This window comes from Capsicum annuum, chromosome 1, assembly GCF_002878395.1.
Source record: "Capsicum annuum cultivar UCD-10X-F1 chromosome 1, UCD10Xv1.1, whole genome shotgun sequence".
Lineage (NCBI taxonomy): Eukaryota > Viridiplantae > Streptophyta > Magnoliopsida > Solanales > Solanaceae > Capsicum > Capsicum annuum.
The window spans coordinates 248402332-248546510 of record NC_061111.1 but is presented as its reverse complement, the minus strand read 5'-3'; the positions used below and the strand labels follow the sequence as shown (position 1 = coordinate 248546510).

The 144179-nt window shown below is 35.4% G+C and overlaps 2 protein-coding genes and 1 pseudogene across 22 annotated transcripts in view; all 3 read left to right on the top strand.

Moving 5' to 3' along the window:
- Positions 1-1519, top strand: part of LOC107862776 (pectin acetylesterase 8-like) — a 9553-nt gene extending 8034 nt beyond the window's left edge. The window contains exons 10-13 of the mRNA XM_016708435.2: positions 436-513; positions 727-808; positions 913-1049; positions 1400-1519. Coding sequence (XP_016563921.1) covers positions 436-513; positions 727-808; positions 913-1049; positions 1400-1519 — 417 coding nt within the window. The remainder of the gene's footprint in view (positions 1-435; positions 514-726; positions 809-912; positions 1050-1399) is intronic.
- Positions 1520-29541: 28022 nt separating this feature from the next.
- On the top strand, positions 29542-91541 carry LOC107849837. 21 transcript variants are annotated; one of them, XM_047401297.1, is made up of 22 exons: positions 29561-29899; positions 30852-30900; positions 30995-31218; positions 31292-31373; positions 31461-31538; positions 31652-31711; positions 31796-31900; positions 38196-38306; positions 39599-39640; positions 52390-52503; positions 52623-52807; positions 55964-56073; positions 56145-56254; positions 56360-56402; positions 56710-56759; positions 59594-59642; positions 59762-59832; positions 63334-63453; positions 75669-75757; positions 76664-76709; positions 89989-90038; positions 90499-91541. In XM_047401297.1, exons 3-21 carry the CDS (start codon positions 31142-31144, stop codon positions 90019-90021), a joined length of 1575 nt encoding a protein of 524 aa, XP_047257253.1. In that variant the 5' UTR covers positions 29561-29899; positions 30852-30900; positions 30995-31141; the 3' UTR covers positions 90022-90038; positions 90499-91541. The 21 variants fall into 21 exon arrangements, 20 of the variants coding, with proteins under 20 accessions (XP_016549892.2, XP_047257242.1, XP_016549885.2 ...); XM_047401277.1 differs by having other exon boundaries at positions 29563-29899; positions 31009-31218; positions 56668-56759; positions 91078-91541; XM_016694415.2 differs by having other exon boundaries at positions 29563-29899; positions 30804-30900; positions 31009-31218; positions 56668-56759.
- A 51520-nt stretch (positions 91542-143061) lies between these two features.
- The window catches only part of LOC107862770, a 1536-nt pseudogene continuing 418 nt past the window's right edge, over positions 143062-144179 (top strand).

The window sequence follows — 144179 nt, the reverse complement described above, 5'->3', positions numbered from 1 at the left end:
TTCAAAATTCCATCACACGCTCGAGGCTAGACATTTGATATGTGGGAAAATTTAATTTAGGGTTCCAACATCGAATAATATTGATCCCGCTTTGAAATCATGTAAAATTAGATTTTTTGCTTAATTCTTGCTTGAAAACATAGCTTAAAAGAAGAAGGATTCTCCAAGCCTTAATTAGAAGAAGATCACCCATCTCATTAACCACCGATGTGAGACTTTGTCACTCCTCACTTTCTCAATCGAGCTCATCGCATAAATTTGTCCAATATGATTTACCTTCTGTAATTTAAGAATCATTATATATTCAAGCAAGGTTTACCTCATGAGCATCGAAGGTTTACCGTGTCATTAAAAAATAATTCATATCCATTCAATGGTTTTAATTTACCCAATAATTGTCTGTTGAAACTAATATTATGTCTAATGAATTTGCAGTGCCTTTTTCCACAATATTTTCAAGATGGAATCAAGACGCCAATTTTCATAGTCAACTCAATGTTTGACACCTACCAGGTAACCTCAATTCTCTACTAAGTGCATAAAAAAAAATTCAATTATATGTTTTCAAAATATATACTCCAATTAAATTATTTCAGTTATTTTTTGGTTTAACCAGTTAAGTAGGGGACTGCTTTGATGAATTCTTTTATAAGAAAATAAAAAATAGAAGGTTACTCTATATTTGTTTTCCAGAATTAACAATTATTTATCTTTACATTTTTCCAGATAAACGTAACTTTTCCTAGTTATTATTACTTGGACCTTCTTAATAATACATGCCCAGCTTATGTTGCTAAAGCGTTACAAGGTTAGTGATGCAAATTCAACGCTAAACTTTATAATATATTGGATTTAATTAGTTATGAATTAAATTTGAAAAGCCTCACATAATTTTTGTTGTTTTTACTTCAGATTTCAAACAGGATTTTTTAAGTACATTACCCAAACAATGTAATACTTCATCAAGAGGAATGTTTATAGACGCTTGCTTATTTCATGCCCACACAATACGTGGCAATATTTGGAATGCACTCTCCATAAATGATAAGGTAAATTTACTTTAATTTTAGCTTAACTTAAAAAAAAAAAAAAAAAAGAAGGGTAGCACCTCACTAAGAGGGGGTAGGATGTAAACAATCTATCCCTGCACAAGTATCATCAGTTAATTTTTCTCTAATCATAAACAAACAATTTTATAGTTGTTAGTCATTTAACCTATTTTTATTTTGAGCCTACAAACATAAAAGATTGGATTCACCGTTTAAATCTTTACGTCAATAGCTTATTAGATTCACTGTTTACTATTTTTTACTCGGCATATATACATAAATTATATACTGATTACACATATTATACATTCGTTGACTAATTTTATTTTTTTTTATAAAAAAAATTGCAGACAATTGCAAAGGCATTTAGCGATTGGTACTTCGACAAAAGTCCTGTCCAATTGATCGAGAATAAGGATTTGCCACTAAATTGTTACCAATTCCCCTTAAAGACAAGTCCTTGCTCCTAATTAAATATCCAAATGTATTATTTTAAGAAGATTCAATTGATTTATGCATTTAATTTTATGAACTTCTGTTTATTTCTTAATCATGCCTAATTTCATGTTGATTTAGCAATTAATTAATGAGTATTTAGAAATTCGTAAAGACTTCCTACTCTAGTTAATTGATTCAAAATAATTTCAAGAAGTTCTAAAAAAATTGTGATGCAAAAAATATTATTCAAACTTTTCTAACAATAACATCCTCATATAAAATGAGATGGGAAGAAATGATATAGCACATCTATCGACTTTAGAATTGCAGATGAGAAGAAAAGTCAATTTTTAAAATTTTGGTACTTAATATACAAGAAAATTACAACTCTAATAAGATGATGAGGTCATATATTAAAATCTTAGAGAGAAGGGGATCTTATAGTACAAATATTGGCTATCTAAACTTTTACCTTATCGATGAGGTTTGATTTCCTCACCTTATAATCTCATTTTCCGTTCCCTTTTCATACCCCTAAGTTTATATATATCCGAAAAATTGAGGAAGCTATATTTTGAGGTTAGATTATAATTCATCGGTAAATATTTTGCAAAACTAAACAATTCACTATCTACTTTAATATTTCAATTTTTCATTTTACCCTCTATCTTCTCTTTTTTTTCTTCTTTCAACCGTTGTCAAATTAGGTCTTGGACATAATTTACATTCCAAAAATTAGCTTCATTGTTCAATTTGATACAAGTATATTCATGAGCTACAAATAACCCCCTTCCCCCTCCCAACTCTTCAGTTTCTTGGGAGCCCACATGGGGTTTGGCTCTGTGTCATGATCCGAGTTGGGGCTCTAGTCGTGAAAAATACCCCAAGCCAATCAAGGCATGAGATGACCCCTTAGCCTTACATCATAAGCATAGTAATATAAAGAAATTGCGGAAGCTAACCAATAAAAAGAAAGAGTTTGATAAATAATAAAAATGAAATACAGAAATCAAATTCAAATCCAGAAAACCAAACTCAATACTGTCTACAAGCCTCTATCCATAAAACATCCACTAAATCGGAATATGACCCTGACTATGCTAAATGAAAACCAAGAAAGCAGATAAGATAAAATGATTGAAAAGTAACAAGGCCTTTCGAAGGATAAAGGGCTCACCATGATTTCGCCAATTGTCTAATGGAGTGACGAACCATCTAATGCTGCACAGATTCACAATAAAAGTCCTCTGAACCTGTATTATGAAATGATGTAGCGTCCGAGGATAGTCAATACGGCGAGTATTGACAAGCAACCCAAGAAAAGGGATAAATTATGCATTTAGTCATAAAACAGAATTATTATCCACAAGGAACATGAAGGTGCGAGGAACATAAGGACATTGCCATTTGAAAATTTATTCCTAAATTATGTAGCTTACACCGGCTTTTTTGTCACCCACAGGCTATATGTGTCTGATTCCCACCACTGGAAGGGCCCCAGTCCATGTTAGCCGCATGGACCGAGGATTAGGCTAAAGTTACCAATTGACAATAACCTCCCAAAAGTATAATTGCATACAACCCCTCAAAGCCAGTACAATGTGGTCATAAATCCCCAACATCAGCAAACGTGGTTTAAAGTGTCGGTCACAAGGACTACACCTTCTCGGTAAAGCTACACAATTCTCATTAAGCTCAATTTAAATGTTTTTACATACCATAAATCACGGAGTTTTACACTAAGGCACTCCCAATTTGATATTGTCATACCAAGACTTGCAAATCGTTCATATTATGCTATATCATTCTATTAAACCATTTAAACTCTAAATTTTTTATTTGAAAACCCAATGTAACCATTTTCCATTTATGTTATACAAGGACAAGTTAAACACTATAAAATCCCTACTAAAACTAAGTTATGAAATAAGTTGAGGTTCATATCTTTACTATACCAAAAATCATACCCATTACGAAATCAAGATGCTAAATTAATCCGTTTGTAGGTCACAATTCAGTTAACAACCCATTGTTTAATCATGAAAAATCATTAAGACAAGGAAAAAAACAATACAAGTACTAGATAACCAAAATCCTCAATCCTAACTTTAAACAATCATTAAACATAATAATATCAAGTAAATATCAAATTTTAAAGATGACTGAAAATAAAGGAGTGTCTAACATGCATTTTTGAAGAGAATTTTTCTGAAGATAGCAACAATAGAAGCCCTCAACTTGAACCCTAACCTTAGCGTTTTATTTTCTCTTGAGAATGGAAAGGAGAAAGAATGTGAAAAATCACATAACTGGTGTGTAAATAGTTTTATATAGGGACCAAAATCGTCTAATTGGATAAAAGATTAAAAAGTCCTCGACCCAAATCAAAAATAAATGAAATATGTGTTTTGTATCCATAGGCGTGGCACACTCTTATCGCGCCAACCCAAGTGAGGGGCACACCCTTATTTTTTAACAACAAGAGCATGACATGCTCTTATTGCGGACCTTCTCTTGTTCAGCGTAAGGGTGTGCCACCCCTACGTGGCATGCCCTTAAACAGACCCTCACTATTTTGGGGTACCAAAGTATTTCGAAACGCAATCAAAAAATTATGAAATGCATTCTAGTGGTCCTATTACCATCCCTTATCATAATTCCACTCAAAAACCACCGTAAAAATAGTAAGGAGATATTGAATTAAATTCATTAAAAATCGTGGGGTTAACATACGTAGGCTCAATTTAACTCATTTTAGACCTCATAACACTCGAGGTGTTACATTATCAACCTTAGGATCATTCATATCCGAATGAGAGATTAAGATACCCTTAGCACGATAAAAGAAATTATATAGAGGGACTCAAGAATAAACACGAAATGCATTAAGAGAAAATGTAAGATTCATACCTCAAGCGCCCTCGTCCAATATTGGAAACAAGAACGGGTATTTATCTTTCATGTCCTCCTCTAATTCCCACGTAGCCTCTTCTATGTTTTGGTTCCTCCAAAGCACCTTCATCGAAGTTATCTCCTTAGTTCTCAATTTTTGAACTTTTCTATTCTAGATTTCAATCAGAATTTTCTCATACGAAAATGAATATTTAACACCAATATCCTCAATGGGCACCACTAAGAAAGGATTGCACATATACTTCTTGGGCATAGACACATGAAATATAGGATTAATAAATGTCAAACTCACCAGTAAGTCCAGCGTATAAGCAACATTCTCAACCCTCCTTACGGTCTGATATGGACCAATGTAACCGGGACGGAACTTCCACTTTTGTCATGATCCAAACTAAGTCCTGGCCGTGACGGGCATCTTCAATCCATCATGGATCGAAGACTATCCCTTGAACCTAACCAAATATCATGCACCGTCCAATAATGGCTAAATTTCAAACATATAACAAGATACGTTCAAAGAACAAAAAATATGTCTATGACCAATAATCAGCCACTGGGCAAACACATTCAAAACAGTCTTAGTCGGAATATATCCCCAACTCTAACAATGAAAATGATAATATTAATGATAATGAAAACTCTAAATTATAATCTATGATAAGAACTAATGAAATGTCTAAGTCTCGCAGAGAATGGAAGCTCACCACTTTACCAGAACAAACTGACGAACCAAGTCGATCCACCTAACTTTATACAGGAAAAGTAGAAGTATCTCCAGTGCTTACGTCATGTGAGGATACAACGTCCGGAGATGGTTTGTGGGTTGAACACTAGCATGTAAGTCAGGAATAAGGGATAAAATAATACCATGGGTAACCATTCAAAAAACCCAATACACATAATCTTATGCAAATATATATATATATATATATATATATATATTTATATAAAGTTATGTAATAATGTCCAGTCTAGTTCAGTCCATCCAGTATCGGTGTCAGTTCAGTTGGGAGTAGATTTAGCACCGAGAAAACTTAGGGATGAGGGCTCACCTGTCAGTAGAGGGTGTGACCCTTACTATCAATCCCTGAGTTACAGAATTAGATAGCCACCGTAGGTTTGAGATGTCTACCTATCGGTTGAGGGTTGACACATATCTCATAAGAGTACCTGCCAGTAAACGATGACTCCTTAGTCCCTCGGGATACCAGTTTAGTGGATCCACACAGCCAATGTTAGTACCAGTGGCATGGTACTGATACCCTTCAAACTGGGATTACAGGTTGGAACCCGATTAGCTCAGATTGGGGCATGTCGGTTAGATGATACCTCCCACAATTTCAGTACAGTATTTCAGTGTATCCTCAATTCAAGTTTACTTGACCAAGTATACAGACTTTTAATTATCTAGTTATACAGTTTACCATCTTTCAAATTTCAGACTTACTTCAGATTACAGATTTATGCTTGGTCTTCCATTCTCAAATATTACAATTTTCATGTATTCATGTTCAGTTATTGCAGGCTGTTCAGTTAGTCCTTACTTCATATGCATAGTACCCTATGTATATCAGCCTAACCTCATCTCTTATACCAGTACATTCAAAGTACTGACCTCTTACTCTTCTTTGCACTATTATATCTTATATCATAAGTTTGGACATATAGTTTCCCGACCGCAGTTAGACAACTCAGGATAATCCAGCAGCTGTAGTGGTGAGTCTTCATCCATCAAGGACATATGTTTTTTTTTAGTTATTTCAGTATTTTAATTTATTCATTTAGTCGGAGTTAGTTGGGGGGTTTATCCCATCAAATCCTTAGTCAGTTCAGAGGCTTTCAGACAGTCAGTCAATTACTTTTAATTTTTATCAGATGTTTCAGACTTATGATTGATTCGGTATTTCAGTATTCAGATTTATATTTTTCCTTCTTAGATTATACTCCGCACAAGTGTTATTTTCATATTTATTCAGTGCTTACAAGAAGTACCAATTTATGGGTTAGCTTGTGATCATCTGTGACTGTAAGCATCGTTGTTGTGATTGGGGAGTAGCCTTGGGTCGTGACACATGTCCCCGACTCCGACAATAACAATGATAATGTTAATGATGATGAAAAATCTCAATTCAAATCTATGATAAGAATTGATGAAATGTCTAAGTATTCCGCTCACCACTTCACCATAACGAATCGGCAAACTGAGCTGATCTACCTAACTCTTTGTAGGAGAAGTAGAAGTATCTTCGATGCCTGCATCGCGTGGGAATACAGCATCCGGAGATGGTTAGTGGGATGAATACTAGCATGTAACTCAAGGATAAGGAATAAAATAATGTCATGGGTAACAATTCAAAAAATTCCAATACACATAGTCATATTCAAATATATATATATATATATATATATATATATATATATATTACTATCTATAATAAGTGGGGATAAGCAGGCACATCACCCGCTTCAGTTGCTTCAGTCGTAATTTTACTATATTACCCTTAATTAATTACTATAGGTTATTTAAGTATTAAAATTTATAATATTTAATAAAAGAAATATAGAATAGACATAAAATAATAAATTAATATTTAATTTTTTAAATTAACTTGATTTATTAAATGAGATCCATTCATGCTTTTTTTCACAACTAATTTTAACAGTAATTTTATTATATCACTTCTAATTAGTTGTTATAAGTTATTTAAGACATGTCTTCTTTGCTGCTTCAATCGTGATTTTATTATATCAACCCTAATTAATTACTCCAGGTTATTTAAGTATTAAAAATTTATAATATTTAATAAAAAATATAAAATAGACAATAATAAATTAATATTTAATTTTTTAAATTAACTTTTTTCTGGGTTAAACTTTGGGATTTTATTTATCTAACAACAAATTACAAGCTCGAGTGGCCCAAAAAATACAAAGACTAAATTAGAAAAATAAGCAGCCCAATCTGCCAAATACCAAGCCCATACCCAAATTATTACATATAAAAGAAGATAGAGTTTCCTATTCCATTTAATTCCCCTATTTCCAAACCCCTCTAACACCTGCCCGATGTTTCCGCTGCAGCTCAACTTCCAACTGGTCCTCCTTGGTTTAGATGTGCTCTGGATGGATGTGATATCACTTGTTGCTGCGGGTGCTCATTCAAGTTTGAAGGAATCCTTCACTAGGTGAGTAAAAGGACTTCCTTCTCTTTGAATTCCATTTCTCTGCTGATTAATCTTCTCCATCTGTATGCTATTTAGCTTTTGCACTTTTTTGTTGCCTAAAAGGAAGATGCAAATAAGTAAATAGACCGTGTGCAAAAACTTTTGTTGTAGCCATCTTAGCCCCTTCATCCTTTAATTGATAAACTCTTAAGTATGGGCTTCTTAGCTTATCACTGTTTATAATCCGTCTTCCTTCTATTTCTATGCTTTCAAAGTTGTGATAGTTGTAATTACCACTATTTAGCATGATTTGCAAGATAGTCAGCTAACTTGTTACCCTCTTTGTATATTTGTATATATGTTGAAAAATTATCTGCTTGCCCTATATGTTTACTTTGATTTCTTCTATGTGCTCTGTTATGCTCTATGGACATAACCACTTCCCTGTTAGTATTTTTAGGAGTAATAAAGAATCAGTTTGGAGAATCACCTTTTCATAATTAGATTGCCTGCAATGTCTACTAGCTTCCAAAATTGTTGTAGCTTCTTCTACTATATTTGTTGTGTCCTCCAATCTAGCTGTTTCAGCATATATCAAATCACCTTCCTCATTTCTTAAACAAAATGCAAAGATCTTGCTCTTGGATTTCCTCTTCAAGCTCCATCCGTATTATACTTGATCCAACCATGACTTGGAAACTCATACCAAATCTTTGTAACTTTAACTGTTGCCTTTAGACTCTGTAACTCTTGCAATATATCAGGCCATCCACCTTTGAAATTCCTTTTAGGATTTCTGATTTTTAGCAACATATGCAATGCTCTCACCACATTGTGGATAATTCTCTGTCCCGACACATTCATGCCATCATGATTTCTCATATTTCTTCTCTTCCATAATTCTCATACTATTATACTTGGTACAATTTTATAATATGGTTTAATTCCTTTAGCAATATTTGCTTCCCATAATAACATGACAACCTCTCTCAGTGATAGGCCTTCAACATTAAAACCTGCAAAAGAACAAAAGTAGGACCATGTCCTGTTAGCAATAGTACTCCTTAAAAATACATGTGTCATTGTCTCCTGTTGGGGCTGAGAGCAACACCAGCACTTTGAGGGTCCCTACATACCCCATCTCCTTATTCTGTCATCCACCCAAATATGAAATTTCCACATTCTCCACATCAAGAAAGACATTTTGAATGGTAATCCCTTTACCCACATCCATTTATAAATTTTGTTAGTCTCTTCTTTGTGTCTTATGTACTGCCATGCCGATTTCACAGTGAAACTTCCCTTAGAATCCAACACTCATATAGGCTTATCTTCCCCTACATTAGGTCTTGGTGGTTTAATATTTTGAATAATCTAAACCACCCAATCATTAGGAATCAATTCTTTTAACATTGTAACATCCTATTCCCCTTGTAATGTTGTTTGCTGGACACTTTTATATTGTGCATCCCATTCTGCATTCCCACTTATAAGAGTATACAAATTCCCCAAACATGTCCAGTTATCATGCCAGAAAAAAGAATTCCCTGTCTTGATATTCCACCCAATTTGATGTTCTATCAAATCTAGAACTTGTAGCATCTTCTTCCACACTTGTGATCAACCTCCTACTTTCCACATAACCTCATGCAATGTGTTTTCTTTCAATACTTATTTTGCATAAACTCGCTCCTAATGGACTTTTTAGTTCTAAAATTCCACCATAACTTACAAAATAAAGCATTTGAAACATCATTCACAAGCCTAAAGCCCAGTCCTCCTTCATGTTCTGGTAGGCACAATTTAGACTATCTTGTCCAGTGTCTCCCTTTTCCCCCTATGAAGCTGCTCCAAAAAAATTGAGCCATTATTTTATGAATCTGATTGATCACATTTATTGGTGGATTCATCACTGATAAGCAATGTATGGGAATATTCTGCAAAAAAATGCTTTATTAAGATTACTCTCCCCCCATACGTAAGCAATTTACCTTTCCATTCCTGTAATTTTGAACCAGTTCTTTGTAGTAAATACTGATAATACTTCTTCTACTTTCTCTTATAAAAAATGGGGCAACCAAGGTATATAAAAGGAAAATCCTTCCTTAGAATACCTGTTACTATCTCTTCCATGACTACATCCCCTCCCGACACTTTATGAGGCATGTAGATGGCACTCTTGTCTTTGTTGACTTTCTAACCCGATGTTCGCTCATATTTCTCTAAGACATTGGCTACCATCTGCATAATTCTCACATCCGCCTTACAAAGGATAATCATATCATTTGCGAATGAAAGATGATTTACCTTAGGACTACCCCTTGGCATCCCAAATCCTTTAAACTCCTTTTTATTCAACAAGGAATTTAAGACTCTAGATAATACTTCAGCAACTATGATGAATAGAGTAAGAGATAGTGGATCCCCTTTCTTTAAACCACTAGTAGATTTAAATAAACTTTGAGGTTGCTCATTCAATAAGATGGAATACCAATTGTTCAACACCAATCTATAAACCATGTTAATCAAATTCTCTTGATGGATCAACTTCAAACTGGATCTACAACACATTGATTACCTCCTCCAGCGTTTTAAATTCTTGGAAAATATTCCTAAAAGCTTCTCTACTCCACTGTGCTAACGTCTTTTTCACCTTTTTAAGCTTAAAATGAAAATTATTGAATGGATTTGCTGAAAAACCTACAACCCAATTATGCTTCACTAAATTCATGAAAGATTCTTCTTTTAACCAAAATATTAGAAACCTAAAAATTTTAGTAATATTCTCTACTTCAGTACTACAAGAAATCAATAATGGTGCATGATCTGAGCCACTTCTAATCAAGGGCTCTATCTCTATTTTGGGGAACACTTCTTGGAACTTCACATTACACAAAATTCTATCAAGCTTTTTGAAAATCCTTTATCATCCAAGACACAAGTATTAATACAATGAATAAAATACCATCTCTTTTTCAGTAATGGCACCCTCCTATTTTTTCTTCCTCATTAATAATAGCATTAAAGTCCCCTCCTACTGATCATGGAGCCTGATGATTATGAGATATCTGAAATAAGGCATCCCATAATTGAAGTTTCTCACCTTGACTACATTTAGCATATATTATAGTAATCCACACCTCATTTTCAAAACCTTGACTCTTCAATCTACAAATTAACTGTTGATCATCATCACTCATCACCTCCACCTCAATGATTTCATCCACAGAGAGCTATATTTTTCCATTGGCATTGGCTATTGCATACTTGAAGCCTAGATTCCTTCTGTATCTTTCTAACTCTTGCTTATGCTGAAAAGGTTCCATAAGCCCAATAAAGTAAAATTGATGCCTCTTCTGCATGTTTATTAGTCTAGTGAATGCTTTTTGGGTGTTCACTAATCTAATATTCCATATTAGAGCATTCATTGATACTTGCTGAGTTTTGTTATTGTTCTTCTTGACTGTCTTGAATTTGCTTGAGCCGTTGTTGTATCGTCTGACCCCTTCTTATGCTTGGAATATTGATCCTTCAATTTATTCTTCTGCGTTGGTGATGAGTCTCCCTTCACTGCAATGTCATCAATCTTACTCTCCAAGTTCTTGTTTTTTAAATTAACTTGATGTCTTATATGAGGCCCATTTATGCTTTTTTCCACAAGTATTTTTTATAGTAATTTTATTATATCACTTTTAATTAGTTGTTATAAGTCATTTAAGACATGTCTTCTTCACTTCTTCAATCGTGATTTTATTATATAACCCCCAATTAAATATTATGGTCGCATTAGAAAATTAATAACATTTTATAAATGAACACAAATGATATGTCAACATAAAACATTTGATTGGCTGTCGAAATTATATTAGTGCCACATAGGTTGACTTTCGAAATTATATCAATGTCACTTAATTTGGAATAGAAGGAAAAGTATTACAAATCACAATAAAATATTTGATTGACTATCGAAATTATAGAGTGCCATATAGGTTGACTTTCGAAATTATATCAGTGTCACTTAAATTGGAATAGAAGAAAAAGTATTATAAATCACAATAAAACATTTGATTTACTATCGAAATTATATTAGTGACACAGAGGTTGGGTGTTCGAAATTATATCTGCGTCACTTAAACTGGGGTAGAAGAAAAAGTATTATAAATCACAATAATTAAAAATTAAAATTACTTTAATAATTAATTATCTAAATTATATTTGTGTCACATAAATTTAGATAAAAAAAATATTATATATTGCACGGGCCCTTCAATGTCTAGTACATATATACATATCACGTGCCGGCAGAGGGAACAAGGCTTAACATGCACTTTAAGACTTTAGCCTGGATTGTGTAGCTCAACCATCATAACAAAAGAAGGCACCCACGGGTTATATTAGCCCAACTCACCCCCAGCTAGTAGGGCCCCAGTGTGTGTGGCTACATGAATCAGAGGGTATATATATGCACTATGGTGAACTCGATCCTCCAGACATATCAAGGTGACACAAACGCCCAATCATGTAATATAATATAGGGGACTCTAACCTCTCAACCATATGATAATAATAAGGGGGACTTGAACCACTCGTTCATGTAGACCTTTATTTCTAGTATTGGTCCCTTGGTACCTCTACTTTCACGACTCGATTACACAACCCTCATTAAAGCCCAATTAAAATCATTATTTTCGTTCATTGAACCCTACTACACATTTAGGCATATATTATTGGTATCGTCATACAAACTATACTTGTAAGGTAACATCAACATGCCGAAACAATTTCATTAATTGAGGAAATTCCTAGCCCCTTGGTTCAATTATGCATTAGCTTGGGGAATAACACAACCCCATAAGGTTCAATTCAAAATCATCATGCTTCATTGACTTTTCATATTATGCAATAGTTTAAGAGTAGTTCAAAATGCATACTTTTCGTATCCAAGACCAATTTCACAATATGGAGTTGGGGTAATTACCACTTCAAAAGTCACAAGTTGGGGGAAATCACAATTCCCTCATTTATTCACCATACCCATGCACCCTACTAGTTCAAAATCATAATTATAGCATGAACGATCATATGTAAACAATGGAAAAACATTGTTCAACAACGAACAGTAAAAACCCCCAATCCAAGTTTCAAAACCATCATCAATACCATATAAACAACACTTTAAAACATATTTTTTAAAAAAATAGCAATTAGGAAGAGTAACATTCCTGAAATACCAAATTTCACAGAAAGAATTCAATCCTTGAGCCCTTGGATGACCTACTTCTTGGAAACCCTATGTATCTTGCTTGAGAGTATTTGAGAGAGTTTTGAGAGTATTTAATTAGTTATGAATGAGAAATAACCCCCTTAAGTACTTTATGAATGTGGGGTTTTAATTGGGTAAAAAGGGAATTGTCCAAAGTGCACTCAAATTCAAAGCTAAAGTTTTGTCGTTAGTGTCTACGGGTCACCATATGACTCACAGGGTTTCAGTATGACTCGTCACCACGAGTTGTAGTCAAGACTGTTTCCAAGGGCACATACATTGTTGACCCTACGAATCCACTAATACGACTCGTGATAGGACCTTACGACTCGTAGGGTCCAGTCTTAGTCAACACAGAAACCATTTGGGGTAAACACTGGACATCCTATGATTTACATAAACTGAATTGTAACGAGTCCTTACGACTCATAATGAGACACTCGTACTCAGAATAGAACTTTGCCACACACACACTGGTTCGACTACGATTTAAGTCCAATGACTCATCAAGACTCCCTATGACTCGTACGTTAAGTCGTAGTCAGGACAGTGAGGATAAAATTTTAGAAATTCTCAAAGATCAACACCTGGGTTGTTTCATATTTTTTTCAAATAGCATAACTTATTTCAATGGAGAAACCTTCAATAACACCCAATCACCAACCTCAAACTCTAGTTCTCTTCTCTTCACATCCGCATAGGACTTTTGGTGACTTTGAGCGGTCTTAAAGCCTCTCTCGAATCACCTTCACTTTCTCTATTGTTTAATGTACCAAGTCAGGTCTGAACAATATCGTCTCACCTATCTCATACTATCCTATCGGGGACCTACACCTCCCACCATAAAGAACCTCAAAAGGAGCCATTTGGATGCTGGAATGATGACTATTGTTATATGAAAATTCAATAAGCGGCAAATGATCAACCCAACTTTCCTTAAAGTCAACTACGTAAGCCATTAGCATATCCTCTAAAGTCTAAATAGCACACTCTATTTGCTCATCCTTCTAAGGGTGGAAAGCAGTACTAAGGTTCACATGAGTACCCAAACCCTTCTAAAAAGACCACAAAAAAATGCGAAGAAAACTTCATACATCGGTCGTAAATAATATATACCGGAGCCTATGCAATCGAACTATCTCTTGAATGAACAACTTCACATAATCCTTTTTTGAATAATTAGTTCACACAAGCAAGAAGTGAGCAGACTTTGTCATCCTGGCAATAATGACCTAAATGGAATCGTACTGATTTTCAAGATCTCATAAGGCTAGTAATAAAATCCATATTAATCATTTTCCAATTCCATATGGGTATAGTTATCTCTTTAGAGGTGCCACCTGGCATAAGGCATCAATCGTGTGATATCCATATCCCCAATCAACAGGCAGTCCTGTACTCCTTGGACACCAAGTCAGATACTCTAGTGACAAATTTACTCATACGAGCTCTGGAATCCGACAACAATTATGGTGCAAACTTTGTTAGTTAAAGTGAACTTCAGGCAGTATTCCTTCACCGACATAGAGTCCTACCTCAGGTTCATGAACTCTTCTACCAGCCTTCCTCATCTCCCGAGGAAAGAACCTGTCCAAAAAAATTATCTGAAACACATCCCAACTCAAAGGAGTTGCATTTTCACCCCTGCCTTCCTTCCACATAGTAACCCAGACATAAGAAACATCATTCAATTGATAAGAATCCAATTCCATATTTTTCTCTTCTGTAACATGCATGATTTAAGTAATTTTCTTCACCCCATTAATGAAATATTATGGGTCTTCATTCACCTTCAATCCAAAGGACTTAGACAGATTTATCCTCATGAAATCTTGAACTCTGGCTGCAGCGAAGTTACTATTTTGCTAAAGTGGGACTGCTACTAGCTGATTGCCCTGAGCATTTGCATTCACAGCATGAGCTAACACTTGAAAGGCAGCTCAAAATGCAGCATGAAAGATATTTTTGTTCAGAGGGTCTGTAAGTGGGGGTGGGGATGGTTGGTCCTCATTTCTGTGGGCATATGCTCTGTGGGAAGGCATTCTCTATCACTTGAAAGCACGAATTAAAGAAGATAGAGATAACTTCAAAGCACGATAGAGATCATGAAAGAAGTGATGGTTCATAATACGCTCCATAACCTCTTGCTCATAGATGTAGCATGCTTCATACCCATGATCAAAACTTAATGCAATGCGGCTTGTCAGACTCTCTAGGACTCCTTAAAATCGTAGGCTCTGATCCCAAATTTGTAACGTCCCGAATATACCCCTTGGACGTTACACGGTGCTTAGGACTACAAGTAGCACTAAACTAACCCATGATATCTGTTAAGCTCTGAACTCTACTACATAAACTTGAAATATAAGAGGAAAGTAATGAGAACTTAAAAAACTGGACACAAATAAATGAACAATCTCAGCACAACACTATAGTAAATGATATTTAAATCTGTAAGAAACTGAAAAAAAAAATACATCATTTAACTAGTCTGGACAAGCCTCTAACTACAAACTAAAAAGCCACTGGGATAGACCCAGCTGACCAGAACTGAAACTATAACTTCCGAACTAATAATGATTAACATATGAAATAAATATAAGCTTGGCCCTCGAACTATGAGGATTCACCAACTAGATGGATGTAGAAAGTGGCGATCCTGGCTAGTCGTGCTCCTGGGTACGAATACCAGAACCCATATTTTAAAATAATGTAGCCACGCAGACATATATGTGGTCAGTACTTCTAGAATATATTGAGTATATAAGGGTGAATGCAGTAAGTAAAAATGTTATACGCAACATCCATGCAAAGTGTAGATGAACTCACCTTGTTCATGAATAAAACTGAAAGATGAAATAACGTAAGCATAAATCATAAAACAATATCTGAATAAAACTTGTGAGTCATTATACTTAGTTTCATAAAATCTTTACTTCTGTAGGAGATTCTTATAATCAACATAAACCATGTGAGCTAGCATGGAGTCCTACGTTTTACCCATATTGAGGAGAGTTGATTTACCGTTGCCATTAGAATAGAACCTTAACTTAGAGTGATCACTAAATTGAGCCCATTTAGGAAAGGGAGACACTATCTGGTGAGACCCCTAAACCTATAATGGCACATAGTTTTGGAAAAATAGGATGCTCTAAACCCTCATTCCCCTCAAGGGTGATAATACTACTCCCAAAATATATACTTGTATGCTCATACTTATGAAATTCTCCTTAAAATGACATATGGGTTTATAGACTGAAAACCAACAATGCTTCTCTTGCTTAAACCATACTCATAAAGAAATTGTGAATTTCATAACTTATCTAAGATCATAACTGAAATCTAAATCATATTGTAATAAGCTTGAAAGTTGAAATAGTAAGTCCAAACTTCTTTTAAACTGAGAGAATCATGATAAAAGTTCATATGCTCTTACTTGTAAACTGATTGAATCATGCTAAAAATCATGTACATTCCTCAACTGATGAGCTTTCATGTCAAATACTAAAAATTCACCTCATAACAATAATCACATAAGTAAAAACAAGAGTGAAGATAAATTCTTATGCTAATTTAACTTTAAATCACATGAGCATATCACAATTTTGAAAGCATGAAAAATGGGTATGAACCCTTGCCACCAAATCTTTAAAAATTCATGTAAGAGTTTAGCTTTTGGACATAAGGACGGAAGAATATCCTTGTTCAAATTCCACATACCTGGACTTAGTGAATTGCTTGAAGGAAACTTGAATTGGGACCTTGAAAGCTTGAATCCTGAAAAGGAAACCCTTCTTTTGTGTTCTTGAAGGTTTGGCAGAAGAGAGGCCATTTAATCTGAATTATGAGGATAATATTTGTGTTTATTATGGTTAGAAAGACGTTTAAGAGGTAAAAGACCAAAAAGTTCTCGGAGAAGAATTAAAAAAAAAAATTTGGCGTTTCTGCGCCCTTGGGCGTGGCAGACCCTTATTGTGCCACTCCAAGGGCATGGCATGCCCTTATCTCGGCATGCCTAGGGCGTGGTACGCTCTTTTTACAACATGCGACATCATAAAATATTAGACATCAACATCGAAACATGAAAAAACAATCATACCTACCCGGTAACCCTAAATTAGAGATGAAACTTAAGAATATAATTTACTTTGATGACGATAATTAAAGGTTCACATTCATAACATGTTATAAAATAATAAGAATAAGAACAAAATGCATTACACGAAGAAAAGGGAATTTCTTATTTTTCTTGAGCATCATTTACAATGAAGAAAAATACTTTATTTACATATGAAAATTGACTTGATATCAAAGTTACTATAAACATAGAATAACATTTTTTTCTTTTGTTTTCTCATATGATGTCCAATATTCATACTAACATTTTTTTCTTTTGTTTTCACATATAATGTCCAATATTCATACTAAAGTTCGATTAATTAGAATTCGTGCAGAATAGGGCTCATTCGGGATAGCTCCCTACGAAAACATCTTTTTTTACTTGGAATTTGGATTTTATTAATTTTTTTTTTTTCATTTGTCAAACTAGCGAAATGGAGGGTCTCATGTTCACACGGTTGCTTTCTTCCTGTGATTTTTGATTAGATAAAAATTATTGTTGGTTGCATAGAGAAATCCTCCAATGACCCACATTTGGCTTTCTGGAGAATTAAAACGTTGGGGCACCTTCTTTTTTCTTTCGTTCCCAATGTTTATTTCGTTTTTTGCGGGGCTAAAGTGATTGATGGGGGATTCAAACCTTTCTATTCTTGACTTCTTCTTCTTCGTCGACTTATAATAAACGTAAGCATACGCAATTGCTATTTCAGTTTCTCAACGGGTTCTGAATCTTTTATTTTTAATTATTTCTGGTCGAGTACAATTGTATTTAGCTATTACAAGGTTTTTACTAATAATTCTTTTAGTTTGTTCCAGTTTTCCTTAAACTTCACTGAGTTTTATTTGTCTGCTTTAGTTTAACTTTTTTAATTCTTTTTTTAAGTTTAATTTGTGGTAGTTAACTTCATCCAGGTTTACCATGCTGTTAGATTTGAGATTAATTATGCACCAAGCAAAACAAAATAAAATTGATTCACAGGAAATGGCCTTGGAATGTGACGTAAAATCTACAGCTCACAAGGTTGTTTTACACATTTTGTTAGTGTTTTTAAAAGGATGACGACATGCGAAAGATAATTGCACATTATTGTATATAAGATGTTGAAATTTGATCATTATAGTACTAAAATTTTTAGATGTATTTTATTTTGTAATTTTCTTCTAAGTTGCTCGAACTCGGGTGCAGGTGTCGGACACGGGTACAGATCCGAGTGTCGGATCCTTCATAATCGAATTTTTAAGATTCGAGGATATGAATCTGGATAAGGATACGGGTGCGGGGACTCAGCAAAAAAAAAATAAAAATTAATATATATAGTTACAAAAATATCAAATATTCATAATTATATATATGAGATATTGTGAAAAACTTACATGTAACTTGTGCCTTGTAGAGTTAGATCATGAAGGAACGAGACCTCAAGCAAATACACCTCTCTAAAGGGACATGATTCATTCCTTTTTCTACAACTCACACAACAAAGTATTAAAATAAGATGGTATAACTATAACACATTGAAATATAGCAAATAAAAAACTAAAACAAAGCTAATATTAAGAGAAATATGAAACATAACTTTTAGTCTTTTGGAAGTAAGTCGAGATGACTAGACGAGTTACTAAGTTAGAATCAAATAGACCAAGAGAAAGCCACGAGAGACACAAGTCAATTAACCATTCAAATTAAGAGTCAAATGATCACCAAAAATCATACATAAACTACATGTTCACAAGTTCATATACCAAAAATAATTATATAAAATTTACATTTAAACTAAATTTTATTTGAGACATCTAATATGAACATGAGAATATCTAAACCAAAGATAATCTTCTTCAATTTCCTCCATGTTGTCATCTACTTCTAAATTCTCAACTTCATTTTCAAAGAAGACACCTTCTAGTTGAGGTTCGTTGATTGACAATTCAACTAACTCATTGATACTTTCATCAATGTCGAAATGGTCTCCACCTAAAACAATACCAAATGAATTTAGAATATTGTGAAAGAAAGTTATCATAATAAAAAATCACTCAAGAAGTATCAAAAGACTTACCTAAATCCCAATATTTGCTTGGACCACTTATGTATTTTTCTTTCTTTCGAGACACCAAGCGAAGATTATAATGCACAAACACTAAATCTTTGGCTCTTGAAGAAGCTAACTTGTTTCTCTTGATGCTATGAATAATTGAATAAGTGCTCTAATTTCTTTCATAACAAGATAAAGAAGCCGGTTGGGAGGGCAACTTGTAAGCCAAACTTTGTAAAAGTAGAGCATTTACACCATAGTTAGCCCACCAAGATAGAGAATCTTCATATCCCATAGCATCAATCATGTGAGGCTCACTAAAGTGACCACTTAAACTACAAAATGCACCATACTCCAAAGAAACTTGCTTCAAATAATTTGGATCTTTGAAGTATCTTTGAAAGCATTTGATCCTATTTGAGTCAATCTCCCTATCTTCATTCGGAGCAAGTCTTCTTATCCCATTACCTTCCCCTTGAAGTCATGATTCATGATAGTATTTGGGAATCAAGGAATATGCTAAACAATGTAATAGGGTGTTACTCTTATTCCACCTAGCCACAAGAATTTCTTGAACTGTATCAAAAAATTTCAATTGACCATTAATAAGATCTTTTCACTCATGCTCAAATACAATCACCTTCACCTTTTCAATTATGGTATCCCACATGTCATAAATAAGATGCAATTGTGGAATATCACGATCGTCTTTTCTAAGCATGGATACTATCGGCTCTGTATACTTTAAAAAGTATTCAACTTTATCCCACCATGCATCATCCATCACAATCGATTTTATCTCACGTGCCCTCGCTTCAAGTACTTTGTTTCCTTTGTAATTTTTCCATTCATCCATTATCATTTTTTTCAATGAAGATTTTATCTTATAAACACGAGAAGTCATGACAATGTGGGAAGCGAATCTCGTTTCGGCAATTTTTAACAAAGATAGCTCTGAATGCTTTTGAAAAATGGCATGCGCCATGTCATGATTCATAACAAAATTCTTTAAACTACTCACTTCGCCAATCACTTTTAATATCCATGCACAACTTGAAAAGTGGGTCGATTTTTCAGAAGGTTGACACATACTTTTTAAAGCAAGATTTAGACAATGTATAATACATGGTGTCCAAAATATGTGCGGAAAAGTTTCTTCAATAATAGTACCGGCAAGTTTCATATTTCCGGCATTATCGGTGATAACTTGAACAATATTTTTAGGGTCAACATCTTTAATGGATTTAATAAATAACTTAGCGATGTACCCACCATCCTTGACAACACCACTAAAATTAATGGATTTCAAGAATATAGGTCCACCACTAGATGCTCCCATTATATTTATCAAGGGTCGTATTTTAATATACGACCATCCATACAAACATATTGACAATCCTTTTCTTTTCCATGTATCTATAATAGGTTGTAATTTTCTATTTATATTAGCTTTTTCTTAAGCCAAAGTGGGTGGAATATAACCGGGAATAGGATTTACCGTCAAAAACTCGAAATACTTTTTAAAGTAAGGAGAAGTTGCAAGGTTGAATGATAAACCTGATGCATAGAACATTCGAGCTGCCAACTTGTCGGCAATATTTCTGTTGGCAGTGCTAAACGACTTTTCTAGTGCTCCACCCGTGATCCTTTTTGCTTTTTCGATTGTGATAAATCCGAGCCTTCGGAGAGGGATACATAATCTGCCCTTTTTCTTGCATCTAATTAAACCGTTGATTTTTTCTTTTCAGCTTCTTCATTCTCCATCTTTAATGTTCCACATACTTCATTACTAATTTCTTTGCATATTGCAACTCCATGGCTGAAAGTTTTAAAAGATGTGCTTTTACCTTAGAATATGAACCTGCAACCCTTTTATTACAAAAAAAATTTTTTGCTTTCCATCCGATGTCCGATACCCACATTGTAGCCCGACTAATCCGGATTTACGCCGCGTAAGGCCTCATTCGGGGGGAAGCTCTCCCTAACAGAATTTTCTCCGTATCCAGGATCGAACCCTCGACCTCTGGTTAAGGGTGGAGCAGCCCCATCCACTGCACCACAACCCATGTTGGTTTTTATTACAAAAGTTACATGATCATACTCTATTTCCACCACCATTAGGAGCAACCATAAGAACCTTGACATGATTCTATAAAGATTTATCATCAAAATCTAATCCAACACTTTTTATTGGTCTTAAAATACTCTTTCCTTTTGTTGCTGATGATTCCATGGTCGAACAGAGAGCTTTTAAAATTTCTTAGCTATAGTTTTTTTTTTAAGAACAAAGAGTTGATGAGCACTTTGTTGTGTTATGGTGTCTTTTAGAGTAAGAAAGAGAGGAAAAGTTGAAGAGTTCAGGAGAAAATGAAGTTTTCAAGAAGTAAAAATAGTAGAAATATGCAAGAATGTGACATTTTGATAGATATTTGACTTTTTTTGTTATCAAAAAGTATATTTTAAAGATTATTTTATTTAAAATAGTACAAATCTCATTAAATGAGATTTGATCCTTTTTTTACTTTTTAATATTTAATTTGAAAATTTTATCATGTTTTAGTAAACATGTATTTTTTGTTTTGATTTATGTGGCACGATTTTAATTTCGAGAACCAATTAATTTAATTTTGATCATAAACTTAAATTTCAAAATCATATTATTCTAAAGTCAAGCGTTGAATTAGTCGTTAATTATTACTTCTAATATATAATTACAGTTCAAATATCTTGATAGTTAAGAACTTACATTGACAAGAAAAATCAAACAATCTAACAAGATGTGATCCCTAATATGATATCTTGTTATCAACTAAGTTAATCACATATTGTAGTCAATTGTTACTTCTAATATATAATTACATTTTAAGTATTTCGATAGTTCAGAACTTAATTGACAAAATAAATCAAACGATTTAACATGATGTGATAATCCCTAATATGATATATCGTTATTAATTAAGTTAGTCAAATATTGTCAATTGTTACTTCTAATATATAATTACATTTTAAGTATTACGATAGTTCAAAACTTACACTGAGAAGAAGAATCAAATGATCTAACAAGATGTGATTCCGAATATGATATCTTGTTATCAACTAAGTTAGTCAAATATTATTAAATGTTACTTCTTATATATAATTACACTTCAAGTATTTCGATAGTTCAGAACTTAGACTGACAAGAAGAATCAAACGATTTAACAAGATGTGATCCCTAATATGATATCTTGTTATCAATTAAGTTAGTCGAATATTGTCAATTGTTACTAGTAATATATAATTATATTTTAAGTATTACGATAATTCAGAACTGTTACTTATAATATATAATTACATTTTAAGTATTACGATAGTTAAATCTTTCCTTGTTTGAACCACATGATATTCGATTACTCTTAATTGAATATGTTTTTGACTTTCAACTCTTTCTTTAAAAATGAGAAACTACTTTTTAAAAAAAAAAAAAAATAGTTCCAAGAGAATCGAATATGTTTATAGATTTTTATGACTTTTAAAAGATAAATTATTTCATTAAAAATAATTGTATTAAACACAATTTGATATAATTATAGCTATAAAAAAATATTAGATTAGATGCATCAAAAATAATATTTGGATCAACGTAATAATATTATTTGTTAGTTAATATAGAATTTATAATATACTTTCTCTGTTCCTTTTTAGTTGAAAGAAATAATTATTTAAGAGTGTGATTTGATTAATATATTTATTAATTCGTTAGTTTATTTACATGCTTCTTAAATCTAAAAGTAGTAATACAAAGGTTCAAGTTAAAAAAATAAATAATTAATATTTTTTTTCTTTTCCAAAATTGACTAGTATTTTAAAACCAAAAAAAGAATGAGAATATTAATATGTTCAATATATACTTACGCTCAGTGGTGGACCTAGGATTGAAGGATTGTGGGTACTTAAAAAATTAAAAGACTGAAAATAAAAATAAAAAACATCTTAACAAGGTTCGAATGTAGGACGCCTATTCAATGGAGAACCTTAAGATCAACCTAAATGTCAATGCACTCAACCAACTTTTTGTTTTAGTGGGTGCTTTTATATATTTTATACCTATTTTCGTATATTTTTTATATAATTATACTTATTTCGCATCAAATTTAATAGGTGCTTGAGCACCCCGATCTAATGGATCTATTTAAGTTATCCGCACCCCCCCCAACAATTGTTATCAGAGCCTATGTTATTTAAAGTTATGGATCTATTTAAGTTATCCACAAAATACAAACTTATCTAAACCTTAAACCCAGAGCCACAGATGTATAAGAACCAAACACAAACTATATAACCCAAAAATTACAAGATTACAACAAGCTAATCACACTACCGCAAACCAGCCCAAGCTTAGTTAAAACTTGTTTCAGTTATGGATTATTATATACCGTATATACCCATGAAGGAAATGAACTAACATATATAGCAGAATTATATAGAGCATTCATCACTTATAAAAGAATAACCAAAGGGAATCTATTTTTTATAAAGTTTTATACTGCACCAGCAGAGATATTATATGACGAGATCAAACCAATTATACAAATTGTAAAAATAGGATTAACCAGAGATATGATTATACCGGAAGCTATTGTTCAGCAGCCAGAGATACCTAAAATTGAGATACCTGATTTTTATGCAAATAAACGACTTATTAGAATGTCTACAATTGTTCAAGAATTAGCAAATAATTATATCAATGGAAACCCTATATGGAGCTATTATTCAAGAGATCATCAAATGATTTATTCAAATTCAAGAGAACTACGACAAATAGATATGGATGATGCTAGGCAATGGATTCTGACATTACTCAACCCATAGAAACAACCAACTGCAAGAACAATTAGGAAGGAATTTATTTCAAAAGAATTATTAACAAGATATTGCAAAATGATAGGACATAAATATCTAGACCATCTATGTTCAAGGTGTAATAGAGAAGATAATATTATCCCGGAAGTCCAGCTAGAATAAAAGAAAAAATCAACCAAGAAGATAAGGACGTCAGCTAGAAGATAAAAATCAACGGAGCAATAATGAAAGAGAAAGAAGACAAGATAGAAAGCAAAATGTGAATAGTATTCTTGACTTTACTTTACGTAAAGATATTGTATAACTTTATTAGGTAAGAATTTTTTAGCAAGTGTCATTATTAAAGTTTTATCTTTTTATACTTTAAGTCTAGTGTAGTGTAGTCCTTTTCTACTTCCTAAAAAGAAAGACTTTTTTGTAAAAAGTAGGAATAGTATAGTTTACATGTAAAACGTGTAAAGTAGGAATAGTTTTTCTTTTCCTCCTATAAATGTGTAAGCCATCCAGCTAAGTTAAAGGCAAGACTTTCATGTGTTGAAAGCAAGGCTTCTTTTTTGTACACAATTTTTTTTTTTGAATATTTAATAAAAAACAAATATATTTCTAAGAAAAAGCTCTGGATGAACAAAGCCTAAAATTATCAAACCTACCAGAACAAGTATATTTATTTACGATTATGAATAGCTAAATTCATAAATTCCTGATAGTCATGATATGATAAAATAAGTTCATGTTAGTTACTTTGTAGTAGAATTATTCGAAAAATAGCATGTTAAGAAGTTTATTAGCAAAGTGGAAAAGGAGAAAAATCCCTAAGAACTATGTCATCCTAAAGGTGAAATCGGTGAGGCAAGAAAGACGTGATAGGGGAGTAGCCGGAGTAGAGGCGTTGTTCAAGGGAAAGGTATCCAGATTACCATGCTAATAGTGACTGAAGAACATGTTATTTAAGAATAATCTTGTATATAGTAATCTAAAATGATCATATTTTGTTATGTATGATTGAAGGGAATATTTTGAAAAAGCATCATATGAAAAATGAATACTTATTTATTTGACAAAATGGTAGATAAATTTAAAATACTTGTTTTGTATGTACTTAAGGATATAGAAATTATGGATATAAGAAAAATCATATGGGAAAAAATATTTGATAAATATTTTTTGACTAAAATAAATTACATACCACACCTACCTAACTACTCTTACAAATACCTACATGCCAAACCTACACATCAACCATGATAAATTACGTATATTTAGAATATTGAAAAATGGATATGAAAAATATACAATTAATAGAAAGACTAATGAAAACAAATCTAGAAAAATATATGATAACTAAAGATACAAAATATATAGAATTTCATAATGAAAATATACAAGAATTATTAAGATTAAAACAAACAACACAATAAATATTATGATAAAGCATTTAATAAACCATAAATTACTAAAATCCAATTCCAAGTTATTCGTAGAAACCTAAGCATCATATGAATAATATGACAAACTATATATCTGATGAAATTAAGATATTTGTTTTATATATCATTAAAGACTTAGAAATAGAAAACATAAAAGAAAATAATATGGGAAAAAATATTTCATGAAGAATCATTAGTCTAGAATGGTTAGAAGATATGCATGATCTTAGCTTATATTATTCAGATAGTTATTACTCAGATAATAATAGTTATTATTCATATGTATATTATACAGATTAAAAATGTTAGAATATATTAAAAGAGTTAGAGAAAAATAAAGTTGGCTATACAAAGAAATTAATTATAGAAACCAGCTTAGAAAAGGAAGGAAACAATTAAAAGAAAGATTAATTTGGATAGATAAAACCATGAAACAACTAGAATTAAAAGGCAATTTAAAATATGATTTAGACATAGAATTATTTATAAAAGAAAAAGACAAGATAATTAATGAAATAGATAACCTAGAATTTAATATCAGATATAGTACAATTAGAACAAATTATTACAAAGAAATTTGCAGTATTACAACTACTTTAGGATAAAATGATAAACTATGAATATTTAAAATATTGGAGACAAGATATGGAAGAAATAAGATTAACAGAAATACTTATGAAAGAGAATTTAATTGAATATTTTAGAATAAAAGATATAGAATATTTAGAATACCTTCAAAATAATATACAAGAATTACAAAGACTAAGAGAAAAAACTAAAGAATATTACAGTAAAATATTTAATCACCCCCAACATATAAACATCAATAAAACTAAAATAAATAAATTAAAAATAAAAATGTTTAGAAAAGTTAAGAAACATTCAAGCACAAATAAAAATAGATCCATTAGAGTTATAATAGATCTATTTAAGTTATCCGCACCCCCAACAATTGGTATAAGAGCCTATGTTATTTAAAGTTACGGAAGCAGTATATATTTGGATTTAAGCATATATATTAATTTTATTTTATAATTAAATAATTATAATATTTATCCTTATTTTATAAATTTCAATTAATATACAATGCTTATCTCATTTAACTAAAAAAATGAATAAATTATTTATTCTTAATAATAAATAATCAATGAGGCAGCTATTAACTAAGCTCTAATTATAATATGGAATGTTCATCTCATTTAATCAAAATAATAATAATAATAATTATTCTTAATGGAGTACGTGGCAGCCTATCTTAGTGTTGGTCTTAGTAACTCAACATGTTTTATCGGAAAATTTTAATATGGGTGAGGCTAACCCAACAATAGTTGTGTGAGGCTCTTCTTAGCTTTTGACAAGTGTTTTTGTGGATCCTTTTTGTCACCAAATGTTTCTCTACTCACATTTTCCTCTATTTCTTGTTTATATTTTACTATTTATTTTTTCTTTCTTCTTCTTTATTTTTTTACTAGGCGGCTTACGTCGTACTACGCATGACCCAATATTGATTCTTAAAAATTCTACGTTATGTATAATTCTATCATTTAATTAAAAACTTAATTTGTTTGATTAATAAATTCTAAGTTAGGCATATAATATTATATTTAGATAGTTGAAATTTGTATAACGATATTTTAAGTTATTCAAAATTTTGTGACATTAATAGTCAATTATATTTTTTAAATAATTTAAGTTTTAAATTATTGAGAATTATAACATTTTTTCTTTTATTCTACTAATTAGAAGTGACATAGTAAAATTATTACAAAAAATACCTATGAATTTTTTTTAAGTGGTTCCATATAAAACGTCAAGTTAATTTAAAACATCAAAAATTACTTTATCATTTTACGTTATTTTTTAATATTTAAATAACTTATAATAATTAATTATGGATAATATAGTAAATTTACGATTGAAGTAGTTGAAACAGTCATATCATAAATATCTATTTTAATTTTTTAATTAAATATTATTAAATTTTTAATATGTAAATGACTTATAATAATTACTTAGGGGTAATGTAGTAAATTACGATTAAAGTAGCTGAAGCAGACATGTCGACCATGAGCAACCTGCTTCAACTGCTTACTATGACTTCTTATATATGATACTAATAATATAATTTTTTAATGCTTAAATAACCATACTAAGTAATTAGGTATGGTATAGTAAAATCACGATTGAAGTCGCGACACAGACATAAATTAGAAGTGATATAACATAATAACTTCAAAACGTTACTTGTGAAAAAAATCTAAGTGAACCTCATATAAGACGTCAAACTAATTTAAAACATCAAGAGTTAATTTATTATTTTATGTCTATTTTACCCTTTTTATTAAATACTATTAATTTTTTAATACTTAGATGACTTCTAATAATTAATTAGGGGGGATATGACAAAATTACGGTTGAAGCAGCTGAAGCAGACATGTCAGAAATGTTTATTTTACCTATTTATATTAAATATTATTAATTTTCTAATACGCAAATGACTTATAATAAATCATTAGGAGTGATACAGTAAGAACACAGTCGAAGCAGCTGAAGCAAACATGTCGACCTGCTGCCTGCTTCAGCATGAAACTCCCTCTTATATATAACTAACTTAAATGACTTATAAAAACATCAAAAAATAATTTATTATTTTATGTCTATTTTATCTTTTTTTATTAAATATTATTAATTTCTTAGTACTTAAATGACTTATAATAATTAATTATGAGTGATATAGCAAAATCACGGTTGAAACAGCTGAAACAGTGATGTCATAAATGTCTATTATAAATTTTTTATTAAATATTTTTAATTTTTAATATGTAAATGACTTATAATAATTAATTAGAGATAATACAGTAAAATCACAGTTGAAGCAGCTGAAACAGGCATGTTGACCTCCTGCCTGTTTCAGCTGCGAACCAACTGAAGCAGGCATGTCAAAAATGTTTGTTTTATTTTTTTATTCAATATTATTAATTTTGAGTATGTAAATGACTTATAATAATTAATTAGAGGTGATACATTAAAATTACGATTGAAGCAGCTGCAAAAAACATCCTCGAATAATAATAAGTGGAACTTTAAGGAACTTAGTAGTCATTTTGAAAACTACCTTTTTATTAAATATTATTAATATTATAATATTTAAGTGAAATAATTTATAATAATTAATTAGGGATGATATAGTAAAATTACGTTTGAAGCAGCTGAAGCATCCAGGACGATCCTAAGCTCCTCCAACATTGCCGCTTCTATTAAATAGTAAAACATTGCCTCCTTATTTTATATTTCAATCTTCCTCTTTTCTCACTTGTATTTTTAGCTCTTTTTTAGGGGGTTTTTAGACATAAAAAGTATAAATATTTTAAAAATATATATGTTAAAAGTAAAAAATAATATTTAAAATTAGAATTGTATTTGAACATAAATATAAATCGAAGGTATTTTTGAATTTTTAGGAATAACTTACAGTAATTTTTTTTGAAGTGAGGAATACAAAAATAGCTTACAGTAATTTTTTTTGAAGTGAGGAATACAAGCGTAAAAATTTTTTACTGTAAAATTTATTTTTTACAAAAATAACTTACAGTAAAAATTTTTGTAAGTAAAAATTTTGAAGTAAAATTTTTACAGTAAGTGAGAAATACAAGCGTAATTTTTTTTTACAGTATGAAACGGATTTTTTTATAGTAAAAATAAGTTAAAGTAAAAACTTTTTCAAAATTTTACAAACAAGCGTGAACACTTACAGAACGGATTTTTTACATTGATAATCGAAACTTATTTTTTACTGTAACTTATTGTAAAAAGAGGAATACACTTCCTTTTTTTGAAACTGTTCACGCTTGTTTGTAAAATTTTCAAAAAAAAATTTAATTATAAATTAGTAAATCTACCTTCTTATTTAAAATTTCTTAACATCATGTAAAAAAAAGACTAACTAATATGAAACGGATAGAATATCATTTTTAAAAGTTGTCTATTAATTTTTGCTTGTAGCTAAGCAATAGAAGAAATAAAAAATAAAAAATAAAAAAAAGTTTAAATTAACTAACGAACGGTAGATAGCAATTCTGCTAATATATGCAACAACAAGACGGGCATGACTATAATACTGAATTTATATGAATTTATTTATGATTAATTAGGAGTTGTTAGAAAAAGAAAAAAAAAATGAACAAAAATGAAAGAATTGAAAAGATAAAAATAAAAAGAGAAAAATATGAAAAAAAGTGGCTGCCATGACTTTATAGATGAGGTAAAATTTTTCAATTTTATCCTTAACATCTCATTTAAAGAACCAAAGGTCAATTAAAATAATAATTAATAATAAAAAAATAAGCGTTGATATTGAACTCGAGTCGTCGTCGTCGTCGTCGTCGTCTTCATCCTTCTTCCTCTACTTCGTCTCTCCTCCATCTTCTTCCCCAACTACAAGTTTTGCATATTTTTTTTTCCAATACAATAGAAATCACTATGGGCACAATTTAGTAGTCCACCACGGCACCGATATTCTCGGCTTCAAAAACCTGTTACATCGTCAACAATACCTGCAACAGCCAACACGAACAAGAAGATTTACCCAGAAAAAAGCTTCAAACGAGACAAAAGGATTGGTGTAAATTACCATGTAGCAGCAAAATTGAAGGTATTTTGTTTTTGAGCTATTCAAATTTTTACTTTGAGATATCAAAATTTCAATTTTTCTCCAAATTGTTGGTAAACACACCCGATCTCGTTTGACCGGATCCGACACAGATCGCAAACCCTTACCCGTGTCAGTGTCGTGTCGACACGGGTGCGGCACCGAAATTGCCGAGTGAGCAACTTAGATTTCCTTTAATTGTGCGCTTCACTTTAAATAAACGTGCACCTCACTTCTTACCTGTTGCTTCAAAAGCCCCAAGCACCTAGTTGCTTATATATGTTCTTATCATGTAAGTCATTTTTGTTTGGCTAAAAAAGTTATAAGATGTTATAATTTAACTCCCCCCAATCCCCAAACAATTAAGCATGAATTGTCAAGTAAAACTCTAAGGTACAGTGTTATGTATTGCTTTGGACAATTTGATGCATGTATTTCCCATGTGAGGATGAGATTCTTCAATATGAAAATTCGTCATTAATTCTTGGCTTTTGGAAGGAGCAAACAGAGGCTACAGATATTTGCTTATTAAGCTATATTTTGGTTCCCTGTGTTTTATGCACTAATGTTTTCAGAACAAGACATCTTTACTTAATATTGCGTTAAGCTACTTATTGATTTTGTTGTGGTCTAAGTCATCAGGAGCTGCCTAGAGTCGGTTCTATTATATTTGCATGTATGTGGATGATTGTTATGTCTGTTCGTTTGCATTTTCCCATCTTGTACTTCCGTTAAATACATTAATGAGATTTTATTTCCATAAAGCAAATGAAGATCAACAGCTCTTGCTATTATCTTCATCTTTTTTCTCTTTCGAAAAATTGATTTGGATTTTTACCCTTGGAAACATCTCTGTGGATCAATAGTGCTCAATATTTTACTTTGACAAAAATATTGTTTTCTTTAGATCTTTCTCAGGCGTTTAATGTTGTAAGTTTCCTTTGATGAAGCCTAGCTGATTACTTGATCTATTCAGTATTCCTGTCTTCGTTGCTATTTATTAAGTAAGTGCTGCTTTTGGCTTTTTTGTTTTCAACTATGTCTCTATTATGTATTCTTTTAGTTTAATTACAGACTTTAAATCTGACTAATATGTAGCTAATCATCATTAGTTCTGAAAAAGAGGAAGTGCTTCAGCATTTTGTGAAGCAGAATAGGTTGTGATATGCAAGGAACTGGTTGATGCTGTCGGATCTAGTTGACTACTTTTCATTTGACTTCCTCTCGTGAGAATAGTTGGGTAACATGTATTCCGCTAGTAGCTCTATGAATGGGCAGAACGATGTAAGAGTTCAGGGGCAAAGCTCTGATTTGGCAAACAGGTAATCCATGAGCTAGATTATGTTGGGAAATTTCGGTTGAGTGTGTAAGGCCATTAATTCACCCCAGTTGCAGGCAGGATTTTGGAATGAGTTCTTTACCGAAGAATTTGAAGGGAAATGACACGATCAGTGACTCTCAGGATCGTGAAGCTATGGTAGCTTTTATAAATTTGTACAGAATACAACTCCCTGAATGAAGGGAGACTACATTTTGCTGAATTGCTGAATAAATCTGTGTTCAGGAACTATATTCACGTGCGAAAGCACAACAAGAAGAAATTCTATATCTTCGCGAACAGATTGCTCTTGCCAGTGTTCGGGTGTGCCATTTTCCTTTGGCCTTTGCACATTTTTGCTTTTTTGCTTCAGAGATAATATTTTCCATGGTTTAACTTTGTACCTTAAGCACATTTCATTGTTACCATGTTATCAGGAATCACAACTCTTGAATGAGAAATATGAACTTGAGAAGAAATTTTCTGAACTACGCATGGTTTGTTTTTCTTGTGACTGAATTTACTTGTTTAATCTTTTTTGTTCTATACATTTTTTAGCGTTATTATTTTTGTACTCATAGGCACTAGATGAGAAGCAGAGCGAAGCTATAATATCTGCCTCAAATGAACTGGCCCGCAGGAAAGGTGATCTTGAAGAAAACTTAAGATTGGTGAATGAGTTAAAGGTAAGCAATTGGTAGAAAGGTAGACTGTGAATGCTTGGCCCTTTCTTGGGTGTAGGGATGGCAATGGGGCGGGTGTGTTTAGACCAATGCGGGGCAGCATGGGTGCCGGGCAGGCTGAATATTTTTTTTTTTTTAAGCTTAGCGGGTGCGGGTGGAAATTGCTGCGTATACCTTTTTTTCACTTCATTTCTCTAATTCTTTTCATTTCACATTTTAAATTTTGGGTACAATTCTTCCCACTTCACTTTTTTTATTTTTGGTACAGTTTTTTTAACTTCATTGTTATTTTTAAAGCTTAGCTCTGTTTCTTTCCTATTTTTCAATTTTAATGCAGTAAATCGTGTTTACTCTTTTTGTCATTTATCGAAGCATCATTGAGTTGCTACAATGATGCTGGTAAAGTTGCTGCCATGTGACTAGGAGGTAAAGAGTTCAAGCCTTGGAAACAGCCTCCGGTGGAAATGCGAGGTAAGGCTGCATACAATAGATCCTTGTGGTCAGGCCCTTCCTCGGACCCTGCGCATGGCGGGAGCTTTAGTACACGTGCTGCCCTTTCTTTTCATTGATTTGCTACAAACAAAAATCACCGACTAACTATGAGCAACATGTTTTTTCTTTCTTTATGTATCTTCAAAATAAAATTATTTGATTAATTATTCAAGTTGATAACTGAGATAGTAAATTTTTCAAGTTTATGTACGTAGTTTAGTGTGTTCAGCAAAAAATATTACTAATATTCATGTCATGGAGAATTAACTACTATGTTATTATCTTTCATGGTTTTTACTAATCTCTCTCTTCAATTTTAGGGTAAAAAAATTGATGGATTTTTTTTATTTAGTGTTGTTAGAATAGGAATAAGAACATGATAGTATATAGAATCTTACTTGGTAAAAAATTGTAATATAGTGTGTATAAATAGGATCTTTCTGTAATAATGTTGATGCTCAATTTAACATGGTATTAGACTTTGAGAAAAAAAACATCGGTATACATCATTCCAGCGAATGAGCCGTCACTGTGCAGTTTTTCCAAATAAATAACCTTTGCTGTCGATGTTTTTCAAAAACCAACACCACCACCAGGTTCGAAACATTTTTTGTCAGTGTTTTTTAAAATCAACGCCATCAAAATCAACGCCATCCCCTGGTATGGAATTTTCCACCAAGCAAACCCTAGTCAGACTTGTCGAAAACAGGTGTAATATGCACCCTTATGTGCTGCCAAAAGCAATTCTTCGGCAAGCGCATTAGATCTATGCGTTGGCACGTGTGATGTTTCCTGACCACTTTTCCGGCAGTTCTCTTTTTTAGTACCGTTGCCTCTTCATTTCGAGACTGCCCATATAGTTATTTTCTGATTCTTAGCAACTTTCAGCTATCAACTTCCGGCTATTAGATCTAATTTTCCGGAAACATCAACATTTTTTTCCAAATTTGGGCGACTTGTTTCCAAATTCTCCCAATAGATCTCCAATTTTTTTAGCTACAAAATTCTGATTGCACAAGATGTCTTTTGGGGTTGATATTTTTGCCTCAGAAACTACATGAATTGGAAGTTCATGCCCGATGATGACTTCTGAACCATTAATAGGAAGTTCATATTATTTAGCTTGGACTTCCGCAGTGGAGTTATAATGCAAAGGTCAAGGTGTCCAAAATCGTTTAACAAACAATGCTAGTGTGGTAGATGAAAAAGCAAAGTCTATTGAAGAATATGCGAAAGCTAAAGCACAACGGGAGAAGGTTGACGCTCAATTTTGTAGTCTCTTGTGGCGATCTGTTGATTCCAAGTTGAGGCCCTTATTTTCCCATTCAGACATGTTATTTAGTTTGTGAAAAGGCTCGTGCTTTATACACTAATGACATATCTCATTTCTATGATGTGATATCTCGAATGACCAACTTAAAAGAAGTATGAATCCAATATGTTTACTTGGGACAGGTCCAAGCAGTCATGAAGGAATTTGAAACATTGATGCCCGTCACTACGAATGTGGAAAAACAACAAGAGCACAGAAATACATTGTCTGTAGTTCTTACACTTTTTTGAGTTCCTATTCATAGTGATTCAGTACGTGATCAGATTTTCTCAGCTAGTCCTATGGTTCCTACAACAACAACAACCAACAACAAACCCAGTGTATTCCCACAAAGTGGGGTTTTGGGAGGGTAGAATGTACGCAGTCCATATCGCTACCTCCAAAGAAGTAGAGAGGCTGTTTCAACAAGAAGAGCACAGAAATACATTGTCTGTAGTTCTTACACTTGTTTGAGTTCCTATTGATAGTGATTCAGTACGTGATCAGATTTTCTCAGCTAGTCCTACAGTTCCTACAATTGATGAATTACTCTCTCATCTAGTTTGTCTTGCCGTGCCTCCTAGTCACAAAGTGGTTTCATCACCCACTGCTAACTCCTTATTTATCGCATCTCAAACCATAGAAAAATGAACATAACAGTCCGGAGAATCGGCAAAAAGGAGGTCGTTTGGAAAATCTCGACCGAAGTATAGTTAATTGTCATAGGCTTGGACACACTCATGACATATGTTATACTTTGCATGGTCCACCACCCAATAATGATCCTATTGCTCAAATGGAATATAATAAGTTCCTTCGGTATCAAGCAAGTAAGCATACATCTCCACAAATAGCTTCTCTATGCTCATCCTGATTGACCATCCAATAATGCTCATATTGCTCAGACAGAATATGATGAGTTCTTTCTGTATTGAGCACGTAAGCCGATGTTTTCACAAGTAGCCTTAGTTGCTCAGCCAGATGCTTTTGCTTTTGCTGGTAGTTCTTTTGCTGGTGTTTCACAGTCTAGTACTCTTAGATCATGAATCGTGGACTCTTGTGCTTCTGATCATATTGGTAACAAATCACTTCTGCCAATATTGTTTGTTCACAATATCTTCCTGCTATTACTTTAGCCAGTGGGATCCAAACAAAATCGAAAGAAGTTGGACAAGCCAAACCACTATCTTCTATCACTCTAGACTCTGTCTTTTATGTCCTTGGTTGTCCGTTGAATCTTGCATCTATTAGTCGTTGGACACATGCCATTCATTGTGGAATAACTTTGTTGATGATTTTTCCTCATGCAGGACCATTACTAGACCTTTACTATCTTACCTCTTCAAATTCCTTCCTAACATGCTCCATTATAGATATGAGAGTCTATTCAAGCTATAGAAGATGGTGCCTAGTTTGTCTAGTTTATCTACATTACGTTGTGAGTTGTGGGAAACACACCCATGCTACATTTTCATGTAGTACCGAGGGTCGTTCATATTCTTTTTTTCATTAGTTCATTTTGATATTTGGGGTCCTAGTAAAGTCAGTTCAACCTTAGGATTTCGTTATTTTGTTAGTTTCATTGATGATTATTTAAAATGTACTTGATTTTCTTAATAAAAAATCATTTTGAGTTATTTTTTATATTGTAAAGATTTGCGCTGAAATACAAAATAATTTGGTGTTTCTATTCATAGTTTTCGTAGTGATAATCCCTTACAGTTTTTATCCTCCCAATTTCAGGAGTTTATGACTCATCAAGGAATTATTCACCAAGCATCTTGTCCGTGTACCCCTTAGCTAAATGGTGCAGCGAAAAGAAAGAATAGGCATATCATTAAATTGCGCACGCTCTTCTCGTTGAATTCCATGTTCCGCTGTGTTTTTGTGGCGAAGTAGTCCTCACACCTTGTTATTTAACTAAAAGAATGCCCACATCTTCTATTCAGAATTAGGTTCCCATTCCATACTGTTTCCTCAAATCACATTTCTACTCTATAACCCCCCTCGTATCTTTGGGAGCATATATTTTGTTCATAACTTAGCCCCAGGAAAAGATAAATTAGCCCCTCATTCTGTCAAATGTGTCTTTCTTGGTGACTCTCAAGTTCAACAAGTGTATTGTTGCTGTTCACCTGTTCTTCCTCGACTTATGTCCACCGATGTCATATTCTTTGAATCTCAAATTAGCCCCTCGTTCTGTGAAATGTGTCTTTCTTTGAATCGTTGCTATTCTTGGTTACTCTCATTGAATTATCTTACACTGACTAGACCTGACATTTCTTTTCCTGTGAGTGTTGTAAGTCAGTTTATGATCTTCCCCTGTGATAATCATTGGGATGTAGTTGTTCGTATTCTGCGATATATAAAATCAGCTCCAGGTAAAGGACCACTCTTTAGGGATTGAGGCCATGAGCTTATCATGGATATACATACCCTGATAAGGAAGGATCAACCTCTGATAGACGTTTTATATCCGGGTGTTGTGTTTTAGTTGGAGGTGATTTGGCGTCCTAGAAAAGTAAGAAGCATATTGTGGTTGCTTGATCTAGTGTAGAAGTAGAATATCGAGCAATGGTTGAAACAACTTGTGAGCTAATTTGGATCAAACAGTTGCTGAGAGAACTAAAATTTGGAGAAATCGACCACATGGAACTTGGATGTGATAGTCAAACGGCCCTTCATATCGCATCAAATCCAGCTTTTCATGAGAGGGCTAAGCATATTGAGATTGATTATTTGTCAGAGATATTGTTACAAAATTTGTGAATTGACCAGCTTGCATATATCTTCATCAAGTCCCTCACAAGTCCTCGTATTAATTACATCTATAACAAGCTAGGTACATATGACTTGTATGCATAGCTGAGGGAGAGTGTTAGAATAGGAATAGGGACATGAATAGTATATGGAATCCTACTTGGTAAGAGATTGTAATATAGTGTCTATAAATAGGGTCTCTTTGTATTAATGTAGATACACAATTCAGTAATATTCTTCTTCTTATGTGTATATATATAATATATATATATACACATAAGAAGAAGAATATTACTGAATTGTGTATCTAAATTATATATATATAGGGGTGTACATAGGTCGGGTTTGTTCGGTTTTTATTAAAAAAATAAATCAAACCAATCATGTCGGTTTATTAAAACTATAAACAAAATCAAACCAACATAAAATTGATTTTTTCGGTTTAGGTTTTAGTCATTTTTTTCGTTTATTTTTTATAATCTTTAGTTTTTACAATTATATTGCAATCGAAGACTAGATCAAATATGTTTTCACTCATGTGCTAATGAAAAATCATAATTATGAAAAATAAGGAGCAACTAAAAAGTGAGATGAAGAGTGAAAGACTTAGGTTTTAAGTTTATATTAGGTTTTTGATTATTTAATTAGCAATTAATGGACAAATATTACAACTTAAATGCCCAAATCTAAAAATATATCTACATCTACTTTCAAATTATTGAAAATTACTAAAACTAGTTGAAAAAATATTTAAAAAGTAAATTATAATTAATATTTTATGTATAAAAAAGTTCGAATATATATATATATATTATGTCGGTTTGATTCGGGTTCGGTTTGACTTTTTTTTTTGTTAACACCAAACCAAATCAAGGATGGGTGGTTTTTTTTTTTTAACGCCAAACCAATCAAACCAAACCATAAGTCGATTTTTTTTCTCGGTTGGTTTGATTCGTCGGTTCGTTTTGACTTAACGGTTTGGTCTGTACACCCTTATTTATATATATCCTACTTGGTAAAGGATTAGTGTCCGAGCCAGCTTGCGCGCACCTCGACTAATTCGATGGATACCTGCCACCTCTCACCTCCCGCCAGCAACAAGTACCAGGTAAATCTGTCCACCAAGGCTAGAACCAATGGAAAGAAATCACCTAGTGTTTGTCTTTGTTGGGAATTGAACCTGGGACCTCAAGATGCTCAACCCATTTCATTGAACCACTAGGCCACACCCTTGGGTTCTATTCTTCTCTTATATTTCTCAGTGAACTCTTTGCTAAATTGATATAAAGTCTCCATTTTTAAAATTAATAAAATTGAATCTGTGTTAGCAAAGTAACAAAATGAACGAATTTTTTCTGTGGGGCGGGTCCATGCAGGGCAGTGCGGGGTGGGTTGAATTTTTTCTGTTAAGGATTAACCAGCCCCTGCCCGCACTCACCCCATTGCCATCCCTACTTGTGTTTATAAGCCTCAATTTCTTAAGAATATTTTTTTACTTGTGGTTCTGGATGAGTGGATGTAACTGCACAGTTCTTCTCTGAGAAATATGTCTTGGGAGAACTGTATATATACTCCTCAGCCCAGCTATCTTTTGATTGAGAAATAGTAGGTGTATCCTATATCTGCATCTTCTGTAGGATCTTGTTTATCGGAAGTTTTAAGAAATAGTAGGTGTATCCTATATCTGCATCTTCTGCAGGATCTTGTTTATCGGAAGTTTTATTCTTTTTTCAGGATACAGAGGATGACAAATATATTTTTATGTCATCCATGCTTGGATTATTGGCCGAATATGGCATCTTTCCTCGTGCGGCTAGTGCCTCTAGTCTGACCAACAATGTGAAGGTATTGATTACAAAGGATTAGAGTAGTGTTTTAGTAAGAAGTACTGTCCCTCTCTTGATCATATTTTATACAGTCCTTGAGATATGTTATTATGTTTGAGGAGTTAAAAGGTCCAGTATGTTTTTCATATATTAACCGATCTCAATATTTACATGCGGATTGTTTGGATCTTTAGTATCTTATGAGTTTCTTCTTCTTTCACTTGTTCATTAGGGAACTTGCCTAACTCTTTACTAGGCTCCTTGCTTAATTTCTTCTCTATCATTCTAACATAAATTATATTCATATTGAGCATCTTGAGCAGCAGCTAGCCATTAGTTTATGGATATACATTAAAGAATAGATATTTAATGCTGCACATTTTTTTTTAAATCACAAGTTTTAATGATGTATAACTTTCTCGCACTTCTGAATCTTGATAGGTGAAACATATCATATTGCTATTCGTGCAAAGTTGCCTATTTGATCATGCTGGAACAGTTTTTACTAGCCTGACTAAAATAAAACCGTAAAGCACACGGTATAACACTTGTATTGGACACATTGCTCTGGTTGGGAAAACATTGATTTTGGCAAGACTGTTACCCGCAAAAATGTTATCATTTTTCTAATCCTGAAAAAATTAATTTTAACAGTCGTGCATGCAATAAATGGTAAATATCTAATCCCAAAGGCATTCTGTAAAACTTCATTATCTATTCTTTTGCTGTAAACAATGCTTGGCATGCTAGTAGTACTTCTATGTGTTGATGGAAGTCATTGCCGGAGGTCTTATTATGCCCAACTAATCTGAAGGTCTGGCTGAATGTTGTATTCTCAAGTTTGCTTTTCTGTGCTTTGAGGAAAAGTAGGCTTACATCATTCGTAATCTTTTGACTTCTATGCTATTAGAAGCTGCCTGGTTCAGAGTTTGATGTTAATAGAATGTTTTCCTGCTAAATGAGCTTATTATACTATGGAGGTCTGGTTGTTGCAAAATCTACAGATGGATCAATCAAAACTTTTCAAAATCCCAACTAATTGAGGAAACCTTTGTCCTTTGTAGTCATTATGCTATTATCAATATTCAGAGGATCAACATAGTTAGACATTGAGGAAACTTTATGAATCCTTTGTGTCCCTCCCTTACTAGTCAACATTCGAAGGACCATCATTGTTAGACTGAATTAAACAAATTCTCCTTTTCCTTCCACCTCGAATCTAATCTTATAGCATTGATAAACACTGCATTAAAGTCTTTCTTCCTAGAGTACCACTTCTGATACAACTTTTTTCTCCTTGATCTTTTGCAGCATTTGCATGATCAACTAGAGATGAAGATCAGAACTTCACATGTAAGGTTTTGCCATTGTCTTATTACAACCTTATTAGTTTTGATTTATATTTAGAGAGCACAACCTATTTTATCATGCTTGAAGACTACATTTCTTTGGCCAAATTGTGGGATGTTTGCTTCAGTAGATTATCAGATTAATATAAATGGAAAAAAGCTTTATATGGTTTTTTTTTGCAAATTTGCTTTCAGAAATTGAAAAATACTATAAATGCAAAGTATGACCATCATCACGAGTTCAGGCTTGAGGAACAATTTTATATACTCAGTTCCTGAGCTGAGATATCTATAAATATACTTTAGAAAGAAATACAAAGAAATTGGGGTGGAGGTGGTAGGTGGGAGAAGAAAGAGCTTCTTCGAACCTTTTTGAAATTTTGGGGTGAGACTAGATTCTTGAAATTGCATTTGAGGAAGTGACATTAATACTGACATCCAATAAACTGTGAATGTTTTATAAGAGAAGGAAATGCTCTCTATTTATGTTTCTATTTTGGAATAATGTACACCAAATTTAAGCGTGAAATGCACGGATTATGATCTTTAAAAGGTGGTTCATTTATTGCAGCACTAGAATATGATACATGCACCACCGACAAAATTTTGAAAATAGTTGGCTAGACATAACCACTAAGAATGAGTATTATGACGATTTCACTTTGAGTAACCTTTTATTGAAGTGTGTGACCATCTCATCTGGAAGTTTAAGTTGATACTTTTATCTTCTTAATTATGTCTTCAATGCGCCACTCATGTGCGGGGCTTGATTCTTTTTTCATGAGTCAAGCACATGGAAATTCTTTTTAATAATGGGTGGCAGCATGACTCGAACAAGGAGCTTTACCTGGTCTAATACCATGTTGAAGTTTGTGACCATATCGTCTAATCAGTTTTGGAGTTGAGATTTCTGAGAGAATACATTAGAAAGAAAATACAAAGCAATTGGTGGGGGTAGGGTGGGGGGTGGGGGGTGGGGGATTATAAATTCGAACATATTCCTTGACCACCAATTGAGCTGTTAGACAACCAACCTTCCTATTGCTACATACAGTTGTTTTTCCATGTGGAAAATAAACTATCTCCCAAGTACCATAATAATGAAAGGCAGATGTTGCCTAAATTATAGCCTGATACTAACTTGGATGAACCGTTGCCTCTGCAGTGGTCTCAAATATGTTGACAAAGTACTTTAATGGTGGATAAACGTGTAACAAAGGCAGCTATAAGCGCGAAGGATGTGATAACTATAGAAATTTTAAACTGGATGAAGGTTGTGAGCTATGTTACTTAGACTTTTTCCAAATACTGTCAGGTGCGTGTTAGATCCTCACACAAGAAAGTGCAGTGCCGGTCTTAAGCGAGGTTTCAAAAGGGTGCTCCTATCGGTTAGGTTAGTAAAAGATGGTGGATAGTTTCAGTAATCATCAAGCTTGATGACAGAGAGGGCAGGTAGAGTTGGGTAGTGTATCAATATGGTGTAACTAAGTATTTGTGGGAAGTTTACAATGGATAAATCGCCAGAGGGAGTGTTTAAGTTTTGTTTTGAGTGTGTGTGGGGGGAAGGGGGTGAAAATTTACATAGCCATTTAAAGAAGGGTGTATCTGGGGCAGGGGAAGAAGTATAGGGACATATATACAGATTTACTGGCGAAGTGGCAATTAGTGATGATATTCCAAATTAAATTGTCTGGATGGATAATGTATTGCAGAGTGTGTGTGTCACGTATGGATAGCGTATTGTAGAGTCTATGTTTCAGGTTTTTTGCTGCATAATATTTGTGGAATCTCGAAAGCTAGATTGCTTAAGTCCTCCCAATGTCTATTAGAGAGATATTGGAAAAGCTTAGAATTTAATTCACAAAGGGTTAGAGGTTCCGCAATACAACTTCTAACGGTCGGTTGGCTTCCAACCAAGTAGTATGCCAGAAGTTAATATGGAGCCTATTGCCGACAATTCACTTGAGGCCAGATTGAGAGTGTGAGTATGGGGACGAAAAAATTTAGCAAGGAGGGTGGTGGCCTAGAGGGAGGTGGGTTTGTTTTAAAAGTAGCCATGTTTACTAGCTAATAATGCATTACTTTTAGTCGTAGATTTTGGATGCTTAGTCTCTCATTTCTTTTGGAAGTCACTTGCTTCCAATTTTGTAGGTGAAGTCTTTGTTTTAAGTAGTGTCTCAGCGAAATTATGTTTAGATTGTTCGTGTTGGTGGATGATATATTGGGGTAATTTGACGTGTTGCGCAACATGATTTGGTATACCATTAAGAACAAAGTTGATAAGAATGGTGCGACTAATCGTAGATAAGAAGTTTCTTTTCTAGCTTGCTAATTGTGAGTTTAAAGTTATTAGTATATTTAAAGACTCTCATACAGTTCCTAGAGTCTTTATAGTTTTAGTTAGCCTTTTTGTGTAGTTTACGTGAGAATATAGTCTTGTACGTTTGGCCTTCACTGGCCTTTTGATCTAATACAAAAATGTTACTGTTTAAAAAAAAAAAAAGATTTGGTCAAAGTTGTCGGGAGTAGACTTGATGTGGAGGGGGAGTTGGAAGGAAATTTAAACCCTAGGTTTTGGCTCTTGCAATTTTTCCCTAATTTGGACCTGATTGCCTTTTTTTCCGGGGCACAAGTAGAAGTCAGAGGGGAAGAATAAGCAATTTAGAGGAAGGACTAACACTTTGACTCTGGTACCCATGTGAAGAATGGTAAAAGAAAGAGATATCGTCCCTCAAGCATGTTGGAATTTAAATAATGTCTACTATTACTTAGGAAAAAAGAAAATAAATTAATTACTATTTCTCACACACTATTATCTAAATCCTTTAGATATTCTCAAGATTCTTGTGCTATTTAGAATTTTCTTACATTAACATTCTCATAAAAAAAGATGTTGCGTTGGATGTGTGGGCATACTAGGAGAGATTGGATTGAAAACAAGGATATCTTGGAAAGGGTAGGAGTGCTTCGGTGGAGGGCAAGATGTGAGAAGCGAGACTGAGATGGTTCGAACATGTGAAGAGGAGATGTATAGATGCACCAATGCGGAGGTGTGGGAGACTGGCTTTGGATGCTTTCAGAAGAGGTAGAGGTAGAGGTAGGCGGAAAAAGTATTGGGGAAAGGTGGTTAGACAGGACATGACACACAGATTACTGGGGACATGATCTTAGATAGGAGGCTGTGCAGGACGCGCATTAGGATAGAGGGTTAGTAGGGATCATTGTTTTGTCTTGTTGTCTACCATACTATTAATTGGAGTATTGGTTGAAGATCAGACCAAGAGAGCTCAGAAGCAACATATTTACATAATTTCCATCAGTTACAATTTAGTTCCAACTTACTATTCCTATTTCTTTAGGACCCTAAGTTAGGTTATTAGGATAATGTTGTCATTTCGATTTGCCTAGCATTCTCTTTTGCATTGTATAAATACCTTGTATGTACTCATTTGGAAAGTATCAATGGAAATCATCTTTTAGCTCTATCTAGAATAGTTTTAGCTTATTTTAGTTTGTAGCTTGGTTTCCTCTAAAATTCATTCTGCATTATTTGGTATGTGCACTAGCAAGGAGGCTCTAAGGGGAGAAAATCCTGCTCCTAGCGAAGGCACTACACTAGTTTCTACTCTATTAGATTGAGACAGAAAAGCCTCACTACCAGTTGTGTCTGGGAAGATGTTTGATAAAATGTCATTTAATGAGGAGGATGGTATCAACAGTAACAATAGCAAGGAGAATAGTGCACAAATGATGGAGCAAGTTACCGATCCAGAATGTAATGTATTGCTTCTGTTGCCATTAATTGTAGTGCTGTTGCAAATACTGAACTTTTGCTGGACGAGACGAGATTGAGGAAGGTTGAACAAAAAACTACTGTTGGGTCGTCAATGGGTAGTCCAAATGCTTCAAGCATTGAAGATGAATATGTTTGAAGTGGTCGAGCAATTGAAGGAAAGAATGTATCCCACTTACGAGCCACAATCAGAAGTAACTGGTGGTGATTTTGATTTGTTGAATATAAGCACCGACAGTGATGTCAATGGGTCTAAGCTTTCATTTGTAATTCCAAATATGCAAAACTCTCATGACGCTGACCTAATTATCAAGTATCATGAAGGAATAGATTTGAATAAAGTTGAGGATGATGATGAGATGGTGACACAGGAAAACCTTTCAAGTAGTGAAACTTCGGGTGAGGACATGGATGCTAGAAAACATGCAGAAATGGAACCTCTTGTGATGATTTTTGATTCACAGGGTACTCTTATTGGCAAGGATAAAGTTGTGTCTGTTGAGGAAAATGCTGAACCATATGAGCCTATTGACAGACGAAAAGGTTGCAGGCCAAGGATCCAGATAGGAAACCAAATGTATTTGAATGGGATTTTAGTGTTTCCAGTTCAACCAATTGTGTACCTGAGACTACTATACTTTCTGCTAGCGAGCATCAAATGACGAATAGGGAACTAGTATCTTTAATGCAAACAAAACTGAGTGATGAAGAGGGACTTCCCCTGTTAAAGCCAAGTGACCTATTTCCTCCTTCCAGATTTGCAACTGATCTTTTGGCTCCTAGCGATATTTGTGCTCCTAAAACTCTCGTCTTAGACGTCAACACAGTTGCATACAATAAAGGAAATAGTCCTGGGAAATTGAATTTTGAGAGTCATGTCGATGGGATAGAGAGGAATATAGCTAGCAAGGGAGAAACTTAGTATTTGCATAATTTGTTGGATAAAATACTAACGTGTGAACTACTAGGTTCTTTTGACAACTTAACTCATGTCTTTGATATACTTGTGAAAACTGAGAAGTCGTGGAGTGACAACACCTACCTTGTTGAGAAGGTTAAGAAACAGATTGTAGACATATGGATGGAGTCCCTGATGGTAGATTACAAACTCAGTCCCTGGTCTTTGGATCAGCTTGATGCTATGAATTGTACCTGTAAAGAATGGACCTTGGTCCTAACTCAACCTCAAAAGCTAGCTCTTGAGGGGAGGATTGTCCAAGTCCATATAAGGAGATCAATTACCCATCCCTTTTCCGATGTGGGATACTTAACAATACTCATGTTGCTTGTGGGTATTTTCATATCAGAAATTCTTTAAAGATTCCTATTGAGCGACATAATGGCTTATTAATCTAAAATTTTGGAGGTAAGTCTTATAAGAGAAGAAATACTTTTTTGGGGAACTAGGGAAATTGGTCGTGAAGGCTTTCAATGATACTGGGATTGAAATAAGTTCAAAGAGAGAAGTGAAGAAAGAAAGTGTGAATAGGTATCAGAGAGAAGTGAAGAAAGAAAGTAATAATGTAAGCTGAAGTTGGATGCTCACCAAGCAAAATGGTGACAAATTTGAATGTCTCCTGAAAAAAGATCTTTGAAGAAAATCCAAGAGTTACCAGGAACAAAAGTTGTGATGAAAACATTGACAGTTAATGGAAAAAGCCCTGAACTCAACAAGTCTCTTGAAAGTGAACAATGAGAGAACCGATTTACTTCTTACTAGTTCTTGGAAACTACTGCAACATTTCAAACAAAGGGTATCTTTGGTATGAACGAAAATGTTTTCCTGGAAAATAAGTGGTTTTCTTACTTATCTTCTAGCTTTTGGCAAGTAAATAGAAAATATTGTCCCAAAAGTATCTATTCATAATTTAGACAAATACTATGAGGATGAAGGTGTGGTGGGTGGGGGTGGGATTGGGTTGGAAGTATTGATCAGGGGTGTTAGGGTGGGGGGCCATGAGATGGGTGAGTGGTGGAGGTGGGAGGAGACAATCAGCATGGAATGCATGAAACTTGTTTTCCCTACTTCCATCAAATAAGTAAAAATTTTCAAGGAACTTATTTTCCTAAAGAAAATCTTTTCCAACATATATGATGTCCTTGTTCCCAATTCCATCAAGGGTCATCAGTAGGTTGGATAATATTAGAAAAACATTCTTGTGGCAAGGTAACAAAGAAAAGAGAGGGTTCCATTTAGTCAAATGGTAGTTTCTTACCTTCGGAAAGAAATGTGGGGGATAAGAAGTAGAAAAATTCATAAGTAGCAAACTTAAGCTCATAATTAGGAGTTTCATAGCAGCTATTTCATAATTACCTGTAATAGCAACTTAAGCTCATAATTAGGAGTTTCATAGCAGCTATTTCATAATTACTGAAATAACAACTTGTATTTTGTATTTTAGACATTTTTTGCTATTAAAATACATATACAACGATATTTACTGCCCTTCTTTACTCAAATCAATTGAGTTAAATAAGAAATAATTGTCCCATGTATTTAAAGTAGTAAATTCCTTTCCCATCAATTACTCTTGTTTAAAGAAAGCTGTCCTTATCTTATTCTCCTCCTAGCTCCCATTTTCCGAACTTGTGTTATGGATAAGTCCAAGCATTTCCATGATTTCGTTATTTTTGTGTGGGTCCTATATCCCCCGGTTATCTTTAATACTCTCCTTGTCCCAATTTAAGTGGCACAGTTAGAATTTAGAGATTCAAGCTTCTAAATTTTGATCTTGAATTCAGATATAGCAAACTTTAAGATTTTTAAAATTTTGTTTCAATTCTCAGATCATATATCCGGATCCTCCATCTCCGTACAATATTTTACCAGCTGCAAAGTCTATGTTTCCTCTCCGTCTCATGATTTTTTAATGTTGAATTATTAAATTTCAGCATCATCGTCTATCTGCTGCTTAGTGCATGCTGTTTGGCAAATGAATAAGCTGGGGATCGCCTTTTATGTGTTTCCCTTCCATAGCAATATGTGACAGATATGGTTTGTTGTATCGACATGATCTCTCTGATAAAGCAAGTGACTTTTTGTGTTTACCTGCTAAGTTGCTTAGACTCTTCACTTTAAGTGCCACACCCGCGTCGACACGACATGGGTGTGGGATCCGTACCGAATTTAGTCAAACCAATTTTGGGTACTTTGACCAAAATGAACGGAGAAATTCGGGAAAAATACAATGATTTCTTAATCAACACATAAGGTATGGTGAAATTGAAAAAAATAAAGTACCTTGTAAATAAAAATTTCCATGTGAGTCTTTCTCCTTATATCACCTTCTCGGATTCTTTTGATCAATATCTTTCCTTATAATTACCTTGTAAGTTTTCATCATAATGTCTTATAATTTAGACAGATACGTCTATCTTAAGATATATGAATTATTTAGCCAAATCCCCACATCCGTACCCCCCCTCCCCGGAGCTTAAATCATGAATAATCTGACCTCTAGATCCACACCCGAATTTGAGCAACTTAGGTTTAGTGTATTGATGTGTTTTCCATTCTCGATAAACGAGTGATCTTTTGTGTTACACCATTGGCTATCGATGGCAGATGTTTTGGTGTATTGGTGTGTTATCCTTTCGCCATTAGACAGAGACATGTTTCCAAATGAAATTATTATTACTTTAACTAGTAATCACACTCACGCGATGCCCGGTTGTTAAAATTCCATGTATATTAAAATATCAAAATTACAAACATCTCTATTTATCAATAAAATGATATTTAATAAAAAGTGTACTACACTTACTAAAGATGATCTTTACTGTAGTTGCTATGCTTCTCAAAGATTTTATTTTACTCCCTAGGTAAATCGAGAGGGTTTTATTTTACTGCTTAGTAATTATTGCAGCAGCTGCTAGCGCTGATGGTGGAAATCGAAGTAGATCAATCAACAAACTTTTCAGCATGAACCAATATGCCCAACTAAACAATAAAATCGAAAAAATATATCAAATCAAGAAAGCTAGTCATTATTTGTTCATGAATAATTACTAAAATACTTTTGTAGCGAATTCTAAGAACAAACTGTAATGAAGATATAGTTACAGTAAAAAGCTATAGCTGAAAACTACAAAATTTTAACAATTGACTTTTTATTAATAACCTCCCCCCTCCCTCCACCCCCACACACACACACACACACTCCCCCACCCACCTACTCATTCTATTCATGATTTTCTTTTAACCATTTGTATGACATTGCTAGAGAATTGTGCATTTAGATTGTCAACAAACTATGTTTCATTCTCCAATCTTATCCTCTTGGTCTTGGCAGAGATTTCACTTAAAGAAAAATGCATTATCGCAAATTGATAAAAAATAATTATAATAAAGATTGTGGAAAAAGATATGCGTACGTGTGTAGGACTAATATTATTCAAGATTGATGTAAGAGATATGCCAAGAAGTAATTTTTGTGTTGGATAATAAGACAATCATCACACATCTACAAATAGTACCTGCTGAAAGTGTTTTCACCATTGCTTACACAAAGTTCATCAGGGAGTGTAAAAGCTGAATTGGTGAATTTACAATACGATGTACTAATAGTTTTTGATCTGGTTAGATTTGTTGACTGTCATTTGCTTGCAGCACACATTTATGCAAAGTGATAGGATTAGCAAATAAGTCACGAAAAAGTCATCTACAGAATCATTCGAACTACCTGAATGTGGTTTCAATCCCAAGTAACTCTCTTTTTGCAGTACAGAGGTAACCACAATAGAACAAATTAAAAAATATAAATTAAAGAAGTAATTGTTGTTTCTTTAGTAAGCTATCACAGAATTTATCAAAAGTGCATACTTCACTTAATTAGTGTTGTTAGCTTCAAATACGTACTTTATTATTAATAATTTTGTAGGTGAATATAATATGAGTAAAATGATTTATCCAGAAGTAGAATCTTTTAAACATTTAACAATTAGTATTTAGAGTAGTTATAATAAAATACTCCCTCCGTCCCAAATTATGTATCATCATTTCCTTTTTAGTCCGTCCCAAAATAAGTGTTGCCTTTCCTTATTAGACAACTTTTTAAAGACACAATTACCCTTTTACCCTTATTGGTCCCACTTAATTAAAATAAAGATATTGACATATTTTTTGATAAAGGATAATTTGATAAACTTTTTCAAGTCTTCCTTTTTTTCTTATACTCCGTGCCCGGTCAAATGGCGACACATAAAATGGGACAGAGGGAGTATTTCTTATACTATAACTTTGATCTCAAAAAATAGCAATTATGAATTGCTAGAGTACTTACATGGATTGTCAAAGGTTGCTCTTGAGAATCGAACTTGAGGTATATAAACCTTAAGAATCTTTGAATAATTCAAGGGGAGAAAAGGATATACACAACAACATTGCATTTAATTTTTTTCCCATTGTTGCCTTTCAAAGGATCATGGCCTCTTCAAATTTGCACTATATTTTTTGTTCTTTGCCATGTTATATTTAAGATATGAAGTGTAGAGGTATGGACTGCGTACATCTTACCCCCCCAGACCCCACTAAATGGGAATACACTGGGTTTGTTGTTGTTGTTGTTGAAGTGTAGAAATCCTCATAAAAACATAGCAAAAAATTAAGAAATGCAAAATTTTCTGTTATTGTATGAATTTGCTTAACATGTTTCTGGTTTTATGAATTGCAAAAATCTGTATTTGTCAATAAAATAATATTTAATCAAAAGTATACTACACTTACGAAAGATGATCTTTACCGTATCTGCTATGCTTCTCGAAGAATTTATTTTACTCCTTAGATGAATCGATAGTGCATTGCTTAGTAAAGATTTCAGCAGTTGCTAGTAAACTTTTCAGCATGAACCAATATGGAAAACTGAACAATAAAATCGAGACGATATATCAGATCAAGAAAGTTATAATAGTCATTATTTGTGCATGAAAAATTACTAAAACAGTTTTGAATCGAATTATAAGAACAAAATGTAATAGTGAAACACTTCTTTTTTCACTAACATATCTGCTAAATATGGTCTGTAGTAAAACTACAGATATTGATAAAAGTTCATATCAATGTTATCTGAGGAACAACTTGGTCGTTTTTGGTTCCATATGCATATTATATTCTTTCTTGTAATCTCTTATCTTCTTCCGTGTCAAACGTGTCGAAACTGAATTTGGTGTGAGAACTGAGAAGTTGTACTCTATGAAAGAAAAAGCAGTTGAAGATAACAGGGCAATATGTTACGCTTCTTTTTTATTTAACTGTATGTGTATTTTATGTCCTTTTAATTTATCTTTGGCAATATATTTATTTAAGTGGAGCTGAACTAGCAAATCTTCAAGGTTATGTAGATGTAGCCATGGGAGAGCTCAAAGTCATTTCCTTTGTTGTTTTTTGAAAGGGTGGGTAGGGCACGTAATAGTAAGTTCCCATAAAAAAGGAACAAACTGAATCTCCAACAGACATCTTGGCAATCTCTTTTCGCCGGTGGATGGATTTGATTGATTATATTTTCTCTCTACTGTGTCTCTATATATGTGTGTTTTGATATTTTGATTTCTTAATTTTGAGTCTTTTGAATCAATAAGGTAGAAACCAAATTGCATACAGACATCTGGGCAAGCAATTTTTCAAGCAGGTTTGATTGACAAAGATATTCTCTCAAATATTACTTCTTAGTTCCTCGATATTGACTCAATAAGACACAAATTGAATCTCCAACAGATATCTCGGCAATCTATTTTAAGAAATATACATTCCATTCATGTTTCCGTTTGACTCTCTTTGCTGTTTCAAGTGCTCCTAATTATCAATGTCAACAATTTCACACCTGAATCAGCTATAGTACTGCCTTCCACAGTGTTAAATTCCTTCTCATCAACCATACAAAGACATGCCTTCGTGCAAATATTATTCATGTAGCAGAAGAGAAGGTCACAATTTCAAATTACTGACCTAGTTTTTGCAAGCAAACAATTCATTTTTCATGTCATATTTTTGTCTCCAAGAAGAAGAATACTACCAGCTCAAAAGTAATGAATTATGTCAATGCTAATCATATATATGGACACCATATTTATTTACTATCAATTTATTTCAGTCATATGTCGTGTCCAATTTAATAGCACCTAAACAATATTGGAAAAAGGCAACAACAAGATGAAAATTTATACATTTCTAGTGATAATTTGAAAAGAAGTAAGGAGAAGACTGGGAAACTTACCTCATGTCCAAGCCCAATAACACAACACATCTGATAAATGAGAAGGTTGAAATGGTCTTGGCTTATATCTCACCCCAATAATACAACACTCATATGGTTCTCTAATTTATAAATTTCAAACAATGATACATGGTTCTCTAATTTATAAATTTCAAACAATGATATGTATGAAGGGCAAAACAAATGGAAAGTGTGCAAGAAAAGTGAAGCTAACTGTTTTTCCAATGTCTTTCCAATTGATTTGTTAAAGTGATGAGATCGTTGGATTTGTAACTTATAACCATAACGGGAAACATGGAAGGACGGTTTCAATATAGGAACATAAAGAGGCGGTATTTTAATGTAGAAATAGGTCTGGTAATTAAAACACTGAAAAATAAATGTCACATAATATGATATTGGCAAAAGAACATTTCTAAATTTTGAAGTTAGATAGTAGTTAAATGTTGAAATAAGATAAAACACAAACTCAATGTAAAATGGATCTAAATCAGAACCTTCAAAGATTCGAGGGAATTTCGGGAAACAATGATAAATCTTCTCTGTTTCTTCATTAAACAACTGTTACGAATTCCCATTTGTTGTTGTGTCTACCTCAAATTCGCCTGCCATAAAACTGTCACCATAAAAAATAACGAAGAAACTACTAATCTGTAGTAGTTACATTCAAGTGTTAACTGATAATCAACTAGAGTCTGCCTTTTGAATTCTCACCCCTTATTATAAAATATATAAAACCGTAACTGTAATTCTGAGTGGAATGTTATATCCAAATCGTAATAAGCTTAAACTTCAAGTATAATGTAGAAATAAACTAAAAATAATGAAGGAAAATACGATCTCATCAATTACAACTAAGTGGAAAAAATTCTATTTGGACATGTCTTATAAGAGTTAATTTTGTTAAGATACCATCAATCGGATTATGTTATCACTAAACAACAACGGAATTTCAACATGAATTATTAAAAAATGTATGGACAAATATATAAAGTAGTTGACCAAGGATAACTCCCCAAATTTTGGCATGTCGATTTATGTACACGGAGATGAAGATTTGCTGTTGAGTTGTAGAAACAATCTTCCAGTCATTATTTGTTGAAATAAGATAGGTTGCAAACTTCTCCAATAAGAGGAGAGAAACTGATTTCTGTAGTAGTTATCCTATAAGTTGTATAAGTTTAAAACTTAAAAAATAGGCAGAAGAAATAATAGGACTCAAACTTATCTATATAATTTTTAAAAAACTGCCAAATGTAGAATGTGTCAAAATTTGAATTTATTTAAAAATGCTAAAAGTAAATTAAAAATAGTAGTAACTAATAACTAATTAACTACTTTTGTCCTAAATTACCAAGTGGCTTATTGTTGGGCTGCCACTTGGCTTAATATAGAGTTTGTCCTCTCCTTTTAATATATAGATTAGGTCTTCAGCACGCCTCTTCATATTTGGCTGAGATCTTTTTCCCAATGGGCCACACACGGGAAGCCACACTGAATTTTTGAAATCTAAAACCACCATCTGATTAATACCAAATTTTTTTGGATCTAGCACTTTTAAAAGCTGCTCTTGTAGAGGGGGAGCTTTATTTTGTTAAGTTTTTGGTAGGATGCAATACTGTTGTAGTTCTTTCCTGGTAGGCTTGCTTTGGTTATTTGAGTTTGTTTTTTCTGCTATGAAGTTCAAAACTTTCATGTTGGAAATTCTATTTTCAAGTACAATGACAAAGAGTCGATGTTTGTTAACAGGCAAAAATTGCACAATTAAATTCCATGGGGACAAATCATACTAGAGGTGGATCTTTTGTTGCAGAGTCACCTCATTCTAGTTCCATGAACAATCAACTTCCAAGTAGTTCTTTGGTATTGTTAACAATCTGTTTCAACTTTTAGATGCTCGGATTACTTCTTATTCCAACAATAAGCAGTCATTTTGTTTTCTATCCTCTTGGTAAAAGAATTCTCTTGTTTTCTTCTCTCAGGGTATGAATGAATATCCAGCCTTTAAACAGTACCTTGATGGACAACATAATGAAGCAGTTGATACTGGATCAAGAGATGTGCAAGCCAGTAAACATTTGCCAGCTGAAAATTTTCTGTTCAATCGTGAGATGCATCAGCAAGCTAATATTGGGAGTCATTTGGAAATCTCATCTAATACTGATAGGTCAGGCTGCAAAATTGACGAACTTTTCATGGTTGTTTCTTGTTGTTTTCTATGTCCCTATATATGTTCATTTTCTCTATGTATGAATTAAAAATCACAGAATGTTACAGCTGCAAGGATGTAAATTCACAAATACAGAAAAAACTGGTCTTTCCAACTGATTTGTGGAGTTTTGTTACTCCAAGGGTGACATATTTCAATAAAACTTATCATAAGATATCTGCTAAGACAATTACTTCTTTTCACATTCGTTGGTTAAAGGTGGAGGCATTCTTAATATGAAAAGGAATATTTACCGGTTGCTTATCAGCTTTTCTGCTGTTACTAGTTTAATTTGATAGTTCTTATGCTTTCTCGGTATGGAAAGGTTGGAGGACAGCATGTTATGCCTCAAGTGAGGACATCCATGATAATGGTTGGGAATGTAGGATCAGTAGATGTTGGCTTGTGAATGAACTGCAAGTGTTAACACTGAACTTCTGGTCTTTTTATTTCAAATTGTATTTCCTATGTATTGAGGACGAATGAATTCTCGAGTGGCATCTTGTTTTTACCTTTCAAACCTATGTTCCACTCTCTCCCCCTCTCCATCTCTTTATACCTTAATAGGTTCTAAGCTTCTCCTTTTCACTTGACACAAAAAGCCATTAAATGTGTTTCTGCAGTTTATGTAGTCTCCTACTTCCTCTGACCCAATCATGGAGCAGTTGACACAATTTTTGGAGAAGTGTGCTAGGGTTTTGCCTCTGATTTTCCTACCAAATTTGAGTTTTAAGTTTCTATTGAAGGAAAGTCAAGGTTATACCATAATTAGTTTTACTTTTCCAGAAAAGAAAATATAATTCTCTTTCTTATTTGGCTGACCTCTTTCTTGGAGGAATGATTTTGTACCTCAATAAATTGAAGATCCCTCTTCTCATGCTATAACACAATATCATCCACAATGTAGTTATTAGAGAGTTTTGCTTATGGAGAGATTTTCTTTCATTAGTTCTTATGCTTTTTAATATTAGGTTTTATATGTAGGCCAATTGGCCAAATCATATCATAATATTAAGCTTTTTAGTAATGTTTTATGTGTCTTCTGATTTATACCGACATGATTTGCAACTTTTAACTTCCGCATGACGCCCTACCAATTTCGAACCCAACAAAGTGGGCATTATACCCACTGTCTACCTTGGAATGCCTCTGGGAGCAAAGTCAAAATCCAAGGAGATATGAGGAGATATGAGATACTGTTTTGCAGAAATGTGTGAAAAAGTTGGGAAGACACAATATTTGTCTCTAGGAGGCAGACTTACTCTAGTTAATAGTCCTTAATGTCCTTCCAACTTGCTTGATGTCTTTATTACAAATCCCTCAAGTGTGGTTTAGAGATTGGAAAAAAATCAGAAGATTCTTCCTATGGCAAGGGAATAAGGAAAAAACGTTTCCATTTAGTAATGTGGAAAATCCTGATCAGAAATAAAACACAAGGAGGACCTGGCATTAGGAATTTGAAGAACCAGAGGAAAGCTTTGAAATGAAAGTGGTTATGGAGATACACCCAGGAACCACTAAGTCTTTAGGGAAGTGTTATCTAGAACAAATATGGGGAGCAAGATATTGGGTTACCAAGGAGGTCAATACCCTATATAGGGTGAGTTTATGGAGGTTCATCAGGGTTTAATGGCCTTTCATGAAGAATCATTCTACCATAAGAGTTCAAAATGGCAACAAGATCACCTTTTTGAAAGATAAGTGGATAGGAAACAGGAGTTTGTAGGAGTCTTTTCCAGACTTTACACCAAAATAGGACAGTGGCAAAGATTGTGGTTTCCTCAAGGATGGGGGTTGTCACTTAGATGAATGATGAATGATTGGCGGATTTCTAGACTTAATGAACTCTACCAGCTCCTGGAATCTTTCAAAGGAATGGAAGGGGCCTGTAGATTACTTGTGGTGGAGTGGCAATAGCAAGGGTCTCTACATGGTGAGTGAAGGACTGAAGGATATAAGATTATGAATGCTCCAGAACCAATCTCTGAGTGTCTCTGGAAATATATATGGAGGGTCAAGATACAGTACAAGGTTGTTTGTTTCACATGGTTGTTAGCCAATGAGGCTGTATTGACACATGAAAATGTGATACAGAGAGGAATTTCTTTATGTTCATGGTGTTCCTTATGTGGGGATGATGCTGAGACTGTAGGTCACCTATTTCTATACGCAAATCACAAACAGTTACTGAAGATTTTTATCAATCTCAAAGGCATCTTGTAGACAATGCCTAGAAAGATTGTTGATACTCCTTCTAGCTAGGAGGAAGCTGGAATTGGGGCAAGGGATAGAAACAATTGGAGGATCATTCTAGCCTGTATATGGTGGACCATCTAAAAAGAAAGAGATGCCAAATGTTTTGAGAATAGAACTTGCATAATACAGAAGATTAAACTCAATTGTACTCTGTTATTTTGTTTTTGGTGCACATAGTCTGACTCTGTAGATACAAAAACAGTCCTAGAAGATTTTGATTCCTGTTAGGACTGTAATCTTTTCAGTTTCATTTTCTTTTCTTCTTGTTTCTCTCTTGTAAATTGGGGTTGCAAAACAATAGCCTTTCCCCCAATTTTAAATCAAGGAAATTAAAAAATGAAAGAGTTAAGTCACTCGGTCCATTTTCTGATCATGAGGAAGCAGATAATGCTTTGTAAACCCGGTGGCCTGCACATCTAACATTGGTGTTTCCTAATTTTTATTTTTCTGCTCTCATCTATGAGAAAGCAGATAATTCTCGAAAGAATTCTATCCTTTCCTAACAATCTCCATATCGACACCCTATGAGGGTTCGCACTTGTATAAACTGATAAGAAGAAAAAGAAGGGACTGCTCCTTCATTGCCGATTGAAATTTTATACCCCATACTTGCAAGTGATAACTCTTTGCTGCATTTCTCAATAATTGGTTGGCCCAAAGAAACCGGCATGTGATTCTGAACTTTATTTAATAGGTACCCAGACAACTTCCCTCTTTAAGTCTATGATTAAAGTGAGCAAGCCGGAATGAACTTTAGTTGATCCAATGGCTAAGGGGAGGGTTGATGAGTTTGTGACCGAGTATTTGCTATTACTGGAGTTCACAATTTTTTTTTGCTCTGACAGTTTGAGACTGCAGGGATGTTCCAGGTTTCACTGTGAATGAGAGATTCGAAGAGAGCAACAATGAAAACCGTCATAATCCTCCTCCAGGGGGAAATGAGATTGGTGGTTCTGTTAGTTCGGAAGGTAATATATTTATCTTTCTTTAAAGTTGGTGCATAAACTTGTACGGACCCTAATGGGAAATCCTATCACAGGGGAAAGTCCTGGAATAGAAGGATTTCAAATAATTGGAGAAGCTAAACCAGGATGTGGACTTTTGGGTTGTGGTTATCCTGTACGTGGAACTTCTCTTTGCATGTTCCAGGTAGAAAGTCTAAATGCTATTCAGTATGCAATTTAATTACCAAAAGGATCTTTACCCACTGATATCTGAAGTATATTTTTCCAATCTTTGGGTTCGAAATGTCAGTGGGTCCGTCATTATCCTGATGGTACAAGGCAATATATTGAGGGTAAGTCTAAACCTTTATCCAGAGGTTCTCATGTCTCCTTTACATTATTTGGTTTACGTGTCTTATTTTACAATATTAACGGTATGGACTTCTTTAGAGGTAGTGGTATGGACTGCGTACACTCTACCCTCCCCAGACCCCACTATGTGGGAATATTCTGGGTTTGTTGTTGTTGTTGTATTTTACAATATTAAAGGGATTGCCTTAAAACGCCAGACCTATTTAGCTTCATCATCTACTTTTGAGTGTCATTCATAATCTTCAGGTGCCATGAATCCTGAATATGTAGTTACTGCTGATGATATAGATAAACTTATTGCTGTCGAATGCATACCAATGGATGATCAGGGACATCAGGTAGTTGATCTTGCTCTTCTTGTCCTTAAATTCTATTCTACTTTGATTTATACTAAAAAGGATTTGTGTCTACCAACTTGAAGTGGAGCAATTATGCAACCTCTTTGCTACAATATATATCTCTCTAGAAAATACTTGACTGTTGAAACTGGTTGGTCTACAGATTTCAAGGCGTTTTAAATTTGAGATTAGTTACTTTTCTGTCAGCTATTTACCCAAACTCTTTGCCTGCAGCTTATGTGTCCATTTTAGCACACTTTCGTAGGCCCATTAAATGATTTTCGAGTTTTCTGTATTTAATTTACAAGCATATCTGATCTACGGTATGTTGGTATACTTGTAATAGTAAAGAGCAGTGATTCAATTGTGATGTGGGATGCTTTTGCAGAAAGGATGCCACTCTTCTAATTATGCTGGTCAAAGCACTGTATATTTGGAAAATATTTGTATTAGTTGCCTTCCAAGTTCAAATTGTTATAGCTAGTATCTCAAACGCAAACTTGAAACGCTAAGGATGTTTCTTTTGAGGAGGGCATTTGTTGAATTGAACTTTTCCCTTAGTAGATTCCTTTTTCAACGATTATGCTTATATGCGTTTTTGTTGTATAAAATAATGGCCAAACCCATCGATAGGACCTCAAACTTGTCCTGAAAATTCACTTAAGCCCCTAAACTAAGGTCTGTACCTATCAAACTCCTAAACCCTCGAATTTTGTTTCAATTAGGCATTTTTTACACAATCAGCAAAATGTCTATAAAAAGTGTGTTACACACGCGTGACGTGGCAAAGATGCCCAATAAAAAAAAACACGTGGCAAATAATTTTTTTTAAAAAATTATGAACTAAAAATATTATAATTAATTATTAAAACTAAACTAACCCACCCCCACCCCCACGCCTACACCACCCCCGACCCCAACCCCACCCAGACCCCTGCCCACCCCATCATTAACATTCAACCCAACTTCTCTTTCCTTACAAAATCACCATTGCCACCTCAATGGCTTTTCTCTATTTTCTTTAATAATTTCAAGCAAATTTTAAATTTGTGTCAGTCTAGCCGGTAAAAATAAAGCTTCGCCGGAAACTTGATTGACCTAATTTCATTTTTATTTGGTTAGTAAGAACAAGTGAAAAAAAATAAAACTGGTGGTTCCCGGCGATGGTGTCGCCGTGACAGCAGCAAGCAAAACGATGGTGGTTTCGGCATTGACCTCGTCGGACGAACGCTCTCTCTCGCCGGTTTTCTCTCAAATCGCACAATCTCTATTTTTTTCAATCTCTCTCCCAAACCCAATCTCTATCACTCCCTCGATCTCCCTCTTCCCGTCACTCAATTTTTACCCCGTTTCTCCCTCCCCTCCGGCGTGTATATGTGTGCGTATGTGTGGTGACATCTCTCTGTGTGTGCAATATGTGTTGCTGTGTATCTCTATTCTGTGTATAAAAATAGAGACGGAGAAGAGTGGATTGTGAGGTTTTTGTGTGTGACCTCTGTGTGTGTATATAGCTCTCTCTCAATTGGAAAAAAATGGAGCCTTCAACTTCTTCTTTATTTGATTTTTCTTCTAATTCTACTATTGGTAAATTTCATGGTTTGATTTGTGGTTCTAAGTTCTCATGACTGAGGTCGTGGTTTGCAAAGGAAGATGCTGATGACGGAGGGTTGTGAAGAAGATGAATGGGGGCGGGGGTTGTGAAGAAGACGATAAGAGGGGGGAGGGGGTGAAGAAGATGATGAGGGGGGGGGGGACGGGGTGTTTTTTTTAATTCTTTTTATTAAGAAATTATAATAATTAAAAATAATACTAATAAACTAATTTCAATATAAGTTTTTTAATTAAAAAAAAGTAAAATATTATTTAATATACTGTTTACGTGCAACACACTCTCTTTGCCAACTCAGCATTTTGTGCCTAATAGGTATCAATTTTTGCACTTAAGGGGTTTGATAGGTATAAGCCTTAGTTGAGGGGTTTAAGTGAATTTTCAGGACAAGTTTGAGGTCCTATCGATGGGTTTGACCTAAAATAATCAAACTGTCCAATATACTGAGATACATGATATAAGACGAGAATTTAGGGGCACTTAGAATGAAATGGATTTCAATCAATTTGCATGATGGGCGGTGTGAATTTTTTTTTGAAAATATAGACTTTGTTTTCCTTTGAGCAACTAGGATGCAATGATTAAATGTTCAATGATGAAGGAGAATAACTTTGTTTTTGACCAAAGCAGATCTAATGAGACTTATTGTCAGTGTGAAGAATATTGCAAATTTTTGCAATACACTCTCCTTATTATCTGCATTGTTTTTGCTGCTCAACCCCCATATCCAGACCAGGTTCATACAGGAACTCAAGTCTCCTTCACTCTCATGCCTTGACCTGTGAGCTTATCCATTTTTGGTTCATCTCTAGATGAATTTTCCTTCCAAGAAAATGATTTCAACCTTTTTCTTCATTTAGTGTTACCTGAATGAGCATGTGAGCTTTTATGATCTACTCTTTTTAGTTGTACCTAAATGAACAAGCCAGCCGAGTTGATACATATTATTTTACAGTACATCTTTGTCTTTTAAGATCTGAAATGGATACGACCAGGGATTCTACAATAACATAACACCATAAATATTTAACCACTAAGCCATTATCCATTTGAATTTATGGATTTTGTTGAGTATCCTGTCAATATGGTTATTTCTAGTTCAAAGATGATGTTGTAATTGATCTTGGTTGTTTTCTATTTATTCTTCTTAGTTTTTTGCATTTGCACAATAGTTGTTAATGCATATTATCTAGTAGATCTTTGTACTAATTTTTCTTATTGTCAGGGGGAGCTTGTTAGGCTTTTCGCCAATGATCAACACAAAATAACATGTGGTAACTAGCTTTCACTGTCTATATGTGATTCAGTTGTCTACTTTTAGCAATAACTGTTTTCTCTTCTTGCTTTCTATTCTCCCTGCAACTCCCTTTGATGAGTGGTTTGATATTTGCAGATCCAGACATGCAATCAGAGATAGATACCCATATTTCTGAAAGCCAGGCCACGTTTAATGTTCTAATGCTTGTAGGTTGATGTTATCTCAATTTCTATTTGCTAATGGACTTTTCTATATATTCCCTATTCTCCTCTTACAAATTATTACTGAATAATGCTCAGGAATCAACTTCGTTGGATTCCTGTGCTTAAAAAAGGTTTTTCATTGGAACCAAGGGTGTGGCCTAGTGGTCAATGAAGTTAGTTGAGAACCATGAGTTGAGAACTATGAGGTCTCACGTTCAAATCCCAACAAAAATATTTAGGTGATTTCTTCTTATTTGTCCTAGTCTTGTCCTAGTCTTGGTGGACATAATTACCTGACAACAACAAGAACAACAACAACATACCAATGCATTCCCACAAAGTGGGGTCTGGTGGGGATGGTAAAGTGTACGCAGTCCGTACCACTACCTCAAATGAAGTACAGAGGCCGTTTCCAATAGATCCCCAACTCAGGCCAAATAACAGTATAACAAGTAGAAAGGATAAAAACAAACATAAAAATAGGGTAACATACCACTAGATAATAAAAGAAACAAGATACCCACTGAATAATAGTATGAACTTGTTAGAACATGAGTAGGAATAGGAGTAGCATATAGAATCCTTCTTGGAAAAGATTGTAATGGCGTGTCCTATTAGGAAAAGGATTGGAATGTAGTATTTATGAATAGGGCCTCAATCTAATAATGTAGTTACTACAACAACAACAACATACCCAGTGTATTCCCATCAAGTGGGGTCTGGGGAGAGAGAATTGTACGCAGTCCATCCCACTACCTCAGATGAAGTAGAGAGACTGTTTTCGATAGACCCCCGGCTCAGGACAGATAACAATATAACATTCAAACCACATAAAAGCATACATCCACACGGCAATACTATAATAACAAATAGAAAAGGATAATAACTAAAACAAGACACGCACAAGATGATACTAAAAATATCTATTTGAAAAACATAGGTATCACCGATATACCACAGACGTACTCCTACACACTAACCCTCTACCCTAATCTCCTTCCTCCACACCTTCGTATCAAGGATCATGTCCTCCGTAAGCTGTAACTGCTCCATGTCATGTCTAATCACCTCCCTCCAATACTTCTTAGGCCTACCTCTACCCTGCCTAAAACCATCCATAGACAACTTCTCACACCACCGTACTGGAGCATCCGTGCCCCTCCTTATCACATGCCGAAATCATTGCAACCTCACTTCCCGCATCTTATCCTCCACCGAAGCCACCTCTATCTTCTCCCAGATAATCTCATTTCTAACCCTATCCCTCCTGGTAAGTCCACATATCCATCGCAACATTCTCATCTCCGCCACCTTCAACTTCTGTCTATGGGAGTTCTCAACTGGCCAACACTTCGCTCCATACAACATAGCTGGTCGAACTACCACTCTGTAGAACTTACCTTTTGAGTTTAGGCGGTACTTTCTTATCACACAAGACTCCCGAAGCGAGCCTCCATTTCAACCACCCTCCACCAATACGGTGCGTGACATCCTCATCAATCTCCCCATTCCCTTGTATCATAAACCCAAGATACTTGAAACTCTCTCTCTTCTGGACTATCTGGGAATCAAGCTTCACTACTATGTCCGCCTCGTGCGATAAATCACTAAACTTACATTCCAAATACTCCATCTTAGTCCTGCTCAACCTAAAACCTTTAGACTCAAGGTCTGTGTCCAAAGCTCCAACTTATCATTAACTTCTCCCCGAGTTTCATCAATCAGAATAACATCGTTAGCATATAACATACACCAGGGAACATATGTCGCGTCAAAACATCCATCACCAAGGCAAATAAAAAAGGCTAAGAGTCGATCCCTGGTGCAACCCTGTCAAATCGAAAAGTGCTCCGAATCCCTCATGCCGTCCTCAATTGAGTCTTTGCATCGTCATACATGTCCTGTATCGACCTAGTGTATATCACGGGTACCCCTCTAGCCTCCAAGCACCTCCACAATATCTCCCTGGGAACTTTGTCATACGCCTTCTCAAGATCGATAAACACCACGTGCAAGTCCTTCTTTCTCTCCCTAAACTGCTCTACTAATCTCCTCACAAGGTGAATGGCCTCAGTAGTCGAACGACCTGGCATGAAACCAAACTGCTTCTCGGAAATAGGCAAGATCCTCCTCAGTTACTACAATTCTATAATATTCTTCTCTTACATTTCTCACATGGTATCAGAGCTTCCAAGATCTTGGTAAAGAATCAAAGAGTTTCCGCTGCCGGCGGGTGGCTATAATCATCGCCTAGGAAGGTGTGTTTCTAGGGGAGCGATATTGACTGCAGAACATCTAAGAAATGGAGGATCACCTATATCAGTTGGTTCTTCATGTCTTTATGTGCAGTTGTTTAGGCGAAGATGTTAATCATCTCCCATTGCATTGTGAGGTGGCTACTTAATTGTGGTTTGTGGTCCTTAGCTCCTTTGGGGTACAATGGTGATGCCGGTACAGTGAAGGTGCGTTGCAAAGTTGGGCTCTTAGGTCATGGAAAAAGAGTCCACGTGGATGGGTTGTTGCTCCATTAGCCATTATGTTGGTTACAGGGAAATAGAGAAATGGGAGAGGTTTTGAAGGGGTTGAATTGGATATATTAAAATTGTAAAACAGCTTTTTGTTCCGAGCTTCTTTTTGGTAATGAGGTTCTCATTTTGTACAGAAGATTGAGTTTCTTTTGTAGAGAACCATATTTTGGTATAGGTTCTACTTTCTTTTTTTGGTTATACAACTTGTATATGGGGTTTCCCATATCGTAGAATTATTTAGCTTAAAAAAAAACAAAATGACTAGTATGTTGAAGGTCACAAGTTTCAAAAGTTTTATGACCACACAAATGTTACGACATGTTTAAGACTACAAGTTCAGAAGTCTTCATTTCTTTTTTTTTTTTCAATTCTGTACCGATTCAAAGTATTTAATATAATTTGGAAAGGAGGGAGCATTCGGTTTCGGAAGTGCATTAAGAAACTTATTAACTTCTTCCCAGGCTTAACAAATCCTTTTGCCAGATTGCACTCAGCAGCCAACTAAATGGGTCTCCTCCTCTTTTATAGCTCAAGTCCTTGAGAGTCATATTTAGACGGGCTATTCAAATTTTTTACTGATGTTCATTCTTTTTCTGGACACCCTTAGTTACAGGGTATCTCTCTGTCAAAGCTAGTATTGTAGGCACATTAATGGCTATTGAGGAAATATTTTTCAGTCTATCTGGATAAGAAGCCATATCGACCAGAACAAATTAGAGAAATAAGTACAAACATGAGAAATTCATTGGTGAGGACTTAAGCTTGTTAGGTTTAGCTCATTTACTATGTTTAGGCTTTTCTTTTTTTCCTTATACTTGAATTCATAAAATGCTTGGTTAGAACGGAATTCATGCGTGTGTTCTCCGGTGTTTAATTTTGAGTCATCTATGTTATCATTTGCTTAGATATCATGGTTGTCAATATGATGTGAGATTTCTTACAGCAATCTCGTCTATTTTTTTGTTCTGCTTAACAGGTCGACTCTTCTGAGAACTGGGAACCAGTGACTATATTTTTGCGGCGATCAAGCTTCCAAGTGAAGGTTCATAGAACACAAGCTGTTGTAATAGCGGAGAAGTTTTCCAAAGAGTTGTCGGTATGTGCTTTCCTATGATGGATTAGTTGCTTAAAATCTAGATTATTTATTAATAGGATTTACTAAAATCTAGATTATTTATTAATAAGATTTACTAATTGGTACTCATTTACCATGGGTTTTGAGAAGCTGAGTTCATCATTTTCCTACAAATATATGATAATGTGAAGATATGCAGCCATAGTTTCTGTATATAATGGGCCTTGGTGTTAAGCTAGCTCATGACGGGAGGATTGCCCAAGACCATATAAGGAAACCTGTTACGCATTCTATATCCAATGTGGGACTCTTTAACACTCACCCATACACCCAAACCTTGTTAACGGGAGCGTGGATAATATAATGTTTTGGCCCAACGGGTGAGCAGAGAATTTAAATGGGTCAGGCTCTTATACCATGTAATGAATCAACCTTGGGACTTAACTCAACCCCAAAAGCTAGTTCATGAGGAAAGGATTGCCCAAGACCATACAATGAGACGAATTACCCATTCCATATCGACGTGGGACTAACTCAATCCCAAAAGCTAACTCGTGAAGTGAAGACCGCCCAAACATCGGGTAAATCTAAAGTAGGGATGGATTTGGCTCCAACACTATGTTAAGAAAATGGATTTTCAACTTAACCACAAAAGCTAGCCCAACTAATGTGGGACTTTTTTCTGCTCACCTCCTTCTAAATCCCAACAAGCTGTTAACAATCACGACTTAGTTCATTTCCTTCCTGTTCCACTTCATCTCAATCTTTTTAAGTTTTGATTGCTCTTGTGAGAAAATAGAATGTAAGTGTCAGTACTTGAATCTTTAACCTAGACCTTGACAGGGCACCCAACAATAATAGCATGCTCCTGGTAAGGTAACCAAGAAAGGACTAATACTAAAACAGTCTGATTGAAGGTAAGAGCAAAAAGGAAAGTCCGACTAGACAGTTAAACGTCCCATAACCCAAGTTAAAGACCAAGTCATGGAGCTACTAGTATCCGAGTTCAGTGTACGAGATGCTGCTCGAAATTATAAAGATAATACTGAAATGAAAATGAAAGAAGAGATGGAGTAGTCTCCACAGTATTGTGGTGGCTCACCTCAACTAGTAGGACTAGTACTAGATGGAATCACTGGTCGGCAACTAGATCACCTTATCTAGGACCTGCCTAACGCAACAACTGTGAGTCTAAAAGACCCAATAAGATCACTGAACTTCCTCTCATCTTACTCCTATGACGAGAGAAAACGCTGATAGTGCATAATCAGCGAACAAGCCATAACATGTATAGAATCAATATACAAGTTTGCAACTGAATAAGAAATTGTGAATACGAGTATACAAAGTAGACATGATACTGCTACTGCTGATTTACTACTAAAGCTGCGTATAACTGATAATAACAGATATAGTGCACTATGTCTGCTCACTCACGCGTTTTACCCATTTCGGAGCGTTGGTTCCTATCTGACCCACCTGGCGCCAGTGCATCAATCACCCGTCTTACTTGGTTCTGGCTCAATTTTATAGAGCCACTAGCTGGCCAAGTGATACATCATGTTCAGACTGTGTATGATGTTAACTGAGTGATAAAGTAAGCTAGACAACTAGTGGATATCATAAACATATCATCAATCTGCTGAAAGGATCAAAACAGTGTAAAAACATGTACTAGGACCGTCGTGGCACTATTTGGATACCGTAAAACTAATATATCTAGCTCATGTTTTCCCCCTCCACAAACTAAATAGTTTAAATGCAGATAAGCAAGTAAGCAACATGGATCATGCTTTTGATGGAAAAAAAGTAATCTATGAGTTAAAGTTCCACTTACCTCGAACACGACAAGCCTTTACTCTACAAGAATCACCCAAAACTGCTCAAACAATCTCCAATGGATCTAATCTATTCAAAATTATGAATAACAGGTTCCAAATTTTTCTAGGAGAACTAGATCCCATAATTTTAGGATATTTCAAAGTCAAAGTCAACTTCGGGTCAATGAGTCAAAATTCAAAACAAATTTAATGGACGCACTACCCATTAGCTTAGGAATCCAATTCTATGATCAATATCCAATTTTGATGTCAATTGCTAGTCCCAAGTCCTCATTTCTCCTCTCATAGGTCTAGGTCTAGAATACCTAGTTTTAGCTTCAGGAGTCTCATCTTTTCATGGTTCAAATATCTTAAAAATGAAGTATAATTTCAATACTAGTATAGAAAACTTATACCTTAAATCTCATGTCAAAACTACATCATTTCGGATCCCAAGGGTGTGTTTGGTATGATGGAAAATATTTTCCATGGAAAATGTTTTTCAAGAAAATAAGTTGGTTTTCTACTTATTTTCTGATGTTTGGTTGGCGAGTGGAAAATATTTTCTGGTGTTTGGTTGGTGAATAGAAAATATTTTTTAGAAAAATATTTTCTAGTGTTTGATTGTTGAGTGAAAAAATATTTTTTAGAAAATACTACTAACTGTTAACTAGTATATCAGTGCCTCTAGCAACTCTAACAATTTGTAAGAACTAATTTAAGCATAGCAAATAATAGCAATATCGAATACTAAAATATTACAATCACTAAATTTAATCAATTACTAATTAGCAAATATAGGAAACATTTTTCAATAATTTGTTAGGACAATCTCAGTGGTAAGCTTGCTTACCGTGGTGTGCCAGGGTCGGGGGTTCGAAACGCCCCTCCAGCGAAGCTGGGGTGAGGGCGCGTAGGTCAGGCCCGGAGTGGTCCCCCCCCTCCCCGACACCTACGGAGTAGGTATGAACCGGGTCGTCCCCCTTGTTAGGACAATCTCAGGATACTACAATCAATAGAATTACAACGGAACGATTAGCTTATTCAATCTTGTGAAACAAGCTACATCGATGACAAAATAAAATATGCAATTAGCAAAAGTAACATAGGTAAGTCTTCCTCTATGCATATGGAAATAACAATACATTCAACGAACATTGTAAAAGAAAAAAATTCGGGCTTCACTATTTTTTATTTCAAGCAGTGAAAATTGAAGCAAAACTCAGTGAAAAATATTTTCGAGTAATGTGAATTTTTTGAGAAATATGAATATGAGTGTTGTTAGGGTGGGGAAGAGGGGTGGGGGTGGGGGCATAAGTCACATTTGTTATTTAACTACAACCAAACAAGGGAAAATAAGAAAATATTTTCCTTAAAACATTTTCCATCATACCAAACACCACACCCTAAGTCAAGCGATTTTCCCGAAATTTGTCAAAAATGGCTGTTGGTAAGAATAAATGATAATTAAATACTTGATGTCTCGTCTTAATTACAAAGGCTTTTTTTGACCCAATCCTAGAAACTGTGGAATTTAGTGATAAAAAGCGCAAAGAGAAAAAAATACAAATATGCATGTATAGTCCAAGATTGATAATTATAAGCATGAATGATGAATATATGGACAAAGAAATTGAAAAAAATACGATAAAGTGAAATATTAAAATTTTAGTGTGGCCTCTTTAGAAGAGCTCATTGGCAAGAGAAAGGATGCCTTAGAACATTGATGACGACACTGAAGTGCACATTATTAAGCTACGCGAAACGTTGAACACGTTTTGAGCCTTTCTTTTGGGCTTAAGAGCGCTTTAACCACACCTTTGATAACACTGACTCTACTTCCCTTTTGCGGCTATCACATTTTTGACTTTGCTCTGCTTTTGCAAAAGTCAGGGCTGGTGTCCTTAATTTCAAATGCGATGCTCCAGAACCTGCAGTTATTGTTGATATACAAAAATTGGTGTCGAAACACCCCTGTGCCCTCGAGTCTCCACCCAAACTATTTCAACAAGTCCTAAAATCATAGGCTACATATAGACAACAACAACAACAATAACATACCTAGTAGGTTCCCACAAGTGGGGTCTGGGGAGGGAAGGATGTACGTAGGCCTTATCACTACCTCGTAGAGGTAGAGATACCATTTCACTTAGGCTACATGTATGAATACCCAAAACATGATTTGGCATACTAGAATTCAAAAAGAGGGGTTAGGTTGTTGCAATAAGATGTATGTTATTCTTGAATATTTATATTCACACTACAATGCATAACTATATAATTTTGATGCGGGACATTAATTATATATTACTTCAAGTATACTAATTTTTATTATTATCTTAATCTCTTCCTCAAGCTAGTGCTTTCAAGTAATATGTGTCAAACGACTTAGTTGGAATTATCGTTTATCGAAAAAATGTGTATTGAATATTTTGAAGGAATTGATGTGCAAGATACAACCTATTGATATCCTATGGAATGCTAAATTTGTGCTCGAACAGGGAAGCTGTGAGAAATGAAGAAATACATGGGAGAGAATGAAAAAGTATTGGTTGATAATTTTCTCAAGCTATTGGGTGTTTAAATAGTACATACACCTATGCTAAACTTGGAAAGATAACATTATTACGTAATTACAAAGATTCCTAACTGATGTAGACCATATCTATATGTTTCTAGCAAAACCTACATAATATGAATGCACACCCTCTCAAGTTGGTGCATATTACTACTCTATGTAAGGGAGAATACCTATTTTTTGTTGTCCTCACATAACTTTTTCGTCTCTTCTTAACCCTAATTAATGTTTTTATGACTTTGTAGTCTATAAATTTTAAGAACTTTATGGATTCTTATATGCCACTGGAAATGGTGATATTATAGAAAAAGTGAAATGGACTACATATTTCGGCTTTTGATGTGGACTATAGGGATAATATTACAAATTTACAGGGATACTCTAGTTGGGATAGGAACTTGCTATATAAAGCTCATGTTCCCAACAAGCATATTGTTATGATATTTGGCGAAGGATCGAGTCACAGGACGATGAACAGAAAAGTCTGACTCAATTGGTGTCGACTTTCCCTTGCCTTTTTTTGAATTCCTAGATCGACCTATTTTGTAGATAAATTCAGCTCGTTAAGGGAAGTTGAAACCTAGAGTTCAAAAAAAGAGAGAACTTCGATTTCTTCAGCTCGTTAAAGGGAGGCTAAAACCTTAGAGTTCTGTCACGACCCGAGCCGGGGCCCTAGCCGCGACGGGCATCCCGAACCACGAATGCTCGAGCGACCCCTTAGCATACTATCATAAGTATAATCCATACATAAATCAAAGTGTGGAAGATATAATGAAATTCAAAGGAATTTATATTACAAACTGTGTCAACAAAATATGATAATACAATACCCAACTTCCGTCTACGAAGCCTCTACTGAATTACTAGTCAATCTAGGCAGAAACAAAGCCCTGCTGGACCTTAAGACAACTGAACTAGCATAAGAATAGAATGCCTTTCGAAGCAAGGGAGGCTCACCAACTCTGGAGTTCAGGAAGTAATCTACTGTTGAGCTGGACCATGGAAATCTGCCTCAGAACCTACATTATGAGACAATGTAGCCGCCACGAAAGACGGTCAATACCTGGAATGTATTGGTTCGTAGAACTAACTGCAAACATATATTCCATATAAAATAGTCGAGAGCATTTAGAGAACAATTTAGCATAGTATATATATGTAAAACACATGGGCATAATTTGATGAGCTTCAAAAGATTTTCTTGTAATCATGACTCAACTCTTTGATTTACTTTTGAACTAGATGGTACATCCTACAAACGTACTTATCCACGAGCAATATGGACTTCATCTTTGACTTGGCTACCAAGCCCCAATCCGAGTTTGCCGCAAGGATTGGGGTTTGTCATTCGTACTATGCCATAAGGCCGGCACCTGCGTACAATCCATATCATAGGACATCATAAACCCATATCGATAAAACACGGTTTCGAGCTAAGAGTTTTCTAAACTCGAGCCTTCTTCGGGTAACCAACTAGCTCTCTTTAAGCCCAATTTTAGTCGTTTAAAATCATGCTTCATGCTATTAAAACATTTGTTTCTTTCATGTTAAGGGCATTTCGTAATAGGTATCGTCATTCCTGGACTTGCAAGTCATTCATATCTTATCATATCACATCTATAACCCTTTTTATTCAAAAGCACATTAATGACTACCAAAAAGGATTCATCAAATCATATGAAAGTTCTTATTTCAAACAACAACAACAACAACAAAAAACCCAGTATATTCTCACATAGTGGGGTCTGGGGAGGGTATGATGTACGTAGTCCATACCACTACCTCCGTAGAAGTGGAAAGACTGTTTTCGATAGATTCCCGGCTCAAGACAAGGAATAATAATAAACTCCGTAATAAAGCATGGGAAAAGATGACATAACATAAATACGATACCCATAAGGAATAGTAAACAAAGAAAAGCAAACAAATTCATAATCAAACATGAATCAAGGTGGCATAACAAGAAAAATACACCTACCAAGTAATACCCTACACTAACGACCCAAACCGACACTAGCCTTCTATCCTAATTCGCGTCCTCCAGATCTTTCTATCTAGGGTCATGTCCTCGGTAAGCTGTAACTGCTTCATGTCCCGCCTAATCACCTCTCTCCAGTATTTCTTCAGCCTACCCCTACCCCGCCTGAAACCATCCAAAGCTAGCCTCTCGCACCTATGAACCGAGGCATTCGTGCCCCTCCTCATCACGTGTCCGAACCATCTCAATCAGCTTCCCGCATCTTGTTCTCCACCGAAGCCTCTCTAACTTTCTCCCGGATAGTCTCATTCCGAACTCTATCACCCCTAGTTAGCCCACACATCCAACGCAACATCCGCATTTCCGCCACCTTAATTTTTTGAATGTGGGAGTTCTTAACTGGCTAACACTCCGCTTCATACAACATGGCCGGACGGACTGCCACCCTGTAGAATTTGCCCCTAAGTTTGGGCGGCACCTTATTACACAACACCCCCGAGGCGAGCTTGCACTTCATCCATCCCGCCCCAATACGGTGGGACACATCCTCGTCAATCTCACCGTTCCCTTGATGGACCCGAGATACTTGAAACTATCCCTCTTACACACCACTTGTGAATTCAATCTTACTACCACCTCGTTCTCCTGCCTCACGTCATTAAACTTGCATTCCAAATATTCTGTCTTGTTCCTACTTAACCTGAACCCTTTAGACTCAAGGTTCTGTCTCCACACCTCTAATTTATCATTCACACTTTCCCGCGTCTCATCAATCAAAATTACATCATCTGCAAAAAGCATACACCAAGGCACCTCTCCTTGAATACGCCGCGTTAACACATCCATCATTAAAGCAAACAAAAAGGGCTAAGAGTAGATCCTTGATGCAATCCTGTCAAGACAGGGAAATGCTCTAAATCTCCTCTCGCCGTACTCACTTGGGTTTTAGCTCCATCAGACATATCCTTAATTGCTCTGATATACTCCACCGGGACCCCACTCACCTCCAAGCATCTCCAAAGAACCTCCCTAGGGACTTTGTCGTACGCCTTCTCCAAGTCGATAAACACCATGTGCAAATCCTTCTTGCTTTTCTTATACTGTTCCACCAGCCTTGAATTGCCTCCATCGTCGAGCGCCCGGGCATAAATCCAAACTGGTTCTCCGAAATAGCCACTATTCTCCTCAACCTCAACTCTATCTTTCTCTCCTAAATCTTCATAGTGTGACTCAATAACTTATTACCCTTATAGTCGTTGCAACTCTGAATGTCACTCTTGTTCTTATATAGAGGGATCATAGTATTCCATCTCCAAGCCTCGGGTATTTTCGCCGTCTTGAAAATGTCGTTAAACAATCCAGTCAACCACCTTAAACCAGCCTCGCCAGAAAACTTCCAAAAATCCACGGGAATCTCATCAGGCCCCGTCGCCCTACCCCTTTGCATCCTGCGAACAACCTCTCTAACCTCCTCCACCTTAAAACGTCTACAATAACTAAAATCACTACACTCCTCTGAGTGCTCCAGCTCCCCTAACATAATAACTTCATCCCCTTCATCATTCAAGAGCCTATGAAAATACGACTGCCATTTTTTCTTAATGTGACCGTCCTCCACTAACACTCTCTTTTCAAGACTTTAACACATGGTGGTCAATTCTTTCATTAATAACATGCAGTTTCTTCATTAGGAAACCATAACATTTAGAATAGAAATCACCTCTTTGAAAAACTCGTGAAGCAACTATCCATAATAAGTAAAGACATTTAAACTCAAGAATCATCCTCATTCGTAAAAACAACCCCAACATTAGTTATATGTAAATCACATGATCAAAAAAGGGCTTATAATTCATGCTCTCAAACCCAATTTACAATTCATAACATGCTAAAACCACAAATTTCATCACGGGGAAGGGAATTTCACAAGTAATGTTCATAAATCACTATTCATACTCAAATCATGTATGCACAAGATTATAAATCAAGCTTATGGAAAAATCCCATGATAATTGCGTACAACATTCATCAAAATGGGTTAATGATGTATGCTCTTTAAACGATCTCCAAAATCCATTACATATACATACATATATATATCTTTAAAACTTGTTAAAACCACAAAGTTTATGCCCATGAGATTTAGGATAGTCCCACATACCTTTTTGATGAAAAAAACTTGTGATATCTTGATTCTAAGCCTTGGAAGCATGAGTTTTTGAAAGATGGGAAAATAGTGTTTAAATCATGTTTTAGTCGTGGGGTAGAAATGATGAAAAACTGACATAATGATGGGAAAATAGTGTTTAAATCATGTTTTAGTCGTGGGGTAGGGTTTTAGGGTGAGGAAAAGACCAAAATACCCCTAAAGAAATTGAATAAAAATTGTAGGAATTTTTAGTTGACGACTTAGTTGACAGCTTGTCAACTAGTTGATGACTTAACAACCTAGTCGTTACCTTCTCTTTATGATCTGGTTGAGGTTGACTTGTTTGATAGCTTGTCAACTAGTTGACGGCTTGTCAACCTAGTCGTCACCTTTTCTTCAGTGATGCAGGGTGTTTCTGGTTATGGATGTCGACGAGGTTGATAGCTCGTCACTTAGTTGACGGCTTATCACCTCAAGTTTTCACTTTGTTGACAGACGGACACGCTGAGGTAAAATGAGCATAACTTTCCACTCCGATATCGGATTAAGGTGAAACTAGTTGCGTTGAAAAGAAGATTCGAAGATCTTTCATTTGGTATACAATAGGTCACGTAACTCATTATATTCTAGGAGTAATGATTGTTGGAAGTTGACCTATGTTGAAACGTTTACTAAAACTTAATCGATAGAAACGTTCTCAAGTCGTCTTTGAGTTAGAAAATTTTTGTGACCTCAATTCATTTTCAAAAGTATCCCCACACTGTAGAATTAATCATCACACATATATTAACGAGGAATCATTGGTTTTAGGTCTATACATGTAGGAAGGACGGTTTAAATTTTAGCTCGAAAATGCAGGGTGTTACAAGTTCCAACCTCTTGTTTTTGACTGAAACTGTTCATACGTATTTTCCTCATATCTCCCTTTAAATAGGAGTCGTATTACATCAACAGATGGCCTAATCCTTATGAAACTAGGAAATACAAAACCCTATTCTTATTAAATCAATTGAAAGTCTAACCTTATAAAACTAGAAAACATAAAATCCTATTCTAGAATAATAAATAAAGCTACTTAATATAAATGTATAATAAATAAAATTACTTAAAATATAATTAAATATTTAATTGATTAACTTCTACGGATCCACAACATTACTCCCCTCACGTTGAAAGAGCTTGTCCTCAAGCTCGAATTCTAGGGAATAGTGTGTACTGAATCATCCGATTCCAGCCCTAGTCAAGTTTTCTTGAAATTGACGTTAATAGATTTCAACTATACTAGTTTGCGAAAGTATGACTAATTTGCCCACTAGATTGCTACTTTCACTAGGTTTAATCACTAGAAATAATGTTTTTGTATTTCTTCCCAATTCATTGGTCCCTTTGCTCGTTTAAGTTGACAATACCCTAATTGTGCTTCTCCCAACATGTGCAACCCAACCGCTTCAATCTTTTTTGCTTTCGTTGTATGTTGATTTTCAAAAAATTGTTCACAGCGATGTCCCTAAATTAATTGGTTGGTGACATCGTTAGTAGGAAATTCCATCTTTATATACCTTGGTACTGTCGAATGGGAATTACCACTTATTGGATGATTCTGCTCGGCTAGTTGAATAGGCAATGTAGCAGCAGTTGTTGATTTGCCAGTTGTTAGGGCACTACTCGACTCAGTTCCCTACATTGCTAATTTTTGTGAAGCCAATTCCATGCCAGAAAATTGTTCTTGGATGACTTGGACAATTTTTTTTACCAAGGTGTTCCATCGCTGCAAGTTTAGAATCCATTATGGTTTCTATAGCTGCGTGTTCTTTTTGGAATCTGGAATTAATTTCATCGTCCATTGTGTTAGGCTCTGATACCAAATTGTTATGATCTTTGGCGAAGGATCGAGTCACAGGATAATGAACAGAAAAGTCTGACTCAATTGATGTTGACTTTCCCTTGCCTTTGTTTGAATTTTTGGATTGACCTATTTTGTAGATAAATTCAGCTCGTTAAAGGGAGACTGAAACCTTAGAGTTCAACAGAAAATACAACTCCGATCTCTTCAGCTCGTTAAAGGGAGGTTGAAACTTTAGAGTTCAATGGAAGATATAACTCCAATCTCTTATTTTTGACTGAAACTATTCATACATATTATTCCTCGTATCTCCCCTTAAAATAGGAGTCGTATTACATCAATAGAAAACCTAATCCTTATGAAACTAGAAAACATAAAACCCTATTCTAGAATAATAAATAAAGCTACTTAACTATGAATATATAATAAATAAAACTACTTAAAATATAATTAAATCTCTACTTCTTCGGAGGTAGCGGTATGGACTGCGTACATTTTACCCTCCCCAGACCTCTGGGTTTGTTGTTAAAATATAATTAAATATTCAATTAATTAACTTCTACGGATCCACAACACATGCTCATACATATTTGAATCTTTCTTTTATATGAAAATGTTATTGAAACAACTGAAATTAATTTTACGTATGTAAAGCTCAATTTGGATCATTAGACATTACCATCTCAAAAGAAATTAGTAAAATAGAAACTAGAAGAGTTTTTCACGTGCATTTGTTTGATATATTTTTCTTTTTAAAGTCTAATATTTAGACTAAGAAAAATATTCTCCTTTAACTTCCAGATACCTTTTTTACTTCAATTTTTTAGAAGTTCTTAGAAAGTGTCAAACTAATGTTACAAAAGGCAAGGATGTAAGAGCAAAAGAAATGCAAAAAAAATCTATAAATCTATAAGGATTAGGCTTTACCCTCCCCAGACCCCACTTGATGGGAATACACTGGGTATGTTGTTGTTGTTTGGGCCCAGGCTTAGCATGGGCCAGATGTAACTAATTTGAGGAGTGAGAAACTTGGTGAGATATAACAAGCTGATCATTTGACTTCAGGAATTTTATAACAGTGTATCTTAAAGAATATATTTTCTCTAATAAAGTGACAATTGATCTCGATGCACTGTGTCCTTTCATGAAACACTGGGGTTGATGTCCTATGAAGTGCAACTTGATTATTCCATACAAGTTCCTTTTGACTTTTTTCTCCAAACTTTAGTCTCTAAGCAACTGTTGATACAAATTAGTTCACAAGTTGCCACAACCATTGTTTGATATTCTTCTTTTGCACTAGATGGAGCAATAGCATTCAGTTTCTTGTTCTTCCAAGAAACCAAATTATCTCCTATCAAAATACAATATCTAGAGTTGACCGTCTACCAGAAGGTTATCCTGCCGAATCAATGTAGACTTATCCAATGATCTGCTCATGGCCCTGATCCTTAAAAATTTGTCCTTTATTAGAGTTGATTACTTGATTTTATTTATCCATGACTATCACTTGGAGAGTCCATCAATTGACTTACAATATTTGCAATATAATAGTAGTGGCAAGCCAAAAAAGCTCATTTTATGGTGGTTTATTCACATTGTTCTTGAATTTCTAATGACAATCATATGAAGCAAGAATTAGTAATTTAAAATGTTGAAGACACCATTATTGATCAAAGGAGGGGTAAGTTTCTTGTACTTACGGCAGGTAGGTGTGAGGGGGATCAATACTCAATAACTGAAGCAAATATATAAGACTGGATTAATTGTATGGTTGTAAGGTTCTTGAATCTACAGAATGAAAATTTGCACTATCACTTGATATATTGTCAAATATTTGAGTGTAATTCTGACTATTCTATGTGTAGATCAAAATTCCAAGTGGCCTATCAACACAGTTTGTTATCACATGCTCCGATGGGTCTTCACATCCCTTCAGCACGAACAACGATATAAGGTACTATACCAATCCCTCTTAACTCATCATTTTTTGGGGGTTAAAATCACGTGAGATTGAAAAATCGTCAGTTGTCCTATGACAATGTAATCATGCACAGGGCATATAACTTGTGAATGTTTTGTCTAATAGGTTCAACGAAGTCACGCAAAACGTAAGCTGTAAGCAAACCATTGAAATGGTATTGCATCGTAAATTCTTGGTTTAGGAGAATATCTAATTTAGGGATAATATCCACATCATCATAAAGTGAACAGTTATAGATTGTGTTGAAGAGATTAGGATTTTGTTTCCTAATCCTTCTTTTAAGTTACTTTTCTAAAAAGCACTTTAGGATCACATGTCTTGAGTAATATGTAGGTAAAACGGCACTCCCTATATGTTCTGTATCATATAAATGAATGAAAGAATCCACATATTGATGGCATGGATTCATTTATTATTTATTCAGCATGTACTTTTCCAGATATGGTTCCTTGCATCGATAGTTGTGGTTGTAAGCTGTTTGTCAGCAGCTTATATGCATATTCCCACTGTACTTTACCTATTTATTCTCTCTCGTATAATCTGTAGCTAGAGTATTAGAAAGACCTATGTTTCAGCTTATATTGTTGTAATTTCATGATATTAAGTTGTGTACACTTCTTTATTTTTTATTTTTAGATAAGGTATTAAGTTGTATACATCATATGGGGAATCAGCTTTTCATTTATCATTTAAAAGAAGAGAACTCAGCTGTTATTTCTTTTGGTGCTTGTGTTCATGGGTTTGTTTGTTACCCTAGAATTTTGGTATTGGGAATATCTTATTCCCTTAGTTACTATATTATCGTCGAATCAGATTTTGGTTCTCTGTGTTCTTTGATTATTGAAACTTAAGCTGCTCTGCTTTCTTATTTCTTTGTAGAATGCGTGATACTCTTGTGCTGACGATGAGAATCTTCCAAAACAAGGTATTGTTTCCTTTATGATATTATGAAATGTGGAGTTTGAAACTTAACTTCGTCCTTTTTAATTAACCATCTAATATGATTTCCTGCTATTTCTCTGTTTACTAATCATTTTGCACATCTATGTTTGTTTAGTACAATCTAAACTACGATGTTTCCTATATATTGATGCTTAGCTAGATTCTAGAAATTGTGGGCATCAAAACTTGGTTAACATATTTGAGTCATACTGTAGTCGGATTCTAACTCCAATTGGACAGTTTTTAGCACACATGTTTCTTGTCCTGAATCTTTAAAAATATAAAATGAATAGTCATCCATGGTCACTTATGTTGATCTACTAGACTGCACTAAATTACTACCCTTTTTATTATATGCTAATGTATACACAAACAATTATGCTTCAATCCCAGGCAACTTGGTGCTGGTTATATGAATACTCAATGACCATGATCCCCATTTCAATTCATCTCAGGCCAACTTGATAGAAAATAAAAAGAGCTAATAGTAGGAGTTCTATATTTTTGATAAAGCATAAAAATCTGACATAGGTTAAAAGAACCACCTAGAAATGACATTAGTTAAAGTAAATATACTGACCTGACTAAAACATTTTCCTCAATGTTGCTCAGACTATTCACTTTCTGTGCTGCACCCGCACTCGTGTCGATACGACATGGGTGTCGGAGCCGACTGAGTGTACTTTGACCAAAATCGACATAGAAATTCCAGACAAATTCAATGAAAGGAGCGACCGATTTTGGGTACTTTGAAGAAAATGGAATACCTTGTATACAAAAATTTCTATGTCAATCACTTTTTTTCCTTTTATTTCCTTCCAAGATTCTCTCATCAATATTTTGTCCTCAAGTTCCACATGATATCTCATCATTAGGTTTTATAGTCCTATTTTTAGATTTTTGAATTATTTTTAGCCAAATTCCTTCACCCGTATCCATATCTGGATCTGTATTCCCGAATCTTAAAATTTAGATTATGAATGATTTGACCTCTAGATCTGCACCCGTATCGATGTAGATTTTCCCAACTAATTGGTGTCACCTGTATAGATTTTTTCTTCTTATTGTGGCCTGCTTTTTGTCAAGGCTGCATGGATTCCAATACTATGGGTCTTTCAAGATAACTCACTTCATGTGATTTTAGGTTTACATTGTCTCCATTTAATATCTTCCCCACCATGATATCATATTTACAGACCAGTGGAGAAGCAGCTGGACATGAAAAAACCATGTCAAACGGCTTTCTCTCATTGTATCCTCAATCTGTGCTATTTGCACCCTTTGGCAATTAGGGTCCTTTTCTTTTTACGTTTTCTAATTTGTATGACCGCACATTCATCTTAGCATCTGCATTTCTATGAACTGATCTTGTGGTGTGTTGGCGTTATCAACTCAACTTTATCTCCTATATAACATTGCTAGTCTTATAACTGCTATGTAAAATTTACCTTGCATTTATCTATTCATATCTTAAGAAGGACCTTGGATCTAGTTCAATTCCAAAATTTAGCTGGCGAGGCAAGGATTGCCCAACTTTATACAAGGAGACAACAACTCATTTCCTCAACCAATTTGGGATTTTAATACACGCGTCTTCTTTACTCCTTCCCCACCCCATGGCTAGATTTTGAGAGCTAGACCATGTAAGACATAACATGGGTCTATTGCGGTGGTATTACTCTAATACATGTTAGGAAAATGAATCTTCATTCTATCTGAAACCAAAAGTTAGCTTATGAGGAGGTTAGGATTTCTCTGCATCATATAAGGAGACAATAATCACATTCACTCAACCAATCTAGGCCACAAACAATAATCACATTCACTCAACCAATCTGGGCCACTTAGTACCTTTCTAAGATTTCATGAAGTTTGTTGAAGATGTAAATAAGTAAATAAAAATGTGATCTCTTTAACAACTTAAGCTTTTTAAATGAGATGGTCACGATTGATAAGGATAATGAGTGGTTGCATTCTTGAACATGGTTTAGAGCAAGCAGAGATTCTGAATTCGGGTCTCAGCGCCACTCATTACCAAAAAAGAGTGTCATGTGTTTTGACCCATGAAAAGAATTACGCGTGCCCAGGAGAAGATGTGAAAACTTAAGTAAACTCATGTTGCCCAACACAACAAAAGGGGCTTTACTTTCAGTAACTTCTTTCACTCGTTCTGTTGTCTCATTTCAACTTTCAATCGCATTTCCACCACGATTTTTCTCCAAACGAGAAGCTTTGGCTAGCCGTTCACTCACTCTCTCGATGGTTTGCCGCGTGCCCGGGAGAAGATGTGAAAACTTAAGTAAATAAAAGTGTTCTTTTCTCTCTCAACAATTTAAGCTTTTAGATCAAATGATCTCATAATTCAACAAAATATGATAAATTATGTCAAAAGCATATCTAGTATGTTCTCAGTCTTTTTCTCTTTCTCTATCAGATTGTACTCCCTCCATTTTGTTTGCTTGTCCACTTAGCATTTTGCATCCCTGAAAATAACATTAATTAAATTTTTATTTTACCGAGTTGCTCTTATTAACTACAACAACATACCCAGTGTATTCCCACAAAGTGGGGGTCAAAGTGAGGTCTGGGGAGGGTAAGTGTACACAGTCAATACCACTACCTCAGATAAAGTAGAGAGGCATAAACCCTCGAGTCAGGATACCAAACAGTAAAAAGACATTTAAAAAAATCATAAACAAAAACTAAAAATGAAATAACACACCAATAGATAATAACAAAAACAAGACACCCACAGAGTAGTTAGAAGATACTACGAACAGGAAACTACCAGACCAGACATATGCATAGCACTTATGACCACTAGCCCTGCTACAAACAAAACACTCCTACTTACTAGCAAGGACACACTCCCACCTACCAACCCTCTACTCTACCCTAATACGCGTCCCCTACACCTTTCTAACTAGGGTCCTGTCCTCCGTAAGCTGTAATTGCTTCATGTCATGTCTAATCATCTCCCTACAATAGTTTTTCGGCCTACCTCTACCCTCCTATCTTCTCTCGAATAATCTCATTTCTAACCCTACCTATCTTTGTATGTCAACACATCCATTGTAAAATCCTCATCTTCACTACTTTCAACTTTTGGATGTAGGAGTTTTTAATTGGCCCACACTCCGCTCAATACAACATAGTCAGTCGGACTGCCACTCCGTAGAACTTGTCTTTTAGTTTAGGGGGCACCTTCTTATCATGCAAGGCTCTAAAAGCGAGCCTCCATTTCATCCACCCTACGCCAATGCAACGTGTGACATCCTCATCAATCTTTCCATTTCCTTGAATCATCGACCAAGATACGTGAAACTATCTCCTTTGAATAGCTTGGGAATCCAACTTCACTACCATGTCCACCTCATGCATTAACCCACTGAAGTTGCACTCCAAGTATTCCATCTTGGTCCTACTCAATCTAAACCTTTTAAACTCTAGGGTTTGTCTCGAAACCTCCAACTTATCAATAACACCTCCCCAAGTCTGTCAATTAGAGCTCACCTTGATATGTCAAGTCAATACATCCATTACCGAAGTGAATAAAACTGGACTAAGAGTCAATCCTTGGTGCAGCCCTGTCAAAACAGGAAAGTGCTTTAAATCTTCCGTCACTCTTCACTCTGTTTTACATGTCCTTAATGAACCTAGTGTATGCCACAGGAACATCTTTAGCCTCCAACACCTCCAAAGAATCTCCTGAGAACTTTGTCGTATGCCTTCTTTAGATCGATAAACACCATGTGAAGGTCCTTCTCCCTATACTGCTCCACTAATCTCCTCACGAGATGAATGACCTCGGTAGTCGAGCGACCTGGAATGATACTGAACTGATTCTCGAAAGTAGTCACGATCCTTCTCAACCCCAACTCTACCACCCTTTCCCGAACCTTTATAGTGTGACTTAACAACATAATACTCCTATGATTATTGCAGCTCTGAATGTCACCCTTATTATTATGGAATTATCGTGTTCCATCTTCATGCTTCGGGCATATTTGTCGTCCTGAAAATGACGTTAAACAAATCGGTCAACCACTCCACACCTACCCCAGCAGTGCTCTTCCAAAAATCTAACAGAATCTTGTCCGGGCCAGTCGCGATACCCCTATGCATCTTACAAATAGCACCCTTGACCTCCTCAACCTTTATATGCCTACAATACACGTAATCGTGAAACCTCCGAATGCTCTAAGTCCTCCAACACAATGCCTTTGTCCCCCTCATCGTTCAAGAGTTTATGGAAATAAGACTATCACCTTCTCCCCTCCACTAATACATTGCCATGCCCCCCCTTGATGCACTTCACTTGGTCAAGGTCATGAGCCCTCCACTTCTAGCCTTGGTTAGCCTATACAACTTATTCCTGCCTTTCTCGTCTAATTCTGCATACAAGCTCTTGAAAGTTGTTTTAGCCGTCATAACCGCTTACTTAGCCTCTTGCCTAGCTAACTAATACTCCTCCCTATTCGTCCGCTTCTCCTCTTCATCCTTACCTCCACCAACTTTGCATTAGCCGCCTTCTTGTCTCCACCTTACTTTAGACTTCGCCATTCCACCACTAGTCCACCTGCTGCTCGCCAGATCGGCCTCTTGAGGCAACCAACACCTAGATTCCCTGATGCAACTGACAGTCATCTCCCATATACTATCCATGTCCCCTCTTGTTAACTATGTTTTGAAAATCTAAATTTGAATACTTGTACTCCAATACGTTTCGAAATAGTTACTTACCGGTAAGGATAAAATTGAGAAAAATAATTAATTGTCACTTATATATACTAATCCAATTAAATTCAAAATTATTGTGGTTTTTAACAAATAATAAAAAAGGGAATTTAAAGATTTTTTTTTAAAGAAGAAAGAAAGTAGACCAAACCCAAAGAAAAAAAATAGTGAAAGGAATTAAAAGTTCGATTGTTATCAAAAGTGAGAAAAAGAAAAAGTAGAACACAAACATAAAAGAGAAAACACAAAAGAAGAAAAGAAGAAAAGAAGAGAAGAGGAAAATTGAGATTCTTATCCCAAATCATCAAGATAATAATCCTAATATTTTATTTGATTTTATTATGCGATTATAAGAAAATTTTTATGGTAGAAACATGGAAATTTTTTAAAGGAATTGAGAAAATCTAACGTTAGGGTTGTTCAACCCAAATTATCAATTTGAGGGCAAACATTACCAAAATTTGATTTTGATTAGTGTTCTGAAATCCTCTCGTCTAAGAGAATTAGTTGATTGTCATGGGTTGGGAATTTGCCCTGTTGACCTGAGTGAACTTTATGAGTCAAACTTTGGTAGCAAATTTGACTTCGGCTTAAAAATAGGAAACATCTATCAAAGGGTCCTTGACCATTATAAACCCATTTTTGTGTAGTTGGAGGTGATTAGAAAGGGTGCTTGAGTTGTAAATTCGAGGTAAGTGAGATTTCAAGCTCTTAGTGCTTGCTTTTTGTTAGAATGAGTAGAAGAAAAGAATAGTATATAGAATAAGAATTCTACTTAGAAAAGAAGTGTAATGTAGTGTCTTACTTTGGAAAAAAATTGGAATGTAGTGTCTATAAATAGTGTCAGTGTAATAATGTAGATACAACATGTCAATAATATTTTTCTCCTATATTTCTCACATGGTATCAGAGTCTCTACGATTTTGATACAGGTGCAAATAATTTTTGCTCCCGGCGGGCAGCTATGACTCATATTGGCTGCCTGTCTGGACAATGATCGTGTTAGCAAAAGTTGGGACGCCGTGCTTCTTTCGGTGGGTTCTTATATCTAATTTGAATAGCATCGTGCATCTTTCTAGTGACTACTTTCTCATATCTGATTTGCATAGAACCGTTCATCTTACCGCTTACTACTTTCTCATATTTGATTTGCGCAACACCGTGCATCTCTTCGGACTACTTTCGTATTTAATTTGTGTAGTACCATGCAACTTTTCTTACTACTTTCTGATATCTGAGTTGCGTAGCACCTTGCCTCTTTTTAGTGACTCCTCAGATTTGATTTGCATGGTTTTGTGTGTTTTCTTATTGACTCCTTAGAACTGATTTTTGTATGGTCGTACCATCATTCTGACCCTACCTATATAATTCTTCTTTTTTAGTACGGTCCTGCTGTCATTTCGACCCTACCCCTATAATTTTTCTTTTTCAAATAAGGCTGTACCGTCATTTCGACCCTATCTATATAATTTTTCTTTTTCACCAGAGTCGTGCTATCATTACGACCCTACCTATTATCTATTTTCCAGTAGTGTTTGCCATCATTCTGATCCTACCCTTATAATTTGATGGTCTTAAACAATCTTCTCGAGCCTGTTTTGGGAAGATCATCGATTTCTCTTCTAGTAGGGTTTTGCCATCATTCTGACCCTACCCATATAGTGTTTCTTAGAATTTGACCATTTTTTAGTTGTTAAATCTAATAATCCAACCCATGAGCATGTTACGACAAACTTTTGGTGACTTGTTCAAAAGCTACTCATCTCTTGATTTCGAGATTAACAACAACAACAAACCTAGTGTCACCCCACAAAGTGTACTAGTTTCTGACAATTTTCTAGTGACAAATCTACTTTCTACTTTTTGGCGACGTTTACTACTTTTTTGACCATTTTTTCAGTTTGTTCCTTTTAACTGTGATCATCTGGACGTCACGATCAATCGTTAACTATTTTCTTCAGATATCTTCATCAAGTCTCTTACCGGTTTTCGTATTAATCACATCTATAACAAGCTTGGTACATAGTGACCTATATGCACCAGCTTGAGGGAGAATGTTAGAATATGAGTAGGAGAAGGAATATTATATAAAATCCTACTTAGAAATAGATTGTAATATAGTGTATTACTTGGAAACGAATTGAAATATAGTATCTATAAATAAGGGTCTCAGTGTAATAATGTAGATACAACTACAAGAAGTCAATAATATTGCTCTCCTATATGTCTCACACTTTTCATACCCATTTTAAAAATGTGTTTTGTTTGCTTCGTTATGTGTTGTGACACGGTTATCTTCGAGGCCAACCACATATGTTTTATGTTCAACGATACTAAAACTCATTATAGAATGGTTTCATGGTGTGATACAAGTGAGCCATGAGGTTAAGGCATTGTGTATGTCCATTGGCATCACTAGGCATTATGTATGCTTCTTGGCACACGGGGCATTGTGTATGCAGAGGCGGACCCACGTGCTAGGGTGGGGGTGCATGTGCACCCGTTAAGTTCGGACAAAGCTATATGTATGTACATATATATATATACCTTAAGACAAATATATATATTATATGTGCACCCTAATGAACATCATTCCACTTTGGGCGCGTTGGTTCTAGATGACGTTTCCCACAAACGTGACCCAGGTTCGATTCTAGTGGTAACGTTAATTTTGCTATTTTTTGTTTTATATTATTTACTTTTTTAATAACAAAAATGGGCATTAGGGAGTTGAACTCGTGACATGTTGCTTAGAGAATGTACCCTATTCCACTAGGCTACTACAATGATCTGGTATTACTTTGTTAAGGTTTATTTATTAGCATAAAATCCATATTTTGCCTATGTATTTGTATTTTCATCATTGCTTAAGTTTCTACTGACCAGTCAGTCAAACACTAACATTATCCTTCATTCGTCATTGAAAGATTCTCGAGGCTTATGTAAAGATAATGGTGCACCCGCATTCCTTTAATCCTGGGTTCGCCTTTGTGTGTATGCTTCTTGACATCATCAGACATTGCGTATGCTTCTTGGTATATTTGACGCATCGTGTATGTTGTCATGGACTCGTGCCATTTATGACAAAAACTGTCTCATCCCAAAATACCTCATAGACGTGACTGACACTTGCTTAGTCCACAACATGGTACACAATGCACAAAAAATGTCAAGACGCATACACAACACCACCGATGTTAAGAAACATGGTGGTTAGGAAATTAAGATTTCTCTAGAAACTCCTAGATAGTAGATATTGTTGTAGTATACAAGCCTCTTTGGTTTAAAATGAGTGGAGATTAATAAGCCACATGTTCTTAGTTTAGTGTGACATATTTTTGCTTATTATGTGGTTTATAATCCTCACATACTAGGTATATGTAAATAATCTAGAGATTAAAATAGAACTCAAAAAACCTTCAACTTTTTCTCTTTGCTGTTTTGTAGCAATTTACAACAACAATTTCTTTATCGTTCCTCCTTTTTGTTTCTAACATGGTATGAGAGCTCTTTTTCTAAAAGATGTAAATCAAGTATTATTGATTCGCTCATTAAGTTTTTGATTCTTCTTGAATTTGCTTGTTGGAAAGTCATGGCACCTGAAAATCAGCCAACGACGGGTCCTCCAATTTTCACCGGGGAGAATTATCATATTTAGGCTATCAAAGATGAAGGCTTATTTGAAGGCTCTCAACTTACGCGAAGTTGTTGAGATAGGAGAACCTGTTGTCCAGCCTTTGAGAGTTAATATTAACTCTCAGTGAAATTAAAAAGCACGATGAGTTGGTAACAAGATATCCAAGAGCTCTCACTTGCATACATTCATGTCTTACGGAAGTGATGTTTACAATGATTATGGCTTGTGAAACAACCAAAGAGTTTGTGAAGTCTGTCAAGGTCTTAACTTTGAAGAGGGAGTTTGAACTTTTGAAAGATAAAGGACATAGATAGTGTGAAAGAATACTCTTCCAAGCTGATGGAGATTGTGAACCAGATAATAATACTTGGTGAAAACTTTTCAAGAAGTTGTTGGAAAGATTTTGATCAGCCTTCTTGACAAGTTCGAGTCAAAAATCTCAGTTATTGAAGAGTCTTGTGACTTGGCTAGTCTTACAATACTTGAATTGATCTCCAAATTGCAATTCCAAGAGCAACGGGTAACTATGAGGAATGAACGGATAGTCAAAGATGCCTTTCAAGGAAGACATAAATTCAAGCAACAAAAGGAAGGCAAAAAGTCTTGTTAGATCACTCCTGAGAGGTAAAATCTGGTGGATACCAAAGTGAATCGTTGAGAAAAGAAAAATTTCCACCTTCTGGTATTTGTAAGAAGACAAACCACTTGGAGAAGAATTGTTGATAGAAATCAAAGAGATATGCTATTCAATGTAGATATTGTAAGAAGTATGGACACATTGAGAGGAATTGCAAGCAAAAGCTAACTCAAAGCGTCTAGACTTTCCGACGAGTAAATTTTGCGGGTGATCACTAAGTAGGAAAATCAGAGGAGGTATTCATGGCCTCCCTTACATAACATGTTGATCGATGTAATTGGTATGTCAATAGCGCGTGCACAAGGCAGATGTCGATTGATGAAAATCAATTTGCTAGCTTGGACAGATATGATAGAACTAAACTAATGCTTGGAAATGGTGCACTGGTGTAAGCTCAAGGTCAAGGGTCAGTAAAACTTCCTACTATTGAAGGTATGAAAATCATTATCGATGTTCTTTATGTGCAAGTTTGACTCAGAACTTGTTGAGTATTGCTCAGTTGCTTCATAATAATTATTCACTTAATTTTAAGGATAAAAAATCTGTCATTTATGATCCTAATGGATGTGAAGTAGCTAAAATTAGCATGATTGACAATTCCTTTCCAATTTCATGCTATTCTGCTGGAAGTTGCTCTTTCAATCTTGAATTGAGTGATACATGACTTTGGCACGAAAGGACCGGTCATTACAATCTTAGTTCATTGGTGTAAATGCAATCAAAGGGTATGGTGCTTAATGTACCCAAAATTGACATGTGCCGAGATGTTTGTGAGTCATGTCAATTTGGTAAATTCATAGACGATCCTTTCTTAAAAGGAAGTCTTTGGAGGGCGAAGGAAAGGCTAGAGTTGGTTCATACAGATTTATGTGGACCAATGAAGACGACGTCTTTGAGTGGAAACAAATAATTTGTTCTCTTTGTGGATGATCTAAATCCATCTCCTTCTTTTCTCCTTCTCCTTCTCCCTCTTTTTCTTCTTTACAAATAAAAAAGAAATTATTTTTACCATATCGAAGGAGATCGAGAGACAACAACAACAACAACAAACCCAGTGTGTTCCTACAAAGTGGGGTCTGGAGAGGGTAAGATGTACGCAGTCTATACCGCTACCTTCGAAGAAGTAGAGAGGCTATTTTCGATAGACCTCCGGCTCAAGATAAAGAATAAACGACAAGGAGATGAAATACATAACAGAAAAGGCATAAGGAATACTAAAAAGTAAATCAGAGCAATACGAAAATACGAGAGATATTGCAACACGAAGTAAGCAGATAGCAACTAAGAAAATATGAAAGGGACCCCACGTATAAGTAACACATATTCGCCGCCATAGACACCTATAGACCCAGACCTAAGGTTACTAACCCAGCTACACAAGAACTCTCCTGATGGCTTGCTATAATCGACACCCTCCCGCTAGCCTTCTACCCTTATCCGTGGCATTCACACCTTCCTATCTAGGGTCATGTCCTCAGTAAGCTGCAGCTGCTCCATGTCATGTCTGATCACCCCCCTCCAGTATTTCTTCGGCCTACCTCTACTCCTTCTGAAGCCATCCAACGCTAGTCTCTCACACCTACGCACTGGGGCATCCGCGTCCCTCCTCATCACATGTCCAAACCATCTCAGCCTTCCTTCCCACATCTTGTCCTCCACTGAGGCCACTCCCATTTTCTCTCGGATAATCTTATTCCTAATCCTATCCCCTCTAGTAAGCCTACACATCCAACGCAACATCCTCATTTCTGCCACCCTCACTTTTTGGATGTGGGAATGCTTGACTGGCCAACGCTCCGCGCCATACAACATCGCCGGACGGACTGCCACTCTATAGAATTTGCCTTTAAGCTTAAGGGGCACTTTCTTATCACACAGCAACCCCAAGACGAGCCTCCATTTCATCCAACCTGCTCTAATACGATTAGTGACATCCTCATCAATCTCACCTTTCCCCTGGATCAAAGACCCAAGATACTTAAAACTATCCCTCTTACAAACATCTTGGGAGTCCAACCTCACCACCACATCGTCCTCCTGCCTCAAGTCACTAAACTTGCATTTCAAATACTCCGTCTTAGACCTACTCAACCTGAACCTCTTCGACTCAAGGGTTTTCATCCAATCCTCCAATTTGTTATTCATGCTTCTCCGCGTCTCATCAATCAGCACTACATCATCCGCAAATAGCATACACCAAGGCACCTCGCCTTGAATATTCCGCTTCAACACGTCCATCACCAATGCAAACAGGAACGGACTAAGAGTCGATCCCTGATCTAACCCAGTCTCGATCAGAAAATGGTTCGAGTCTCCTCCCGCCGTCCTCACCCTGGTCTTCCCTCCATCGTACATATCCTTGATAACTCTGGTGTACGTCACCGGGACCTCCCTCGCCTCCAAACACCTCCAAAGAACCTCCCTTGCGACTTTATCATATGCCTTTTCTAGGTCGATGAACACCAAGTGTAAGTCCCTCTTCCTTTCTCTGTACTGCTCCACCAATCTCCTCCCCAAATAGATTGCCTCTGTCGTTGAACGGCCAGACATAAATCCAAATTAGTTCTCTGAAACAAACACAACCCTCCTCAGTCTCCGCTCAATCACTGTCTCCCAAATCTTCATAGTGTGACTCAACAGCTTAATACTCCTGTAGTTGTTGCAACTCTGAATGTCACCCTTATTTTTTTGGAGCGGAATCATCGTACTCCATCTCCAAGCCTCAGGCATGTTAAACAAATCCGTCAACCACCTAAGCCCTGCCCCCCCCGCATACTTTCAAAAATCCACTGGAATCTCGTCCGGCTCCGTCGCCCTATCCCTCCGCATGTTACGAATAGCCTCTTTGACCTCCTCTACCTTAAAACGCCTGCAGTAGTTGAAATCACGGCTCTCTTCCAAATGCTCCAGCTCTCCTAGCTCAATGCCTCTGTCCCCTTCCTTGTTCAAAAGTTTATAAGTTTATGAAAGTAGTCCTGCCATCTCTTCTTAATGTGAGCATCCTCCCCTTTAATCACTTCACTTGATCTAGGTCACGACCCTTCCGCTCTCTAACTTTTGCAAGCCTATACAACCTCTTATCCCCTCCTTTCTCCTCTAACCCAGCATACAAACGCTTAAACGCTGCTGACTTGGCAGCTGTAACTGCCAACTTAGCTTCCCTCCTAGCTACCTTGTACACCTCCCTATTGACCCGCTTAACATACGCCCCCTTCTTGATCTCCACTTTCTTCTTCATTCCACCACTAGTCCCCTTTATGCCGACCTGCCCGGCCCCTCGAGACACCCCACACACCTTTAGCAGTCTTTGTGATGTAGCTGGCCGCCCTATCCCACATAGCATCCACGTCCACCCTGCACTCCCACGCCCCTATACCCCACCTTTTCCCCTAGCTCCAGTGCACTTTCTAGCGTCAAGCTACCCCACTTAATTCTAGATCGACCCTCCCCGAACCAACTCTTCTTCCTCTTCTTGATAGACTAGTCCATCACTAACAACCTATGTTGGGTTGAGAGGTGCTCGCTCGGAATGACCTTACAGTCCTTACATAGCACCCTATCCCCCTTCCTAAGCAGTAGAAAGTCAACCTGAGTCTTGGTTTTCGCGCTTCGGAAGGTAATCAGGTGATTCTCCTTTTTCGGGAAACTCGAGTTCACATCCACCAGCTCAAAGGCCTCGCAAAATCCAATAGGGCCGCTCCTTCGCCATTTCTAACACCGAAGCCAAAACCACCATGCACATCATCATAGCCTCCAGGTAGGACCCCAATGTGCCCATTGAAGTCCCCTGCTATGACGGTCTTCTCTGCGCTAGGCATGCTTCTCACCACCTCGTCCAAATCTTCCCAAAAACTCGCCTTCACCTCCTCTTCCAAGCCCATCTGTGGCGCATAAACACTACACACATGCAACGAAAAACCCCCAAAGACCAACTTAATCTTCATCAGCCTATCACTGACCCTCTTAACCTCCACCTCTTGACCTCTAAGCTCCTCGAGAGAGTAATATATAAAGCTTACTTTATATACACAAAAAACTTGAGTATAGGCCGCGCTAGATTTTGTAGAGTGGACATCATATTTTACTCTTATGGCTCAGCTTGAAGTATTAAATCTTATTTACTGATTATGTTACTGTAGAAAAGATTTCTGATATTTTTCTTACAATATTTGTGTTAGGTGAACTTAACTTAGCGACTTTTATTTGGTGCTATAGATTCATGAAAATTTCTACCACTCACTTTTTGTGCAGGCATTCGATGAGAAGAGGAAGGGGAAAGTATAAGCCTTTGCTCTGTAAAGGTGCATTATTTATGGCCATTGTCATTCCTTATATGAACCAATAAAATTTTTTAACAGTAATCAACAGGCTTTTGATCAACATTTTTGAGCAACTAGGAAGAAAGATCCCCCCCCTTTTTTTAATAAATTTTGTAGTTGTCACTCTATACGGTGCTTTTGCACCATGTGTTGTATCATTATATTAGATTTTGTCCTTTTTACCCATTTGTATCTCTTTGTTGTACTTGTGAGAAATCAGAATCAGTGGCTGATTAATTTTATTGATTATAGATCAATCATATCAATTCAACTTTTCTCAATAGTTGTACTGATATCTTTTGTTAAAAGTTATATCATTATTTAGGGTACTATATTTTCTTCAGAATTTTTGCCTCAGTTCATAAGATCCTTTTAGTATGTAATGGATGTTTAATGTAAGGGCTTAAAGAAGTGCTATTGCTTGATGAATTCAATACTGTAGGTTTGAAGATTTTGATCCATCAGTCTCACCATGAGCACTCAAGAGGCTTTATGCTATTGGTTCCATGAAAATATATCATTATGTAATGTAATAATCTTCATAGTTGTTTTGTGATATTTGTCTCTTTCCTCGTTTGATCCTTCCCATAGCGTCTTTTAGCTATTTGTGACTTGGGGGAAGGGTGGCACAATTTTCAAGGTGATCGGATGTGTTTCGAGATTTTTTTTTTTCCCAGTTTTTGAAGTTTGAAAGCTTGATCAAAGCCAACATCTAGGATTGACGAGGTTGGATTTGAGTTTTGACAATTCGCTAGGTCTGAACGGTGATTTATGACTTGGTTGGATGTTTTGCTCAATCGCGAAGCATTTTGGAGTGATTTGGACACTTTTGTGGAATTTTAGCTTTCTTAAGGTTCAGAGTTGACGACCTCGAAATGCCGATTTGATGATTTCAATAGTTTTGAAATGTTTTTATGATTGATTTGCACTATTAGTTTACGGGAGGTTTTGAGTGATTTTTTAGGGTTGAAAACATCATTTGATTTGAGCTGGGTTACTGGTTTGGATGTATTTGTTGCAGCCACACCGACAGCCCTTTTCCTGCTTAGGGAAAAAGTTTTGGGTGGTTCAAGGAGATTGGTCGCTTTTGCGATTCTGGTTCCACTAGGATGGTTCTGCTTCAGCGAATGACGTACTGTACATCATGGTCTGCATCAGCGAGGAAGACCCTTTTTGAATGCGGTGCACTTGTGGGGTTCTTCTGCCTCCACAAAGTTGAGTCACTTCAAGTGACTTCTGCTTTTGCGGAGTTGTTCTGCCTTTGTGAAATCGCAGGTGAAACGACATGTCTCTTGTGCAAAGATTACAATGTTCCTAAATAGTGGGATATTCCTAATTCAATTTCATTATTCTAAATTTTATTTTGGGAGTTTTAGTCTTTGGCTTGGGGTGGTTTTTGAGCTGCGAGATTTCATCGCGTGGATTAGAATCGAACACTATCTTTGGTATATCATATCTAATATATCATTTTTTTTTTTGGTTTAATCTAAGTTTGGGTATTGGAATTAGGGGTTTGGACCTAAGTTTCTAAAATGATATTTCTTGATTTGAATGCGTCTTGGTAGTATGGTATGCTCATGTAGAGCATCATTTTAATAGATTGGGATCCCTTCGAGGCGGTTCAAAAAGGAAATAATGATCATATGAGGGTTTATGGCGTGTTTACTCGGCTTTCGAGATAGGTTATGACTTATTTTTTTAGACTATGCATGCTTGAGCAATACTTTATTGTATGAAGTGTAATATTGGGTAGGCATAGTGGTGGATATTAGTGATTTTTTTTTAAGGAAAAATACATAAAGTAGCATACGTAAGTATTAAATTATAAAACATAGTAGCACTTTTATCAAATTACATTTTGTAGCATATGTATTTGTATTTTTGTAGCAACAGTTTGTAAAAATACAAAATACATATCGATCATAAGGACAGTAAAAATAATATGTATTTGTATTTTTGTAGCAACAAACAGTTTGGAAAAACATAAATATAACTTGTTATATTATGTAATTATGAAACTGTTGCTATGAAACTCACAAGGGAAAAGGCTCAAATATGTTATCGAACTATCAGAATTGGCTCATCTATGTCGCCCGTTAAAAGTTTGGCTCGTTTATGCCATCGCCGTTATAAAACAGGCTCATTCATGCCATTACTTGTTAACAGTGATTTTTCAAAAATAGCTTCGCCACGTATTGTGTTACTAGAGGTCCACATCTTTTATTAAAACAAATAGAAATGGCTTATTCATGCCATTCATTAAAAGTTTGACTCATTTATGCCATAGCCGTTGTAAAACAAGTCCAGTATTTGTTAAGGTGGTTTTTCAAAAGGCATTATACATAAACATGATCTTTAACTTGACATCAAATTATAACTATGATCTTTAACATTGCCAGTATACAAGTAGGTCTTTTAACTATACAAAAACTGAATAAAAGAACACTTCAATCTTGCAACACATGTGCGTGAAACTCAATCGCTCCTACATGGACTAGTACTCCAACCAAATGTTGCCACCTAATTAAAAAGATACACGTAGATTTTAGATATTAACCTTTTTAGTGTATAAGTAGGCCCTTTAATTATAGAAAAACTGAATAAAAAAAAAACACTTCAATCTTGCAACACATATGCACGAAAATCGCCTACGTGAACTAGTACTCAACCATATGCTGCCACCTAATTAAAAAGATACACATAGACTTTAGATGTTAAAAAAAAAAAACTTAATATACAACCATCTCAAATACATGTACTTTTTAGATTTTTTTCTTTTAAAAAATAAGAAACAATTCATTAAAAATTGTCTTCATTAACATAACATTCAAGTCCAATGAAAATTAAAGGTTCATTTAGAAGATATGAAATCCGATGAAAACCTACAAAATTTTCATCTCTTATTCTCTTTATTAAAGAAAAATTATTGAAATTTTAATGGATGGTATAAATGAACCATTTCTGATAGTTCAATGGCATATTTGAATTTTTTTTTTCACAATTTTAATTAATGATGTGGACCTCTAGTAAGATGACACGTGACAAAGTTGTTTTTGAAAAACCACCGTTAACAAGTAATGACATGGATGAACCTGTTTTGTAATGACGATGGCATAAATGAGCCAAACTTTTAACGGATGGCATAAATGAACCATTTCTGATAGTTCAATGACATATTTAAGCCTTAATAAGTATGTTATTTCTGAATTTTGCCTTTTTTTTTTTTTTAATTTATAAATCAGTATTTACAAGCCGAAAACCCTATCTAAGCCAAGGTCCGAATCGAGTCTCACACGAAAAACGAAAAGCAAAAGCAAAGAGCAAAACGGAAACAAAGAGTCTACTTGGGGCTGATATTCTCTCCTACTATTTTGGATAGTCTTTACTTTCGAGAATACATTTATATTAACACTATTCAATACTCATTTTTTGTATTTAGTGGCTCTTGTATCGATTTTAGTAGGTAATGGGATACTCTTTTGTATATTTTTCCTTATTCTCCATCTTTATTAGTATCTTGCATCTATATTTATCTATTTACTGATCATTTATCTGCTTTATTCTCAGTATTTCTTATACCTTCATCAATTAGTCTATTACTAACGTTTTAGGCTATGATTTAGCTTACGTATTAGTGGGTTGGAGCAGGTTCCATCATAACCTGAGAATTTGGTCATGACAATTGGTTCAATTATCAAACCAAAACACTAGCATGACCACACTTAGGCTCTCACCATATCTCTTTTGATCAATAAAATTCCTAGCATGTAACACAAACTTCCAAGTTTGGGATCCCCTTTCTATTCCGCCACTTGAGGTCTTTACAGTACTTGTTCTACATAAAATTAGTCCACATGGTTTTTGTGTTCTGAAGTTTCACCATAATCTTACAAATAAAGCTTTAGACACATCAAATACAGACCTAAATCCCAAGCCACCCTCATTCTTTGGTAAATAGACATCAGCCCTAGCAACCAATGCTTATTTCTCCCAACCTCCTAAAAGTTCCACAAGAGTTTGGTACAAACACTCTGAAGAATATGAAGCACACATTTTGGAGGCATCATGGATGATAATTGACAAATAGGAATGCTTTTCAATATATTACTAATTAATACAACTTTACCCCGAAAAGATTAACATTTTACCTTTCCACAATTGAGGTTTAGTCTGTGCCGCCTTCATTAGATCAATGAAGTTACTTTTTCTCTTCCTAGCATGTCCGATTGGACACCCAAGATATCTAAGAGGAAATTTGCCCTTAGTAAAACCAGTAGAGTCTTCCACTACCTGTATATTGGCCAGAGCAACTTTTTTGTAAACTAAATAAGCACTCTTCTCCATGTTTATCTTTAGGCCTGATTATTTTTCATAATCACCTCACATCTTCATAATTAATAGCAAGGAAAACCTATCAGCAGAAGCAAAAATAATAGTATCATCAACATAAACTAGGTGATTTCTATTTTCACTCTATTAGGCATTTCATAGCTCCTAAAATCCCTGTAAGTAAACACTCTTCGGTGATCTAGAGTGAAAATAAATAGAGATAGAGATAAAGGATCCTCTTGTTTAATCCCCTTAGCAGAATGGAATAAATCATGAGGATGTTCATTTATCAGAATAGAATACCAATAATTTTCTGCCAGTCTCTATATCATATCAATTATCCCCATTCTTTCCAATACCACAATTAGAAACTTCCAATCCAATCTATCACAAGATTTGGCCATGTCAAACTTATCACAACATTTGCAGTCTTACTCCTTTATCTAATATCAAAGATAATCTCCTATGCAAGAAGAACATTTTCTGTAATGCCTAACAAAACCAGATTGGTTTTGAGAAATGAGCTTTGGCAAAACATGCTCCATTCTATCATAAAAAGTCCTCGAAATGACTTTATTTAGAAAATTACTCAAGCAAATAGGTCTAAGACTAGAAAAGGTCACCACTTTCTCCTTCCTTGGTAACAACACAAGATTAGTATGAGTAATAGATTTGGGCAAAGTCACTCCATCAACAAAAGCATTAACCACCTTCACATTGTCTTCCCCAACAATATCCCAACACATTTGATAAAAGTGACTAGTAAAACCATCTGGGCGATAAGAACTATTACTATTTAGATCAAAAACTACCTTTTTAACCTCTTCTTAGAAGGTGGAGCCTACAACCTTTGATTAACTTCTTCTGTGATCGTGTTGGGAATCAAATTAATTAAGGACAGGTCCTTCGAAGAAGTATCCATTATGAATTGATCCTGATAAAATGCAATAGCTTCAGCAACCACCTGATCCCTTTTTTTTCAGCCCAGGAACCATCATCCTTTCGAATTCGGGTAATCTCTAATCTCTTCCTTCTACCATTTACTAAGTTGTGGAAAAATTTGGTATTTCTATCCCCTTCAGAAAACTACCGAATACCTGCTTCCTCCCTCCAAAACTCCTCTTCATAATGTAAATATTGTCTCAACTCAGCTTGAGCTCTCTGTAGAAAATCCCTATTAGCAGTAGTAGGAAATTATTCAAATAGGTCCTCTTTAAATCTCATTATATACTCCTTAATAAACAATTGCTTAAAGATATCTCCAACTTTCAGTCTACTACATGAATCTAGAGCCAATTTAGTCCTCTTAATCTTTTCTTTCAAATTAATAAAGAAATCACCTAAATTTGTACTTATCTACCTTTGGTGAACAACATCTTTGAAGTCCTCTGTTTTTTCCAAAATTTCAAAAACCTGAATGGTTTATGAAACTGCTGAATCTGATACCTCAAGATAACAAAAAGGGGGCATGATCAAACCATGTTCTAGTTAAGTGTCCCACTTCTACAAATCCCATTAGGCCAAGAAAGGCTTGATTGATAAGAATTTCTATTCAATCTTTTGAAAATACACTGCTCATCAACCCTACCATTCTACCAAGTAAAAGGATTTCTTTAAAATTAATATCAAACAAGTGGAACTGATATAAAAGGCAAAGTCCTTATATTCACACTGGAAGACCCCCAATTTGCTCCTCATCAGATATAATAACATTGAAATCCCCCTACCATCCAAGGCACTCTAACATACTGACTCAAATAATATCTATCATCTCGTAATACTAGCCTTTTAGTTGCATCACGCGTTGCATAAACAACTGTAACAATCATTTGATTCCCATCTTGAAATGATAGTTGAATGGATATTTGTTGCTCAGAATCAGCTAATACCATTACTTGAATATGTTCCTGTACAAAAATCTATATCTTGCCATTGACATTATAATTTGCATATTGCATTTATAACCTTTTTTCGTACCTCTGTAGCTGCCTTCTATCTTGAAAAGGCACCATCAATGCAACTAGAGAAAAATTATGAAGTCTATGTAACATTTGAACCCTGTGAAATGAATACTGAGTCTTGACAAGTTTGATGTTCCAAAACCAAGCTTTCAACTTCATTTATTACTGATTTTACCACTTTTTCTAGGGATGACCCTTGTAGGTTTGTCAGCCTTGGTCTTTTCTCTTTTGCCTTTTCTATTTATTTGAGGAGATATACCTACTTCTTTCATGTCTTTTCTCTATAATGTCTTCTTTCTTGTTTGTTCTTGTCTCTTCTATTGCATTTGATACCAGATCATGTAACACTATGACTGGAGACTTATTAGCTAAATACAATTATGAATTCTTTCCTGTTAATGCTAATACTTCACCCTATTTATAAGAGACTAATAACTCGTTTCCATTTTCAGGAGGAGACACACCTTTGCAATCATATCTTCAACACCTTATCAGACCCCTGAAGCATCTACTTGTGAGGGTTCATGGTACGTAGCATTTGTATAGCCTCATAATCCATGTCAACAGGTAAATCGTTTTTCACTATAGACTTTTCTATATTACCTTTATTAGCATTATCAATAGTCTTCAACTGTTTATTCATTTTTCTAATAATATTTTGTTATTCTTTGTGTTGCAGTGTTACTGTCAAGTGTTTGAATACCGCTCTTGTTGCCATCTACTTGAGAGCTTTGGTGCTCTCCATTTGCTGCAGTTGGATCTTATTTGATTCATGGCCTATAACTTGCTTCATGTAATCCCCTTGCTGCTGAATTGCTGGACTTATCATAGTTTGTACATTATTCTCCTCAGTTGCAGCTGCAGTTGCATCTAAATTGCCTTTCTCTTTGTATTGTCGGTCATCTCCCTTATCCTATTTACTATTGTATTGTGCTGTTGTAAGTTCCTAGTGTCCTCTTCTTCCTCTTGTAAGATATCAAAGGGGTTAAGCGTGCAAACACCTTTAGAAGAATGAATTCCCCTTCCTTTTTATCATCTTTTATTCTTTTGATTGTCGTACCTATGAATTTGTGGGTGTCTTTCTCAACCCAAAATCTTCTGCTTGTAGGATTCCAATTAGCCAAAAATATCTTCCCATTGATATATCTTTTTTGCACAAGGGTAGCATTAAAAGCTTTTTTGTTATTTTCCTCACCTTCCTGTTTTTCATCCTCCACATATGACTTTAGTGCTAGTATGTAGACTCCTATTCTACTTCCCCATGTCCTTGAAATCTTGCATGTAAAACAGTATTTGGGCAATATGTTGGACAAAATCTTGATAGTTTGAATCCTTGCTTCATTTGTCTTCTTTTCACCACCTCTATCTCTATTTGTTCTGGTAATTTCCTAGCCAAATCAACATGAACTTTGACCCTCACATAACTAGGACATGTTTGTTAATTGCAGCCATATCTAGATGAATTCGCTTTCCAGCAGCTGATTGTCACGACCCAATTTCTCAAGTCATAATGGTACCTACTTTACCCCACCAGTTGGTAAGCCAAGTCATAGTCCGAAATAAACAAGTAATGGTATAAATGGTGGAAGATAAAGAACACAAAATTTATACGGTAGTATTGGAAGTAGAGAAAAGGAGAAAATATGAAAGAAGAGTATCCCATGACCTGATAAGGCCAGTACAAGAACCACTAAATCAAAGTAGAGTATTAAACAATAAATATCAACTGTACATATAGTATCAAAATGGTAGACTATCCAAAATGTAGTGGAAGGAGAGAAAGACAACTTCGGCTTTGAAAAATTACCCCATCTCTGAATCCTCACAAGAAAGCCCGTGAAACATCAACAGTGGTAACTCGTACTCATATCAACATCAAAAAAAGATGTAGAAGTTTTCTATGAGTACCAAAAGACAACGGATACTCGGTAGACATCATCCGCCTACTGAGCTAAATTACAATAAAAGTATAATAAAATACAAAAATGTAACTTAAGTTAGGAATAAAAGGGCTAAATCTAAAATCGTACTCCAAATCATAAAAACGAATTAATTAGGCATAATAAGAAACTCCAAATTTAATACAGCCTAACTACAACCTAACTGGGGCTGATAAGCTATAGAAATATAGCACCTTCGATGCTTAAAACGAGGAAAATATGCAAGATTCGTAGGTTGTTTTGTTAGATATGATGTGTTTTGGGTATGTTTTGCAGAAAACTAGGTTTTGGATGCTAAGTTTGTGAAAAAGATGAAAAATGGAGTTTTTTCTACTTGATCAATTTTGGGTATTCGTGACTCTTTCCAGATGTACGTGATCGAAGCATGCGATGAACGTTGAAAATTTGAAGCTTGGCTGCAAGTACTGGAAGTCATGGCACATACCTATGTCTACATGTGGACCACAGGTAGCACACGTGGTCTATATAAGACTAAGGTAACTACCAAAACCGAAGATCCAGAGAGTGAAAAAGCTGAAAAAGAACTTTCGGCACTTACCTATGTCAACAGGTGGACCGCATGTAGCACATGTGGACGACATGTGGTAAGGTAAGTACCAGAAGTCCAAAATCTCGAGTGTTGAAGCTGCAGGAAATTTTTCTTTCACAAGTAGGTGTCTATATATGCCCATCCTCAGGCCACATATGGCACATGCGCTGAAGGCATGATACATGTGGACACATATAAGTGGCCACCGATCCTTTTTTGTCTTTTTTTAGTTCGGGCTTTGATTTTAGGATTTTCTCATGTACTATAAATACCCTTTATGTGTTTTTAGTAGAAGTTATGCACTCTTGATACTTACAAACATATTTTAATTTCGAGATTCGATTTAAGTCTTGGAATTCTCTTGCATTGATTTCAGTTGATTAATTCAGTTAAAAGTTTTGGGTTTTCTAGTTGTTATTATTGTGATTCATCTTATGCTTTCAATCATGAATGTTGTTGATCACTCCATAAGCATGAGAGGCTAAAAACTCTTAGCTATGGTTGTGGAAACCCTGGCGGATTGACAAAGTAGGGGAAGTTCTATTGTTGTTCTGAATCAATACCCATGCATGAATTATATTGTATTCACTTTAATAGACATATTAGCGGTTGCAAACATTAAGATATCGCCTAGATTATTGCTAGTTACTCTAAAAGAGGAGCAGTGGCTAGGTAAAAATAACTACAATAATAATTTAAAGTTTTACTATCGGTCCATGCTACTAGGTATTATCTAAGTAAGATGGTTAGCTGTCATCTAATAACTAGAGACTCAAAAGGTATAGTTAACTGGGATCAAGATAAGGGTTCGTTAGGCAACATCCTGAGGCTTAGAAGGTGAAGGGTGAAATCCATCAACTCATCCAAAAGACTGTTGATGTTACACTTAAGAATGCTAAGCCTATGGAGTTGAGAAGCCAGGGAGAACACAATTCTAGTGTTCGCCTACGACTGATTACAACTGAAGTTGATATTAGACACTTGTTCGATATTGCTACTCAAATCCCCCCATTTACTTTTCCAGTTTTGCTCATTGATTATACCAGCTAGAACCACAATTCCACGTATTCCCTTGAGGTTCGACCCAACTTTTGTTGGGTTACTATATTTGATAGTGACCATAAAATCTTTAGATTGAAGGTGTAGCTTGGGCGTTATTAAATTTTGGCTCCGTTGTTAGGGAATGCAGTGTTGATTTTTGAATTAAGGTTGTTGCAGTTTGCAGGTCTTTTTGTTTTTGTTCTTAGTTAGGTATATGCTGGTGTATTCCTAGAACATGAAGTAGAGGAAATCCCTTACTCCTAGTGAATCTGAATCAAGAGAGGATCATACAAACACCTAGTAGAATGACGAAACTAAAGAGAGATAACATTCTTGAAGGGGTTCGTGATGATGTGCCTCCGCCTTCTCCTGAAGGAGTTCAGGATATTATTGATCAGCAGATGGGAGATGCTTTTAGCACAAGCCCCTAGTGAGGGAAGGGCAACAAAAAAAGCTCAATGGATAGCTAGGGAGGTAGAGCTAGTTGAGCAAAGACTAAAAGCAGGTCGCCGAGCATTACCCGATGGAGATCATAAAAAACTTAGAGATAACCATCCTCAAGTGATCCTAACATATCAGTATGTGCAACCATACGAGGATGATGAGTAGGATCTGGGGTACGTTGAACTGGCAGAAGCTGGAGCCATTATCCCTCCTATTTTACCCCCACACATTAAGTTTGACATAATGAGCGCAATGATCCAACTCCTAAATCTAAAAGGTGTATTTGCGGGTTTTCCTACAGATGATGCAAATATGCACCTTGCAAATTTCATCGAGATATGCAGTTTGTATACCATTCCAGGGGTAAATCAGGAAGCTTTTAGACTGAGGTTGTTCCCCTTCTCACTTATAGGAGAAACATCTTTATGGTTGGGGGAACTGTAAAGAGGATCTATCACTACATGGAATGAGTTGTACAAGAAATTCTTGAATATGTTCTTTTCTCCATACAGAATGTTGCAGCTCAAGGACGAGATTTACAGTTGCAGGTAGAATCTATGTACAAGGCATGGTTTAGGTTCAAGAAGAAGCTGAGTATGGTACCCAACCATCAGATGTTAGGGACAAGCCTTTGGGAGATATTTTACAGAGCCTTGACCATCAGTTCTAGAGCCATGGCAGGCACTATCTCTGGAGGAGCTTTAATAAGACTACACTGGGAGACAACTTCGAAGATGCTAGATCAGATCTCACTCACTAACCAAGGATAGAAAACTCGAGAGGCTGAGAGGGGATCTGACACAAATGCTATTGGCGCCTTTTACAACCAGAAAGTAGCTGATGATTTAATAGCGTAAGAGATTGCGCTGCTAAGAACTGATCGTGGGTTACTGGCAAAGTAGTTTGCAGCAATGAGTTCCGAGAAAGTGAACACAGTAGGAGCACAAGGTTCATCTTCTAAAGTTTATAAGTCATAATTAGAGGAGGAAGCAAACTATCTAGATCATCATTTGGAGGGTTTTCGATCCCAAGGAATAAGGAACCAAGATCAAAACTATTATCACATATAAAAAGACCATAGTAGGGAGCGGTATGGTGACTGGAGGAAGAAGGATGACTATAGAGAAAAGGGAGACCGGTACATTCCAACTGGAAAAAGAGATGCAGAATCAAGAATGGCAGAGATGCTGACTAAGCTGGTAAAGAGTCAATAAAATTAGGAGACCAACCTTAAGCATATTAAGGACGAAATTTCATGGTTGACCTAGAAGGTTGAATCTCATGCCACTGGCATCAAGCAGTTGGACCACCAGTTCGGATAGATGTCAGCAACACTAAACTAGAGGAAGCTAGGCACCCTTTTAAGCAACACTGTGCAAAATCTGAAGAACAACAGTCATGTTATTTCCATTACCACAAGGAGTGGTATGACTATTATGGATCCCCATTACCTGTTGCAGAAGTGACAAGACATGGTGAGGCTTTTGTTTATGAGATACCTATTTGGAGTCAGAAAAGGCAATAAGTGGTGATGATACAGTTGGTAAGGAAAGAGGTAATGGTCTGGTTGTTTTGATGGAAATAAGATAAATTCCAAGATCATTACACCTTTAACTCAGTGAATGAAGCAGAAAAGAGAGAAAGAAAAGCTCAAGTGATTAATTGAGTTGCTGAAAGAGTTGAGCTTGAAAATCCCTCTTCTTGAGGCATTGGAGTAGATGCCTGGATATGCCAGGTTTATGAATTAATTGGTTACAAAGAAGAAAGAGGCAATGATTGAGAATGGTGATAGATTGCACCACCGTAGTTCAGTCACTACTAGGTCTCTGGCCCAAAAAAGGGTGATCTCGGAGCATTACTATGACTTACACTATTGGGTCATCCCGATTCACTAGAGCCTTATATGACTTAGGAGCCAGTATAAATTTGACGCCGCTGGCTGTATTCAAGAAATTAGACTTGATCCTCCGGAACCTACTGTAAAGCGGCTGTTGATGGCTGGTCATAGAATGAAGAAACCTGTGGGCATTTCATTTGATGTGATTGTGAGAGTAGATAACTTCATCTTTCTAGCTGACTTTATCATCTTGGACTGTGAGGTTGACACTCAGATGACCATCATATTAGGGAGACCATTTATGGCCATAGGTAGAGTGATGGTTGACATAAAGAAGGGAGAGTTGAAGTTCAAATTTAATAGTAAGGAGGCCACATTCAACATCTGAAAATCAATGAAGTAGCCAACCAATATGAGGATGGTGTCAGTGATGGATTGTATTGATAACCTAGGAGGGTACTCTTATGGGTATCTTGATGAATTCTGAGTAATAAGGGTACCCATGTCGTGCCACGATGTTAAATCAATCGCTGCATGAGAGGAAACTGATGTTCTTATTGGTGAAGTCTGAGTAACCAACATAGTCACATGGTGTCACGATATTAAATCAAGTGCTGGGTGGGAGACATCCCTACTAATTTAGTGTTCACTTTTTGTTTGCTTTTCTTTTGTGGGTTTATAACCTATGGACTTACCCCGAGTAGAGTAAGATTGCCACATGCATAAATTTCCAGGTAAAGGGACTGTGTGACCAAACCATCAGGGTCATAAGTCCCACACGTGCCAGGTAAACTGAGCAATAACTGAAAAGATGAAGTTTTGAGGATGAGAATGGAAATTTGTGGAATTTGGCACATAATCATACTTCTGGAACCATAAATTCAAGTTACAGAACCATAAGTAGATGGGAACATATACCGCCCCGAAATCTCATCCCGAGACGTCGCACGGTGCTTAAGGCTACAAGTAGCCCTAAGCTAACCCTTTGAGCCTGCTACTTCTTCTAACCCTTACTTTAAGATAATCTAGTCAAGAATAAATGCTGTTTCATATCAAAACTAAAATGAATAAATGATAGATACTGTCTGAATAACAAATACTAATAGTCTTTAAACAAACTCGTAGTCCAACGAGCCTCTACTACTAACAATGGACTAGAGATCCATTGGGACAGACCCCCAACTGGCTCGAATTGAACTGAAAAGCGATAGTCCGTATACTAAAAGAAAATTAAAAGTCTGAAGAAGTAGGCCCTCAAATCATGAGGACTCACCACTGTGGGAACATAGATAAAGATGCTCGAACTACTCACGCTGCAGATACTGAGCACCTGAACCTACATTATAAGATAATGTAGCACACAGACGTATATGTGGATCAGTACCTTGAGGATGTACTGAGTATATGGGGGTGCAATGCAACAAGTAAACAATATCATCAATTTTTATCGAAAACATGCATGCTGATATAAATGACTCACATAGCTTGAGTATAAACTGAAATTTGAATCTCATAAATCATGTATAATGAAACATATAGTACAAATCTCGTGAGTCATTATATTCACTTCTAAAATTTGTATTTTCCATCTTATTCTCAAAACTTGTAAGCAAGAGGAATCTTAGAACAATAGCTTTCAGAACTTATATATTTATCTTATGGAGAGTAAGGGACTTCTTTAAAACTGGGAGGTTATAGGATTTTGGGACTTAGGGACTTTGGGCTTGGGAGCATGTGGGAGTTTCTTATAACTGACATAAACCATGTGAGCTGACATGGAGTCCAACGTATTGCCTACGTTGGGGATAGCTGCTCTATCCTTGCCATTAGAATAGAACCTAAACTTTAGTGATCACTATCTTAACCCACTTGGGGTGAATCATAATCCTACGGTGGCTCCATAGTTCAGGGGCATGAAACCTTGGAATCAAGCCCAACTCAGTGCTAAAGACTACTTCCATACTTAGGCTCAAAACTTTAGGAAATCCACTTTAAATAATACTAGAATGTGTAATAAAAGCTAACTATGCTTCACTTTGCCTTAAATCATAGATAATATGGATTCCTATCTTTACTTGGCTCAAAAGATCATCTTTCTTTATCAAAATATGAAAAATAGCCATTCATGGGACACTTAAATCATGATCATTCTTGAAATATCAAGACTAAAACTTAGGGCTTTAAACCCATGCTTCAAATTCATATCAAACACCATAAAGTTCATGCTTTATAGCACAATTGTTCTCAATTCAACTTAAAATCTAGAAAATATAATCATGTACATAAATATTTGAAAGTAGACGTGTAATTTACTATACAAATCACTCAAAATCTCATAATCATGCAATTAGCAACATGGGATATAAATCCTAACTTAACTTTCATGAAAATCATATTAAAATCATATTAACTTAACTTACTCCAAAAGATGAGTAGTGACAAGGAAAAGAAAACTATAGTAGTAATTTGAAGTTTAACTATCGATCCATGCTACTAGATAATATCTAAGTAAGATGGTTAGCAGTTATTTAATAACTGGAGACTCAAAAGGTAATAGTTAACTTGGATCAAGACAAGGATTAGTAAGGCAATATCCTGAGACTCAAAAGGTAAATGATGAAATCCATCAGCTTGTCCAAAATACTGTTGATGGTACATAACTTTTCAGATTCTGTATGCAAGGCATCGAGTTTGTTAACAAAAGCGTGATAAGCCTAAGGAGTTGAGAAGCCAGGGAAAACATAATCCTAGTGTTCATATATAACTGATTACAACCGAAGTTGATATTAGCCACTTCTTTGATATTGCTACTCAAATCTCCCATTTACTTTTTAAGTTTTGCCCATTGATTACAATAGTTGAGAGCCACAATTCCGCGTATTCAGTTGGGATTTGACCCCAACCTTTGTTGGGTTTCTATATTTGATAGCAATCATAAAATCTTCAGATTGAAGGTGTAGCTTGGGCATTATCAAGGGCCCCATAAGCCAAGAAGGTACAAACATGCAAAGAATAACTGAATTGTGCCGCTCGAGGTATCAAAACATGGAGTAAATACGAGCAATAATAATTTAAAATGTGTGTGCAAGTGATAACATACCTAGAAATCCCTTCAAACCATATATTTTGCACTTGAACCATAGTTGAGAATAGTATCATCATAATAAAATACCATCTATAGATCATGAATGTCGGACTTGAACTAGAACTAGTAATTGTGTACATGTGGTAAACATGCATAAATAAACTTAATATCATAGACAATAAAAGAGCTATTAATCATCGAAGTAACACGGTCATAACTTTTCTTAACATCTGATTCATACTTACCTCCAAGTAACACGGTCAAGTTAATAAGGGAGGTGGTATTACCCATACAATCTAAATATACATAGACCTAGAAGTCGAAAAGATACCTTATCTAGAGTAGTAAGACCAACCAAAGTTCATGGAATTCTCTAAGACATCCTAAGGCTTATGGTTTAGTCTAAGGTAATGTACAAGAGACTCTTAGTTCTACAAGGATCTATTTAGATCTTTGACCTAAGGGAGGGCTGATAGGGCCCATTAATAGTCCCAACACTCCAAACTAAGGCAAACATCTATCGTAAAACTAGGCTAAGGCCCTAAAATCTCATCCTAAGGTCTTGAATATCCGAAAAATATCCCTAATGTATTGTTCTAACTGTTAATAGGGAATATGGGACCAATTTCTACCAAAAAGGTGCAGAACTGGCTAACTTTAACCCATAACATCCTAAACTAACAACCAAGTCGTAATACCTATCCATCACTATCATGATACTATACTAATAATATAATAAAACTCAATCTATAAAGAAAGTAAGCCTAGCCTACCTGGACACCACTGTAAGATCGAGAAAATTCACTACATTGGATCTTTTCTCTTTCGAGAATCCTTGACACACTGACACACTATCAAAATAATAATCTATGCATTAAAATGAGAACAATGATACTCATATTTCATATGAATGAGCCAGGTCAAGATTCTAACCAAAAATCCCACATGAAGTTTACTTTCAGAATCACAAAATTGAAACTGCCAATGCATCCCTCATAGCTCAAAGATCATTTACCTCAAAGTTTGGGTGAAATCTGAGCTCAAATATGCCACAAATAAACCCCTACATTATTAAAAAACAAAGAGTTAAAATCAGAAATTTGAATAAGTATTTTATCAGAATTTATAAAAAATAAAGTCGAGGGAACAACCGCAAATTCGCCTTTAAATCAAACCATACACTATCTAATTGATCCCTCATAAGGATTTTTCTATCGAGGCCTTTAATAAGGTTTTATCTCTTGGAAAATGCCCTAAAAATTGAGGTACACAAAGGATTTTAATGAACCATCTCAATTGCCTAGGTGGCCAAGGCCTCGCTTGCACGATTGCATGCTAAGGTAGCCTTAGCACTAAGGAGACACAAGGCTCACCCAAGCGGCATCGCCTAGGAGGTCAAGACATCACTAAGATCATGGCTATGCCAAGGCATCCTACTCACCTAGGCTGCTTAAGGCACTCAAAGGAGACATCGCCTAGGTAGACAAGGCATCGCCAAGATGATGAAACTAGTAACAACATGCACCAACACTTGGCTAAGATGCCATGTCTCTGATTGAACCTCAAGACTCATTCGGAATCCTGGTAGCATAAAATAATATGTTACCATACAAAATTTAACTTTCAAATTCAATGAGACCATAGAAATTTCTATCTGAGGTTATTTTGAATGAATGTGGGTCACACATCTAAAGGGCTGTTATAACTAAAATCCTCCCAATAGTCCTCGATAAGTTCGAAAGCCTTGAGACCTAAATCAACGTCCTTTATAGCATAAAATTAACATTCCAGAGCTAACAAAACAATCAAAAATGGCATCTAGGACCATTTGATTGTAGTTTATCTCTGATACCAAATCTTATTAAAAATAGGAGTGTATGGATTAATTTGAATCAATATAAAATTATTAACTCATGCCCATTCTATATTTTCTCCTTGGTTGATGATAATAGGTGTCAACATCTCTTGACCAACGGTAATGTATTGGCAAGAATGTTAGATCATTAAGAAGCTAGCATATCTCATTTAAGTTGGGCCAGCCTCTTTCTGGGATTTCATACCCTGGGACTTTATGTTCATAATGATGTCATGCTTGCCTTTGGCACTCCGGAGAAGAAAATCTTGATTGAACCTATATTTGCTCAATGGATACAATCTGCTCTTAGTAAAAAATTAATAGCAAAAACTCCAAAATAGTAAAGTAGCTCTAAAAACCAAATGAAATGCCTAGTGATCGAACTGTCAGTCCCAGCAAGTCATAAATGACTTAGAGTAGCTATGAAAGAGTTCTAAATATCGAGAAAGCATGAAAATGAAGGAAATAATCTGGAGGGTGTTGACACTGATGCAAATTAAAAAATGACTCCTTCACATCAAAAGTTGGTAGTAATTAGGGTATGATATCCATGCCATAACTTGCATAGTCTCCTCATTAGGCTTAAACTTGACATCATAAATAAGAGGTCTTATTTGATATGCCACCCAATATTTTATAGTGTTAAGTAGACATTTTTAGACATCATATTTAGAAAATCTTTCTTTAAATTAAATCTCACAGTATGTGTTTTTTTCTTAGTAAGTCAATTTTGCAATCCCCTTTCACTTAGCATTATTTGGGAATTTAATTTTAGGATCTTCAAGCTTTGTTTAATCTTTGGAAAAATTTTCAACTACTGCAAGTTGTAGATCTTCTAGAATATTCATCTTTTGGATCTCCTTCTCCGTCCATGTAACTCTAGGGACACCATTTTTGAACTGTATTAGTTTTATAGCAACGAATTCCTACCGACTCCATTTATTATGGTGCAAAGTGAAAGAGATCTTCATTGCATCAACGTACTTCAATTTAGTATCGAAACCTACTTCATTAATATTACCTTGATACTAATCAAATAAATTCTCGATAATCGGTCCTCGGTTCTTTATGAATGGTATACAAACAAGCGTTGGGATTTTTAGGAGAATTAGGGTGATAAACTTTAGGGAAATTTGTAGGGGACGTGAGAGAGAATTTTCGGCCAACCCTTTCGGGTTGATAGATGGCCGGACCGGCTATGCTGGCGGTGAGAGATAGCATTTATGGTGGTTTAAGGGATAAGGATTTTTTGTCTAGAAAGCATTAAGAAATTTTTATTCCATAGAATGATGTCGGGGAATTGAAAAGCATGACTATATACGTCATAACCTGATTTATCAAATCATGATGGCGCCTACCATAACCACCCAGTAGACAGGCCAGCTCATAGTCCGAAACGGCTAGTAATGGACTACTCAACAATATAAGGAAAAGTGCAAAATAAATGACATACAGATCAATACATAATTGAATCCCACAACTTAGTGGTATCAGTACAAGAGCTTCTAAATATATTTAAGAGTAAAAAGTGCTCTATCAAGAGAATTACATTGATACAACATATCTCTGTATTAAATATAAAGACTAGTCTAATACAAGGAGAGAGACGAGTAATACTCCGAACGTTAAGAGTTCACTCTAAGTCTCTAAACCATGGTTACTCTGCACGATGTACAATCAATGGTGATTACCCGTACTATGATCTACAGGATGCAAAAGTGTAGTATGAGTACCAAACGAATGTTACTCAGTAGGCAACTGCAAACTGAGCTCCAAAGATAAAGCAGATATATACAACATTTAAGCAGAATGGAAACTACAGCCAAGAGTCCATAACTTATATAACAAGTCAATGAAACTAATAAGGGACAACTATCTTATTCAAGTCCAAGAGTCTAACATAACAAGACTAAGGAAGTATCAAGGTGAACTATCCTATTCCAGCCACATTCATCAGACGTCAATACTATACCGCATATCCCTAGCCAATATACAAATGAAGAGTGAAATAAAGATATATATCAATATAAAAGGTCAAGAAATGAATATACAATACGAACAAATGAAGGAAGGGATATACGGTAGTGCCATAACTTAATATAGCTAGATATATATATACATACACGTAATCATAAGGTCATATCAAAGAGTATTCTAGATCATCATAGCCTCATTTTAAGACCTCATCATGATACTATCAGGATTCAATACTATCATACTCAGGGTTTCTAACCCACATGACTAAACATGATATAATCGTGTACAATAATACCACCATTAAATAAAAGAGGCCAAAGACATACCTCAATTCTCGATATTGGATCAATGTCCAATCTATCATAAGCTAACAATAATAATGATCATAACAATGATAATAGCAATACCAATAACAACGCGAATAACTGGCTACTCTAGAAAATCAAATACCTAGTTGAGCCTATGCGTACCCCCACTGCCCCAGACTTAGAAGGATCAATCAACACATAACAACACAAGGCATATTCTTCACCCATATTTATGCAACCGTCCCATACCGGCTGATAGACATAGGTGCATACCGGTGATAGGCGATACACATGCAGGAATGAATGCAAGGTACACAATCAGTATCACAACTCATCATTCTAAAAACTATTTGACACTATGAACTTAGCCATCAATATCACTAATCTTCACCTAGCTAAATCCGACATCATCATTAGCCACTACAACTATCGATATCTACCATGTTTCAACTAAGCAAGACTCATTAACTAATACATTTAATTTCTAGCCTCCAAGTGAAGTAGTCTCCTAATAAATAGTAACTACCACATAGATTAACCCATAATTAAGCAGAACACTCATCAGATCGTATTTTATATAGAATTACATAAGTTACCGATACAATAACTATGAAAGTACCAAATCTATGCATACCATCACAAATATCCAATCAAATAAGTTGTAAGAAATATGCTGCATCTTTCTCCATCCCATATCAGAGAGATATGTATCTAAAACATGTATATGAATCCATAAACTTTAATTGTATCCCTTACAATGATAAACACTTTTTGAATATCCAATGATTATCATAACATGTCCCTTGGCCCAATAATATATCCAAAATAATCACAACATCATAATCACGGCCTTAGGCCCATATACGTATCCGGAACTTATATCGAAAATTATATTTATAAGCCATAGTATATCTATATTCATCTCAATATAGGAGACATCTCACATCTAGGAGGCATCATATCAATAAGCATATTACCTCTATTAGACATCTCATATCTATAGGTCATACATCATGACCAAGAGGAAAATCATCTCTATAAGCCCAATAATCATAACTAAGAGGAAAATCATCTCCATAGACCAAATATCATAACTGAGAGAAAAATACATCTCTATGTGCCAAATATCTTAACTAAGAGAGGAATGCATCTCTATGGACCAAATATCATAATTAAGAGAAAAATGCATCTCTATGGGCCCAATAGTGTAATTAAGGGGAAAATACATCTCTATGGGCCAAATATCATAATTAAGGAAAAAATGCATCTCTATGGGCCAAATATCATAACTAAGATGAAATAACATCTCTAAAGGGCCAATATCACATCTAAGGGAAATTAACATCTCTGTAGTCCTTTAACTATAATCTGACAAAAATCATCATAATTTAGCAATTCACCAAGTAAATCTCATAAATAAGGCTTATTCGTCTCAACTAGGCCTACTATCCGCAACTAAGCCCACAAGGGCTAACACATTTCTTGACCTAAGTGGGTCGGATGATCCCACTTCTAATCCTCAATCTTCATATTTAGGCAAACTAAGCCCAAACCTAGGCTAAGGGTGTCTAGTTCAACTTCAAGATTCAAGTAAGCCATAACCAATCCTAAAATAGGAAATTCGTATAGATATATGGGCAATTATGTCAATTCTACCCAAGATACTGTTTCAAGATCACTATATTAGCCCAACTAAGGTCAATCGCACTAACCATAATTCCAACACTTAGACCACATCCCAAACTTAGCATCATAACGTTTTCATACTACAAACTAATTTAATCTAGGGAGAAGGCTAAAGGATTCTTAAAGGGTCATAAACATACTACCTTACGGGTCCCAAACCCTCATCCAATTCCCCAAACATCAATATCCAAAACTAGTTTATTTATTCATAATCAAGCCTAACATTAATGTTCACATGGCATACATAACACACATCATCATTGAAGAAGTGTAAGTAGAAGCGTACCTCAAGTCCGAACCGCAAAACCTCACAGCATGCACCACATGCTCGTCTTCACTTCACAATCCCCAAAATTTCATCATGATATCAAAACATAATCTGCTCATCAATATGAGTCTAACGATACCCATATTGTACTATTGTGCTTTGGGTCCAAAAACAACACCAAAAACCCTAAGTGTATCCAAGGTACAAAAATCGCATTTTCGAGGTCAACCCAATGCTCATACATAACCAAGAAATCATAACCCTCAATTAATGGGTGAAAACAAACTTAATTTGGGGCTAAGTCAAGCCTTAAGATAAATTGGGGTTTTGGGTCAAGAACTAGCAAATTCACCAATAAAGTGATGAAATCTTATCTTAATCAGGATGATAATCATGATAAAAGATGTTTACCAAGCTTCCTAGACACCCACAAGACTCAATTTTGAGTTATCATATCTATTTAGGATTTTAGGCTCTCAAAGATGATGGAAAAATGCCTAAATTCGCGACATTGGGATCTATTTATAGACCCCTCAGCGAAGGGATGCGGTATCCCTATGACAACAAAGTCAAAAATATATTTTTTACCCTCGCAACTCATTTGGAATCCAAAATATATGATACAATAGTGAAATTTGAATGTAAACCACATCATGATCTCAGTTAACTCTCAGATAATAGTACTACTCCATCAGCCAATGGAAGTCAGTTAATCTGTCCATGTACAGTCAGTTGAATCATGTTTAGTCTCTTCAGATGGGGGTAGAAGTTAGTACCGAGTGAACCCAAGGATGGGAACTCACCTACCAGTTTAGGGTGTGATTCTTAGCAGTCATCCTTGTGTTCCAGAACTACGTAGCCAGCGTAGGTTAAGACATGTTAGCCTGTCAGATTAGGGTTGATGAGGTGGCTTAACCTGTCAGTTTAGGGTTCCCACTATTCTCCTTTCGAATACCTTCCAGCTAAGGGTCACTCGCAACTGTCCTTACCAGTGGTGCGGTATTGACACCCCTCTAGTGGGGGCAGAGATTAGACCCCAACTTAGCTATATGCATTATTGGGGCATGTCGGTTAAACAACTACCTCCCATAGTTTCAGAATCAGTCTCAGTAAAAGAACTTAAATAGGTCTTCAGATTTCAGTATATCAGGACTGTCAGATATAGTCAGACTCAGTTACAGTACGGAACTCAGATAGTTTCATCAAATTTAGGATTGTTAGATATAGTTTCCGATATTATAAAAATTTTAGTAGCAGTTATGTTAGCCATTAGTAAACCATGTATTAGCATACAGGACTAGCTACCATGCACCCATGATTTTAGTTACTATGTATGCATGTTTGTACTCTTACGTTCATGTTAGTTAGATAGTTAGCATTGTTCATACATGTAAACCCTGTTTATATTTAGCCTACCTCACTCGTATACTCAGTACACCATAGGTTCAGAGACACGAGCTCCAGATCAGCAGTAGTTGTAGCATTTCCAGTTGTAGAGATTCAGCGAGTCCTCTTCATTCGAGGATAATATGATTTGATTTATTCATTATTATTTTAGTCTGTTATCAATTTATGGAGTTAGTTGGAGACATGTTCCTTCAAATCCTTATTCAGATAGTACTTAGAGGCTTTTAGATTCAATATTCAGACTTATGTTCAGATTTGATTTAGTTTTTAGCTATTTTAGGTATCTTTCAGCCATATGGATATTATGTTTTGATAGGTTCTTTATTCAGTCGAACCTTAAGGCCTACATGTTTATGTTTTCTGCATTATTATGTTATATATGCAGTGTACAGGTATAGATATTAGTCATGGGTTAGCTTGTGGTCCCTTGGGGTCATGAGCACCTTATAGTATTCTGATTCAGAAAATCAGGGCATTACAGTATCATAGAGCGTGAAGGGTACAAGAGAATCCTGACCATCTATGATATCTCTAGTTTATACGGTTAATATGCAGTGATGGTAATTTAGGGGGTAATACTGGACCTATATAACCTGTGGGCGGACTTATGATGGTAAAGCTACACAACTTAGGTTAAGGTTTTGAAATGCATGCTAAACCTTATTCCCTATCCTAACATTGTATATATTTATGTTTTTACATATGGTTATGTGCATTAGTTTGACTTGGTTTTTGATTGATGGCATTACCTTATCTTTATACCCAAGTTATACTTTAGAGTTTACCTCACTAACCATTTTTGGATGCTGTATCACCATGCGATACAAGATCCAGTCATACTTCCACTTATCCTACTTAGTGACTATGTGATTTAGGGATAACTTTTGTGTTGGACTAAAGTGGTGAGCTTCCATACTTTGGAAGACCCCATTTTATGTTATGGATTACTTTGCATCTTTACTATTTCTATGGTCTTGGTTTTGGATATGGTTGGGGGATATTCTTTGGTTTTGATTAGAGGTTTTAGCAAACTACTATAGGAATGAGCAGTGTCGGTGTTGGCATTGTCATAGATATTGGTATTAGTTTGATGTTTGGTTTTGAATAATTAGTTTTGGTTATAGACTTAGTATAATATTTTTAAAGTGACATCCTCTAATCTTGTTATATGTTTAGAATTCATCCGACGCGGGGTGTAAGTTGGGCAATGGTTTTGGTATTGGGGTGGTCTATGGTCCTAGTTGGACTTGAGATATCTAACACAGCCAGGCTCGAGTTTAGGTCTTATCAGACTGGTATTAGAGCTATGGTTCATGGTCAATTGGGTGTCGACAATTTTGTGTTATTTAGAGTCACTTTTATGTGTGTGGAGTATGCCACACTTATGAAAAAGAGTCTATGAGATATTTAGGAATATTTCCCTTTCTCATTGTTTTGTTTTGGGTTGTAGATCCAATATCTTGGATCTCTCTAATTCTTGTTTGTTCACCTTTCAAATGATGCATCTAAGAAGATTTGATATCTGTGAGAACCCTTCTTCCCCATCTGAGAACAGTAGAAATGGAGCTTATTCCACTCCTGGATTTAGACTAGGTCTAGGGACACTATCTCTGATGGTCCTAATGGAGCTCTACAAATTCCTCCTATCCCTCCTCAGACACCTTAAGCTAACATGCCTAATTTTGAGCTTCGCCAATTAATCCACTTGCTCACTCAGTTGGTTTCCTCTCAAACAGAGCATGTGGATTCTGTTTTTCCATTATCTAAGGCCACTAGAGTTGTCCTACTTATGAGTTTAAATAATCTTATTTTCACAGGAATAATAGTTGAGGAATATCTTTAATATTTCATAGATGAAATGGAAAAGATCTTTCATGTGATGCATGTTATTGAGGTGGAAAGTATGGAGTTTGCATCCCATCAGTTGAAAGATGTAGTGCATCAGTGGTATGAAGAGTAGGAGCACCTCAGGGGAGTGGATGTTGAGTCCGCCTTGAGGGAGGAATTTTCTAGAGCTTTTGTTGATTTCTTCTTTCCTCAGGAATTGAGGGAGGAGAAGGCTAAAGAATTTGTTAATTTGAGGCAAAGAAGTATGAAAGTTAAGGAGTATGCCTTGATGTTTCATTAACTATCCTAGTATGCTCCTAAGTTAGTGTCTAGCATGAGGGATAGAATGAGAAAATTTTCTTCTGGGTTGTCCCTTGATTTGATTCTAGAAAGTAAGGTTGCGTTGTTGAACAAGGATATAGATATTGTTAGATTGGTTGTGTATTTGCAATAGGTTAAGGGAGATAAGAAGAGGCAGGTGGAGATTAGGGAAAGGCATAATAAAAAGTTTAGATTTTTTTTATCAGAGTGAAGATCTACAGTAAAGCGGAAAAGATGGTGAAAAGTGGTCTAAGAAAAAGTGAGGGAGTTTTGTTTCTACTCTACTACTAGTTCTCCTTATCGGAAGCCATCAGATGATCATCATTCATAGCATGATAGTGGGTTTAAGGAACAATGTGCCTAATCTCTGGCTAGTGGGGCCCAATCAGATCTATTATATCCTCTCTAGAGATTTTGCGGTCGATTGTATTAGGGTATTTATGATAAGGAAAGGGACAAATATTTTAAATATGGTCAGCTAGCGCATATACGTTGGAACGATCCCATGGGTAAGGTTTCTTTTGGTAAAAACAAGGTTCCAATTTCCTCTCCATTAGCTTCTGCACCAAAGGGTTCCCAATCTAGCTCTAGCACTTGTAGGGACCATTTTTATAATCTCACTACTCTCCAAAAGTCTGAGGCATCTCCTGTTATCGTTACTAGTATGTTTAAACTTTTTTCCCAAGATTTGTACTATTTCTTTGATCTGGGGTCTACTCTTTCTTATATGACCCCTTCTGTGGTAGTGTATTTTAGCTTTAGTCCCGAGCATATTTCAGTCGCTTTTTCTATTTCTACCCTGGTGGGTGACTCTGTGGTGGCTAGAAGTGTCTAAAGAGGTTGTATGGTATCTGTGGTTGGTAGGGACACTTTGATGGATTTGATAGGTTAGACATGTTTAATTTTGATGTCATACTAGGGATGGATTGGTTTCACTTGTGGTAAGCTTATCTAGATTGTCAGGCCCAAAAGGTCATTTTTAAATTCCCTAATGAGCCATTTATTGAGTGGGAAGTAGGATCTTTAGTACATAAAGGAAGATTCATATCATATCTTAAAGCCCAGAAATTAAATTCCAATAGGTGTCTCTGTCATTTTCTCTGGGTTAAACATTCTAACTCGGAGAGTCCTTCTTTACATTCCATCCCCATGCTAAATAAATTTCCAAAGGTCTTTCCTAATGAGATTCCTGGTGTTCCTCCTGATATTGAGATTGATTTTAGGATTGACCTTGTTCTGGACACTCATTCAATGTATATTCCCTTATATAGAATGGATCCAATATAGTTAAAGGAGTTTAAAAAGCAATTAATGGATCTTTTAGACAAAGGGTTTCATCCATCCTAGTGTGTCCCCATAGGGTGCATGGTATTGTTCGTGTGTAAGAAGGATGGTTCCTTTCATATGTGTATTGATTACTGATAATTGAATAAAGTGACGGTAAAGAATAAGTATCCTCTTCCAAGGATAGATGATTTGTTTAATCAACTTTAGGGTGCTAAGTTTTTCTCTAAGATCAATCTTTGATTCGGGTATCATAAGTTACATATTAGGGTGTTGGATATCTGTAAGACTACCTTCCATACCCGATATGGGCATTTTGAGTTCTTGGTTGTGTCTTTTGGGTTGTCTAATGCCCCAGCGACATTCATGGACTTGATAAATAGGGTCTTTTATCTGTTTTGGGATTTTTTCATCATTGTATTTATAGATGACATTTTCATGTAATCTAAGAGTAAAGTGAATCATGCTGATCACCTTTGTATTGTGTTGCAGACCCTAAAAGATCAACAATTGTATGCCAAATTTTCAAAGTGTGAATTCTTTTTTAACGTTGTTACTTTTTTGGGTCATGTCATATCTAGTGAAGGGATCAAGGTGGATCCACAGAAGGTTACAGTGGTTAAGAAGTGGCCTAGACCCATAACTCCAACTAATATCCAGAGCTTCTTGGGTTTATACTGTTACTATAGGGGATTTGTGGAAAGTTTCTCTTTTATAGCTGCCCCATTGACTAAGTTAACTCAAAAGAAGGTGAAGTTCTTATGGTCTAATGCTTGTGAGGGTATTTTCGAGAAGCTGAAGGATAAGCCAACTTCGGCTTTAGTCTTGACTTTGCCTAAAGGCACTGAGGGTTTTGTGGTCTATTGTAATGCGTCCCGTATGGGGCTTGGTTTTGTTTTGATATAGCATGGCAAGGAGGTAACTTATGCCTCTAGACTATAGAAGGTGCATGAGAAAAATTATCCAACTCATGACTTAGAGTTGTTGGTTATGGTGTTTGCATTCTGCATGTGGATATCTTTTCTGATCATAAGAGCCTGAAATATATGTTCACCCAGAAGGAGTTGAATCTTAGGAAAAGGAGATAGATTAAGTTACTGAAAGACTATAACATGAGTCTACACTTTAACCCAAATAAAGCTAATGAGGTTGTCAATACTCAGGTTATCTATAGGTCGTCTATCTTATATGGATGAGGATAAGCTGGAGTGAGAGAAAGATATTCACCATTTGGCTAACCATAGAGTTTTCCTCTTGGACTCTGAAGATGGTGGTGTGTTTGTTCTAAAGGTGGAAAAGTCATCTCTTAGTTCTAAGGTGAAAGAGAAACAAGTGTTAGATCCTATCTTGATGTAAATCAAAAGGGATATAGGTAGGCAAAAAGTTATGGCCTTTGAGATTAGTGATGATGGAACCTTGAAATACCAAGAAAGGTTGTGTGTACCCGATATAGATAGGTTGAGAGATAGGATTTTGGCTGAGGCTCATGAGTCATATTACGCCATTCATACTGGTTCAACAAAGATATATCATTATCTTAAGGAGATTTATTGGTGGAGAAATATGAAGGGAGATATGGCCTATTTTGTGGCGAAATGCATGGTGTGCCAATAAGTGAAGGTTGAGTATTTACGGCCTGGAGGGTTGTATCAAGTAATTAAGTTGCCTGTGTGGAAGTAGGAAGAGATTAATATGGATTTTCTTACCGGTCTTTCTCGATCTTAGAATCGGTTTGATTTGATTTGATTCATCGTGGATAGGATGACTAAGTCTACTCATTTTTTGCCAGTGATGAGAAATTTCTCCTCTGAGGACTATGACAAGTTGTTTATTAAGGAAATTATGAAGTTTCATAGGGTGCTGGTTTCCATCATGTAAGATTGTAGTGCTCAATTCGCATCACACTTTTGGCATAGATTTTAGAAAGCTTTGGGGACTAGGGTTAGACTTAGTATTGATTTTCACCCACAGTCGGATGGGCAAGAAAAAATTACTATTCAAATATTAGAAGATATGCTTTGAGCTTGCGTGATTGACAATGGTGGTAGTTGGGTTGATCATTTTCCTGTTATAGAGTTTGCGTATAATAATAGTTACCACTCTAGTATTAGGATGGCTCCGTTTGAGGCCTTCTATAGTAGGAGGTGTAGGACTCCTATTGGGTGGTTTGAGGTTAGTAAGGAAGAGATAATTGGCTAATATTTGGTTCACCAATCCATGTAAAAGGTGAAGGTGATTCGAGATAGGCTTAAAGCTGCCCAAAGTCACCAAAATTCCTATAAGGATATGAGGTATAGAAAGTTAGAGTTTGAGGTTGGTGATTGGCTATTCTTGAAGGTTCTCCCATAAAGGGGGTAATATGGTTTGGGAAGAAAGGAAAGTTCAGTCCCTGGTATGTCAACCCATACTTGGTCTTGAAGAGGGTTGATAGTGTTGCGTATGAATTGGAGTTTCCCCCTAGTTTGAGTTCTATTCACCCGATATTCCACGTGTCGATGTCGAGAAAATGTGTAGGTGATCCATCCTTTTGTGCCTATCAAGGATATTGGTATTTTAGATTCCTTGTCTTATAAGGAAGTCCTGGTTGAAATTTTGGATCAACAAGTTTATCAGTTGTGGACAAAGGATGTACCTTTGGTGAAGATTCTATGGAGGAACCATAAGGTTGAAGAGGCTACTTGGGAAGTAGAAGAGGACATAAAGTCCAAGGATCCATTCGTTTTCTCTATTTTAGAAAATCATGCTTAAGGTATGTGTATTCCTTTTTATCTTTGTTTTCTGTCTTTGTTAGAGGAAATTGTAATTTCTTTGGTATCTTTGTTTTCTATCTTTGTTAAAGGTAAGAGTAGTGATGTTTGAGGTTTAATTGTACCGGTAAACACCTTGTCCCATTATTTGAGGATAAATGATCCAAGTGGGGGAGAGTTGAAACACTGCTGATTGTGGCCCTTAAAAATTTCTTGAATATTGAGCTCACTGCAATGGTTACGACTTGACCCCACGAGTTATATAGTGTCTTGACGGTTCAGTTGACCCTAGTCATAAGGTGACCAGTGTGTGGTGTTGAGTTTCGGTCCTGGGTATGACTTGATGGCATGAGTCATAAAGACTTATAATGAGTCGATAAGAGGAGTCGTAACCAAATCATACAAGATTGTGGCATGATTCTGCTCTGAGTACGTGTGGCTCACTAAGAACTGTAAGGATATGTTATGATTTATGAGGTGAAATCGTAGGATATATAGTGTTTAACCCATTTATATTTTGTATTGTATGACTGGACCCTACGAGTCATAGAGTGTTATTACGGGTTGGTTGGTTAAGTCGTAGGGATAGCAGTTTATGTGCTTAGTAAGATATCCTGGTTACGATTAATGATGACAAGTCGTAAGGAGTGGTTACAAGTCAATGCTTGACTCATAGTCAAAGATAACCTTTTTCCAGCTTTTAAGTTAAGAGCATTCTGGATATTTCCCTTTTTGCCCAACTTGAAGCCCTCGTCTTATAACCCCTTTAGGGTATCATTAACCCTCAGAAAGAAATCAAATAACTTCTCAAAACACTCTTAAATCCTCAAGGGAAAGAACACTTAAGGTTTGTAAGAGATTAATCAATTGAGGCTTCCAAGGGTGATTTCTCTCCATACTCCTCGGTGTTTAAGGCATGTTACTCTTACCTCATTGTTAATTTTGTAAAAACATATGAATTAAAGAATTGTTCATGAATTATTTATGTGAGTTTTGAACTATGGGTTGAGGTTTTTTTATATAAATTATTTAAATACTTCTTCTATGATATTTATGAAACTATTATGCTTAAATTGATGGTTGGTAAATGTATTGGGGTGCATGGGAATGGTGGATGGAAATAGAGGTACAATGGAATCCCCAAATTGATTGTTTTGGTATGGAAATTGGAAATAAACTCAACGTATCTGAATAATTGATTTTTATTTATGCATTATCACTTGGCTTGACTTGTTTCTTGAAACTAGTGAATGGTATAAATAGTTAAATGGTTAAGGATTGTTTTAAAAACCTTGTGGGGGTACAATAGAATCTCCTAAGTGAATGATTTATGAAAACCTTGTGGGTTAAATGGGAATCCCCAAGTGATTTTAATAATGGAGTCTTCCAGTTACTTATGAATCTCCTATGTATTGGTTAATGACATTGCTTGCAAGCTACTGTTAGTATAACGATACCATTAATAATGACTTTATAATTGACTCCTTGAATTGGTGGTTTTGTTATTTGTTAAGTATTTTAATTAGGCAATAATGGGGGTTGTGATAGTTAGTCGTGAAGGTATGAGTCCAAAGGACGGACACTCAAAATTAATGTTTGCCGACATGAGGATTGATCTTCATGATCGTGTTCTTGTGGGGTACAAGGGTATTCCCCAAGTCTATACACGTATATATGTATCATGGAGGGTGAAGGGTACAAGGGAATCCCCGACCATCTATGCTATCTCTGGTTCATGTGGCTAACACATATTGGAGCTTATTGAGGGGGTAACACTGGACCCATATAGCCCATGGGTGGACTTATGATGATAAAGCTACACAACCTAGGTTAAGGTTTTGAAATGTATGCTAAACCTTTTTCCCTATCCCGGTATAGTATGCATATGTGCATATGTTTTCGCATATGGTTATCTGCATTGGTTTGACTTGGTTTTGGATTAGTGGAATTACTTTATCTTTATTTCTGAGTTACATGCTAGCATTCACCCCTCTAACCATATTTGGATGTTGTATCCCCATGCGATGCAGGTACCGGTCATACTTCTACTCCTCCTTCTTAGTGACTAGGTAATTTGGGGACAACTTTTGAGTTAGACTAAATTGGTAAGCTTCCATACTTTGAATGACCCTATTTTATGTTATGGATTTCTTTATGTATTTACTATTCCTTTATTCTGTGTTTTTGCTATGGTCAGGGGCATATCCCCATTAGATATTCTTTGGTTTTGATTAGAGGTTTTTTTAGACTACTATGGGCATGTGTGGTGTCAGTGTCAGTGTTAGCATTAGCATTGGTATTGGTATTGGTTGGATATTTGGTTGTGAATGGTTGGTTTTGGTGATAGGCTTATTATAATATTTTTAAATTGATATCCACTTATCTTGTTATATGTTTGGAATTCATCCGACGCGGGGTGTAAGATGGGCGATGGTTTTGGTATTGGGGGTGGTTTCCTATCCTGGTTGGACTTGATATACCCGAAATGGCCAGGTCCTGGTTCGGGCCGTGTCAGCTACATAACCCCCTTTAAGGACAAATTAAAATCACTTTGCACATAATTCCAACCATTAACCCAGGGGTCTTTCATTAAGGCATTTACCACTTGATATCGTCATATCAATTCACTTGCAAGCTAAATTAAACATGCAAAACCAATCCACATAACCACATTGACTCCCAAGTTCCATTTAAATCAAAACCATGGCCATCAAGGCCATCCAAATCCATTTTTATACCCATTTATCCATTAATGCAATGCATTAAGTTCAAAAGCAAGTTGAACCATGAAATTGTTACATAATAAAAAAAAAGATTATGAAGTGGATTGAGATTAATGCAAACCCATGTCCCCCATGTCAATTATTTAAACAATGCATCCATTTGGTCACAAAAACATCAATTTAAAGAATGAATAATCAATTTAAAACACAAGACAAGTAATTCAACCAGTAACAACCAAAACCCCTCAACCCCATTTCAAAACCCACAATTTAAATCAAATGGAAATCTATTTAATTAATGCAAAAATGTAAAATTAAAGTTTAGAAAAGAGAAGCATGCCTAAAATACACAAGTATTTGAAGTTTAGAGCTCGGAGTTGTGATTTCTTGAGAAACCCTTGAGATTTCTTGGGTGGAGAAATAAAGATGAACAAAGTAGAGTTTCATCTTTCAAAATTAAAGGAAAAAGGGTCAATTTTATGTTTATAAGATATGGAGAGGCTGAAAAGACCAAAAATCCCTCACCCCAAGTGAAAAATACAAATCCGGATGAAATTAACCCATCATTGTGGCATGATGTTATCGTTGAGGTTAGCCTCTGTACCCCGCTAATATCATAGATGATAACTTCAATGGTACGCTAATATCATGGACCCTCACTGTCTTGGGGTCCTAAAATGACCTAGAACCCCTTCTGGAAAATCCAAAACTTTCCCCCAAAACCCTTTTAACATCCCTAAACACAATTCAAGTCAAATATCAATATTATGCACTTGAGAAGGTAAAAAACAAAATGATAAATTTTTATAGGGTCTCACAACACCTTGTTGTGCTCGAGAAGTAGGTCTATGATTTATGTGGTTCCAGGGATCCACGGTTCAATTCAGATAAAGGTATTGATTATAGTTCTTAAGGATAGGGAGGCCATTTTTGTTCTTTTGGGCCCTCTTAGTGTGATTCTAGTAGTAGAAAGTGTTTCATTTGTCCGGAGAATGGACATTATACGAGCGACTACCCTCGTTGTGTATTGGGTTATGTACAATACTATTCTCTGCTTTATCTTTGCCCTACTCCTATTTATATATTAAATAGTGGTTCATAGAGTGGTAGATTTTGTAATGGAGGTTCTTGAGGTAGAGCATAGGGAGTTTGTGCTAGTGGATGTGGAGTTTCTCAGTTTAGAGGTAGAAATGGACAATGTTATGCTACACCCGAGAGACCCTAGGTGGAGGCATCTAATGCAGTTATTACAAGTATCCTCTTATTTTAATATTGATTTTCTTTCGTGCAATTTGATCCTGGGTCTATATTCTCCTATGTGTTTACATATTTTTCTATTGGTTTTGATTCTTCATATGAGTCCCTTGTTGAGCCTCTTTGTGTTTAACTATCCTATGAGATTCTATAAGATTGGATTGAGTGTATCAATATTGTGTTGTTATCTTTGCAGTGAGACTAGGGTAGACTTGATTATCCTAGATATGGTTAATTTTTATGTTATCTTGGGTATGAATTGGTTAGCCCCCCTATCATGCTATTTTGGACTATTATGCTAAAATCATGACTCAAGATACTCCAGGTGTGGCAAGGTAGTTTAGAAAGGTACTCTTAAATTGGTTCAAAAGTGAGTTATATCTTTTCTAGGTGCTTGTCGCATTTAAAAAAAATGATGTCGATATTTCTTGGCTTTTATTCTCAATACTAGTTTTGCTAAACCATCTCCTTATGATTCTTTTTGAGTAGATAAGGAATTTCAGGATGTGTTTTCTATAGATTTGCCCGGTATGCCTCTAGATAGTGATGTGGTTTTCACTATTGATGTTGAGCCATGACCCAACCCATTTATATTCCTCCCTATTAGATGGATCTGAGGGAGTTGAAGAAATTAAAGGATTTATTGATCAAGGGTTTAATAGACCTAGTATGTCTCCTAGGGGTGCTCTTGTCTTATTTGTGAGCATGGTTCTATGTGTATGTGTATCAACTATCGACAATTAAACAAGGTGATAGTCAAGGACAAGTATCAAATTCAGTGCATTGATGATCTCTTGACCACTTTAGGGAGCTTTGATGTATTCTACGATTGGCTTAAGATTCGGGTATCACCAATTGAAGATTAGAGATTTGGTTGTTTAGAATATGACTTTTTTGTCTCGATACAGTCATTATGTATTTTTGTCATGTCTTTTGAGTTAACCAAAGCTCTTGCAATTTTCATGTAATTGATGAACTATGTATTTTAACAGTATATCGATTCCATTATCATTGTACTTATAGATGATATATTGGTTTATTCTAAGAATGAGATAGATAATTGTACTTAACAGCTTGTGAGATAAGAAATCACATGTTATGTTCTCCATGTATGATTTTTGGTTGGATTCTTTTTATTTCTTGGGTTATGTGGTGACTAAATACGACATTATGGTTGATCTGACAAATAAAACGACAATTCGTAATTAGGTTAAATCTACTTCTCCTATTGAGATTTAGATTTTTGTAGATTTAGCTAGTTATTATCTATGTTTTGTGGAGGTGTCTTCTATTGTGGCCCTTTTGATGAAGTTGACATCGAAAAAGGTTGTATTTCAATTGTCAAATGCTTGTGAGGTGAGCTTTCAAAAGGTCAAGAAGTTGTTGACTTCGTCACCTATTTTAATTTTGACCAAGAAATGTGTGGTATTTACCATATTTTTTAATGCTTTTTATGTTGGTTTAGGTGATTTGTTGATGTAGGAGGATAAGTGTAATGACCCTCCTATTGAAATTTAGAATTTTTTGTGTTTTGAATAATTTGTTCCTTAATATAGTTAGCTTAGTTGAATTATGACTTGGGGGAATGGTTGGCATGGTCTAAGATGCATTCAAGAGTGTTTTGTTTGAGTTTATGGTTCTGAGTATCCTTAAAAGCATAAGTTTGACTTTGATCAACATTATGTGATCTGAGTCTCGGATAAGGATTCTAATAGTTCCATTAGATACAGAACATCGATGTTTGTAATGTGGTTGGATCGGGTTCAAAACTTTTGTTATTAAACCATTCACTTAAAGCTAGTTAAATTTTGGGCTAAAAGGGTATCAATGTTACTTTGGTGAAAATGGTCCTTTTTAAAAAAATTATACGTCTCCATTGAGTCCAGAACATCGAAATTAGCCAGTAGCATCATTGGTTTATTTTTGTGGGGTTTCAAACAAATCCCAAGTATTTGTTTCAGAATATTTAGAGCTGAAGAGGTTTTGTTTTCTGGTGCATAGTCCCTTTTTTGAAATCACGACCCCATCGATGCCGTTCAACAAGAACAATTGGCTAGGGCATCACGACCATTTGGAAAGTGCATCATGACCGCGTGGGTAATGGGTTTGATTATATTTCTTTTTTTATTATGTTAGCAGTCTCGATGTCTGCATCATGAGAGTTTCGATTTGAGTCACATCACAATCACGACAGTGTGCCTTTCAACTTGATGACCATTTTTATTATGGTTAAAGGTTGACCCCCATGATCGCAAGGGGTCGACTGCGATCCCAGAACCAGTTAAAACCTTTCTTTTCTAAATTTTTCTTCATTTTTAGACTTCTAGAGCTTGGATTAAGTCATTTTAAGGGGGTTTTCATGATTTCTTCCATGGTTAAGTTCCTAGATCTCTATTCCATTATCTCTCTTTGATTCTATCTTTAAAATAAACTTAAATTCTTAAATTAAAAAATAGATTTCAAGTTCTTTTTTATTGGTGAAGTTTAAAAGGGCCTTTTGTTTGATTTGGGCCTCATTTTACCTCTTTTTTATGTGGGCTTTAAGCCATAGACTCATATGATTGTGGAGAACATGATTCTTAAATAAAATTCATGTTTTACCCCATTCATTTTGAAACTCATTTTTGGAACTCATTTTGGACCCATCTTATATAGCGTCAATATGAGTACCTTTAGATTTATTTTGATATGTAGATGACATATTTGATTATATTGGACTCATTTGGTATTGATTCGAGGGAGTCAAGCTTCCGGTTGAGGCTTTGGATCCTGTTTGATCCTATAGATCTTCATTTAAGGCATGTTGAGATGGTCCTTTAAATTTTCCAAAGTGTTTATATGTTATATGCTTGTTTGTATGCATTTTTGTGTTTTATTAAGGATTAGGAGTTCTACTTAGGTGATATAGCGAGAATCTCCAGTGTGAGGAGTTGAAATGATAATATTGGTGATGACATAACTATTTATTATGCTGGTGCCGAGTGGAAGATGATTTCATGGATTTTTGATTAATTGTGATTATTATGGGCTCATTTATATATGTATTCAATGGATTTTAATCTCTATTTTGATTGATTGTGAGCATTACATCCTCATATCACAAATGCATATTAATGAGACATTAGTACCATTGAGATACTATGTATTTTTTTAATAAAATGAGACACCTTATGAAATGCCTATACCGAGGGATATGTTGGTACGGTTGATTTAAGACATGAGATTGAGATTATATATGTATATGGCTTGTAAATCCTCTATAGGTCATGCCTGGCAGATGCGAGCTTGGTGGGTGCATGTAGAAAGTTATGTGACAACTTTCAATACATTTCATCATCATCCAATCTTTATTACTACATTGCACTACATCATTTTCATTGCATTATGATTCATGGTATTGTTTGACAATGTGTTAGTGTTTACTCTGGTACTATATTTTTTGTTAGGAACTTGTTTGTGATATTATGTTTGAGCATTCATTTTACTTTATTACATTATGCAGATCATCATAATGATGTAGAGGTTGGCATATTATGAGATTGGGGTATGGATGAGGCTTGATAGGAGATATAAATGTGTAGCCCTTATTGTTCCTATAAGATATACATGTATATATGTGCACTTTCTTCCTATTTTCATTCCATATTACTTGGTTGATTACAATCGTTTAATCTTGATATATCTTATTGGTGAGTCCTCTTCATAAATATCTTCTCTTATAAATTAATCATGGTATGAATAATGTTGACTCTATTTGATTGATGTGTCCATCCTGTATTTTGTAAATATATTGACCATCGTGTTAGGTTACCCTAAAAAATAAAGTGTTATTATTATGAGTTACAGAATATCTAGGAAACCTTGGGTATTTAGAGCACTGGTTTTCACCATAGCTTTAGATTAGAGTTGGTTATCTATGATGCTTGCTGAATACACATGGTTTTGTACTCACCCTTGCTTTTATTTCCTTTTTCTTGGTTTTCTTCATCCTATGTAAGTGTTTATTCAATTAGTAGATTGTAGCTTGCATTTTGTTTGAGTTGGCATTATGGAGGTCGAGGTGGTGGCAGGCTACAATACTTATTCAAATCTCTCTGTATTAAATTTATGCATTATTTGCATTTAAGATACCTTGGAATACTGTTTCATTCTATATTAGAGGCTTGTACTAGTGACAACCAATCCAAGGTGGTATCTTGAGATATTACTTCTTTATTATATTTATATTTTGGGTTAAATCTTTCTTATCCTTCTTCTATATTACTTTAATTTTCAATTTTGTGTTGGGGTAGGCTTGCTTATACTAAAGGTTATAATAGGTGTCATCACGTGTCTGTTTGGGTCATGACAAATTGGTATTAGACCCACAGGTTTATTGGTCTCATTTGTACAAGCGGAGTCTAGTAGAGTCTTGGGGATCAATGTAATGATGACTATAATCTATATTCGAGAGGCTACATAAAATTAGGTGATTTTTATTCCTCTACTCCATTTTAGGTATTTGGTGCAATATGTAGATAAAAAACTTCTTATTCACTCTCTCACAGATAGCGAACACACATTCTTTCTTGGCTTGGGATTTAGAGGTTGTGCCTTTGGTACGTGGAAGGAGAAAGGTTTGAAGAAAAGGTGAGATTAAGATGTCTAGGCCAGCTAAGCTTCAGGTTAGAGTTGTCTCTTTGGGTTCTAGGGTTGCTCGTGGTAGCAGGTCTAGAGTGTTTGAAGGGTTTAGGTTTGTGCAAATACCAAGTATGTCCATACCTATGATTGAGCATTATTTGGTTCAATTATTTGGTTTTCTTCAGAGGGTGGCTCCTTTTTGGTTCAGCATACTACTTTTGGGCTCCACACTCTAGATGCATATGTGACTACTATGGGTTTTCTTAATGCTGATAAGGTATTATTGAGAATTACTCCATATATAGTGACTTTGCCCTTTGTGTCAATGGAAGGAAAAAGTAGATATGTAGGGTTCATAAGGATGGATGCTTCTCATTTCAATAGTAATCCTAAATATGATGATTAAATTTTCTTTCTTGGTTTCCATAATAGGTTGTAAAGGTTGGGTTTGGTTGATTCTAAAGGAGTAAACTTTTCTTTCTTGTAGTTCTTTGGGCCAACTAGAAAGTGGTGGAGTACTTTTGTAGAGGGTAGACCAGTTGGATCACCTTTTTTTTATGAGAGTAGTTTGATTGGGTGTTTTTAGAGTAATTTTTTTGGATATATGAAAGACTTGTGATCCAATGGGCCAAGAGATTTGATAATTGTCATGATATGCATGATCTAGGTCAAGATTTTTGTGGTTATTCTTGGAGAAGGTTGGATCAGAGTGGTGCATTGGGTCCTTTATGCTTGGTTCAACATGCTCTGACTTTTTTGTTTGCTTTCACTGTGGAGATCTCGATCATTAATAGAGGTATTTCCTACAGCTTAGACAAAGAGATATGTCATTAGTTGCTCCAAGAGTTGATAGGTTTCAGTATGAGGTTCCATAAGAAGGACATGAGGTATGAGTTTTTAGTATAGTAGGCACATGTATGATTTCAATTGCATTTGATTTGTCTTAATATTATTTGATTATAGATCTATTCTCCTACTTGTTTTCTTTTTTTGGCATTGATTCTTAATATGATTTTTAGTCTTTTGCTGGGTCCACTTATATTGCCACCCCATAGGTTGTTCCTTAGTGATGGATCAGGTGTATAGATCCTATGTTGTGACTCACATAGAGTGGATAATAGGATTAGTCTTGATTTTTTAAGTTTTGAGGATTTTGGTATAATTAGGTATGATCTATTTGATGATTATGTTGTAGACTAGTGATGGACCGATGGTTGGTTTTGGCATATTCATATTATAAAAGGTGATCCAAAGGTTCTCTATAGAGTTATAGGTCAGTTAGGATTTAGGATTGATAAAGTGTTTCAATTATTAGGATAGCGAGTTGTGAATAAAGAAAGTCATAATTGGAGGGCTTGTGTAGAATTGACTGTAAGTGTTATTAATAGTGCATGTGCATAAGTTGGTTGTTTTAGGAGGGACACTTTGTTTTGTATAGTTTTGGTTAATTCCATAGTAACAATATCAATATTGTGGGATGACTAGTGGTGCTTTCTAGACTTTGCGCGAAGACCTTGTGGTGGGTCAAATTTGGTACAACCAACTTGGAAGTACCTTTGAAAGATTCCTGTCAGATAAGGATAGATTTTAGAAATTCAAGCCTTGCAATTGGTTACTTTTTTAGTGAATAGCCTTTGTTGCATTATGGGATTCGATAGCATTGAGATACTCCGTAGTTAGGTTTCAAGGATTTCATGTTATGAGGGATTTTTTCTTTGCTTCAAAAAGAGTTCAAATAGAAAAAAAAACTTACATGTAGTAAATGTTACTTTTATAGTTAAGTGGCCTAACAAGATATTTTCGCTTATGAGTTTTGATTTAGCGTATGTGCTATTGTTCTATGGTTCTCGTGCCAAAGGAATACATAATTTGAATTGAATTAAAAAAAGTTATAAGGAACTTAAACATAAGGAATTTTGGTATATTCAAAATTATGTATGGGTTCGAGTTTGGAATTTGATGCCTTGACATGTGTGGTTCTTCAGTGGCTACGAGGAGTCTAGTTGTAGCTTTCGTGAGATTTGATTTATGATTTAGGTATCCGTTGGTGTTATATGGTGATTGTTGTTCTTCTATTATGGATTGATCATCCCTGATATGACATGTTGTGTATGTGTGTTGTCAAGATGGAACTTTGTTCTACCAGATTATTGAGGATTTTGGGTTGATTATTGTTAGTAGAGTGTAGAGGACTACATGGGTTATTGCAAAGATTTACGTGGAGTTCTGGGTACCTTTTGGTTATCTAGTGTCATTTAGAGATTTTATGCCTATGATATCAAGAGTGTTATGGTGATTCTCAGTTTCCTCAAAAGGTTAAGTTATAGGTTTTGACCAGTGTGTTGTGACCTAGTATGCAAAGTGTGGCTTTAGAGGTCTTATGCAGCTTTGATTTTGGTGTTTGGCCTAGTAGTTGTAGCCTAGGGATGTTGTATGGTTAGGATTGATAGTGATATCATTGACCTTAGGTAGGTCGATTCTGTGTTTTGGTAGGTAGTTATGTGATTATGGTTCTTCGACTTTTGGTGGGCCTAAGGATAATTTTGTTCTTGTAGTTATAGCTAGTGTCTTGTGGTGTCTTGATATGGTTTAGTTTAGCCAGATATATAAATGCCTTCTCTGATGCATTACTTAGTTTTTGGGTATAGAGGAAGTTTAGAAATATAAAAATTCAGCTTCATTAAAGATTTGGCCTTAAAGGGTTGTGTTGTGACCTAATGATTCCTTATGTGTTATATTTCTGGTTCTATGGTGAAACCAGTAGTTTTATGGTTATGACTCTTCATTGTAGTGCATGCTTAATGTCTCTCTTTGATAATTCCTATCCTATACCTATTTTTGGCATTTCTTGCTTGTATATTTAAAGATGAACGTAAGTTTTAGTGGCGGATACTATAATGACCCTCCCATTGAAATTTAGAACTTTCAGTATTTTCACCATTTTTCCCTTCCCCATGGTATGCTTATCTGATTTATGAGTTGTAGGGATGATTGGCCCGATCCCCTATGAATTAAGGAGTGTTTTATTTAAGTTGATCTATTTGAGTATTCTTAAATTCATAGGTTTTACCTCAATCATCATTTCGTGATTTGAGTCTCGGATGAGGATTATGATAGTTCCATTAGATTTGAAACATCTATTTTGGGTTGGTAGCATGGTTGGTTTGGATTTGTGTAACACCCCGCATTTCGGGCTAGAACAAAAAACGTCTTTCCTATACGTAGATGTTCTAAAAGCCATAAATCCTATGCAAATTTGGAATATTAATCAATTATGTAGTGTGGGAACCTATTTAAGCATGAGTCGAGATCAAAGAAGTCCCTTAACTCAAGGACTAGTTGAAAGCTTTCCTATCGTTCAAGTTTTAGTGAGCGTTAAAACTTGGATCAACTTCAATCGACCATAACTCGTTGTATATGACAAACTGGGTGGTCTACTATATATCAATGAAAGGTCTTTGAATCCTCTTTCCATAGCCACTGGTTTCTCTTTAATCAGGTATCGGAGTAGAAAGTTATGCTCATTTTATTTCAAAATGTCTGTCTGCCAAAACGTGACGACGAGGCTGATGACTTATCAGCTGTGTGACAGCCCGTCAGACCTGGTCGTCATCCTAAGGCAGTGAATGGTGAAAACCAGCCCAAAAGTGACGACCTGGGTGACAACTTATCACCTGAGTGATGGCCCGTCAACCTTGGTCGTCAATTGATGCAATTATGCAATTTTTTTGGGTTCCTTAGGGGTATTTTGGTCTTTCCCTCACTCCAAAAACCTTTCACACGAATTAAATCACCCTTTAGGCATTATTAATCAATCACTATCAGTTTTACAACATCAAAAACTTCCTCTTCACTCTCAAAATAAGATCAAATTAGGGTTTTCTCCAAGAACAAGAAATTCAAGAAAATCAAGCCTTAAGTTCAATATCTCTAAGAAACAAATCAAGATCCAGGTTTCATCTATCAAGATCTAGGTTCCATCTTTCAAATCTTATAATTTAAGGTATGTGGGGTTTATCCTAAAAACTACATGGGCTTAAAACCATTAGAGCATGATTTTAAGATTTTTATGCATGAATTTCAAAGGGGTTTTAGAATCTATGTTCTAAATTACGTACTCTGAATGTTCTAATGTTACTATTGTTTTTACCTTGTGGTCCTATCCCCTAAATTGATTTACATGTATACGTATATGTATGGGATTTGAGATTAAGATTATTTAAGAGCATAAATTATGAACTCCCTCTCTTGTATTGAATTAAAGCTTAGGTTTTGTTGGAAAAGAGTTGAAATGCATGTTTTATGATTTGAAAGATGTTTTCTCAATGTCCTTGTACTTGAATATGATTTCAAATTGTTGAGAGGGTGTTTCTTCATATAACTATATGATGTTAAAGAGAAAGAATTGCATGAGATTGAGACTTTTAACATGACCACCTTTGTTTACTGAATCATTGATAAAGAGAATTAACTACATGGTTTTACATGAGTTTCTTGAAAGAATTGTTGATATGGTGGTCCTGAATTTCATGATTTGAAAAAAGAGATATAAATTGCTATAAATGACTCAGAGAATGTGACTTGCAAGTCAATAGTATGACGATACCATATATATTAATATGTCATGACAGAGTTAAAGATTTCAGAGTATATTTTAAGAGCATGCATGTTTAAAGAACTAAAAATGGGCATAAAGAGGGTTAGGTGGTTACCCAAAGAAGGCATGAGTTCAAGTAACTCTTATCCTGAAACCGTATTTGCCGATATGGGTAGATTATTATCGTACGCTAGAGACGGTCGTGTCGCATAGTAGATTCAGAGACTCTGAACCTTGCGACAAACTTGGGTTGGGGGCTCATCTACTGAGTTAATGGAAGATCCTATATAGCCCGTGGGATTACAGATTGTAGGGTACACCACCTAGCGCAGAAGTAAGACAAAGAGTGTCATAGATTTCAGATGTTTTCACAGAGTCTGTTAAAATGCCTATGTGATTTCTTACTATATGATATGTTTATGAACTGCTTTAAATTTATCTCATATATGTTGAATATAAATGATTATTTTGGATTTGCTCTACGTACCAGTACATCTGTATTGACCCCCCTCCCCTACCTCTCAGGTTCTGAGGCTCAGTCTAGGGGTCGTGATAAGTAATAAAGAATTTAGACAACAGATCAGATTGTGCAATGGTGAGCCTTCTCTATTCCAGAAGGCATGTCCTTTTAGATTATGTCATCTATTACAGTTTTGGTCTATTGGGGGCCTTGTCCCAGTTTTTAGATAGTTGTCAGATTTTCATATAGTAGAGATTTCGCAGACTGTTCTAGATGTTGTTAGTGATTTTTGGATTTCATTCCTTATTGTTAAACTTAATCCATAGTATGACCATGCTTCCGTATTAGATCATAATTCTGCATTTTCTTTATTTATATGAATGTTGTGCATGACTACCAGATAGAGTAGGACGTCCGGGCCTTTATAGTTTGGGATATCCGTCACGGCCAGGCCCTGGTTCGGGTCGTGATAGTTTGGAACTTTTATTTTGTGATTCGACCTTTCATTTGAAAACTAGTTATATTTTGGCCAAAAGGGGCCCTTAATAACGCTCAACTTACACATCCAATTTAGTGCAAGGCAGTCATTGTCAATATATTTATCCAACAAGAGTCGGGGTCGAATTCACGAGGAACAATGTGAGTGGTGATTGAGTAGGTTCGGAATAAGAGTTACTAACTAAATTCAAACCTATGGTACAAAAATGGTTTTAGGTTTTTCAATTGTGTCGAAAGCAGATGTAATTCTTGGGCTTCTAAGGGACTAATTCGGGACTAAGAACAATTAGAGTGTAATCAATTAAAACAGATCTTGGGATTTTTCTTTCCTAGAGGAAAAATGTGCATGGGAACATGATAATTCAATGTACATTGTAATTATTGATGATATGGTAGGCTAGGTCTAATGTCCGTGAGGCTAGTTTTTCAACAAAACCACAAAGATTTCACCCATTGGCTCTTTCGAGCACCTAACAAGTGTATCAATCAAAATCACCCAATACCTATATCAAGGTGGACGATACCCATGGTATAGTTAACTTCACAACCACCCTTATGTCTAAGATAGTGATAGATTATAAAACTACACACATAATTGCCTACCATTACTTTGGTCTCCACATTCCTCTTTTGAGGATGACATGGATTCCTAAACTTCACCCAAAACCCCTTTTTCAAAGATGGTCTTAAGCTTTCTGGAGTTTGGAGATTTATTCCATCAAACCCATTTGGGTATTTGGGGACTTCACCCATCAAATCCCAATTAATTTAATCAAGCAATGATAGATTCCATCATCAACAAACTCAAATCTATACAAAAATTATCACAACCCACAGACAATTGCACCCTAATCAAGCATAACCCCAAGAGTTAGATCTAGCAACTCATAATGATAATAAATACAAATAGACCAATATTTCCATCAAAGTTATCCATAAGAAAATAAAGAGAGTGAAAACCAACTTTAGAATCCAATGAATCTTCTATGAGTGAAACCAACTCTACACTTACAAGTCACTCTAATGTCTTCTTAGCTCAAAATTAGTACAAGTCTTGCTCCAAGCTCCAAAAAATAACAAAAAAACTAGACTAAAGATAGAAGATAGAATTGTAGAATGATGGATGAGAATGAGCTACAAAACCCCTTAAATTTTCCCCAAATTCCACATTTGGAAAATATCACAAAAATGCAACCTTTCTCTTGGTCTTTTTAGGCGAATTACAATTTTTCCATTGAATCTTTTCCGCTTAATCGTGATCGCCACTCCTTGACCGTGTTCACGTCTGCTATCGCAGTAGTCATATTGCAATTTCCCTTATACTGGCTTGTTGACTGGATGCGATCGTGACCCTCAGGCCGTGATCGCGGTAACTGAGGGTAGATTTCTGGGCCTGCAGTTCAACATTTACTCTTTTTTATCACATTTCTTTTCTTTTTGACTTGAATGACTTGCTCATCTTTTCTTTTCAACTTTTCCTACATAAATGAGCATTTGGTATGAGATCAACATAAAATCAATGGAAAAGCATGATAGTTTAGGCTTAAAAGGTGCTAAAAAATAATCAAATTTATGACTTATCAACACCCCCAAACTTAGACTATTACTTGTCGTCAAGCAACCAAGAACAATTCAATGAGATAGGGCATCCAACTCAAATTCATCCAAAAGATTGTTATACTAAAGGAACAAGATAACAAAGCTTTACAAAAACTTTTCAAACATGTCATGGCAACAAGTAAACAAAAAATTTTCAAGAAGATCATATTTAAAAAGCAAGGATGCAACTTGGTATCAAATGAACCTTCCAAATCCACAAATCATCTTCAGAGGAGACTCAAAATCTTCAAAGATTGTCTCAATCTTCACAATGCTACTTATCTCACCCATTTACCCAAATTGATAGTAAGACTTCACTCTCTACCTAAAAGTATCAATGCTTCTCATATGCAAGAGTTAGCTCCACCCACACCAAATATTTAAATTTCTAAAGGTGTTCAAATAATGAAGGAATTCACACTCACTCTCGCAAAGAAATTCGAGTACAATGAGTTGAATCATAAGCTTGACCTTTGTGTTTTTTGCCACTAATGTAGACTTTCCTAGTTGCGAATCACCAAGGTCTTGCGAGTCAAGATAAAGGTTTAAGGTGCGGGAAGGAATTTATATATGGATCAAGTGACTAAAAGACCTCCTTCAATGCAATCACTCAACCCTTTCTATCCCATCATTTTCAAATTATCCACCTAATTCTCCTTTAAAGAATTTCCCATATTTCCCTACTCCCCCTTTTTTTATTAGTATTTACAAAATAATTCAAAGCCACCATTTTCTTTCTTCATTTTTTAGTTTTTTCAAGAGACTTTCTAACTTTAAGTGCTTTACAGCCCCTTCATTTGCCTCATTTCTCCTCATATTCTATGGGCTAGGCTATACAAATTTATCATTGAGTATGTCTCTTGTCTCTTAAGCACATGATTTGAACACCTTACATACACCTTTCTTGGCTTATCTTAGCTAATCCCCTTAAACTTGGGGTTTGAACCACCCTTACATTATTCTACCAACTACACAAATCCCCCAAACTTGGGCTTTCGCCTATATTTCATTACTATGAATCATTCAATGCATCAAAGGAGGTTAAGTGCCAAAAAGAAGATTTTAAAAGGGCCTAGGTGTTTTAGCAAGGTTATTCTTTCAAAAATAAAGAAATATGGGTAAAAACGATCAAAGGGGTTAACTAGGGAAAATTTTTAAGGTGGGAATTTGGCTATGTGATGGGTCAAAAATGGCCTTGGGTCATTCTCCAAACCAAGCTTGTCTAGGATTTCGCTTAGAACACACTTAGGGAAAGTTCTATACTTATCATATGTACAAGAATTATTCAAAAATCTTACCACAAATAGCATCGTACTCATACAGCAAAAAGTTAATCTCCCAACCAATTTGAACAATTTTGAGCTTACTAAGTAACTCCGAGTAAAAGACTAATCCTTGTTAATAGAGAGTCAAAAATGAAATTTAATGGTCTCACTCAAAAGAAAGCTCAAAAACATCCTTGATCTTTTTCACAAACAACAACAACAACAACAAACCCAGTGTATTCCCACAAAGTGGGTATGGGGAGGGTAAGATGTACGTAGTCCATACCGCTACCTCCAAAGAAGTAGAGATCTTTTTCACAAAGAAAGCTATATTATTGTTTTTTCTCAAAATCATTTTATTTCTTGCCAATGACAGTTAGAAAACATTTTTGAACTCTTGATTATTCCTAAGTAATTATAGAAAAACCTAGGTGAATGCAAGGCAACATTATCACTACACTCCATGGGATTCTTTCTTCACAATTTCACATATCATCCATTTAGCTCATAAAACATTCATGGAATCAATAAGAACACAAACTACCTTATACCCTTAAGAATGGAGTCACCAAATCTATCATAGGTCAAGGCAATCATTCATGTTTCTCGGGTTACTTAGACTTCACCTGGAGATGCTATGATAAACACATTAATAAATCAAACCATGGATGCAACATTCATCAACAATATCAACCAAAAACCATCGATTATCCAACATTTAAGACCATTTGAACTCAAAGTTATGCTCAAAAAATTATCACCAAATTCCCCAAGAAAGTTCCCATTAACCTTTACAAGCATATAAGGCATTTCTCTCTTTTGACATTTTAACAAACATGTGATGTGCATAAAAAGTAAGAGCTTGAATAGATAACATAGCATCACATGTGAACAAGACCAATGCATTAATTCATCACCAATTACACCACTTTTAATCATGCCAACCCAATTACATCACCCACCACTCAATTAAGCAAATAAACCTCAAGTGGGTGTTCCATAAAATATATGGTGTATACTAGTGTATGGAAGCAAGAATTTACAATTGGGTATGTAAGACAAGCTATTAATTTTAAAATATTCATCCTAACAACCACATTTTATCAACTTAAGCTCAAATAAAATAAATTTAAACCACAAGAATTCATGAAATGTGATCATCAGTTGCATTGTAAAGATCATAACTTGTAAGCTTACTAAAAAGAGGAAAATGGTGAAAGAAAAGTCCAATGTAATTATCCGGTGATGCATTATTGAAATAAGCCTTTTTAATGTTTGAATTGTGGTTGAAAAAAAAGGACATGCTCAGCAATATTAGCTCCAAGGACTGCCCATTTGCATTTGGATTTATGCACAAAGTGCAAAAATTTTAGCTCAAAGAAGAGACCACTTGTGTGCCTTGTAACTGGACCCGCGCTTAGACTGCTAAAGAATCTCCAGCATAAGTCAAACCAGCTTGTTCCCATCTGTTGAGCCTCCCTGCATCCAAAATGTGGCTAACCTGCGTCTGGTCTGCTGAAGCAGGTCCAGGCAGTGTTATAGTAAGCCATCTGCGCCCCATATACTGCTGGTCTGCGCCTGGACTGCTCAAGCATGTCCAAAGAAAGTCCAACCAGTATAGCTACTACCCAGCTATATCCAGGTTGCTCTTGTCCTACATACAACCCATTTTGGTGTGAAATACCGGCTTAACTTTGGCTCGGGACGTAGTTTTGAGCCCTCAAACTTTACTTTATCCCTTCCATCTTCTTTTATCACCTGCAAACACTCAAAAACAATCTTAAAATTGAATAAAAAATGTTACAAAATACCAATAAAAACTCTTTGGGTTTCCTCCCAAGAAGCACCTTAGTTAACATTGCGTCACGACACTATTTAGTCATCCTTTATCCCTCCACTTAGATGATTTAAATCGTCGGCCTATCTTTTGATCATTATTTCTTGTTGTACTTAGGGGAAATGAGAGGGCATCATGGTATGGCCTCTATCGCACCACTTTGATGACTAGAATCTTCTACCCAATTTCACATCAAATTTTCGAGTAGGATCATTGGGTAGTGGTAAGAACAGGAAGAATCCACTTGCTACAACTTGAACTTTGAATTTATTGACCTTCAAGTGATGGGATTAATTTTTCCCTCTTGAGATGGAAAACCCCAAAATATATGGACCTTGTACCTTATCCATACCATTTATAATTAGCTCAAGTGGTTAGATTTTCATCACACTCACCAAGCATAATGTTGAAAAGTGGTTCGAGTGAGGTCTTTTTCTTGAATCCAGAGTTGCATCCTTCTTGACATTCTCATTTTGAAATGGACTAGATCCTCTAGTATCATTTTCTCAATCTTGGAATCATCTCTCATAATTAGTTTAGTTGTTTGGGCAGTCATCGAGGATTCTTCAATGTCAAACTCATTTAGAAGCGTGGGCCTGGTCGTAGTATTTACATGATTGACCTCCATTCCCATCTCTTCTATCCTCTTGTTTTTCTCGTTACATGCCCTAATGGATTAGAGTACAAGAGTTGCTTCCTTCACCACCGTTGTTGTCAACCCTAAGATACGTTGAAGAATTTCTTCAATGCCACTATTTTTTGCTCTTAGTTCTTCCCTTCCTTTCTCATAAGACCTATCAAAACCATAAGAAGAACTAGAAATCGGGTTAGCATAACAGGGTGAGGGGGAATTTGGCCAATCATCCCTATGTACATCATGACTTCCACATGAAGTGCAAGCATACTTCCTATAAGATTGAGATGGGAATCCCGTCTCATCTTCAAAGTATTTTTCCTTTTCAATATTTTTCTATTGGAGCTTCTCCAACCACCAAACACACATTCATTCCTTGATGCCATAGTAAGAAATAAACAAAAATTAAAGAAAATCTACCTAACACAAGAAGCAAAGAAAATCACAAACAAATATTTACAAGTTTAAATTAAAGAAAGTAAGCTAAAATTCCAAACTAACTCAATACACCAAATTGTTCCCCAACAATGGTGCCATTTTTTGATAATGCTCAACTTACACGTCCAATTAAAGTACAAGGCAGTCGTTGTCAATATATTTTCCCAACAAGAGTTGGGGTTGAATCCACGAGGAACAATGTGAGTGGAGATTGAGTAGGTTCGGAACAAGAGTTACTAACTAAATTCAAACCTATGGTACAAAAAATGTTTGGGGGTTTTCAATCGTGTCAAAAGCAGATGTAATTCTTGGGCTTCTAAGGGACTAATTAGAGACTAAGAACAATTAAAGTGTAATCAATTAAAATAGATCTTGGGATTATACTTTCCTAGGGGAAAAATGTGCATGGGAACATGATAATTCGATGCATATTCTAATCATTGATGATATGGTAGGCTAGGTCTAATGTCTGCAAGGCTAGTTTTTCAACAAAACCATAAAGATTTCAACCATTTTATCTTTCGAGCACCTAACAAGTGTATCAATCAAAACCATCCAATACCTTAATCAAGGCACCCCTATTTCTAGGATGACACCCACGGTATAGTTAACTTCACACCCACCCTTATGTCTAAGATAGTGATAGATTAGAAAAATACACACATAATTATCTGTCATTACTTTGGTCTCCATATCCCTCTTTTGAGGATAACATGGATTCCTAAACTTCACCCTTCCTTTCGAAGATGGTATTATTCTTTCTAGAGTTTGAAGATCTCACTTATATGAATTTTATACTAATGGAGTTGCTATTGGAGAGATGTTTTCAACCACTATCATAGGGGTCACTATCAATCTTGTTGTTGCTAATATTACTAGGATTATGAACATTCTTATGAGGGGTTAGGGTCACTGTGTCCAGGTTACTTGGCCTCCCCTTGATAACATTGCCACTACCCTTCAAATCTCTAGGAAGTTTTCTGGTAATCCTCATCTGCAAAATCATTAAACGGTTCTTAAGAGTAAGATGACTCCTCTTCATAAACTCTACTTTGATGTTGTTCATAAGATGATCATTCCTAGGAAAGAATGAAGGACTGTGGCAAACTTTTTGGATCTCACTCTCATGTAATTGCTTGACACTAAAGTTTAAATTAACCTTCCTAGGATTGTTATTTAGTAAATGCAAATGGTTCTTCTCAAGGATATAAATGGTCATGCCCTTACCTATGAATTCTGGCTTGCTCCTATATTTGAAGACTTTTTGGTACTTGTTCAAGTTTGGTCTATGCAGACCACCAAAGATGTTATAGGGACTGTGAACCATATGAAACTACTTGTTTAAATGAGGAGTGCTAATAATCCTATGCAATGATTAAGGAATGCTCTTGCTGCTAAAACTGCTGAGTTGGAGGCTGATCAAGCTGAATTGGAGTCTGTTCAGATGGCTCATAATGCTGAAAAACTAGAACTCTTTGGTCAGATTGTTTCTCTTCAAGCTACCCTTGTGAGTGAAAGATCTGCAAATATTGAAATCGTGCAGAAATTGACTACCCCCATTCCCTCTGCTTTCTCTCCTTAGTTCTCTTCTTAGTACCTTAGGACTACTTTTTATTTTTTTAGCCTATTTCATCTTTATCAGTTTTTGGTACTATTAATTATGTCTTGCTCTTGCATGAACTAGAGTTAATTACTTTTTATGTTTTGCTCTTGTTCAACTTAATACATGATGGTACTTTGTTCTAAATTTTGATTGTATTAGTGATAGCCCCAGTGGCCATGGATTATTAAACATTATTTTTATTTCTTTAGGCCTTGCTTTTCGATGATATCAAAGGGGTGAGAATAGATTGTGCAATGTTTATAACTCAAATGACTAACCTATTTCATTCTAGTAGCCTTATGTTTAAATCCTTTATTGAGTTTATCAGGAATTTAAGAGGAATATTGTTCTATTGTGATACTGTGAAACATGTAATGGTTTGTCATCATCAAAAAAGGGGGATTTGTTAGAGAAATAAAGTTTTGTGATTGACGTATGTGAATGAAACATGTTATTCATGTTGGTTCACACATTTGAAGCCAATAGAAGTGACGGATAAGGCAGATGATAAAATAATGGTTGAAGTCAGAAGTGGATGAGTAAGTAAATTCAAATATGCTTTCAACATTTATCATATGCAGAAAAGAGGTTGAGAAGAATATAAAAACAATACTTGAAGATAGCTGATAAGGGAATCCTACCTAGACAAGGAGATATAATACAGCAAGGAGTGTAACTAACTGATAGAGTCCTATTGAAGAAAGAAGATTACATCATTTGAAGGACTTCATCAGAGTTGGCTTAAATAGAATAAATGACCTTCAAGGATTTTCACTCATACACTGATAAGAAAAGCACCAATCAACAAATTAGTTCAATAGCTTGAAGAAGTCATAAGTAGAACCTGTTCCTTTACTTAGAGTTAAAGAGTCATAGACTTTGTATAATAGGTTGGTTATAGAGTTGTAATAATTTTTAATTCTATCCTCAGTTGAGTATAAACTGAGTTAGGATTTGTGTCTTCAAGTTGGGGAACTCGAAGACTTGGAAACAGTTATCTTGGAAAGATTTGTGTCATTGTTGAAATAAGAGTTAGAGTTTAATTCCTTGTTTACAAGTGTCTTGTAATTTGTTGATTGTTAAGGCTCAAGTATTTTAGTGAAGTTAGGGTTAAATCCTGTAGAGGTACAGGTCGTGGTTTTTTACACCTCTTTGAGCCAGGTGTTTTTCACGTAAAAATGCTGTCTCCTTACTTACTCTGCATAAGTGAACCATGTTAGCTTACTAGTTTCACTGATAGGAAACTACTAAGTAAAACAGCTAAATCAGCAGGGTACGCACTCTAACATCTCTAAAATTGACTTAAGGTCTGGATATCATCAACTGAGGATGGATAAAGGAGATGTTCTTAAAATTGATTTAAGCATTCATTTTGGATATTTTGAGTACTTAGTCATGCCTTTTGGATTATCAAATGCTCCTGCGACCTTTCAAGGGTTGATGAATTTTGTATTTCAAAAGTTTTTAAGGAATTACGTGTTGGTTTTCTTTGATGATATTTTGATTTATAGTAGAACTATGGAATAACTTGTGGTACATTTGAGGTCTGTGTTTTTTAAAAGAGTTGGGCATCAGTTGTTTGCCAAGAAAATCAAATGGTTCTTTGGTATTCACAGGATTGATTATCTTGGTCATTTTATCACTGTTGAAGGTGTCTCTACTGACCCTCAGAAGATCTAGGCTGTCACGAATTGGCCTATTATTCCTACTACATTGAAGCAGTTAAGAGTTTTTTAGGACTGGCTTGTTATTACAGCAAGTTATAATTCAAAAGTTAGTTAAGTACAGTGTTTCTACAGTAGTTGGGTTCCAGAAAATAGTTAAATTGCAGTTAGTTGAGTCTGTTAGCTAAAGATGTTTCAGTAAGTTAGAATAGCTCGATCAACTTGTATATTCTATTAATAGGGCATGTAATCATTCAGTTACAATCATGATATGAAATAAACTCAATTCCTTTTCTCTCAATTCTCTTTCTCCCTCTGTTTCTTCTTCTCTTCTAAGCTTGTATCCTCAAGTTAACTCCTGGGCAATCAAATCAATCCTCAAACCCTTGTGGTTCCTGCAATCGAGTAATATGAACCTGCCACCACTTTTGTCAGTGACTCTTGTTAGGGACAAAAAACTCATAATAACTAGATTCTTCTCTAATAGGAAGTTGAGTTTGGGTTTGCATGAACCAGATGCATTTCTATTTACATTCTTCAACTTTCAATAGATCATCAAATAAAAATAATATTACCTACTATTAATTAATGAAAATTGAGATCTTCCTATGGTTGTCAAACAACTGGATAAGTAAATACCAGACAAGGAATTTCTCTATTTATTAGCTTTAGCGTGTCACATATGTTCATTTTTTTTACTATAGGATCATTGACATGAATTTTGTATGAGATATTCCTAAAGAGTCAATTAGACAAGGATTCTGGCGTACAATGTTTGCAAGTTTAGTAGCATTCTCCATACACTTGATTGTTGAATTATTTGCGATTCTCTTGCCCACCTCTTTGTTTGTCTTCCTTTCTTTTCCTTTTAAGGAAAGATTATCTGGACATATTTTCTTCTGTTGTTAGTCGACATAAAGTTAACTTTTTCCTTACTTAACTTTATTGATCAGAAGAAACTGCGGTCATGGACCTCTTGAAATTTATATATAGTAATGTTTTGTCTGCTACAACACCTACTGGTGTGTTTGATGTGCTAATGGCTGCAGACAAATTTGAAGTTGCATCATGCATGAGATATTGCAGCCTGTTACTGCAGAATCTACTCATGACAACTGAATCAGCATTGCTATATTTGGATCTTCCTTCCAATAAATTAATGGCTGATGATGTTCAGTTGTTAACAAATGCTGCAAAGAAGTTTCTTGCAGCACATTTCATGGACATAACGAAGTGAGTAACTCTATATAGATATTGTTTTATCTTATTTTGGTTGAATTTGAGAGTGAAGTTTGTCAAGTTTTGATTTTTATTTATTTATTTTATTTTTTACTTTCCTAAGTATTACAAGAACTTGTTATTCACATCTTGCACCAACTAACAAGTTAATTAAAGAAAAAAATTGCATTTCCATATCAGTCTACTTTAATCAATTATTACTCATTCACAAATTTTCCTTTACCTTCTCTTTTAATTTGAAAGCAGTCTTGTTATTTATTTGACTCACAGATAATAAATACTTAATTTTTTCACTAACTGCTTTTGGTTAGTGCGATGCACAAAAAGTATCTTCATTTCCATTCTTTTTAATTTCTTTAAATCCTTCAGTTTCCAAGAAGAGGTATTCAGTCTGCCTCTTTTGGGAATTGAGGTTGTTTTGTCGAGTGACGATCTTCAAGTTGCTTCAGAGGATGCTGTCTATGACATTGCATTGAAGTGGGCTCGCAAGCATTACCTAAAGCTTGAGGAGTAATGGGAAGTATGGAGCTCACATTTTTGTCACCTCATCCGGTTTCCTTTCATGACACAGAAATCTGAGGAAAGTCATAATGTGCAATGACTTTGATCCTGAGCTTGCTTCAAAGCTTGTCATAGAGGCTCTGTTTTACAAGGAAGAAGCACCAAATTGGCAGCGCTCAATTGCTGCTGAGGCAGAGAATGCCTTGCACCATTGTTATGTGCAGAGGGCATACAAATACAGACCAGTTAAAGCCCTCCACTTTGAAATGCCCCGTCAACAATGTATTATCTACCTAGATTTGAAATGAGACGACTGTGCGAGCC

Bases quoted from the DNA above. Each gene is read 5' to 3' on its own strand.
- LOC107849837 (XM_047401271.1), top strand. From the start codon at position 31,142: ATGTATTCCGCTAGTAGCTCTATGAATGGGCAGAACGATGTAAGAGTT. The intron at 31,219-31,291 runs GTAATCCATGAG...CCCCAGTTGCAG, and splicing joins AGCTCTGATTTGGCAAACAG to GCAGGATTTTGGAATGAGTT. The intron at 31,901-38,195 runs GTAAGCAATTGG...TTCTTTTTTCAG, and splicing joins GATTGGTGAATGAGTTAAAG to GATACAGAGGATGACAAATA.